Consider the following 144,179-nt stretch of genomic DNA (forward strand, 5'->3'; position numbering starts at 1 on the left):
GTCAGCCATTGAACTCGGTTGACGAAACCTCGAGTTTCCAGTGGTTCGAGACGACCCGATGAAGCTTCTTCTCTTCAACAACGGTGGCGATTGAGATGTCCTTAACGCGTTGACGCTTCGGATTGGGGAGCTAATTGGCGATTCCCTGAGACAACTCGCTGTTGCGGACGTCGGCCGGTAAATTACTCACCATCGCGGTTCTGCCGGAGAAGGAATATGGGTCTGTGTGCCAAAGAAAGATATCTCAAACAAGTCTCGACCATTCCCGGAGCTACAGTCCACCTTCCTTGAATTGATCAACCTCCTTCTCTAACCTATAACACTTTAGGGGCATCTTCTTCACCAAAAAAAACTTTGATTTCACCTAGGGTTTGTGGAATTTTGTGAAACAAGTGGGACTGATTTGATCTTCACCAGACGGTGGAGCTTGGGGTTTTTGCAGTGGCGACGAAGACCCACCCTTCTTATTCAATGACGACAACGAGCCCGAAGACCCACCACCGGTAATTAAATTACGAATGACGAAGACCACTTCTATGATCTAGGAGTAGCAATCGTGAATCCATGTTATAGTTCTAGCACCACAATTTTTACAGCATCTGTTTGTGGCCGCAATTTTGACTGCTAGAGAGATAGATTGGGTTGAAGATGGAGAGGAGGAATAGATGTTTGTGGTTCAAGGAATCAATGTGCAGAGAGAGGACGAGATGTCAGAACATAGTTGTGAAGTAAGAAATTTTGATAAGCTTGTTGTTGGTGGGTTTATATGCTTACAATATATATATATATATATATATATATATATATGATCGATTTTCTATGTTGGTTTCTTTGGTTGTGTACTTTGTGTATATTGTATGCCTATATATATCAAATTTCTTTGGGTCTTGCAATAATAGGTTTCTAAATTTTGGGTTGTAATAATGGATTTCTTTGTGGTTATGGAATGGTGGTGGCTGCAATGAGTGCCTAATGGTGGCGATACGGCTGCTCTCTTTTCCCCTCGGCTCTCCCAATAATGTATATATACGGGCAATAGTGAATATATATAAGGGCAAATTTGACTTTTCATCAGTTCTGATATTTTACAATAAAAATGAATTAAATATTGAAGGGTAATCTGGTCTTTTCTAACGTTTTAAGGGCTTGTTTGTATTAAAATTATCACAAAGGTCTCTCTGTCCAAAAAAACCACTAAGTTATATATGCTTGTCAATACATCAAACCTCAAGATTGTCATTATAATTAATCCTTCATATTAAATAGTGCAGTATATCACTTATTTATACACACTCCAACCTCCAATAAAATTCTAGACAAATTCAACTTGTAACGCTAGCCCGTAAAGGTTCATAACCGTGCCACAAGGGGTGGTACAAATTGCCTTCGACTCGTGTCTGTGTATCTATCTAACGCTAGGCCGCTGTACACAAACCTTTCTCGTAGAAAGAAATTAAACAAATCAAATATTCCCGCCCTAATTCGTTATATTATTATACGGAGTAGATCATTTCTACGCGAAAGGTTAGCTGATGAGCTTCACTCTGTCGTCGCGAGGGAGCTATTTTCTTCGTACACATCGATTAGATTAGGGTTTGACAAGAAGACCACCAGTTCATCGGGAACCGATGGCGGCGTTGACGTGACAACTCCTGATTAGAGAAAGCTACCGATGAAGAGCAGGCATTAAAATAGGTAAGATCTTTTCTATTTGATCGTAAAGCCCAATTTATTGGATTCATACAAACCCTAAAAAGAAGCAAAAAATGTCGGAACTTCCGGTGGATATAATCGCTGACATACTATCAAGATTACCGGTAAAACCCTCAGATGCGTATGGAAATCTTGGTGTGGTCTGATCGACAGCCCACATTTCATCAGATCGCATCTAAATCGATCCATCGAAACCAACACCAACCTGAGCCTCATTGTCACAGGAGTGGACCCAGCATCATTCTTGGTGTACTCTATAGACTTGGACTCTCTCGATTATGATCATATGCTAGAGCTTGACCACCCATTGAAGAATGATGGGGGAGAGACCGAAGTGATTGGTTCTTGTGATGACTTACTCTGTTTGTTTAATTTACACCAAAACCACAAAAAGGTTGCTTTATGGAATCCTTCGACCAGAAAACACCATAAGTTACCAGCAAACCCGATTGCGTTCCCAGACATAGGTCGCAACCGTCTCACTATCGCATACGGGTTTGGGTATGATCGTGTCAGTGATGACTACAAGGTGGTGAGAATGATAGAGTCTCTTCGCGAAGATCTTGATTCATTTGACTGTGAAGTTTTGGTCTACAATCTGAAGTTGAATTCTTGGCGAAGAATTCAAGATTTTCCTTATTACCACCGGTACAGCGGATATGGTATGCTTGCCAATGGGGCATTGCACTGGGTTGTGTTTCCAACACCGGGTTTGGATAGGCCCGAGCTGATTGCTGCTTTTGATCTTGGGGTTGAGGAACATCGATTGGTGCCACAGCCTGATTATCCCGGTAAGAATTTTGACTTGAATGTGGAGATCCTAGGAGGATGGCTTTGTGTAATTTGCGACTATTGTAGGTTCGGTGCTGATACGTGTGTTGATATATGGGTGATGAAGGAGTTTGGAGGTAAGGAATCTTGGACTAGATTATTTTCTGTTGCACAACCAAGTTCAATTAGGGAGTTCAAGTATGTGTGGACTCTGGTTTTTTCTCAGAGCCGTGGGGAAGTACTACTGATACAGGATGGTGGAAGGCTTCTTTGGTATGATTTTAAAATGAATACAATCAAATATACTGAGATTCGTGGGGGAGGCATGGAAACTAATGTTTGTTTTGGAAGCCATACACCGCTTTGATGTTGATGTTCGAAGTGATGAGGAGAACTGGATGATGGTGATGTTGAAAGTGATCAGGAGAACTGGAGAAACAGCAAGCAAACCTAATAGAATGTGAAGGTGGGAAAAAAAAAAAAAAAATTAGGGAGAGACTACTGGAGTAATTGTGCTTTGTCTTCCTCTCTCTCATTACTTTACATTTCTCAACTTGATCTTCCTTGGCAAACAGCAAGCAAACCTAATAGAATGTGAAGGTGGAAAAAAAAAAAAAAAAAAAAAAAAAATTAGGGAGAGACTACTGGAGTAATTGTGCTTTTTCTTCCTCTCTCTCATTACTTTACATTTCTCAACTTGATCTTCCTTGGCAGTGTATAGAGCACTGGAGTATCTAATCGAGTTGGATTACAAATGCTGAGGCCAGTATTGGGCTCTCAGCTACTAGCAGTACATTTTTCAAGAGGTGAGAATTGAAATGCATGTCTTTTAGTTGCTTTGAAGTTACTGATTATGTTACATGTTGCATTTTGTTTCTTTTTAGAGATGATTTTCTGTCTAAGGGGGGCCAAACTGGTGCTTTGAGCAACTCGAAGAAGCAACGCAAGATGGATAAGTAGTAGGTTAATAAAATTTGGCAGTATGTTTTAGAGTGGGGTTGATTTCTTTATCTTCTAACGTTGTTTTATTGTCTAGATTAAATTTCATGGTATTCTATCTTATATATGATTTTCTAGTAATAGAAATAGAGATGAGATCTCCTATTTGTGATATAGGTATAGAACAGATGAAAAGGTTACATTTCATATGATTATACTGTATACTTCTCTTACCTAATTATGTTTTAACTTAATTGTTATTATTATTATTTTTGTGCAAATAGAATGATGAAAGGTCTGAATTAATCTTTTTTCTTTTCCTTCCACCTCAGTTATCAAAATATGACAAGAGTAATTACCATCTCCTTCCCAGTTTCCACCATCTTTTCTCAAACATGGATTGCCAATAACGTACCCTTTCCTTGTGCCTTCCCACCTTAGCTAGTCATGCATCCAAACATGAGTACTGCTTGATCGCCTTTCATTTATTTTAGCATGGTTTCCTTTATTTTTTTTTTTCCCATTTATTTATCCAAATGCAATAGATAGTGTCAAACCCACAACAAAGTTGAGTCCTTATTACCAAACACATGAACAAATGTAATTTTATTGCAAACTAGATGATATATATTAAGATAAGACATAAAGAATAAGGCCTTGCTTCATATGTCACTATGAAAAGTGACCAAAAAAAAATCACTATTTGTAGTCTGCTTGGATGTGTTTTTCAAGAATAGTTTTTTAGAAAACTGAGAGATGAAAGTTGGGGATTTTAGAGAACTACCATTTGCTGTTCTGAGAGTTTTGGAAACAGAGAGTTCGCTAATTGAAAACATGGAGAACTGCCATCATTTAGGGGGGAAAAAAAAACACTTCTCGCTTATTAGACAGCAGCCACACGATCCTCTCTGTTTTTATCTAACAGAAGGAGAGTTCTCCCTGCAAATTTCTTCAGCCATCATCAAATCTCTTAGACACACAACAAGAAATTTATTCAAACCTGGTCGAGCCATTGTAAAATCTCTTAGACACAACAAGAAATTAGTTCAATTCTGGTCTCTCAACTTCCCTTTATCTCTAGTCTTGGACTCATGATCGATCTCTCTCGCTCTGAAGGTAACACAATCAATATCTCAATCTCTCCCTTTAAAATTCATAATTTATATTCACATGCATGGAGAACTGTTTTATGTTATCGGTCCATTGGGAATGGTTGTCGTTTTTGAAGTTCATGAGTTTTCTTTGGTTCTCATATTTTTATTTGGATTGGCGTTTGATTGCTTTGCTTTGCTTTGGTTGGATGGATTTGGTTGTGAATGAGAGTTCTTATGGATTTGGTTGGCTTGATATAGTTTTTTTCATACTCCAGATTAGGGTTTTCCTTGATTCCTTTGATTTGGTACATCTAACAATGCTCTCAGATTTAGTCATCTTGAATTAATGGGTTTTATTCAGTTCAGTTTCTTTAAAGATGAAGATTGAGGATGTTGTTTAATGTAAGAGTGTTCATTCATTTTGGATTAAGTGGTCATGTTTAGTTCAGGGATATAATTAAGGATTGAGTTTGTGATTTTCAATTTATGAATGTTTTGTTGTATGTGTGGAAGCTATCCTTTATTAGGGGCTTTGCAATTGCATATTTTCATGTATGATTTTTTTAATTTTCTGTATGTGATGAATTCATTTTTGCTGGTAATCTAAAAATATGTGAGTGATGGTCCAGTCCTAGTTTCTTATATAGTTCGTTTTCTGCTCATTTCATCCAGAAGTGTGAGGAAAATAAAGTGAAGGCTCATGTTACATCCCACAATTACCTTGGGAAATGAAACCCTTTTTAACTTCCCAAGTTGAAAACATATGTGAAGTAAATGGAGAACAAAATCTCCCCAAAACACTGGAAAAAGAAAGCCCAAAACAATCTCTCTCTCTCCACTGAGTTAACTACTTAAGTTTAGGATCCTTCTTTTCTAAAAAAAAACAAACCCCTGTACTGAGGGGTTTTTATTTTCATACTGAACTTTCAACATCATCCTCACTACCATTAATTAGTAAAAAGTTGTAGATTTAATTATGTAACTGCGCACATTACCCTTAATAGTGACTATCATTGGAGAACAACTCTTTGGAACTTGTTCTCAGTGATTCAGAGGCTTCATAGAGACCCATTTTCCTCTATGTGAATAATGGTCAAGTTTATGAGTTAAATGAGTAGATAAGCTTGAGTCAAGTGGTATAGAAGTGTAAGTGAGTCCAGTGGAAAGGGGGCTTGATTGTGTGTAAAATGAATTCCAATGTAACGTGAATTCTTGATTATGTGTAAACTTGATATATTGAATACATTAGGCATGTTTCTTATTAAGACTTGAGGTTGTGCTCCGATAGATAGAAAAAATTGAGGTTGTGTTGGTTTTTAGTGAGGAGTGGGGATTATTTGAGCCATAGTAGGTGATAAATGTGAGCCACTAGTTCTTCTTTATTTTTAATTTCCTATCAAAATGAAGGGGAGTAAGGATTCTTGGTGAGGAATGGGGGTTATGTTATTGATGTTGCACTTCAGCCATAAGTGATATGATTGTTCAATGCATCAGGTTTGGCACTTTTTCAAAACTGTTCACTGTATAATGTGGCTTATTAGTATCAGTTCATGCTTGCAGATGACATAGTGATTGATGGAAACCGAGTTGAGTTAATATTAGACCATGTTGGCAGGTTGTATCAGTTCATAAATGCTTGCAGTATATCATTCTTGCATATGTTATCCTTCATAGTATCAGTTCAGGTAATGAATTTTCTTCTTTCATGGCATACTTGGATGCAAAGCATCTTCTTCTTGCAGACTTACATAGTTGCATGGTTGCAAAATTTGATGGCATACTTGGATGCAAGGCATCTGCTTTGATGGCATTATGTTCAGTATGTTGGAAATGGGGGCATTAAAAATATAAACTTTGGATGAGATTTGAAATAGATTCCGCTAATAATTTTTTACGGATCTCTAGACAAGCGCGTTTCTCTCCGCAAGGAAATGAACGTGGTATATTTACTTTCTGAAATCCGTTTCTGGATGAATGAGAAATTAGCTCCAAAGTGTGGTGTTTTGATAAGCCTAAATGGGTATGCAAAATGTGGGAAGTGTTTGTCCCACATGGAAAAAATGTTGAAACAAATTGAAATTTAAATAAGCTGAGTTTATGATTTGGGCTTGGGCTTGGGCCTAATTGTAAAGTCCAGATTATTCTTTTTTGGAATTTTGGATTGGGCCTAATTTTGGACTGGGCTTATTTAAATGGGTTTCACAAATGAGTGGGTTTTTTGGATGGTTGGCTTTTTGAATTAAAAAAAAAAAACTACTTTTTAGTTTTTCTAAAAGGTTACACCTTTTAAATTAAAAACCCACTTTTTAGTTTTTTTTTCAAAGGGTTACACCTTTTTCCGAACCATCATAACCCATGGTTGTACCCACTCGAAAAGACACCATGTGAACCATTGCAACCTATTAGAATGGACGTGTCTATTGGTGAACAGACACCATGCGAACCATTGCAACCTATTAGAATGGATGTATCTATTGGTGAACAGACACCATGTGAACCATTGCAACCTATTAGAATAGATGTGTCTAGTGGTGAACAGACACCATGTGAACCATTGCAACCTATTGCAATGGTTGTGTCCAATAACGAAGAGATACACCCCATCTGAAAAGACATTTCTGTTTCTATAAATACCCCCCTTTGGATCATTTGCAAGTTGTTCATTTTCATTTTCTTCTATCTCCCTCTCTAGACTTGAACCCAACCCAAGTGGGTTCAAACCATAGGTTAAGTGGTCCGAATCACTTAGACCCTAATCCAATTTCATTGAGCCATATTAAGATTGGTCCGAACCATTTGGTTCGGATTATACCCAATTCAGCATTTATATAGTATATAGATGCATTTTTTAGTCAGAGAGAGTATTACACAGAGGAGGTTCGCCGTATCCACGAGTTTGTAGTGCTGCTATTGGTGGATGTAGACCGTTGTATCCTGGGAGATAGACGCCACTGAGTCCGTTAGCACCATAGCGGGGCGAATCTGTCTTAAGGACATAGTATCCAATACTAGCCTCGGTCCAGGTTCATTCCTTGCATATTATTATTATTTTATTGCTTTATTTTGTATATTTAATTAAATATAGAGTTGCATATTTAATTAATGATTTATTAGCATATTGTTAATTATCTCATGACATATTAGTATAAGGGTTGTTATATCTTAAAAGTCACATTAAGCATATATTGTTCCAACACAGTACTTGTTAGTCCTTTTGAGTCTTGTATATATGTTCAGATTTGTATATGATCAGCCTTGTAAATGTTCAAAAATTCAACAGTTATTATTATATCTTAATTAAGATCAATCATGATTTGGAAGCTTGCTGTTTGTGTATGATCTGTAAATCAAGCATGATTGGGGGTTAAAATTTACTTTTGGTCTGACCTTCTATTACACTACAGAAATTTATAGGTTTGGATTTTTCTCTTCAATGAATACAGGTAATAACATGTTTTGCAAATGCACTGTTATAAGGTTAACAAGCATTCTCTTCCAAATCAGTATGGTCTCTCCCCAATAACATTGCCATGAGGATAGTACTCACAGACTACATATGTATCACCACTTCTGCATTTGATCTTAGCACACCCAACATCCCTTGTGCTCCTCCACACAACCTGTGTATAATGCAAGCACTCTTTATTTGGCATGCACTTATTATTTTTGTAGTCATAGTATGCTTCTTGTGCCGCCCACGCCGCGACTGCATCTGATGGCTTCCACCGGTTCCCCTGCCCCCAGAAAATGTTCTCACCCAAGTCGCTGTCAGAGTGAACCAGTGCACAGTCCCCTCTCCGCTGGTTCGCGTACCATTTGGCGTAGTTGGCTAGCTTCGTGCTCCACTGGAGAGGAGGGACGTTGTGTTTCGCCCTCACTGCGTTGTGCGTGTTGAGGAATTGAGCAATAGTAGAATTTGAGTTGATGATCATGGCCCGTCTGGGTGTGGTTGAATTTACTGGTGCAACGAGACTGAGGGTGGCCATGAGGAGACATAGAAGGAGCTTTGTGATGACCATTGTGGATGGAGGGTATGGTATTATTGACTTTGTTGGTTGATGACAAAAGTTGGAATTGCATAGATGGGTTTTTATAGTGTTTAATTCATGGAATTTTGGGATATTTAAACATTTGAATAATTGTATTCTAAACGATTGATTGATGTGTTTAGTCCCCGAGAATTTTGTCCATCTTTATTTGATCTTGATTGTTTTTTTTTTTTTTGGTTGTTGAAATGGAATGTTTTAATAGAAATAATGGTAATGATTTGGTTTTTGTCAGCTAAATTGGTGGCTGAAAGTATGTTATTGAACGTGGAAGTTGAGAATGAACATGAAGAAGTAATCATTTGCCATTAATGAAATTCAATCGTGAGAAGAAATGTTCTTCCAACTCATGGCAAAGGTCAACTATTAAACGGAAAACTGTCAGATTAATTCCATTTGTGATACTCCGAATCACTTAACCCACTTATTACAATCACACAGTTGAATGCACCTGAAATTTTGATTCTGTAACACTGATTTTCAATAAATTCAAAATTTCAAATATACATATTTTTATTTTTAGGGTTAAATACACACACACACACACTAGCGCAAAAAGTTCTACGGATTATTCTCAATTTCTGCCACATTCAAAAAATGAAAAATAACATTTATAGACGTGACAACTCTAGCTAGCTATCTTTCTCATTAAATTTTACAATATGCTTCTCATTAAATTTTACAATAAGACATAATTGTGTGTATTTTACAATATTTCATAATTGTGTGACATAATTTTACAAGAAGAACACAGTATTTTTTTAAAGATAGCAATCTACTGATCATTTGCTTTCCTACTAATCATTTGCTTTCGTAATAAAGTTCTTGCAGTGGAAAATGCAAATTGTAGTTTGGAAGTCAAAATTGATCTTCCATTCTCTTCACACAGATAAAATGGCAATTCATTCCATGCAAAATATATATATATATATATATATATATATATATATATAGTCATGATCTCTTGCTCCTTATATAATAAAAAAAATTAATCCACACTTTCTATATACACCGTTAGATTAAATCTAATAGTCATTTTTCAAACCCACCTATGACCTTTTCTTTTAACACAAAACCACTCCTACCTTATTTTTAATTTCTTTATTTAATTTTACTATTACTATTTACTATAACAATAAAAAGGTAATTATCAAAATAAAAATAGAAACCTTTGAGTAGGAGGTTTATATCCGGTGGTCGGGATAGATTGATGGCTCGATTCAACTCTCTCTCCATTTCTTCGTGCGTGGCTGAATTTGAATCCATGGACAAAAGTGTGAACAAATGATTACTCTTCATGGATTCTACAGTCCCACCATAGTCTGTACATCATCATCATCCAATAATTAAACCCACAAATTCACAGATTCAATAATGAATTTCACTAAATGCCTAACTTCAAATTGAAATAGAAAGAACTTTTGTTCAAACTTTAAATGAAATTTTCTTCAATTTCAATTCTAATGAATCAATTCAATATTCCAAAATGCAACAATACATCATATTTGTTGATAAATTTACTTATGCTAGAGAAGTATATTAATTTACTTAAATTGAGAACAACAAGATGTTACTTAGAAAAATACTATAATATCATACTGTTGTTACAAAATTGAAAGATATGGGCATTATTTTTCTTTCAAAGAAACATTTAAATAAAAACAAATTTATTAATAAAATATATGGGTATTATTTTTTTTTTCAAAGTTTTCTATTTTTATTTTGATAATTACCTTTTATTGTTACGGTAAGTGATAATGGTAAAATTAAATATAAAAACTAAAAATAGTGTAAGAGTGATTTTGTGTTTAAAAGAAAAATCATAGGTGGGTTTAAAAAATGACTGTTATATTTAATCTAACGGTCTATATAAAAAGTGTGGATTAAGTTTTTTGCTCCATGGGGAGCAAGATATCTAGACTATATATATTAAAGTGTGTGTCCATATATAAGGGCAGGGGTTTGCAATTAATTAATTATTAGAAAAAAGGGAGAAGCATAGTTTGTACATGTTCGATGTTTTCCTGAATTAAATTATACCAAATTATCTAATTAAATGATACTCAAAGAAGGTTCGATTTTTTTAAAAAAATTTCTCGAGTGAGGGAATTAAATATAATTTGGTATTTTGAAAAATAAGTTGTGAGGATATTTTTAGGCTTAAATAATGATTCTCAATATATATGTAATTATTTTACCTAATTTAATCAACGGTGAAAAACAAACTTTTAATATAGACCACTTTGTTATTTTGAGTTAGTTATTAACTCAGTGTAAATATAATTTTCCCTACTATTTAAATATGTCGGTGTGCGGCACCTGGTTTAGTTATATAAAAAACACAAAAAAATGAGTCTTTTTAGTTCAGTTTCAAAAAAAAAAAAGTAGATTTTAAAGATTGTCAAACAAATGAATTTCACATATTTCCTTTTCATTTTTGTTGACAGAAAATAATTCTTGCAAAATGTAAACAAAAACATGCCCTAAACCTCCCTCAATCATTTCTTTCACTTACTACTCGGAGTAGAATCAATAAATCAGGGACTAATAATATTTAATATTAGGTAGGCTGAATATTATTTTTCATAAATCAATGTAATTATGTCTCTTTCATATAGTATGTAATGTTGGGTGTTTTTATTTAATTGGTTGTCACACTAAGAGCATCCCAGTGGATTCTTATTTGGATATTGATTGGTGGCGATGCAAATAGTTTGGCGGGAGATTCCACACTTGTGCTCCCACAAGATCATCTACACTCCACTCTCCACATCATGAGAAATGGTGGGCTTTGTGTCTAATTATATTTTACAAAGAAAAAGTTATCATGTGTGGTGATGTATAAAATAATTATTGTATGTATTTATTTAAATTTTATTGTATATGTTTTTTATTTATTTTATTTTTTTTATAATGTATTGTATTAATTAATTAATTTAAAAAGAGTCATAATTTAATTATCTAATATTAAATTTTTTTTTAAAACAAATAATCAAACAAATAATTAACAATATAATTGTTATAAATAAAGCGGTTAGGAAAAAAAAAAATCAATTCATTTTAGTCAGTATTTTGTGTTATTTTATTTTGTTTTGTTTTTGGAGACTCAACTTGTTGGTGTGACCGTGTGCCACTCAGATGGGATTTCCAGCAAATGTTTCCTAACAGCAGTTGTTGATACACACTTCTTTTTTTTTTTTCCCATTGGCGGGGACAGCAACAATGTCACAGACGGGTGAGAAGCACCTTCTCTCTTAAACCCTCAAATTCTCCCCCACCCCCAAATTCCAGAGACGAGTTTTGCTCGCCCAATGCTCGGTCGACCAACCTTTCTCTCTTCAATTCAATGGCTTTCTCTTCAACTCCACTAACACAGCTCTGAACTCCGAACCCACAAAAATCAAAAGACCCACACACTATCAAACATGGCTTTCTTCAGAACCCTTCGTTCTCACCATTTCCACACACTCGTAAAACACCAGAAACCTCTACATAATTCTTCCAAAACAACCCATTACTTAGTTTCCAATCCTCAGAAATCTTCCTTACTTGCTTCAATCTCTCACAGAACCATATCGCTTTCGGCACAATTCGGAGCTGAATCGATTCACTTAGATGACGGCAAAGAAGATAAGAAGAAGACAAAGAAGCCCTTGAATGTTTTCTTCAAAGAAGCCGTCGGATTATCCCAAAATATTGAGAAAAGTGAAGGCGAAAGCGACATCGAAACTGGAGAATTGAAGAAGAAACTGAGAAAATTGGAGGAAGAAGTGAGAAAATTGAATGCGGATAAGAAGGAGGGAGAGGTTTTGAAGAAGAAGCAGCCTAAGAAAGATGATGGGTTTTCACAGAATGAGTCTAAGCCTAAGAAAGATGATGGGTTTTCACAGAATGAGTCTAAGCCCAAGGGCTTGTATTCGTTGTTCACGAATAAGGCAGCTAACAGTGAAAAATCTGTGGATAAGGAGTCTTCCAAGGTTGATGAGCCAATGGTTTTCAAGGAGCTCTCAACCGACATGGTTCTGTTTGCGACTCATTTGTACAAAGAAGGATACTTTAATAATGCTAATTTCTTGCCAAGGGACAAGTTTGATGATACTTGTTTTCAGAACAATTTTGGCCGTGATTATCTAAAGTTCGCCACCGAGAAGTTTGGCAAGGATAACCAAGAAATCGCAAAGTAAGAACAGATCTTTACTGTAACTGTTCTATTGATTGATTATAGTTTATTACTTTTGTGGTGATTATATTTCTATGCCAGTTCTTATCTACTCCTGTTTGAACAAGTTACTGTGATTAATTGTTGAAGATTGCTTTGTAGTGTCAGTGTCAGATATATCTATGATGTTGTCATGTTAGCTTAAACTTCTCTATTTAGATTAAAAGTGATGGTTTTTGCTTAAATATATGAAAACCTTTATAAGGTGATGAGCAGTTGTATATTTAGAGATGAAAAATGTCGCATTGATTGGTGATTTAGTCTTTCTAATTCCTTATTTTGGGGGCTATTTGGGAGTTGCACAAACTAGTGAGTGGCATGGACTGAATAGGGATATGATAATTGGACCTTATGGAGATGAGGTGAGATATAATTGTTTGCACACCAAAGTTGTAGAGGTGATTTGATTATTAGGAAAACGAATCATGTGTCTCCCTTCTCTTTCACATGTGTTCCTTTGATGTCAGTTCTGCCCTTTCCAAGTTGGGTCATTGTCCTATTTCATGCAAGATTAAATATTATTTTTTCTTTAGAGTGGATGACATCCCTATACTGTAACCTAGCCAATTCTGGTTTTGGGGATGGGTTTGATTACCAGTGTTCATTGTTGATAGTATTTGCCTGCTAGCCTTGTATGTGGTTGCTACATGTTTCTTATGCTTGCATTTTGTTGTTTTGGTTTGGGTTTGTTGCTTTTATATAGGGTTCTATGCCCTTCCTTTAGGTTTGTACATAATGTATCCTCTTTTGGTTGTTAAATAAGCTTACTTAGAAGGGAAAAAATAGGAGAAAAGGATTTCACTTCTGCACAAAATTCTCACATTTGATTACTTGATTTTCCACCAAATGCTCGTGGTTGATTCCATATAGTTATACTGCCTGCAAGGTAGGCTCAAAAGGCTTAGACTAGTTCTCATCAACTGTTTTTCAGAATTACCCAAGCAGCTTCCTTTCCCCGGTTAGGAGTTTCTTGCACAACCTCCAAGGGGAACAACATGGTTGTGATGGATGGTATGACCACCACCCCAAAGGGGAGTCTAAGGGTTCAAGCCCCAAGGTGGTGCATTTCTTAGTTATTTAAATGGTTTGAAAGGTAAGAAATAGTCATGCTTTTGATGATGGAGTTGTAGAAGACAGTTTCCTGAGGAAAAAAAAAGTATTATTAAAATTCTAAATTTTATTTGTTAACTCTCCAATTAGCCAAATTCCATGGTTTCCCCATTTGCAATAATTAACATGATTGTCTAATTTTCCCATTTAATTTATTTTAGCCTTGTCAGCTTTCCGGTTTTATTTTTCCTATGTCTGTGTTTTGTTATTATCTGAAGGATTCTTTGGGATCAAACTTATATCTCTTACAAGCTTCATGTGTGCAATTTTTTATTCCTGTTCCTGTATCTTGCTTCCTTCAAGCATTATATTTTCTTATTATCATGATTCCTTTTATCTTTTGGACCCACTGAATTTAATACTCTTCAATTAATAGATTTTATATGATCTAACTCTGATTTTCATATAACTCAAACATCAACACTTAAGGCAGCATTACGAAGATCTTTTTCTTAGGGTAAGAGAACTTTCTGTAGTACATACATGAGTGAACAATGCAAGTCATTTTAGAGGAAGAAAAGCCGAGAATAGTTGACAGATTGTTATGCTGGTTTAGTTCTTTATCATGTAGCAATGGTTCCACTGTTTTATGACAACTATTTTCGTGTCTAGTCATCCTTTTGTCTAGTATCCAGATCTTTACCATCTCTTAAGAGCTTGCAATTTCTCCTGGAAATCTCTAGATCTGTTTCCTGTGGGTTCAATGTTAGATCTTCAAGCCAATTGACCAAGGAATGAATCAATATTATCTCTCCTTGATTCCCTTAAGTATTGTTACCTCGCAACTTCATGGCTTTATGCTACATGTTGGACTTTAGAGCTGGTTGGAACTTTTTCTTTTTCCTAATAATTTTCTCGTCATATTATCAAGCAAATGTTGTAACTCATTTTCTCTAATTGATCCACTATGCCTCCAATACAAAATCCTTAGCCAAGCTGACAGATCATATACCTTCATGAAGGAGACCTTTCAAAATGTTGTCTAGTAGCCACCATCTGTTTATTCATTGCTTGGTTTCTCAAATGTTCTGACAGTGACAAACCACCGTAGCAGTGCTATACCATTACCAGCCTAAATTTCCTCCTCATAAGAGATTTCTTTCCAGTATTTGGGGTGGAAAATAGGAACTATCATAAAATATTCCGGAAATGTGCTATGTGAACATCTGACTTTACAGATCTAGAACTTCCCGTGCAAATGACAGCAACTATTCGTGTTATGTTTCTTTTTATCTTCTTCTTAGAATTATCTATGTTTATATTTGTATCTTGTTTTTCAGTGAATTATATGTATATTCAATTATAGTGCAGGTTTTATGTTCAGTCTAGTTTAATTTTGTATTCAGTCCCTCCTGGCTTCTTTAAAAATTTAAAAATTTAATTTGTGGATTCATAGGTGGTTATCAGGCAGTGACTTGAAAAAGGTAGCCTTGTTTGGTTGTCCTTCTCTTTCAAGGAAGAATGTTTTTTCTGCTAAAAGATTGCGCACTTTTTTTCGAATTCCGGAAAACACTGTAAGTTAATTGCCCAGTTGAAAGTTCTCCATCATCGATTAAGTTTTAGGCTCATCTATACATAAGGTTGAAATTATAACACATTCTTTTCATTCTCTATTGTCGTGCTCAATTTCAGGTTTGCAGTAGATGCGCGTTAAAACAATCATGCAAGTTCCCAAATCAGAGTGTATGGAAAGGCGACACCAAGCAGTTGAATTTGGCTGTTGTAATGAGGGTTATCGTTTTGTATGCTTTGGAGGCAGTACCTCAACAGTTGGTAGTGCCTGATGAGATAAAGGCTTCTGTTAGTCGGTTGCTGAAGGAGGTCGTAAATCTAAGTCAAACTATATCATAAGGCTTGTTCAGGATCTTATCTATGAAATGAAGTTTCAGGTACTTTGAGGACTAATTCTTTTCAAGGCTGCTTGCCCCCTGATCATTTTAGTTGCTTCTATACTGACTTAATTCTCTCATCGTACATATGATACTAATGATGCTAATGCCAACATCTGGGCTTTTGAGATGATATACATGACTACTGCTGCAAATGTTGCTAAAGTATGTGAGAAGGGGCTTTTCCATATGTATGTAGACGTGTCATCCTGGTTGCACCGGCTGGTAAACTTTTTGATTCCTTAAATATAATTTTGTGATTGGCACACTTCTCTATATCTGTCAGTGATTTTTTTTTTTTTTCTTTTACACCCTTTGTCAATTGTTTTTGAACTAAAATGGGAATTGAATTCTAATGTTCATTTATTTTATTTTATTGTTAGATTATAATTGTTAACTTGTACTAGTATTGGTCAGTGAACAGATGAACTTTGAAGAGAGCTTGGCCAACTTCTTTTACATGCATCCTTTCATTTCAAATTTATGTATTGCATAAAAAACAAAGAAACCCCAATTATTTGTGACGCTTTGAATTTTTTGCTGAATTTCAGTGACTGCAGATCAGAATTGTTTCCGGGTAGGGTGCATGTGTTAATCTGTTTCTGGGTAGGGTGCGTGTGTAAATCTATATTTTTTATCTACGAAGCATTATGGAAATATTAAATGTCCATTTTCCTCCCTCTATCGTCGATAGTTGGACCATCAGAGTTGTTAATTTCCTGTACATTTAGAACAACTTCCTATTGGGTATTGAAGAATAATTGACGAGTAAAAAGGGAAACAAATAACAATGTTTGCAACTTTAGAATTTTATGTTAGGACTCAGGAGTATAAATGGGATGGACTTACAATTTGTGACATCAAATTGTGACAATTTGGTAACCATACGAGTCATGACTATATTGTTGGATTGACTAATCATCGAGTTTTAGAACTAGGCTTGGCAATAACTGTTTCCTGAAGGAGCACAAGTACTCTTAGTTTGATTTCGGTTTGAATCACATAGTTTGATTTGATTTACATGTCCTTGCACATTTTCTTTAATATAGTAAATGCATTTTAAAGCATTGTACAGAATGATAGTTGTCAAATTCAAACATGCAACTCAAGGGGACATCTAGTGGCAAAGATTCCCACCTCATGTCTTGGAGGTCAGAATTTTGAATCCTTTTGGGGCCACCCTTGGGGAATTTTTTCTGTAATTGTTTTTTTATTTTTTATTTTTTATTTTTTATTTTATCATGGCAAACAAGGGAACAAGCAAAACACACTAGCAAACACAACCCTAGCTGCCCAAAAAAAACTCCTACCCACCCAACTGCCTGGGCAAACCACGGAACACCTGACTGTCCATAGGATGAGCAAGAGAAATTTTTGCCACATCATGAGCCAGCGAATTTGCATCGAGACGGACATGAGCAACTCGAACAACATGAGTAGCTTCCATAAGATGTTGAATATCATAGAAGGTAGAAATGGCTGCAGGACAAGCTCACACCCTCCTCACAGCCTCACATAAGATACGAGAGTCACTCTCCAAACACAAGCAGCAAAACTGAAAGGCACGAGACCAAAGCAGTGCCTCACGCATGACAAACGCCTTGCTTTTCGGTAATTGTTTGGTGCATGTAGGTTGGGATTGGTATGGGTGTTTTAAGAGTACCGACACCACCATTGTTGAATTGTTTATTTATTTATTTATTATCAAACATGCCTTTTCTGGCTTAGCTGAAGTAAATTAGTATAAAGTTTCACCACAGCCCTCAAAGTGGGATGATCTTGAATCATGTCAATCATCGTATTGGTTTACGATCCAAGGCCAGTGACGTGATTATGGGTAACTTGAAAATTGAAGAAACCTCCTCCTCCTCCTCCTATGCATAGACATTTTTAGTTGGGGCAGCAATCTGAACTGTTCATTGGGATCAATAGTGGCACGTAAGTCAATTCATCATCGATCTCGCATACACACTTTTCTTCTTTTCCACTTTTCCACTTTTCCACCGTATGGATGGATAAGAAAGTGAACCATGATTAAAGCAGCTCCATTACTTGGCCATCCGTTGAAGCCAATTTTCTGGGATTGGTCAATCATGGTGTCGTTTTTATCAAGCTCATTTTGATCCAACTACGAAGAGGTTGACAACATTTTCATGATAACCTTTTCTTTTACACCTCCAGATTGGTAGCTCATGACTACGTCTTCTCAATGTATCCACCCTCCACAGTGCTAAGAAGAAAAGACTGAAATCTCACTTATGTTTTGACACACGGTTGTTGACAGTTAACCAACTTTGAGTATTGACGTGTGCGATCATACCAGCACTAATGTATTTATTTTATGAGAATCTGTAGTTAAGTGTGCAGACGAAAGTAATACTAGGATGAGTGATCCTGAAAAGTCAAAAAGATTTTTGAGTAATGATTAAAAAAAGACTCTATCAATAAGAATAAAGAATGAGTAAGGAATGAGACTAGATTATCTCTATTAGTAGTTATCACAGTCTCCTGTACAAATAGTCACCTACGTTTTTTTACCATTGTTATAATTCGATGGTGTGTTGAGAAAGACTGGGTTTTCTAAAATCATTTTATTAAAAAAAGAAGAAGAAGAATAAGAGATTAGTATGATTTGTTATAATTTTGTCTTCCATTACTTTTATTTGCAAAAATGAAACGTTGGGGTCAATTAGAATGCCTCGTGGGTGGCGAGCATATCGGGCTGCATGTGACCCCACCGCTTCACAAAGAAGGTCGCAACCAACTGGTCCCCGCGGTCCCCACCACCTCCCACCTGAGGCCTCCGTGGTTGAAGAATGAGTCCGATGACTTGTCATGCACCTGACTGCACGTGCTTATGGTCTGTTTGGTAGGGAAAAATAGGAATTTAAAGGATGAAAAACAAGATGGATGAAAAGTGATTGATATCCAAATTCAGCACTTAATTAGAATAATGCAATTTAAACAGAAAGTGATTGATAATTAAATTTAATATTTAATTATAAAAGGGTTAAGTCACTTAGAAAAAAAATCACGATGAGAAAAGTGACTTCAGTTATTACTAAATTCAGAAATCTATTTAAATTTTAAATTTTTTTTTAATTACCATCTAAAAACTTCAGTTTTTAAGTTTTTTAGTTTCTTCAACCAATCCGTTTCTTTTTAATTTTCTTGTAATGTGAGAATTTATTTATCACTATGAATATGTTAGAGGGAAAGAAAAAGTTCTTACTAAATAACTTTTAGGTAGATTTGAATTTTCTACATTTTACTTTAAAATAAAATAGGACCTCCTCTACTGGAATTGTTTTAAGTAGAAGTCCTAATTTGAGACCTAATACTTTTAAGGTCGAAGGCCCAAATTCTTACCCACTAAGCCGACTCAGGGATTAGGCATTTCAAATAAAATAAACTACTGTAATAAACACAGGATAAAAACATACAGTAACTAATAGAGACAAGACGTATATGAATATGTATTCCCACTGCTAATCTTAAGAATTGCTTGAAATTTTCTGGTCTCTTAGTTAAAACCAATATTATATTTGGATGAGTTTGGACAACACTTTTTAGTTGCTTGAGATAGGCTGAGTGTTGAAAATTTTCAACCTAACCTCAATTCTACGTTGGTTCGGAAAAAAGAGTTACGCAACTGAAGGTGTCACCGAAAAGTAATTTGTGGCGCTTTTCGGCTGCCTAAAGGGCAATGCCAAACGCGGCCTTAAGAATGGCATAATCGAGTCACGTGAAAGGAGTTGTAGCCTGAGTTGTAGTCATCGCGTGTTGCACCCCACATGCAGATGGATAGCGAGAGCTCACTCTCGAGTCTCGACCGAACCCCATGGTGCTTCAACACTTTCACCGAACTTCTGACACGTACGAATGAATGTTTTACCTTCTCTTCATTGGCAATTTGGCATGATATATGTATACGTATAAATATACAGTATTATATACTAAAGTACGTAGTAGTAGTAGCAGCACTTCTCCATTTCATAATTCATTTTGGTAGTGAGAGAGAGGAGAGAGAAACGGTTGAGGAAGTGACATGCCAACGTCACATGCAGTCAGCGAGTCACGCACCCCTCACCCCTTTACTGGTCCCCACAAGGCTCCAATCTACTTTTTAACGTGCCACTTTGTACTTTGTTTGTTTTTGGCTACCGAAAGTGCCCTTCATCAAAAATTAATTCAATAACCGTCTTTTGTAATTAACTGAATTATTTTATACTTTTTGAATTTCTGAATAACATTTTTAGAGAATTTAACCAAACAAATTCTTAAGATTGTGTTTTTGTGGTCTCAATTTAGTTTCTAGAAACAATGAAAACAAAAACATCTTTTAGAAATAGAACAATATCATGTGATTTTTAAAATTTTATAATTATTTATAAAGTAAAAATATATAGATTTTTTTTTTGTGATCATATTCAAAACAATAAATAACTTGCTTTTCATTAAGGTTACATTCTTGATTCTCTTGTAACGACTAAAGTCTCATACATTTAATCGATTTTTATGATTTTTCTTTCGAAATAATAATAAATCAACTGTGCACAAGTTGATTTAGGCATTTTAAACTGAAAAATTCACTTGATTTTTAAAATTAGTTACACAGAATTTTTGTTGCCTTTTTTTTTTTTCAATTGTCTTTAAAAACACTTTGAAGAATAATTGTGTTGTTTTTCATTTATAAACTATAATGATACAAAACTGAAACATGAAACACAAATATTGTTATTCAAGAAAAAAAAAAAACACAAATATTTTTTTTTTACTTAAAAATAAAGAAATTTACTTTGAATATATTTAAATTTTAAGCCAGGTTAATTTAAATTTGAATTTTAGATCAAATATATTTATATGACTTGTCACTAAATACTTATCGCAATCAATTTCAAAACATAATTTTAACTGAAATGAAAAATATTATTTCAATTTCTCCTCTAAATGTTTTAGTTAATCACCTGTAAATGTAACTGATTTTTTTTTTTTGAAACATAATTTTTAGTTTTATCAAAATAATACATACTATTTAACTTTTAAAAAATAATCATACATATTAAATGTATCTTTTGTCTTCGGTTTTAGTTCAATTCGTAAGTTAATGGTAAAAATGTAATTTAAAATCCATGCATGGACATTATTAGCCTCGATGTATTCACCTCATAAGCTCCCCTCTAATACCGCCATTTTTAATATGACCCAAATCACTCCTGCTTTCGTCGCCCTCTTTTTCCCGGTTTTTTTTGTCTTACAATCACTTTTTTCGTAAACCGATCTCTCTTTTTCTCTCAAGATCAATCAGATCACTCGTTAGCTTTTGGAATTCAGATCTCTTATATCTCTCAGTCGATCGAAATCTCACTCCCTCAATCAGAAGGGCTTGCCTTTGATTTTCTTTGCTCTTCACTAATTATGATTTTCAGTTGATTTCAATTGAGTTTTCCAGTAGAATTGTGTTGTTTTAGTCAGATTTGTTGTTCGACACATGTTCTCTTGTAGTCATTTTCTTCTCAGGTCAGTTTGTTTCTTGAAATTTCAGAAATTTTAGCTCGAATTTTCATTGCTCTGCTCTCTGTTCCAAGCAATTTTAGGCTTTTGATTTTATTTTTTCTACAATTTATCAGTTCAGGTCAGTTCGTTTTTTGAATTTGAGCAATTTTAGTTCGAATTTTCGTCTAAATATCTTCTAGACAGCGTCTTGGTGTTCAGATTCATCACTCGGAAGCTGAAAACCGATTTTCAATTGCCCTGTTCTCTCTTCCAAGCAATTTAGACTTTGATTTCCTTTAATATATATATATATATATATATACACACACACACAAGTATATATATAAATAGAGAGATATGACGTCGGGGACGAGGATGCCGACATGGAAGGAGAGAGAGAACAACAAGAGGAGAGAGAGGAGGCGACGAGCGATCGCGGCGAAGATCTTCGCGGGGCTCCGGATGTACGGAAACTACAAGTTGCCGAAGCACTGTGACAACAATGAAGTCCTCAAAGCTCTCTGCAACGAAGCCGGTTGGTCCGTTGAACCGGACGGCACCACCTACCGTAAGGTAAAAAAACACAGATTCTGATAACCTCAATCACATTTCTTTGAATCCATCTTCTTCTATGTAGTTGTGTGTTTGATCTTAATTTGCTCCCTGCGCAATTTAGTAGCAAGCTGTACACGCTTAACCTGTCCGATGTCTCGGCGCATATAAGCGGTTTCAGTCAAACCAGTTTTGTCGTGCATTGTTTTTGCTATACTGAGCCTGGCTCATCATAGCAGCTCTTGGCGATCTGTTATGAAATAGGGGTGCATTTTAGCAGCTTGTAGATATTCAGTGGCGTGTTTCTGTAAAGTGCGCAGGGTGCAAGTGGCGCATGTTAGGGTGCTGTCGGCGTTTGTTTAGATTTGTTTTAGCGGTCAGGGTTTAGCTTCCTATATATATTTTTCAATTATTATTATTATTTTTTTTTCTCACCGGCGTACGTCAGATCTGGTCGGGACTGTGAAACTGTTTCTTTATCCTTTTCTCTTTTTCTTTCTTTGCTTTCCTGGTCGCGTGAATTACAAGATTCCCTGGTTTCAGATACTTTCAGTGACTTAAGTCTCAGAGATCTGAAACTACATTTCTAAGCTGAAGACGACAATATGCCCCTGTTGATTCACCACTCCCACTTGGATCCAGAAAACCTGAGAGTTAGGAGGGGTAGTTTCGGCATAATACGAGTTTCTCTCTCTTAGATAGATTTGGTGCAGCATCTTTTTAGTGAAGTATTCACTTTGTTTGTTGCAACAGAACTTTTTCAGTTCTGTTCAGTTTTCCAATTTGGAGGCCTCTCTCTCTCTCATTGCTCTCGTGAAAGTTCCTTCTTTTGCAGGAAAGTTTCATTTATTCATGTTCCGTGGAATTAGCTGATATCAGTAATGGCCCCGGAAGTGAAAAACTTAAATGAGTCCGTTGTAATAATTTACATGGCATTATCCGCTTATTAAATACTATAATGTAGGATATAATTCACAAAAATAAAATATTTTTATTTATGTTAAAGATGCAATGAAGTTTTTCTCCTATAAGAAAGTATTTTAATGTGTTATAATCATATTTATATACTCACTCAGTCCCAAAATAATTCCAATGCGAGCTAATTGTGTACTACTCCTACACAATTAGCTTGCTATTAAGTGGAAATAGCACATCTTATCTATATAATATTGCATTGAAAGCAACACTTGCATATAAGACCAAATATTAATTTTATTATTGATGAGGACTTTGTCTACTACGGACTATATGAGACCAAATATTAATTCCATGATTTTTTCAGTGAGGACTTTGTCTACTACGGACTATATGTTTTATCATTTGGATTTTAGAGTCATAAAATCATGATTGCACTGTGTCCTGCTACTATAAGAGGATTTTATTGCTCCCCACCTAGTCTCTGAGAACTAGGACCACACACCTGTAGACCGGATGAATCAGCCAAGCTTTGCTCAATGTGCATTTTTTTAAGTTTTTCAATTATGAAGTGATGTACTATTACTTATGATGAGCAGTAGAAAAAAACATCAAGAATAAGTAACTATTGTATGTACAAGTTTAGTGTATCTTAGATTTCGTTCTTACCTGAATTCCTATGGATGCATTTGCCAATAATTTTTTTCCAAAGAACATATTAGGTCGTTCATCATGTCAATTGCATGATCATCCATGATGTATTTGTCCACTACCTTATTTATTATTATTATTATTATTTTAAAAAACAAATATATAAAAAAGGAACAGATATGCACCCTATTGTTCATAGAGTTTACAGGTTATTACCATTCCAAACAAAAATTCTAGATGAAACAGTGAACTTGGCTTACATTGTGGAGCAAGTTGTGAATCAGATACTACATGTCCTTTAGAGTCCTCAATATGAGCACAGTGGAGAAATGGGGATCACCTTTATCAGACCGTAAACAGGCCAATAAGGTTATAAGAAAGGAGCAGTATTCCTTTTGGTGGTTGGTCTTGTGCAAGACGACTCGTAATGTTGCAGGTTAAAGACACTTAGAGAGTGAAGGTCACCAGCTACAGAAAGTATTTTATGATCTAGTGATAGTAGGTTTAAAGTATCAGTTTTTGACACCATACACTGGACTTTGACCCGGACACTGGTAAAAAGAATTTCTTATTGGCCACTAAATGAAAATAAGAGGTTTGCGCCTCAAAATAGTGTTCATCGTTTGATGCTTCATAGGTGGAAGCGCAGTGGTGAACTTGGGCTTCTGAGTGCGAGGCAGAACTTAAATTTGGTTCCCTAATCTGTGCTGCTTCATTTATTTACTTGTTTTCTAGTTCTACATCTGGAACTTTTGTCTTATGCTGCTATTTGATTTGTAATTCGTTGTTCATAATTTAAATCCTCTGCGTGCACCCATTTATATGCCTTTGATCATTTTATGATTCTTTTAGGGATGCAAGCCTGTGGAGCGCATGGACATCGGTGGATCCGCGTCAGCAAGTCCATGCTCATCCTACCACCCAAGCCCTGCCTCTTCTTCCTTTCCGAGCCCCGCCTCATCCTCTTATGCTGCTAACGCCAATGCAAATGGCAGCTCCCTCATCCCATGGCTCAGAAACCTCTCATCTTCATCCTCAACAGCTTCTTCCTCCAAGCTTCCCCATCTCTATATCCATGGTGGCTCCATAAGTGCTCCAGTCACCCCTCCATTGAGCTCCCCAACTTGCCGTACCCCTCGACTTAAAAATGACTGGGATGACTCCCGCCCAGGATGGGGTGGGCCTCACAACCCTTTTCTTCCATCTTCCACTCCACCAAGCCCTGGCCGTCAGATTCTTCCTGATTCAAAGTGGTTTGCAGGTCTCCGAATCCCCCAAGGTGGGCCAACTTCTCCAACATTCAGCTTTGTCTCCTCAAATCCCTTTGGCTTTAGGGAAGATGCTCTAGCCAGTGGTGGTTCTCCCATGTGGACTCCAGGCCAAAGTGGGACTTGCTCTCCTGCTATTGCAGCAGGCTTTGATCATACTGCTGATGTGCCAATGTCTGAAATGATTTCAGACGAGTTTGCATTTGGAAGCAACACAACAAGGCTTGTGAAGCCGTGGGAAGGAGAGAGGATTCATGAGGAGTGTGGTTCAGATGATCTTGAGCTTACTCTTGGGAGCTCAAGGACCAGGTGTGTTGGTATGGAGATGTGATTCCAGCCTTATAAAAGTTCTGTTTTACTCATCACTTGATCTGCATTATACTGCAGAGATAAATGAATGCATAAAAGAGAAGATCAATGCTCTCTCCATGTGAACTTTGAGTTCATTATATAATCTTTAACTGTTCCGGGGAAAGGATTAAAAGTTAATCAAGGTAAGTCTGTGAAGGTGTTCTTTCTTTCTTTCTTTTAAATTATATTAGCTAGTCAATGTGTGGGGTGGTTTCACAACCCATATTCGATCCTTTCTACTTTTAGTTTAGATTTTCGTGGAAGTCCAAAATAGAGAAAAGGAGTGGCTGCCTCTCTTGGTTCTGGTTTTGCCATTTGAAAGCAGTGTTAAATGGCTGAAAAGTGACTTGAACTGTATCTCAATTGTAAAGCCTCTGGAAATTAGATAAATTGGACTTTTTGGTCTTCTGCATATCTTATCACATTGTAATGTGCTTAGCATGTTATGTCAGCTGCTATCTTTTTGACCATTACTTTAAATCTTTATGTCTTGCTTTTATCATTGATGCATTAACATTGCTTTATAGAGTCAGTCGTAAAACATAATATGGCACTTCCTACACACACACATGTTTTGACTGGACCACTACTACCATGCCACCGAAATTCTAGAAATGCAGCTAGTGACAGGGTTATGTGATTTTGAGTCCCTACCTTTTTTTTACTAAAGCCTCTGTTGGGAATAGGCTTATGTTAATGAACTGATTGAAGAAAGGTCAAAAGGCCATTTCAGGGCTTTGATCCATATCATACAGGAAGTGGACTAATTGAATCTCCACACTGCTTGATGGATGAGCAATTTCCAGGACACAACAAAACGGTATGTAAGAGTCTTCAATCTTATCATTTGATGACTTCTGCGAATCTCATTGAGGTTTAAGAGCTTCTCATGGAGGTTGGCCGCCGTCGTGATCATAAGCTATGAATCTATATGTGGAACCTGTTAAATGATTAATGATTGTGATGCGATGAAGTCCTTTCAATAATGACTTTGTTCAAGTCCAAAAAGACAGATTTTAAATATCTTCCAACAGTGAAATATGTAGACAAGTCCAATCCAAGAAATCGACAATACATTCCATCACTGTCCAGGATATTCCCAAAGGCACAGCTAGTTTGCTTTTCATGGCAGATGAGTCAACTATATCAGACTGAATTAAGAGAAAACCCTCAGATTTATACAGTTTGTTATGTTTCATGCAATTGATGATAATTTTGACTAGGTAAGTTCTCCTAGTAAAAGTGATTACTCCTTTATGAATGGGATGAAGGTTAATGAGTAGTCATCACAGTAAAAACCCATCCCAATAGTGGGCCAAAGCTGCATGAAAATTTAATCTCTGGTCATCATTTCTAAATGTTGGAAGTGGCGACCATATGATAAGTAGGCCACACCAGAAAAGGGGAGCAAAGCATAATTTAAAGCTATATGATAAAAATCAAAGCTACATCCACTTCCAACTTTCAGGACTGGTTCAAATGCAACCAAAAGATCTCACCATGTGATGTTTACTAGTGGTGAAGTGATGCAATTATTTAGGAAAAATCCATTTAAAACAGTTGTTTGGCAGATTTTCATTGACAAATGCTTTTCGAAAATATTCAACTAAAATATATATATATATATATATATATATATATATATATGCTTTTTGAAAATATCAAAATACAGGATCTCACAACAATCTTGCAACATTTATGTCACCTTCACAATGTACACAGATGAGTCGATGCTTCATCAGGGAGGCACAGCCAGAAGTGCTTGGTCACAATTGCAAATGCAGTTTGTCACTCAACTCAACGATGGGCTGCGAGAGTATCAGATTAGTGTATATGTATGTATATATACACAAATGCCTCATTGTATGACATAACGGAGCTTAAAATTTTCCCAACATTAAATGTAAGTTCTTCCCAGCAATAAATTTGAACTATATATAGTAGTGAATAGTGATATTGTCAATTATGCCGAATGTGAATCATTTTTAATTTTATTAAGAAATTGTCACATTTCACACATTCAGTTTTGGGTTCCCTGAAAATTCTCTATACATCTCTAATATAGCGTCTCCACTTCAATTTTATCAATCAAACAATAACTTAAAGCAAATAATTTCATAGCTGTAATATTTCCAAATCATTGTCTATTAACTTGAAGTTTTTTTTACCCAGATTTCTTTCTGCTGTACAACCACTGTGGCACCAATTGCTTTATGTGGTACAAAGAATAAAGACAGAATGCTAAATATAAGAAATCGCCATAGAATGTACATTTGGGTCCATTGCTGCATCCCAACAGAATTCTTGGGATGAAGTAGCGAAATCCTTCAAAAACCCAAAGCTTCACCATCACTTTTCAAGTTTCTGGTACAAATCTGAGAGTGCATGATAGAGAATAGCTGCTGCAGGAGGCCGAGGCAATAGCCCGAGGAGAATATCAGATGCACTTATTGATGGATTACCATAGAATCTGGAATTTTCTTGTGTGCGGGTTGTAACAATGCTCCCTTCAAGGGAGCACCCAACAAATGCACCTGCAAAAAGCAATCAAACTATCATCAAATCATCCACCATAGGATCATCTGGAATTTTCTTGTGTGCTCATCAAATCATGCCATGACAGAATCAAGGACCTGGTGTAACTAATCATTCGAAACAATAAAACCAAGAAAGTATGGCATGCCTGATGATCCTCATCTTCATACAAAGCAGGTGTTGATGGATCACATACATAGTATTTATGTAGCTGACCCCAACAAGTTGGGATTACAGCTTTGTTGGTTTCGAGTATAACGCAATCACTAGAAGGCTACATGCGTAGCCTTAAAAATATGCACTAGTAGTGGATGCTGGTATTGGATTCTTAAATATAACTGACAGCCTGTTCAAGCAGCCACATCTCTACGACAGAAAAGGTAATTCTCTATGACATCCAAATGTTAACAGTTTATATGGCCATAAAAAAACTGTTATTCTGCAGGAAAGAAGAACTTCGTGACAAGGGGGATACTTCACATTCTGGAGTATATTGTCATCTCACAAAAATAAGAGTTAAAATGTTAAAAGAAATATTAACTAAACATAATGGCACACGAATGACATGATCAAAAGTGAAATGGGACACACCATTGTAAGAAACAAGTAGGCAGCCATGTGAAGGATAGATAAATAGGAAATCACAAGGACATCACATAAGGTATGTTTTACGCCGTGCAATTTGCCTTGCCATTGCATTTTTTACTTAATTTGTCCTTTTTTTATTCTCACAAAAAAATACAGATGAAAAATTATTGGAGTTGGCATGAACTACAGACTGACAACATGTAAAGTATATAGACACTGAATATTGACTCTGTCGCAAGAGTTGAGCTATACAGATTAATCTCTTTTTTTAACGGATATTTACAGAGATTTGTGCATCAGTGCACGGCGCTCTTAAAGTGAAAAAAAAAAAATCCAACAGAGCAATCACGAATTCACACTTTCTACACAAGGAAGACATGCAAACCTGTGTGATATTAGTACCCGGTACAAGGAAATACTGTAGCTTTTTTAAAAGAAAAAACTGCGACAATATATACATACAGTTATACAGGTACGGACCCATGTAGAGACCAGTGGGGGCAACCGCCCCCACTGATTTTTTTTTTTTGCATTATGTACCTATAAATTTTGTAAAATTTTGGCAATGCCCCCACTGAAATTATGAAAAAACTTCAATGGCGCCCCTCTCAATAAAGTTTCTGGGTTCGTCACTGCATGTATATATAGGTATATATTCTGTGTGAAAGGTGATACCACTCGAGTTAATCCTCACAGGTAAGACTAGGCAATAATACATAATTTTCAGTCTAAAGCCATTTTTTAACATAAAAAAAAAAGAAAAAAGGAGAAGAAAAAAGAAAAGAAAGAGCCAAAAATTGCAAAGAGAATACTAGCTACCAATCCTATGGGCACAACAAAGAATAATATAAAACTACCATTCACATTTGGGGAAGGAACAAATGCACTAGAAACACAAACTTTTGGAGAAAAAAAAAAGAAACAAACAATCGAAATAAGTACAAGCATGCAAACAGAGAATACATCACAAACTTAATAGTTTAACATCTTCTATTTTTAATGAGATGAAATCCTGATGAACATTATAGCAATATAAAATTCACAAACTAGTGTCACACACATATTGGTAAAATATGGAATAATAAGGAGTCTGCTTTAATCTGATTATTTGGTCTTTAAAGAAATCACACACACAGAGAGAGAGAGAGAGAGAGAGAGAGAGAGAGAGATCCACGATATTTGCCCTAACAGTAATAAGATAAAGGAACATCTAATGCATGGGCAACACAGCCAATTAGAATGTGAGCTAAATTGAGCTTAAACCAAATAAGATTAATCAGAAAATACAATTTATGTTGATTGAGGCGTGGAGAGGTTGCACACACATATTGGTAATATATGGAGTCTGCTTTAATCTGATTATTTGGTCTTTAAAGAAATCACACAGAGAGAGAGAGAGAGAGAGAGAGAGAGAGAGAGATCCACGATATTTGCCCTAACAGTAATAAGATAAAGGAACATCTAATGCATGTGCAACACAGCCAATTAGAATGTGAGCTAAATTGAGCTTAAACCAAATAAGATTAATCAGAAAATACAATTTATGTTGATTGAGGCGTGGAGAGGTTGCCCTGTGGGGGCTCACATTCAGGATGCGTGGAGGGCTACGCCGCTTTGTGTGTGGTGGTGTATTTGGCTTTAGAGTATGAGGAGATATTTTGATGGGAAGGAGATGTTGATTTCGGTGCTTAAATTCTCGATTCTTTCCACTCTTTTTTGTTGGGTTTTAGGGAGAGATCATAGATCTTTAGAGGAGATTGTTGATTTTTTGGCCTCTCTGAAGGCCTAGAGGCCTTTTGTGGTCTTGTGTACTTCTTTGTTTCTGCACCCTTTTTGAGCGCTTCAATATAATTTTGCTTATTAAAAAAAAAAGCTCTATAAAGCATCAAAATGCATAGAACATTTGCCTCTGCTGATATCAATGACATGAATATTATAAATATTGCCCCTTCTCAGAAAGATGTTTATTTAAACAACCATGGTGCAAGTAATCACATCACTGTGATATTCAACAATTAAAAGTCCCAATGAATAACATGTTAAAACTTACATCTGTACAATCCAGCTACATATTCTGAACTAAACGATGCAGTAGCTAAAATTACTCAAGTCCATCAATTAATTTATCTTATCTCAAAGGCATGAAAACCACGAAAAAAAAAAAAAACACACACGCGCGCGGCATGAAAACCACGAAAAAAAAAAAAAAACACACGCGCACGCGCGCGCGCACACACTATTAAAAGGCGTATCAAGACAAAGATGTACCTTTACTGCAGCTGTAAGTGTAGCAAGCAGCATAACCACCATCACCAGCACGTATATCAGCTTCAGCAGCCCTTCCAACAATGCCAACAGCTGCACTCAAACCTGCTCCAACTGAGAAATGCATATTTCCACCAAATGTCTTGACAGCATTATTTGTTCTCAATACAATTATGAAGTCTGTCAGTTCCCCTCCAGCCTGTTCACATTCAAGTGAAAAAAAAAAGTTCACATTTTAAAAATCTACACCCTATTAATGCAAGATACTATTTACAAGTAAATTCATAGGGAGGTTTTAAGAGTTCAGCAAAAAGACTAATGTCTAAAGACGAACCTGGAGTTCATGCATATCATTTAATTATTTCTTTTTTTTTTTTTTCCAGGTTAATTGCAAAACCTTAAAAAGTTCTGTTACTCAAAACTAGCATAAACTTGCATCATCTCCAAGGAGGCATCATGAACATTAAAGTTGTGGAGATTCCTTTCCTTTGAAGTAGCACTATCAAAAGGAATACCCGCCAAAACTAATAATCTTTTGAAAAAAGAAAAAGAAAAAATAATAATCCTCAACTTTCATGTTTTAGCATGCAAATAAAGCAAAAGTACAGAAAGAGATGTAACCCAATTCAAACCATGTCTACGAATTGAGTGAATACATAAAAAGAAAGCAACAAGAGACTTGCCAAAAAATAAAATGATAAACAAGTCGATTTTTTAGGTCAACTGAATAAATTGACTTGAAGTTGCAGCTGACAACGCACCATGTTTCTGTCCTAATCTCTTTCTCTCTAAGGTCAAATATCTCTGTACGACTTCCTTTTTGGTTTATTTAGTCGGACTGTATAGCACTGCTCTATCAAAAAGGGTGAGGAGTGCAACATGGGAGGAGATAGTCCACTATTTTCATCACTCCTAACTACACAAAATTATAAGGAATCACTCACCACCTAGCGAGAAAGGCAAACAGTTATTCTGTTGAAGGCAAGAAATGAGACAACTTCCAAATGCTAGATGACTTGTCCGTTCAATTACATAAACTATCCAGCAAGTCTAAAACATCACAATTCCCAATCCTGAAAGAGATGTTAACATTGACTCTTACTTTCCAGATCCAAATGTAATCATTTAGGTAATGACCACCACATCACCACACACACATAGCTTGCCATTATCATAAAAAACCAGAAAGGCTAGGAAGAATGAGAAAATATGGAAATATTTGTCAAAGGACCATGGTGATCAACTTTATTCAACTAAGGAGAAGCCCACACAAGAAGAGATTCTATGTGTAGAAAACACCCAACAATCTTCCAATGCAAACCATCTTCTCCTCTCCATTTTCTTCAATCAACCCCTCTAGTCAACTTAATTCTTCCTCAAGAATCACCTCCTTTAGAGCCTATGATAATCATTAATCAATCTAAAACAACCAATTTTCTGATTCAAGGAAGCTTTCGCTGCACTCTTGTCTTTTTCCAACTCAATGAACAACAAAGACAGAATATTAAACACAGAAAAGAAGTTAGTAAGCCAGCAAGCAGCCAAAACATGGTGTTAAGCATTGGTGTTAACTTTGGTATACGTGAGCAGTCTTGCGACTTGTACAGCATGACTCAATTAAAACATCACTTGCATTAAAGCTAAAATAGTGCATTAGGAATCCATATAGACAGTGAACTAATTTGAAAATTGTGTGTTTTCATGCCTACCTAACATAGGGACAGAGCACCTCTAATCTAAGTACTTCACTCATTTGAATAATTTGTGTGTTTATCCATGAAAACAAGGAGCAGATTGAGCACATCCTAAAACTGCTAGTGAAGTAATAAAATATTCCTTCCTTGACCCTTCTCATACAAGGCTGAAGGCATACCCATGTGTAGCGCCTGAAGGGTATTACAGACAACTCAAGCGTCCATGCAATGTAAACTACATAACGTTAACACAGAAAAGGAAAAAAAAAAAAATGCTGCACAAAGTTCTGCAAGTCAAATTTCCTGGCAACAATTTTCATTTTAAAAACGTCTTCTTCACAGACAAGCAAATGCGCACGTGGGTGCACACACACCAAAATGTGACTTAGATTCAAAGAAAGTATTTAGCCATTTTGAGGAAGAAAAAAAAACACAATCTTATTGACTATTTCTACAAACCTAAAAAAAATGAACCCATTACTTTTCTGCTCCCAATATGTTTCCTCATTAGCTAGGAAGTTAGATCATATGTTCATACCCATTTCTAGTGGAAAGAGAAGTGTTTCCCATTTCCATCCATTTATTGAAAACATGAAATAAAAAACTAACAAAAGCAACTAGAAGGAGAAATGAACATTTTCCTATCATGTCCTCGAAGTTTAGTATTTGCAGTAGCATAGATAATTTTTTTCACCTGAGCTCCCCAGCCAACGCCAAAGGAAGAAATTGCAGAGGGCGGAGACCAAGATCCATCATCTCTACGAGCAACAACTAGTCCTGTTCCAATGTTATACGTAACCATCATGCCAACCTTTGCAACAGTAAGAATTGCAAGTCCTTTTGCTTGTTTCAAAACAGCATCTGGTATGGACTTTTCAGGTGCCAAAGAACCAACCTGAGTAGTAATGTCCCAATAGTTATGAACCATATAAGAATATAACCTATCAAGTTGAAACTCTTCAAGTTCATATCTGATATGTAATTGAACGCTTATAGGACTTGACAAGAAAATGAAAAACATTTTGAACTCCAAAATTGTGTTTACTGTTAAATTCTATTAATAGCTTATGTAATTAACTGGTTTACAAAGAAGATAGTGGGCATTTTCAGTTCTTCAAGGCAGCTTGTACAAGCTAAGATTAATAAAAATAGCACGGTAGTTTTTCAGAGCACAGAAGTTGGAAACACCTTGAAACAACTGAGTAGAAAATGCACATGTTTGTCGAAAGCTACAAATTTTTTCCATATAATATTATTCAATCGCGGGGATCATTGTATCAAGTCAACATGAACTGGTTCCTGAAAACATTAGGGCAATGGTTTTGTTTTTTCACCTCTTTAATTAAACGTACGGTAACAACTAAATTGAAAGGAGTTAAACACCAGTTTTTGGTAAATATCAAAGAACAAAAAACTTACCTTATTATAACCCCGAAGGGTGTTTGTAGCCTTGTAAATTTCATATTCCATGGACTGGCCCCATGGAAAATTAAGCCATGATCTCAACGTACTGAGGTCTGTCAGATCATGGGTTGGCAACTGTGCAGCACGACTTACTTGGTTCATTAAGTATGACTGGACAGACTCAAGCCGGACACAACAAACATCACAGACTCGTTGTGGGTCCCCTGTGCGGAACTTTGCTGGCAACAAGCTCCTTCCCTTGGAGCACTCATTGCAAAATATCCCTCCACAAAACCTGCAGTGGTGCCTAGAGCACATGATAGGATGGAAACGCACATTACACAGCATGCATGCAGAAGCAGCACTGTCAGCTAACCATTTTGGAGGCTCTGCTTCAAGAATTTCTTTTACATTACCAAAATTAGCTTCTGTAAGAGTTTGAGCCATCTCTTTCCAAGCTTGATTAAGAATATTATTTGATATCCAGGAAATCCTATATCCATGGGCATCCCCGGAAGCAACAGATCTCACTTTCCCCCGAGCCACAAGTAACATATCAAGAACCACATCCCACAAAGTCATCTCCTTCTCTTCTCCAACAAACTGGTTCCAACCCATGTCATCATCAGGGAAGTAACCCCCATTCAAGCAGAAACCTCTACTCCATTCTTCACGTTCAGTTTCTGACATTGGTGGAACAGAGACAGGTATCCAAACCCCAGTTTCTTCAGAAAGTGGTGGGTCATACTGGAAATATTTACTCAGCGTCTGATGACCAGTATCTAAATCATTTTGCACATCATTATTTACCAGAGGGCCTTGAGGTGCCGCAGTTTCATCATCTTTAAGATATATCATTTCTTTGTTTGCAAGGTTAGAGATTGCCGCTACACTAATGTCTTCCCCGTGTTCCTCGACCGCTCCAGAGCCCTGAATACCAGAATCCAGACAATTTGAATTAATATGTAGCTGGATGTTTGAAATAATTTGACAACAAACCTTAGAAAATGTTCACATCCAGTGCAACATCCTTTTTGGTCGCGCAAATCAAGACACAGTGCCCAAACCATGCACAAATCCCAAAAAGTCACCGGATAAACAATTCTACCCAACTGGAAAAATGAATGTATCATGACCCAGCCAACACAGAGAGAGAGAGAGATGCATTAGCCGGAAGGTAGATAATAAGTCAATTACCATCGAATGCTTGAAGCATCTAGGAAAACTTGAAAAGACAAAAAAGAACTAACCACACTAAATCATGCTTGCTCGCAGCCTGACACTCCATGAAATTGACCAACAACTATTATATCTAGGGAGAAGTTTCTGTAACTCATTTATTTTACAAGCGAATCTCTTAATTTCATTTTTGTAAAATAAGTCAAAAACAAAATTTCCAATTTTGGAACTAATTGAGATAACTTCAGAATTTGGAGAAAATTCTGAAATATGCTCACCTCTAAATCGTTCAACTCCAGCTATATAACATCAATACACTCAATTTTGGAATTAATTGAGTAACTTCGGAGTTTGGAGAAAATTCTGAAATATGCACACCTCTAAATCGTTCAACTCCAGCTATATAACATCGACACAATTAACCCTGAGAGAGGTGGAAGAGTTAGTTAAGAACTACGCTTATAAGGTGGAGATCTTGAGTTCAATTCCCCTCCCTTGTGGCCAGCCTCACATGAATTTAAACTAGATTAAAATTGGCACGTGGTATTGGCGCCTGCCATGTGTCTGGAGGGTATTAGTCTCACCCCAAAGATAGGGACACCCCTTCAGTCACTATTGATATGGATTACAGAGGGAGGTGAAAATTCTATCTCGCCCATACAAACTCCAAAACCAACGGCAAATACTTCTTGCGGGAGGATAAATCTTCACCCCTTAGAAGCCAACATATGGCGGCGCATGATAGCCGGAAGCAGGGACGGACCTGTTAAGGGACCAGTGGGGTGCCCCCACTGATTATTTTTTTTATTTACAAAATTACCTATAATTTTTTGTTAAAACCTTAATAATGCCCCCACTCAATTTTTGATAATAACACACTATATATTCTTGTTGTTCAAGGCTGCCCCTCTCCTACAATTTTATGGGTCCTTCACTGGCCAGAAGGGCACAAAAATTCAAGAGGACAACTGTTCCAAATTCAAGAAAATCAAGGAAGTACCAGACCCTCCAGAACTGGTTCCGTAAAGAAAGCGAGGCACAGGCACATCAATTAAGGCATGCTTAAGGTTCACATGGACCTGCTAGATGATCTCAATCTTTCCCATTGTAGGTGGAAATAGCCATTCAAAGGGAGCCTACTATGAGGTGTTGTGTCCGTTTTGGACACCAACACTTCATGGCTACTCCTGGACACGTCTCCAACACTTCATGGTCATGTTCATGTTTAAAAAATAATTTTTATTATTTCAGACAATTGACCAACACATCTCGGACACTTGACCGACACATCTCGACAACATATCCTGCACTCTTCGTCTTATATAAAACAAAGATATGACAGTCCTAAAAACAACATTATGAACATACATCAACGCGTCCAACCTCTTCACCTTTACAAAATTGAGATCAAACACATGTCACAGTATGTAATATGAACAAAAACATAACTAAAATGACAAGATAGGATAGTAATATCATACATTATATATATATATATATATATATATATATATTCAAATAGTTTCACCTTCAAACTTATGTAACTTTAGTATAGAAGACATTTATATTTATATTAGTCGTGTCCACGCCGTGTCCGATTCCTACTTTTTTAGAAATTGACATGACGGTGTATTCATGTCATATCGTATTCGTGTCCATACTTCTTAGGGAGCCTATAATGTAATCTCCCAAGAGATAAACTCCACTTTCCCATCCAAAGTATAAGAATCTCCCAATCACCGTAGATATAAAATACATTCCTTTCCACTTGTTTATTATGCAAGCTAATTTATTCTCTCCGCATAATCCTTCACAGACTTGAGCATTGAACGTTGTTTAATAGGTACACATCAGTGCCTAGTCTCACTCTGTTTTTACTAGAGAACTCATTTGGTTTGCACGGCCATACATGGAACGACAGTGGTGCTAGGAGGTGTGTCAAGCCGCCACAATTTCATCCACAGTTCTTCTTTGCTTTGATATCATTTTTCAATTCTATATATATTTTGTATTTCTTAGTCCCATGCATCTTCCTTGTGTGTTCATTCCTCTGATTATTGTTTGCCAGATTAACCTCAAAAGTAATTTTCTTTCATTGTGACTTCTAGATTCTCATTGTTGAGTATTGGTACACTACCAAATGACATTGTAGTATTGTGACTCATTTTCCAATCAACTGGAACAGTTTCAAGAAGCATATCCTGTTTTGAGCTTGTTTCTACTAAATAGTCAACACAGTTATCTTCTCAACATCTTGACTAAGTTGCAATAGTGTACTGGCCTACAACTGCATATCCTAGTTACAATTTATTCAATGAGTTAAATTTATTATTATCTATATCAACCTAATAGTTTTCACTTCTCATATATGCACTTGGGCAATGGACAGTCTGCAAATTATTCACTATTACCATCCAGAAACATCAATTGAATTCTTTCAGCATAAGCAAATAATATAAATCTAATCAATTTTCTCCGGAACACAACACAGTCGACAATTTCTCAACGTCTTTTGACTTTTAAGTTGTGATAGTGTACTGGCCTACAACTCCATATTCTAGTTACAATATATTCAATGTGTAAAATTTATTTTATTGGGACTTTTAGTATATAAATCTCATCATTTTTCCCCGGAACGCATCAGATACGCATTCTATTAAATTCAAAACTTCCAGGACACATAGGAATCATAACTCAAACTTATACTGAAAGTCCCAATAACAAAGCCTCTTACTTAATTCAAACAATACAATAAATAAGCTTAATTTAGTAAAATAGAGACACACAAGCTTATTTAAAACGAAAAATCAAAACAAATACTGATACTGAATCTCAGATTTTTCATGTATTGAGGCCAAAGGAAATAAAAAAGTTCCCTTTCAAAAATTAAATACTCTTTCATTTTCCTTCGTTTTCTCAGAAACCAAACAGAAGATTGAAATGAAATAAGGGCTTCGTGTAGGGAAGATTAGTTACCGTCTGAAAGCAAATTTCTGGCTCGTAGTCGTCGAATTGGATTTTAGGGTACAGCAGTTTTGCATCCATTGACGATCGAGCCTTGAAGAACTTCCAATCAACTCATCCGAAGGCAAGAAAATGTAATTTTAGAGAGAGAATCAGAAGAGGATATAGGTTTTTGATCCTAATCGTATTTCGAGGTTGAAGGATTTCTAGGTGGCAAAGTAAGGATTACCTTCTCTGGGTTAAATTAATTAAACCAATCATTGGAGAGAGAAAGAGGCGTTTGTGTCAAATTAAAGTAACCATATAAATCGAAATGTATATCAAGACGTCATTTTTTGATAACATAATATAGTAACAATAGATTTTTATTAAAAAATTTAAAACTATTTATAAAAAATTACGGAGTATAAGTTGTGACTAATTTATAAATTCTAAGTTGTTCTCCTTATTAAAATAATTTTACTGATTATATATTTTTCTAAATTAATCAATAAAAATATATTTAAGCATGAAAATTCATCTGAAGAGAAAACAAATTAAAATTATATAACATAAGTCAAAAGTATAAGATTTGGTAGAACTTTTCATAATTTTCTAAGAATTGTATTAATGTTTATCTTTCTCTCTTTCCTTATTACTCACATATTTCCCTCCTTTCTCATTATATATATATATTATCCTATTGAAGAATTTATTAGGAGCGACCAAATTTTTCGAAATCAATTTACGTTATTCTATAACTTAAAATATTTTATACTTTTTTTAATTTTTTATTTTAAAATTATATATTTTGTTTGTGAGTTGTCATTATGTATATTATAAAGTAAGAATACGGATATAAAAATTTTAAAACATGTAAACTAATTCAATGTAAAAAATGAGCTATTAATAAAATTGTTACAACTAATAATCAGATTATAGCAAAAAAACAATTTAGGTGAAAATTTAACAAATAAACAATTAAGTCATTTAAAGGAATTAGAAGGTTATAGGGTGAAAGAAAAAAATATTAATAACTTGATTCATAATGATAATCAAATGTGTAGTAAAAAAAAATCTTTATGAAGAAAAAAAAATGAAGATCTTAATTAAAAATTATATTTTATTCCAACAAATATCTATGACCCTGAAATCTTAGATATTTTTTCAGCTATATATTATATTTGAAAATTACCAAATGGACAAAAGCGTGATAAAAAAATGGCTGGTGTATTCAAAAGATTTAAATTAAATGTTTTATATTTTTATTGCAAGTATTTTAATTCAAATTATAACACAAATTAATTAATTAATGATGAAATTAGAGATTGAAAAACCTACAGTGATAGAATTTAAAAATTACGAAATAACTCATGAGCATATTACTAACATGAACACATAGATAAATTATATTATAAGGTCACTTTAGGTTTTTTTTTTTACCTAAGGTTTCGAATTATATTAATCCGATATAAAGTTGTTGCGTAAACGAAATATGATAAATTGTTATATAATTAGTATGAAGTCAATACGAAGTTGTTGCATAATCGATGTAAAATTATTACGATAAAAAAAAAATATATATATATAGGATCGGAGTTCTACATATCTAGTGCTCTTCATTCACTGAGGCACAGATGTATCAAAAATCAGTCTCATCGATGTGGATGCTGAAAGAAAAATATTGGAAAGGGACCTGAATTTGATAATACTCCTACAAAGCTGCTTTCACAATTGAATTGGGTTTGTAAAGTAAAACCTAATTGTTTTTATCAATCCTAACTGGCGAACGTTTTATATTAATAATGTCGAGTTCAGAACTATTAACTAAGCAATTTGCCAGCCAAAAGACGACAAATGTGATACATTAACAGCATATTATGACAATGACACAATTTAGTACTGTTAATTTGACTCATACATAGATCTTATAATATAATTAAATATCATGAATGAAACATTTTTAACACAAACGACAAACCGAGGGATGTTAAGTACTAAAATATGTATTTTCAACTAAAATAATTGAATAGTAGCCATGTTTATACTACTTTAGTGAATGTGATTCCAAAGCTACAGGGGATCTGAAGTAGAATCTTACTGTCAGAGAAATTTTTTTTTTTATAGATATTTTCAAGAATTGGTAGCATCCATGTTGTCGAATCAAGAGTTAGATAATAAAAAAATATGTGGTAGAATCTTTTTACTAAGAGATACAAATTATGATTAACGAATTAGTATTTCAATCGAAATGTTAGAATAAAGAATCATTATATATATAAATATATATATATTAATAAAAATATGAAGAGTTGGTGACTTTTATGTGTTTCTTGTATAAATAAGTGTCTAGTTGCCTTGTGATTCTTCGGAACTAGGCTCTCTTTTACTCAAGTCCTCAGCTAAAGCATTTGTGACATAGGACTAATGGGAGAGCCAACAAACACCTGGATCAATGAAACACAACCAACAAAGTTAAATCAAGAACACAACTTCTGTGATTTGAAGAGAGTTGAAGGAGGTGTTTATATACTGAATCTCACTGGAGAAATCCAACATAGGTGTGCTTTTTCTGCAAATATCTTTCTAGCATAACATCTTTCAATTTTCTTACTTTTCATAAAATCTGAATAGGTTTACTCCCAAGGCCATACGTTCAATTGATGAATCACTTGATCAGGTACGATTCGCGGACATAACTTATCAAAGAAGTACTCAAACAATCCAACAGTTTGGGCTTCATTAAACATGCTTATGAAAAGTTTTAAGAATTCAGTGCATGTTTGGTTTGTAGATGATGATTATCAAATACCATGTTAACATATAGTATCTAATATTTTTCCCTCTGTGTTTTTTTGATTCCATCTCTCTGTTTTTTTCCCTGTGCAAATCAAATCAAACTGAGTATTGTAATTTATGACCAGTAAAATTTATTGGAATCCAGGTTCTGAGGGATGCAAGTGCATGTGCTTTGATTACCACAAATCAGGTCTGCTCAATATATATATATATATATATATATATATATATTGATATTGTGGGGGATGATTGATGAATGATGCTGATCGACAATCTATTTGTTTATTTTTAAACAAGATTCCTCACATGTTTCTATGCTGTTATATATCATCTATATGTATCTAGATTCTAGACATTGGGTGGTGGTTGATGATGATGGCTAAATTGTTCAAATTATGTCTCGACATTTTATGGATTAATTTGAATATGGAATCAGGGAAATTCTTTTCAAATGGGATGGATGTGGACTACATAAAAGACTGTAATAAACAAGTTGCAACTGTAAGTTTGTTCAAAAGTAGTACTAATTACTTCCTAAAAAATACTAAAAGTTCTCATTTTCTTGGCTTTGGAGTATTGAAACAATCTCACATTGTGCTGTGAGCAGGAATATTTGCAAATGTTTCAGAGGCTTGTAAGCAAGTTGTTAACCTTTTGTCTCCCAACCATAGCAGTTATAAGGTGAACTCTCAATCGAAAACTTCAACAATTTTACAATTATTTTGGCATTTTCAACTCCCTTAAACCAATTATTCAGGTAAGTGGAACTTTATCACTATCCCGAGGTGACGAATTGTTTGCTAGGGCAATATGGCATGGTTCTTGAGAAACCTTCTTTTGTGAGAACAGCCAAACATACCCTTATTCCACAAGAAATGGTTGATTCCAATTAACTCATGCCTTGTCTTTGGATCTTCAAGATGTATTGTAACAAATATGTATGTGTCAACTTGTGATGTAGAGGGCATGCAGTTGGAGCTGGATTTATATTTGCACTGGCTCATGACTACAGACTCATGACCTCAAGCCGTGGCTATATCTTCATGAATGAGGTATGTAGAGACATCCTTAAAATTACGGCGCCAAGAACAACTTTTAGTTCCCCTGCTACATTTCTTAGCATCACCACAATCTGAACTAACCAGGTTTCCCTATTTAGATAGACTTGGGAATGTCCTTGACACCGGGAAATATGGCTGTTCTTCGTTCAAAATTACCTTTATCAACCTTTCAAGAAGCAACACTCACAGGGTACTTCAAATTTGAACACCCTGTCCTTGTCTGTATGGAATTGGAGTTCGTGGAATTGGAGAAAATTTAGTGCAGATTTTCTCTAATTCCACAAATGCCAGTTCTAAGGTTTCAATTCTATACAACCGAACATAGCCTTAGTGTATATATGTTAAATTCTATAATTTGCCTTCACACAGGAAGCACTATGACGGGGAGAGAGCAGCTGCAGCTGGAATTGTTCATGCTACATGTCCCATAGGGCCAAAACTTTTAGAAGAGGGGATAAATATAGGTTCATGAACCTATCTTTTGCATATTAATGGAGCTTAAGTTTGTCATTTTTTAAGTCCTCGTTAACAATGTTTTTCTCCTTGATTTTACTTAAAAGCTATGGAATACAAAGCAAGGAATTGGAAAAGACAGGTTTATTATGCACTGAAAGTAAGCACTTCCTCTCCTTATTGGCATGCAAAAGTTATATGGCAATTGCAATTTAGACATAAGCAAAGAAAGTTCTTATTTTTGCAGATGGAGATGTTCAAAACCACCGTGACAGAGCTTGAAAATGGGGAAATTGGGTTTGCAAGAATGTGATTCTCTTCCCATATATATATATATAGATATATGTATGTATGTATGTTAGAAAAGTAACTCGATAAAATTGGCGTACTCAATTTGAGAGCCTTACTATCATTATATACAAGAAGAAAATTACAAATATGGAAAAAAAAATAAAATCAAATCAGAATAAAGAGAATAAAATCAAATTAGAATAAAAATAAAATTCCTAAACATTAGCCTATAATGAAGACCCAATAAATCTGCCACAATCTTTGAGTCAACTTATAGATATGATTTCCAATACTCCCCTTCAAGCTTAAGCAAATATGTTGACCAAGCCCAGCTTGACTATGGAAGACTGGAGAAGAGAAGGCCCAACAGACTTTGTGAACACATTTGCAGTCTGTTCTGAAGAGGGAACAAAAATAGGATTAATGATACTTGATCGAACCTTCTCTTGAATAAAGTGAATGTCTACCTCAATATGTTTCGACCTTTCATGTAAAACAGAATCGGAAGCAAGCATAATGGCTGATTTATTGTCACAAAACAGCCTTGAAGAACCTTTCTCTACAAGACCCAACTCTCCCAAAATTGATTGAAGCCAAAGGAGCTCACAAGTACCTTGAGCCATAGCTCGGTATTCAGCTTCAGCAGAGGATCTGGAAACAACAGCTTGCTTTTTACTCTTCCATGATATGAGATGATTACCATAGAAAATACAGAAGCCAGAGGTAGAATGTTTATCTGTCTTACATCTAGCATAGTCTGCATTAGTAAAGTATGAGAGTCCAGACTGATTTCCTGAGGCATAGAACAGACCAAGACCAGGGCATGACTTAAGATACCTCAAAATATGGTAGACTACATCCGTATGAGCTGAGCGAGGGGCATGCATGAATTGACTAACTACACTAACAGCAAATGTCAAATCGGGCCTTGTGTTAGTCAAGTAGATAAGACGACCTACTAAACGTTGATACACGGATGGATCTGGAAGTAATTCCCTGACTCAACAGAGAGTTTGAGATTGGGGTCCATAGGAGTAGAAGCGGGTCGACACCTAAGCATGCCAGTATCTTGCGAAGATCCAAAATATATTTCCTTTGAGATAAAGAAATTCCACGACGGGATCTAGCAACCTCAATTCCAAGAAAATATTGAAGAGGACCTAAGTCCTTCACATCAAAGGACTTTTGAAGATGAAGTTTCGCCTGAGTAATCCCTAAAGCATCATCAGCTGTGATAATGATATCATCCACATATACCAATAACATAATGCAGCGACCATCATAGCGACGTCAAATAAAGAAAGTATGGTCTGAGTGGCAGCGCATAAAGCCCATGGATAGAACAACATCGCTGAAACGACTAAACCAAGCTTTAGGAGATTGCTTCAGACCATAAAGAGACTTCCGCAGCCAACAGACTTTCCCAGGATACTCCCCCTCAGCCCGAAATCCAAGGGGTGGATCCATATATATAGTCTTAAGTAAGTCTCCATTAAGAAATGCATTCTTGACATCTAACTGATGCAGAGTCTAAGAATGAGCCGCAAACAAGGAGATAAGTAGTCTCATAGACGTTAACTTTGCCACAGGAGCAAAGGTAACACCAAAGTCTTTGCCCGGAATCTGAGTAAAGCTTTTTGCCACCAACCGAGCCTTATACCGATTAATAGAACCATCGGCTAAGTACTTCACATTAAAGACCCATTTGCAACTAACCGTTTTCTTCCCAGTAGGTTAAGCAACAAGTTCCTATGTATTATTATATTGTAAAACATCCATTTTTATTGTCATGGCAGACAACCAATTGGGATCCTGAAGAGCCTCTGACACTGCTCGAGGAATAGAAACGGTCCTAATCTTGCCCAGGAAGGATTTATATGCACATGAAAGACCATCATAGGAGACATACTGGGAAATAGGGTGGTTAGTGCTACTAGAGAAACCATACTAATTAGGAGGGTGACGATCCCGGGTAGGATAACGGGAGGTTTGCTCAGGAATGGTAGGAGCTATAGGAGAAGGAGAGTTACCTGGACCTGGTTTTGAAGATGATTCTGGCAGGGGAGGTTGAGTACGATGGCGACGAAAGTAGACCTGCAAAGGTGGAGGGGAACCCTGCATGGATGGAGAAGGAGATTCCGGGACAGTGTGGTTTTCAAAGAGAGGAACATGACAGGGCAATAGGAGAAATCTCATTCTCCAGACCACAAGAGAGAGAATCATGTACCACAGAATTAGTACTATAAAAAGGAACAGTTTCAGGAAATGTCACATCAAGAGAATATTACATATGTTTGGCCACAGGATCATAACAACGATAGCCCTTTGATATAGTAGAATACCCCAAGAAAATACACTTAATTGATTTATCATCAAGCTTTTGACGAGAAGGACTACAGTTATGAACAAAACAAGTACAGCCGAAAACATGAGGCAGAAGGTGAAACAATGTATAACCAGGCTGGAGAATCTGAAGTGGGGCCTTACCACCCAAAAGTTGACTGGGAGTATGATTAATCAGAAAGTAGCTGTAAGAACAGCTATGTGCCAATAAAATTTAGGCACATGCATACCACTCAGAAGACATTGGACCACAGACATAATATAACGGTTTTTGCATTCAGCCACGCCATTTTGCTCAGGAGTGTAGAGGCAAGTAAATTAATGTAAAATCCCATTTTTATTAAGTTCATTCCGGAACTTATTTGAAACATATTCACGTTCATCATCGGAACGAATATTACGGACAACAGTGTTATACTGGGTTTTGATCATTTGAAGAAACTGGGTAAATAAAAAAAACACATCAGATTTATTTTTCAATAAATAAACCCAAGTACAACGAGAATAATTATCAATAAATGTTACATAATATCAGCAGTAATTGGGGAAGGGCCCCAAACATTAGAATGAATAAGATCAAACATACTAGAAGCACGACTCATATGAGAAATATAGCTAGTTCTAGTATGTTTAGAAAGCTCACAAACTTCACATTGAAACTTATGGTCCTTACATGTTTTATTTAACGAAGGAAACAATAGACATAGATACTGAAAGTTTACATGCCCCAAATGTGCATGTCACAGACTAAAAGTGCGAAAAGAAACATCATAAACACTAGAAGTAGGTAGGACAAAAGCTTGAAGACTCGTTCATGGTGGTTCCCTAAAGTAGTAAAGCCCATCATGCTCATAACCCCTACCAAAAATCCTCTCCGAACAAAGGTCCTGCAACAAACATTGATCTGGTAAGAATATAACTGCACATTGGAGGTTTTTTGCAAGCCGGCTAATAGATAAAAGGTTAAAGGAAAATTTAGGTACATGAAGGACAGATGAAGGAGTAATATCAGGAGACAGACAAACATCACCCTTACTGTGAATGTAAGATGTAGAGCCATCCGCAAGATACACAGATTGGGTAACAAGTATGACATTGGAAGAAAAAACTAATAACTCACCAGTCATGTGATCATTGGCTCCAGAATCCAGAACCCAAGTGAGCTGCTTGGCCTTAACATGAAATGTAGTAAAAGTACCTGTAGCAATTGTGGCAGTGGGAGCAGCTGAAGGAGCACCAACTCTAGAAGCAAGGGAGCCAAGCTGGTCCTGGATCTGCCCAATTTGAGACTGAAGCTGGCTCAGTCCAGGAAATACAATAGATCTACCAGTAGTAATAGGAGTCCCTGCAACAGCCGCAGTACGAGAAGAACTAGTTCCAGATAAATGGTTCCTAGAAAATTTCTGCTTCAGTTCAGGATGAAGTTTGATGCAATGAGCCTTAACATGTCCTACCCCTCCACAATGGTGACAAATAGTCTAACCTCCAGAAGCACGTGATCCAAAGTTGGCTGCAAAAGCCATACTATCCCCAACAGGCTCAGACATTGGTAGAGGAACAAGTGAGGGCTGAATTAAACGGTGCTTGCGTGCTTCGCCATCAACAGTAGCAAAGGCTTCCAACAGGGATGGCATTGGTGATGCATTCAAGATCTGAGACTTTAGTGGTTCAAATTCTGGGCGTAATCCTATCAAAAACTGATAAGTATGCTGACAATCAAGACGTTTGACAAGAAGAGAGGCTGCCTCGGAAGGAAATTCACTGAGAGGCTCATATTGAGCTAGTTCCTCCTAACGAGATCTCAAATACCCAAAGTAATCAGCTACAGACAAATTCAGGCATTCCTGCGAGGCCTTAGCAATGTCTTGGTATAATTCAAAAATACAAGCATCATTCTTAGAATGAGCATACATTTGATTCAAAGCAGTCCACAAGTCATTAACAAAGTCATAAAACATGAATATATTATAAATGCGTTCCTCCATAGAATTAAACATTCATCCTAAAATGGTGCAATTGTCCATATCACACTGAGCATATTTAAGATCTTTAATATCTGGCATCTTTTCAGTACCCAAAATCCACCCTGATTTGCCTTTTCCACCCACATAGAGGCGGAGGGAACGAGCCCATGATGCAAAATTATGACCATTCAACAGTACACTAGTAACTCGTTGAGCCGGTGTGTGTTGCGCCGAAAAGAGAGTTTATTTATTATTACTTGATTCAGCCATAATATTAAATAGAACAATTCAACAGATCACCAATAATTTCAAATAAAGGAGGAATAAACCTATTTTGATCAAACCAAGAAGCCGGAGACGCGGCGGTCTGATCCAAAAATGCTGCCGAATATCTCGGCAGCCCCAAAAAATTATAAACACGTCTTCTAACCCTTCGTGCATGAAAAAGACTAAGGGAATACCCCTACAACGGTCGAACCTAGAGAAGATTGGCTCCCCCTAGAACTGTCGCAATAGCGGCTTGAAGAAGAGAGTGGGTCTGTAAAGAAAAGGGAAAAAGAAATAGGGAAGGGCTGTGACGAGATAGAGAGAGATCAAAAGAGGCGGTGAGAGTGAGAGAGAGAGAGAGAGAGAGAGAGGAGGGGGGGGGGGGGGGGGGGGTCATAGGTTTGAGGCTCTGATACCAAAATGTAACTTGGTAAAATTGACGTACTCAATTTGAGAGCCTGACTATCATTATATATAAGAGGAAAATTACAAATATGAAAAAGAGAATAAAATCAAATCAGAATAAAAATAAAATCCCTAAACATTAGCCTATAATGAAGACCCAATAAATCTGCCACAATCATTGAGTCAACTTATAAATATAATTCCCAACAGTTAAAAGAATAGAGTGCAGAAAATCAAGATTGTACTTCTACAAAACTAGACTGCAAACTAATATTTCTCTTTTCTGTTTTTGTTATGTTCTCAACCAAATTCAGACGACGCAGTAAATTTTAGTTCAATTTTTTTCAAATGGTTGTGTCACACCGTATGCATAAGGCAAAAAGAGTTCACACCATATAAAATGGAATATGCTAGAAGTGTTTAGCTCAATGTTATTCAATTATCTTTTTGTAATCCTCCTAAAAAAAAATAATAATAATAACAAAATGAAGCTATCATCTAAAAACTTTTTAAATGTATCAATAACTTTCATAAGCTATCACTAATTTTCTAGTTTAATTGAAAAGGGAACGCTAGATATTAGTGAGCAGCCTAAATAGCAAACCGTTAGATGTAGTGTGGCTTTTAGAGATTTAACCAAGACATTTCACTCCGAATAAAAAAATATATATATAAAAACCTTTTTTTAATGAACAGCCCAACAACACAACAATGAAAAACTATAAAGTGGTTTAACCATTTTTTTCCCATTGTCTTAATAAATAATTGTACATATATATTTTCAAAGTCAAATTTGCAATTTTAATTGATTTATGCAAGGCTAATTGCCTATGCAAGATACATAAGCTACATTTGGAGCACTGATGCCTTAAAATTGAAATTGAAGGAATTAAATTTCTTTAATTTCAATTTCAAGACACGAATTTAATATTCTCAAATATAATACAAATGAAACAATTTAAAATTCAATCCTCTTCCTCTTTTTTAAAAAACAGAATTCTTTCTTCTTCCATTTTATTCATTCTAATTATGAGGCTATGTTTTTATTAGTTTTACTTAGTCCTGAACTCCCAATCATGGAAACCAGGATTGAGCCCATAATTTTTAGACTCTTGACAATTTTTTTTTTTTTTTTTGGGGTAAATAAACTCGACCATTTACTTTTTCCTCGTAAGCATGGCTGCTATTAAGCTGTTATTGCTTGCCATGTGATACAAATTTTTTAATATATATATAAAAGAGTATCTGCAAGCTCAAGGGTAAAAATTAACCACATTATACCGTCTTTTGCAAAACCATATAAAAATTTAACCAGCATAACATTTTCCTTGTACAGCATCGTTTGACCTGTGTCGGGGATTAATGCCATATATTTTACAAAAACAACCTAGATAGAGTTCAGATTAATATAATTTGAAATTGCTAGTTATACATTACATATATTCATTAATAAGTCTAACTATACGTCATCATCAAGATCTGAGAGAAGCTTGCTTGACTGACTCTGCTCCACAGCCTCATTCCTTCTTCGGATAGTAGTCGAGGAATCAATCCGTGATCCATCCATAGAAATGCTCCTCCGCAATCGCATGTGACTACTGTCCCGAGAGAACGTCGAGACGGATGTCTGGGTGTCCTGTGAAAACTTCTCAAAGGCTTTAAACCTCAAGTCCTCATTCAAGGAACTGCGCTTGACTATTGGCAGTTGGACTGGGCTATTGCCCTCGAGCATACTCACCACAGAAGACATGGATGGTCTGAGGGTGGGAGATAGATTGGTGCATAGAAGAGACAAGTTTAACATCCTCATTGCCTCTTCTTTTGAGTAGTTTGAACCAATTCTCGGATCCACTAGTTCTAAAAGGTTTCCCTGCTCTTGTAGAACACAGGCCTGCAATCCCATGCACGGAGAACATTCAACTTTCATTTATCTCTGTGTTCTTTTCCAGATGCATAACTTTAAAGCATGAAATACACAAAATTAAGTAAATATATGAAAAGTATACAAAAGCAATCTCATGGCTCAAAATGAAACCACATCTCCTTTTATTTTCACAACAAATATATCTTTCCTTTTGAGCGCCAATAGAATTTCATCACAAAGATTTTAACACATGTTGACCTCTCAAAATATCTTCACGTCACTCGTATCAACAAACTAAATCACTCCTGGTGCAATGCATCTGAGTTGAGTATCCTACTCTTATTTTATCAGAATCTGAGTCAGTAATCATTTTCTTTTCATCACTTTACCCAAAAGAAGAAATAATCTACCTAACACCGGTCAAGAAACTTAGAATTTGGAATTAAGAATTTTATGAAAAGCAAAAAAGAATAATTATGTTTCAAACATTTTCAGAGAGCATTTGAAGAAGTGGATAAATAATAGAAACAAGTGGAAGCATTAGAGTGTACATCAAAAGATCTGATAAAGAGGCGAATACTTTTAAATAGAAAAAAGGTGTACCCAATCAAGAAGGTAAACAAAGTCTTCCCTTGGCCTGTAACTTGTAATGCTTTTACCACTGACAATCTCCAGTGCAACAACTCCAAAGCTGTAAACATCTGCTTTGTCTGTCAAATAACCCCTCATTGCATATTCAGGAGCCATGTATCCTCTGAAAATGAAAAAAGAAAAAAAACTACTAAGTAGTTGTGTAGTTGCGGACAGTGGAGCCATAAATAATTTGAGAGGGGCTGGTCTTGAACAATAATAAGATTAAAAAATTAAAATTTAAGGTTTCTTAATAAACAAAAGAACTTTAACTTAGTATACATTTTCATTTAAAATTCCTCATATTTCCATTTCATTTTTTAATTTTTTTTTGGGGTATCCAATTTCAATTATTATCAAGCTAACATATCAAAAGAAATTCAAATTAAAGGCATTCTAGCAAGAATCATGTATACTCATAAAATTTAAAATGTATAAGAAAAATAGAAATTGGGAACTCACAAATTAAAATGATTAATCTTAAAATTCAAATGCAGAGGGACTGTCAAAGGAGAGGAAGTGATATTATGTGTAAATGGAATAAATATTTCAGAATCACATTAATGGGCAGCAGTTGAGCTTTATTATCAATTTGTTTCCCCATTGTAAATGTCAATTTCCTCACTCCCATCCTATGAATACTTCGACTCTTATGTGAGATCATCTGCCATGTTCCTGACAAGGGAAAAAAGAGAATCTTCTTTCACCTTTAAGTCGACTGCTAATTAAGAGAACCAGAGAGCAAACTAGTTATATATAATGATACACTCTGATCTCTTCACACTATTCTTCAAAGTCTACTCTTGAAAACCCCCATTCATGGATTCAATACATTAGCATTTTGGATGCCTGATTACATAAAGGGGGTTTGCTAACTAAGAGAACAGCAAAAGGAAGCATGTGAAGTTACATTTAAGTATTTACAACCTGCCAGAAACGCCAATGCATCAATTACAACACGCTGGTGGTGTTAAATTACAAAAGAAAACTTTTTCATCATACTGGAAATAGAAAAAGGCAAAGGATAATAAAGTATAACTGTTACTATTTCTTAATACCAGGACAATACATAAGCAATCCATCTAAGTCCACGGTTTATATGGTACCAATTTCCTTTTCTTTTCTTTTTTTTAAATAATAATAATACATGGAATAGGTGATGGTTAACTGAGTTCTAAATCAATTATTTTCAAACTAAGATTACTTATCAAATATATACTCTTGTGATGTAGGACAAAATTCTGCACAGTTCGATAAGCAGATTGACAAGTTCGTTTTCAACAAACCAATAGTGTTTTTTTGAGTGAAAACGATGCATTGAAAAAAACCCACTAGCTTTAGCTTGTGGGCCATGTTGATTTTCCGCTGAAAACCTTCGTTTAGGAGTCCGAAATCACGTTTTATTACGTTATAGGAGGCCTGTTGATTATTTCTGGATTTTTGTTTGAGGCCTTAATGAATTCGAAATGCTCTAAAATTTTAGGTTTAGTATTTTTTATTTATTAGGTTTCTTATTCCATTTTTTTAGATTTTTTAGAGAGAATTTATTTTTATGCTTATTTCTAGGATTAGTTTCCATCTAGGAAGCACGGACACTCCAAAATGGGCAAAGAATCCGTGTCCGACACGGATACGCGTCGGACACGCCAAAAAACGTGTCTGAAATTTTTTATTTTTTTTGAATTTTCGGACACAGCTCGGACATGGCACGAACACGGACACGGCACAGACACTTCTGGAATTTTTTTTTTTTTTTGAATGCTGATATGTTCTTTTCTTTTTTTTTTCTTTTCTTTTTTTTTTTTTCTTTTGGTTTTGTACTACCCTTTTGGTATTGTAAATGGTAAAAGTCCTAGGTCAAATGATGGATGGGAATAGATGATAGTACACTGACTTGTTTTTGTATCTTTTTTGGGGACTAGCCTTTAGGTTTTTGTGAATGTTAAGTGCTAACAGTAAAGTCCTGAATATTAAACAATTATGAATGTTAATAGTCCTTTCTATCTATGCTTTTGTATTTGGAGTAAAGTTGCAATGATGATTAAATGATACTAGTTATTATTCTAATGTCTTGTTTTTTATTTGGTTTTATAACTCTGCAACATTGTTCTTTTATAGTTTATTAGTTATGAGTTATGATTTGTGTTTCTTTTTCATTGTGAGGTTGACACTCAGTAATTTTTAAAGTACTACATCATATATATATATATATATATATATATATATATATACACTATTCGCCGTGTCCGTGTCCTAATTTTTTTGGATTTGCCGTGTCGCCGTATCGGTGTCGTGTCGTATCCGTGTCCCGTATCCGTGTCCGTGCTTCTTAAGTTTCCATGTAAGGATTATATTTTAGTTTTCTTTTAGTGTTAGATTTTCTCTATTATAAATATTCATGTATTACAAGAGCAGAAGATAACCTTTTATCAATAATATTTTAGAATTCTTTATAAATTTATCTCTTGTTTTGTGGATTCAAAACACCCTACTTTGTGGATTCAAAGTAACCCGTTCCATGTGAACAATCTATTGCTTTCCGCTACGTCATCTTGCAATAATACTTGTTTTTAACATCAATTTATTAGGATTATTTTCAAATATTAGATCATTATCATCATGCCTTTATCCCATATGAATGGGATCGGCCACATGAATTCTCATTTTCCATTCCTTTGTATTACAAGCCATGAAACCTATTATACCCAAATATTACACGCATGGCAAAATATAAATGGGTGAAAAGGGAAGGGGGAAAACTCACATTGTTCCAGCAATTCTCGTGCTGATATGCGTGTTCTCTTCTTCATCAAGCTTGGCCAAACCAAAGTCCGATATCTTAGCATTTAGATCCTTATCAAGGAGCACATTGGTGGCCTTAATGTCTCTATGAACAATTTTCAACCTTGATTCCTCATGAAGATAAGCTAAGCCCCTTGCTATCCCTAAGCATATCTTCTTTCTTGTTGGCCAATCCAGGTCTAGCAGGTGTTCTTCTCTACCTGAGAGAGAGCAAGAAAGTAGTTAATAGTCACTCTTATAATGTATAAAATGGTGCAAAAGACGATAGTGAAAGTAATTACCAAAAAGTGCACGGGCAAGACTATTGTTTTCCATGTATTCATATATTAACAACAACTGGTTTCCTTCAATGCAACATCCATAAAGCCTCACCAGGTTTGGGTGTTGTAGGGCAGAAATCATGCCTATCTCATTGACAAACTCGCGATTTCCTTGCTTTGATTTGGATGAAAGCTGCTTAACAGCAATTACGGCACCATCCGACAATACACCCTAAAATAAAGCAGGGTAAATTTCAAATGATTGAACATAATAAACAACATATGTGATGGTCATAAGACAAATTCTTTCATTGCCGCCTTTAATCATGTATGCATAAAAGGACACATGACTTTAATGTTGAAAGAAACATGAAAATTTAATAATTTGCATCAGTAATAACCTTGTAAACTGGTCCAAATCCTCCTTCACCAATCTTGTTTGCAGGGTCAAAGTTACTGGTAGCAGCTTTGATTTGTCTTAGAGTGAAATAACCTGTTTGCAGATCGAGTCCTCAAAGTTCTGTAAAAAAGACAAAAATTCGATATTGCTCCAAGAAGACAAATTAGTGAAAAAAAAAAAAAAAATCTTAGTTGGTACTCACACACCCATGCCTCCATTGAGGCTTGAACCCCTGACTTCCCTTTAGGAAGTAGGGGCCTGGTACAGTTGGACCACTTGCCCGTTGGTAAATTAGAAAATAATTTTAAACTTGTAAAGTGAAAAAATATTAAAAAGAAAATTTCCTCCCAATCATAAGGTTGCAATGCTACATAAACCAAGATATGTTACAGCCACAAATTCCTATCCTTCCATTTTCATCAGCAGGCACGTTTTCATGGAACGTTCACATAGAAAATAGTTACTTTTTTCATCACATTACACGCATAAATACAGATTGGGGTTATGTTTACTATGCATACAAAGTCTTAATCATGACATCATTTATATTCTCCTTAAAAATGATACTATCTTTATTCATACTTCCACTCACTTTATAGGCCATACCCTATGGTTTGTAAGCACTCTTATACAAGACCTGCATGAGCATTAGAGAGAGGTTTAAATGGTTTAAATATTCCAATCCACATTAAATTTGTGAGATGCCAAAAGGGGTATCGGCGTTTCAGCAGTTCCACAAAAAATCCTTCAATGCATAATCTAAACTTAAATAGTATTGTAGAAGAAAAAACATTTACCAGGACATTTTACCACTTGCCATGTCCATTTCCAGGTAGTGACCCCATCTTACATTAGCAATCAAATATTGAAAAAGAACATCATATGTACAGTTTCTTGTGTTTCAAAGCTCACCTATATCTGCAAGGTCTTTCCCTCCTAAGTAACCTTTCATCCAAAGTGCAAGCAAAATCAACACAAGGACTACACATGAAGCAGCCACAATGCCAACAATAGCTCCAACAGAGAGTACTGCATGAGGATCAAAGTCTAAAAGAAAGAGAAGGTTATAATTTCATGACATGGTCACAGAAAGAGAAGAGGAACACCCGGAATAGAAGATATACTTACTTGGTGTCACTGAAATAGCAGATATAAGTGGTCCGTACACACCTCTGTTAGGAATTGCAGTAGTCCCTTTCCCTGACCAGTATAAGTGGATCTCCAGAGTGCTGCCACTAACGTGAACATCTTTAACCTTAGTGATGATGTCCTTTCCAGCGACTTTAGCTTCCTCCATAATGTTAAAATCCTTTAGAAATAAATTCCCCTGGCATATATGTCAAATTAACACTTAGAGATCTGAGCCAAAAGCTGACATAGTTTCAATTTCAGACACTAAAAATCAGTAGGGAAAAAATAAATTAGGTCATGAATTAGATTAAAATGTACATACAAGTAAGCTGGCCTCTTACTTGGATTGATACATCAAAAATGCGATTCCCGATGCTACTAAATGTCTGGTCATCCGAATACATTATTTCTGCAAAGTGGAGACGCACTTTATAACTGCCTTTACGCAAGCAAAGACCATAGTACTTAAGTGAAGTAGGGGCAAGGCGTGCTGTTTCATAAATCTCATGAGGCAAACTCAAAGAGAATGAGTTATTTGCTTTGTAACCAGCATTGCTCTTGCCCATGAAAACCCCTGTACTGCTATAAGCCCATTTATCTGAAGAAACAAAAAAATATGATGGACCCTCAGAGACAAAGTCCGTTTCATATTCATGCCCCTCGAAGGTTGTCTTGCTTCCTCCGCAATTGATAAACAAGGAATGGTCTGCATATATAGTGGAAATCATAATATTATCCATAGATAGTTTTATGAGCTAAAAATTATTACCAGATCATAGAAGCAGACTTGGATGATTTATGCTTACACTGGGGCTTTGTTGGGCAGGGTAGGTCCTTCTTCAAGCACCAATTAATTCTGCAAGAAAATTTTAGCCACCCATATTACTTCTGAAGGGTTTTTAACAAAGTAATCTAAGGTGTCTTGACAGTAAGGAACTTACGCGTTGCTTTCCTCGGATGAGTTGCTGTGAACAAAATTTCTGTTGGCCAATATAGAAAGGGGTGATTTCCATATCATAGGAAAGACTGAGATTGATAGAGAACTAATAATTAAAAGAAGTTTACACGGTTGATGGCAGGGCCTGGCAAGTAATTGAAGATGGTTCTGTGAAGTTGTTGTAAGATACATCACTGCAATAAATTCAGCATGAAATTTAAAATTTATGAAATTCTTAAATGTAAGAAAAAGCATGTCATATATACATGTAACAAAATAATCAAACAAAGATTAGTGATATACTGACATATTATTTTTGCTGTTGAGTATCAAATCGGGTATTGCTCCAGTTAGTGAGTTATCGTTGAGAAACCTACATCCATATACATTATCTTCTCTCACTCATAAGTAAAAGAAAATTCAATAAGGGACACGAACACAGCCAGCTTGAGAATATTAAAGTTCAGAAATGCAACTTAGTCTAAAATTAATCACTCACATGTAATCCAGACCCACTCTCTGAAATGCCCCTGGAATTTGACCTGTCAACCTGTTGAAGCTCAGGTCTCTGCAAGAACAAAGTTCATGTGACCAAGGCCAGATAAAATTTTCCTAAAAATATAAAGATGATTAACATGTGATCTAAATCAAATGAGAAAGAGTCATTCCACTTTGTTTTCAAACACAACTGTTAAAAACAAACCCTAGTCTATAAACACTAAAGGAAGTTGAGTAATGACCAGAAAAAAGTAAAAACCCAAAATGATACCATTTTGTAAAATCCTAAGCATGATTGCTATCATGCTACAAATAAACTCTTCTCAAATGTTGTCACAAGCTCAAGGGATTGTTTCCAAATTGTACGTAAACCACAAGGGAAATAATTCAATCTTATGGATCCCAAAAATTCCTTTAGTATCTGAATTGATATAATTCTAAATAGGCCACACAGCTTTTCAGTAAAATACAAAAAAATTCACAAAGAAAATATACCACTGACTCTACCATCAGTTTGAGAAAATTAATGTTTAAAACAGGATTTCCTTCTAGCCAGATGATACCTTCCTTGTTACATGGAAATTATTCAGTAAATATTCAAACCTTGTATAAAAAAAAAAAAACCAACACTTTTAAATAACAACGGATAGCCCAATGTCATAACCATCAAATACACATGAATAATATAGGTGAATTATAATTATATTTATATATATATATATATATGGATAGCCCAATGTCATAACCATCAAATACACATGAATAATATAGGTGAATTATAATTATATTTATTTATATATAATGCAATATAAATTTAATGCAAAAACAAGTCAACTCTGTGATATCAAAATTATCAGCAAATTCATTTAAGCATCAAGTTGTATAAAAATCAGAGATTCAAAAACCAATATGATTCAGGAATTATAAAAAACAAGGTATCAAAACAATTTATTCCATTTCCGTTGGTTATCCTTAATCACAATATAGTGAAGTCACTCGCTAAACCAAGTTTCCAATTACCCCATTTAAGTGAATGACCTTAAATTTGGTATTAAATAAGCAGCAGGACAGGAAAAAAAAAAAAAAAAAGAACTATGAGAGGGAGAGAGAGTCAACAACCATGCTTCTCTAGGATAAGTGTCTTCTTTTTCTTTTTTCTTTCTGGTTTTTTTCTGGGAGGGTAAATCACACACACACACACACCCATTTATCCCATTAGGGACTCGAATCTTTAACCTTCCATTCGGAAGGAGGAACACCACTTGGGCTAAGCCCTTGGTGGCCCTATATGAGAGTATGTATTAGGATAAACTTACAAAGTTCTAAGTTCAGTCAATTCACCAATGTATTCAGGGATTGAACCAGTAATTAAGCAGTTTCTCAGTATCCTACACAACAAAAATGTAAAAACTTGGTCAGCTGAAGGAACCATAAATTGACAACATCTTGTATGTTCTCCATGAACTATAATCCATTTCAACTCACAGTATTTGCAATTTTTTCATATCCCGCAGATTAGGGAAGCTTGCAATTGATCCATTCAAATCAGATATTCTCCTGACAATTAAGATGCAACAGATCAAATTGATGTTTATCTGTCACATATCTTTAAGCATGCATAAATCTCTGAACTTTTCTTTTTGGCTGAAATGCACGAGTAAACTGAATAGTGTGTAGTTATTAGATTGTCAGTTACGTGCTCACAACTCAATCAAGTTTTTCAACTGGGATATGCTAGATGGAAATGGTCCCTCCATGGATGTGCCTTGCATATCCCTGCAACAGATTGAATTAAAAGTTATCTCATTTAAGATGTCGTTTGGTAACAATAAAATTTAAGAATAAATTTTGTTATACTTTTCATTGTGGGGAAATGATTAGCTGATCAATAAAAACAAAGTATAATACTCACAGTCTTGTAATATTCATCCAGTTCCCAATAAAATCAGGTATCTTTCCATATAGTTTACTCCCATCTATCCTACTGCGAGGAGTGATGAGTATTAAAAAAAAAAATTAAAAATCAAGATGATAAATGTCAAAGTAATTAACACTTACAAGTCCGTTAAGTTCTTTAGATTGCTGAATGTTTCTGGTAGCGTTCCGGTAAAATTGTTAGCAGAAAGAACGCTGCAGGAAAAGCTCATTATGGAATTGAAACAACATGAGAAAGATAGGACTGATAGTGGCAATAATGTCTCTTCCTCTTCCATGAGATTTCACTCGGTCATGCTTGGAATAAGGAGACATATCCAAAAAGCTCATGTTCCACACAGAGAAGTACATGACACTGATAAATGCTTACAGAAACAGATAAAAGTTACAGGATCGAATAAGACATATTCATGGAGAAAAGGGAGCACAAATACAGTTACAGTATTGAGGAGCTAAGTGTGAAACACTCTACAAAAGGAGCAAAGAAGGGGTTGTGTGCCCTCAGCCCGATCTTACTAATAATGATAATGACTCTAATGCCAGCAAGCAAGCACCCTCGCAGGAAATTTCATACAATCAAACCATAAATTGGAAATAAGATAGAATATTGCTAGCACAAGATTTTAAATAGAAATACATGGAAGTGGCAGTGGAAATGTCAGTCCATGAAACATGGATGCTTCTATAAGGGGGCTGTACCTGTTTCGTGTCCATATAGATTACCGCCGCTATTTTGATATTCACAAATACATGCCTGATACTTCCTAAACACATCCATATTTTGAAAATATTTTTGTTTTATTTTAAACACATATTCAATACTTTGGCCATGTGCATAAAATGTAACTTTTCCAAGAATAATTTTATAGTACAACCATTAGAAAAAACTTACAATTTCTTCAAGAAAGAAGTATTAAGCTATAATGAGTGTTATGACAAACGCAGTGAACCCAAGATAAAATCAAGAATCACGACAAAATAGTAAATACACCACACAAAGAACACAAAGATTTATACGTGGTTCAGCAATAACCTACATCCTCGGTTAAGATCCGGCGAAAGTCTTCACTATGTGTAAAATCGGAGATTACAAGTTTTCAGCCCTTGATGAGCATTGAATATTGCATATTCGAGCCCTTAAATATATGTATGTTAAGGCCTAAAGTAATACTTCTATCCATTGTTAGACTGATTTATGCTTATTGTGTGTTTATAGGTACTTTCCCAAAGAAACAGTTAAAACTGAGACTTTATGATGAAAAGATTGATATCGAAGCTTACAGAGTCGTTGCCGGTCATTCAAAGCAAGCCAAGAACTTAAATGGTGAAGTTTGGAAGACTTCAAGTATCAAAGCTCGAGCCTAAGTCCTGAGACTCGAGCCCTGCAAGAAAAAGAAGAAAAATCAATGAGGCATTGAAGCTCGAGCCTTGTACCTTCAGAACTTGAGCCCTACTCAGTGGTGTTCGAGCCTTACCTTAGGGTGCTCAAGCCTTGGCTCTCAAGCTCAAGCATGAGGCGTTGGAATTTAAAGAGTTGATTTTAAAGGAAAACCAAGCTCCCAGGGCCTCGTGCCAGACCTCAAGGATCGAACACCATCATTCAAAGCTCGAGCCTTGAGTACCTAAAGCTCGACCTTGGTACCAAAAGCTCGAGCCCTATGAAGCTTGGATCGAGCAATGTTAAAAGAAGAGAACCCCAAAATATTCTAAGTGTTGAAGGAAAAGATGCTTCGGAAAATAGTTGAAGGAAAATAGTTGAAGAAATTTGACTAAATATGAAATTAGAGATCAAGCACCATCTTTTGAAACTCGAGCAATAAATCAATGAAGCTCAAGCATTGTTCCCAACGCTTGAGCCTGAACCCCAAAGCTCGAGCTCTACTTCTTAAGCTCGAGCCTTCCAGGACAGATCAGATTTAAAGTTACGGGATTATTCTTTTCTAAGTCGTATTTCATTCCAGATGGTCCAGAAGACTTAAAAGCCCACCAAACCTTTATTTTCTTCTATAAAAGAAGGCACAGGCCTTGATAAAAGGAGTCTCTTTTTCTCGTATTATTTAGAAGGTTGATATTGTGGTGGCGGCTTTTAGGGTTTCCATAACTTTAGAAGGTGAAGATCCTGAGAAGAGAAGTGTCGTCCGTAACGATGAAGACGACCACAACACAGATGATATTCGGCATCGTCATGGGTAGCTAATTCCTCTCTTAGGGCACTGATGTAACCCGATCTAAGTACTATAGTTTGATTGTTTTAACTCTAGGATATTTTTAATATATATTATGTTTCTGATTACATGACTATGAGCAATTGAGACAACTCAATTGGATTTTAATGTTTTAAATAGTTTTCGAATTGTTATTACCTTGTCTTAGATATAACTGTTCGTAATCTATTCTCAACCCATTCTTATTGGACGGTATCCGACGGAGCCCTCCCGAACATAAGAATGGAGGTCATGTAATGGTGTTCCAATGTTTTTTATAACTAAATATTTTCATAGTCTATGCTTAGGAAAGATGGATTGTTTACAAAATTAGTTAGAATAGTTAAAGTAGATAGGTGGATAGTCCATGCTAACCGCAGATAGGTTATAGTTAACTGCAATTTATAAAACATTTTTATTTAAAAACCGAATTGAACGAATATTATTGAGTTCAATTCATTTGAAATATAATTTGTTAAATCCCCAGAGTTGAAATAGTTAACCATAGTATGAAGGTTGTGGTGAAGTCAAAACCCTAAGACCTCTCTCTCTCCGATCACTTTAGTTTAATTTTAGTTTATAATCGTGACAACCAATCAATCAATTCAACCAGTAACCTGTAAACCAAGAAAAATTAGTTAAAAGCAAAACGAAGTACACTTATCTCCCTGTGGGTTCGACACCTTCTCTATAGTACTATCCTACAAAGATTCATGTTATTGCGAGTGGTTATTTATTATTGGAAAGAAAAACCAACACAACAATTTTTGGCACTGTTGCCGGGGAGATTTGTTTATTTGTTTAGTTTGTAATTAGTATTATCTTTGGTTAACCAGTCTTCGGACTTTCTGATATCTCACCTTAATTCTTTTTCTTTTCAAGTGCAGGAAAGTATCAGTGAGAACAAAGACGCTTAAGGGATAAAAAGCTTCGGTTTATAAAACCTTCTGTGTGTTTTTGCTGTTTTCTGTTGCTTGGAAATTTTATTTTTTTGTTACTATTAGGGTTAGTGGAATTAGTGAATGTTAACTCGCCATACTCAGTCAAAACCTTTAGTGCATGATCTTGAAATAAAGAGAACTCTTAGTCAATTAAGAAAACTTAAAAAGCATTTAAATTCAATAAGAAGTTCCTCTAATAACATGGCTGATAATCGTGATGCACCGGGTAATGATAATGGTAATGGCAATGGTAATGATAATGATAATGGTAATGGAGAACGGGTGCCACTTGTTCTTCCACAACCACAATTTAGGGATCATTTTATTCTAACCACATATACTTCCCCTTCGTGCTTTGTATTTCCTGATGCTGATACAACCCATTATGAGATTAAGCCTGCTATGATCCATGGGTTTGCAACAGAGGATCCTTATACGCACTTGGGATGTATTTTTGGAACTGTGTTCGACTACCAAGTTGACCACTCTTACCAATGATTCATTCAGGATGCGACTTTTCCAATTCTCTCTCAAGGACAAAGCAATAACTTGGTTGCAGTCCCTTCCAACAAATTCCATATCTACATGGGACATGTTGCAACAAGAGTTCTTGAAAAAGTACTACACAGTGGGTAAAACCTCTCAAATGAGAAGAGATATTGTGGCGTTTTCCCAAATCCAGGGAGAACAGTTCCATTACTTATGGGAAATATATAATGATCTTCGAAGAAAGTGTCCACACCTTGATATTGCTAAATTGCACTTTATACAGATTTTCTATGATGGTCTTTCCGATTCTCATAGGAACATGGTTGATGCATCCAGTAATGGAGCTTTTCTGCGTACGAGTCCAGTTGACGCTTAGGAACTATTTGAGGCCTTAAGTGAAAATTCAATGCAACATGCTTCTTCCTCTAGGTCTAGGTCTTCACCTGGAATGCATAAGGTTGAAAAACTCTATGAGGTAGACAAACCTAGTGAGTTAGGCGCTCAAATAAAAGCATTAAGCTGCAGGTTTGATTATGTCTTATCATCTGGCTATGTTCCTGTTGCTAATCCACAAATTGCCTTGCCAAAGGAAGTTTGTTCAATCTGTGCTAATCCTTCCCATTTTGCTGACACTTGCCCTATGATGGGACAATCATCTGAGATCCCATAAGAACAAGTGAATGCTGCATTCTCTAGACCAGCTTACAATCCATATGCTTCTACATATAATCCTGGCTGGAAAGATCATCCAAATCTATCGTGGCGTAATCAAAGTCAAGGAGCTACTATTCCACAATCACAGGAACAGTACCAAAATTCATCCAATCCTCTGCCACAAAATAACTCTTTCAATCGATCTGCTATTTATCGTCCACCTTAGTTCAGGAATCAACCTACTCAAACTCCTAATCTTCCACCTTCTCCTAGAAATTCTACTTTTGAGGATCAAGTACTCAAATGCTCTTGTTGATCTTAAAGCCAATACCCAACTTCTTAATACTCATTCACAAGCCATAGCAAAGCTAGAGGCATAAGTTGGGCAAATAACAAGTACTCTATCTTGAAGAGAGGACGGAAAGCTACCTAGTCAGCCAGTAGCCAACCCAAAAGGGTAGATTTACATGATTGATGAAACCAATTCCTCAGGTATTCATCATGAGCAACTTCAGGCTATTACCACATTGAGGAGTGGTAAAGTGGTTGATAATCAAGTTGAAAAAGGACAGGAAGAAAAAGAGAGGCTTAGGGTTCCCATTGTTCCTATCATTCATAATCCACATCCCAGGGATGTTTCCTCAAACTCTATTCCACAACCCACAACAGGAGTTGAAGGTGGAGTCACTTCTTCATCTGCTCCTAACCTTGAGACAACTTATGAGCCAAGAGCGCCTTATCCTGAACGTCTCAAGGAACCCTCCTACTTTGGTAAGCAAGGGGAGAAAATCCAAGATATGATGGAAGTCTTTAAACAGGTCAAAATCAATCTTCCTCTGCTTGTTGCTATAAAGCAAATTCCAGCCTACTCCAAATTTTTAAAGGACTTGTACACTCTCAAGAGAAAATCTAAAAGCCAAGTTCCTAAGAAAATTTGTTTCACTAAGCAAGTCAGTGCTATTCTTAAGTACAACACTTCTCTAAAGGTTAAAGATCCTAGTGCTCCTATAATTTCTTGCATCATTGGAAACAATGTGATAGAGTGGGCACTTCATGATCTTGGAGCAAGTGTGAATCTTTTTCCTTACTTGGTTTATGAGAAGTTAGGTTTAGGAGAGTTAAAACCTACGTCGGTTGTTCTACAGCTTGCTGACCGTTCTGTCAGACAACCATGAGGTATTGTTGAAGATATACTCATAAAAGTGGACAAGTTCTTTTTTCCAGTCGATTTCTTAGTTCTTGATACAGAACCGATCCACGATTCCAAAAAGTATATTCTAGTCATTCTTGGGCATCTTTTTCTAGCCACAACGAATGCTTGCATTAACTGTAGGACTGGAGCCATAGATTTATCTTTTGGGAATATGAAAGTCAAGCTGAACATCTTCAATGTTGTTCATCATCCCCACGATGATAGTGAATGCTTCTTTCCTTGATGTTATTGATGAGTTGGTCGAGAAATCACTCTCAACTATTTTATCCAAGGATCCTTTAGAAGTTTGTCTGAATCACTTCAATTATGAAGGCTTCGATATCAAATCTTCAATAGCTGAAGTGAATTCATTACTCAACTCCACTCCTACCACAGATTTTCCTCCATGGAAATCTAGACTTAAGTCTCTTCCTCTACTTTCTAGTACTCCGCCTATTCCTTCCTTAGAGTCTCCACCTAAGCTTGAGCTTAAACCACTACCGGACAAGCTCAAGTATGCTTTCTTGGGTTTAAATGACACCCTCCCAGGTAATCATTGCTTCCAATCTTACAAGTACCCAAGAAAGTAGTCTTTTAAAAGTTCTTGAGCAAAATAAAGAGGCTATTGGGTGGAATGTAGCTGATTTAAAAGGAATTAGTCCCACAATTTGCATGCATCAAATTCATTTGGAGGAGGATTCCCGAACATCTCGGGAACTCCAAAGAAGATTGAATCCTGATATGAAGGAAGTTGTGAAGTTGCTAGATGCGGGAATAATCTATCCCATCTCAGATAGCAAGTGGGTGAGTCCTACTCAGGTAGTACCTAAAAAGTCAGGTATTACAGTAGTTGAGAGTTCTGAGGGAGAATTAGTTCCACAACGCAGCACCACTGGATGGCGTGTGTGTATTGATTGCCGGAAACTCAACTCTGCTACTAAAAATGATCATTTTCCATTACCATTCATTGATCAGTACATAGAGCGGTTGGCTGGTCAGAGCTATTATTGCTTCTTAAACAGATATTCCGGCTATAATCAGGTGGCCATTGATCCTAAGGATCAAGAGAAAACTACTTTTACTTGTCCATTCGGTACATTTGCATATAGACGGATGCCTTTCGGATATTCTAGAAGTGTATGATGTCTATCTTTTCGGACATGGTTGAAAACTTTCTCAAGGTTTTAAGGATGACTTCTCTGTTTTCGGGTCCACATTCGAAAACTGTCTCCAACATCTGTCCTTAGTGCTTCAGCGTTGTAGGGAAACTAATCTTATTCTTAGTTGGGAGAAGAGCCATTTTATGGTTCAAGAGGGAATTGTTTTAGGACATATCATTTCAGAGAGAGGTATTGAAGTTGATAGAGCCAAAGTAGATTGGATCTCTAAATTGCCTCCTCCTACCTCCGTAAGGGGAGTGGGATCATTTCTTGGGCACGCCGGGTTCTATCGACGTTTCATTAAAGATTTCAACAAAATTTCTAGTCCTTTGTGTAATCTATCGACCTTTGTGTAATCTACTTGCAAAGGATGCTCCTTTTGTCTTTAATGAATCATGCCTAGAAGCTTTCCATAAGCTTCGCTCTCTTCTTTCTTCAGCTCCTCTCATGAATCCTCCAAACTGGGCTCTTCATTTGAGATCATGTGTGACGCATCTGATTATGCTATGGGTGTTGTCTTGGGACAACGAGTAAATAAACTTCCTCATATTATCTACTATACGAGCAAAACTCTTTTAGATGCACAATTGAATTATACCACTACTGAAAAAGAGTTGTTTGCAGTTGTTTTTGCTTTGGACAAATTCAGGTTATATCTGTTGGGTTCTAAAGTAATGGTCTATTCTGATCATTCTGCTTTGAAACATCTCTTCTCTAAAAGGAAACCAAACCCCGTTTGATTCATGGATCCTCTTGCTTCAAGAGTTTGATTACGAAATAAGGGATAAGAAAGGGTCAGAGAATGTGGTAGCTGACCATCTTTCTAGAATTCTGATTGAGGATACCTCAACTTCACTTCCAGTTTGTGATTCCTTTCCGGATGAACAGCTATTTGGGATTTCTCATACGGATTTGCCTTGGTTTGCTGATATTGTGAATTATCTCGCAATAGGCAAAATTCTTTTATCTTGGTCAAAGTAGGAAAAAGATCAATTCTTCTCTCAGATTAAGATGTACTATTGGGAAGATCCCTAGCTCTTCAAGTATTGTGCTGACCAAATCATTCGTAAATGTGTTCCTGAGAGATTTTCATAATATTCTGACCTGTCACAGTTTAGCTTGTGGAGGTCATTTCAATGCAAAGAAAACTGTAGCTAATCAGTGTGGTTTCTTTTGGCCTTCACTCTTTCGGGATGCATACTTGTTCTGTAGGTCATGCCTTCGCTGTCAGCAGTTGGGTCAATTTCCAGAAGAAACATGATGCCCTTAACTCCGATCTTAGTCATTGAGGTTTTTGATGTATGGGGTATTGATTTCATGGGTCCTTTTGTTCAGTCAGATAAAAATGAGTATATTCTTGTGTCTGTTGATTATGCGTCTAAATGGGTTGAAGCAGTGGCTACTAAAACCGCCGATCATGCAGTTGTGGTTGAGTTAATTCAAACGAACATTTTTAGTCGGTTTGGTATGCCACGAGCTATTATTAGTGATGGGGGTGCTCACTTCTGTAATAGAAATTTCCGTACTTTGGTACAAAAATACTCCATCACTTATAAAGTTGTTACTCCCTGTCATCCCCAAACAAGTGGCCAAGTTAAAATATCCAATCGTGAGATTAAGAGAATTCTTGAAAAAACGGTTAAGCCATATCGTAAGGATTGGTCATTCAGACTAAATGATGCTTTGTGGGCTTACCGAACAGCTTTTAAGACTCTGATTGGCATGTCACCTTACCGTCTAGTCTATGGTAAAGGGTGTTATCTTCCTGTAGAGTTAGAAAATAGAGCTTTCTGGGCGATAAATAAGCTCAATTTTGATATGAACTCTGCTGGTTCTAACAGGAAGCTTCAACTAACTGAGCTCGAAGAATTACGTAATGATGCTTATGAGAGTGCTAAGGTTCACAAATCAAAGACTAAGGCATTTCATGACAAGCATATTTTGTGTAAGACTTTTGAGCCCGAGAAGAAGGTTTGGTTATTTATAACACGACTGAAACTTTTTCCTGGAAAGCTGAAGTCATGTTGGGAGGGTCCATATATGGTTATTTCTATTACACCTTATGGTGCAATAGAGATACAAGATTACAAGACTGGAAAAGTGTCCAAAGTTAATGGACAGAGACTTAAACCCTACATAGTGGGTAATGTGCAGAGAGGCACAGTAGAGGCAGTAGAGCTTCATGATCCTATTTACTTGGACTAGAGAGATCAGTTTTTGTCAAGCTATCGACGTTAAACTTAACATGCTGTCAAGCTATCGACGTTAAACTTAGCATTTGTATGTTGTACTGTAGTTTCTTTTTATTTTTATTTTTGCTTTAATTTTTATTGTTATTTTATTTCTAGTTTAGTTTAGGTTTAAGTTTATTAAGAAAAAGAAATAAAAATTGAAAAAACAGAAAAATACAAAAATTTGTCCTCAAAGCTCGAGCTTTCATTCTAAAGCTTGAGCATTAGCTATCAAAAGCTCGAGCTTGCACACGCTCGAGCCATGCTCCATCGCTAACTTTAGGGTTTTCAGCGGTTAAGCTCGAGCCTTAAGCCTAGGGCTCGAGCTCTGGTTCATTAATATATAAAAAAAAAAACCTCGTGCCGAGCTTGAAACCCTCGTTCTTTCACTCATTCTAGCCTCTTTTCTCTCCAATCTCTTCAAGTTCTTCATCTCCATCGTCTCAAGCTCCAAATCCTGCATCAAAAGGTAAGATTTCCTCTCAATCCCTCTCAGTTTATATATATATATATATATATATTTTCTATATATAGCTTTCAATTTTGCCCCAAAACCATGCCCAAATTTCCTAAAATCTTGATTTAATCATCAATATCTCCTTTCTAATCATGAATCAATATCCAAACTAGCAGAAATTCCAGATATACTCTTAGATTTGAAGAACACGGGAATATTGGAGGTTTGGGGTTGTTGCGTAATTGAGGAGAAGTTTGGGGTTGATTTGGAATTAGTTCGGACGAATTTGGAAGGATTTAGAGGAGTTTTGATTCGGTTGAAACCCAGAAAGCTTGAGCTCTCATCTTTGGGCTCAAGCAATTGCTTGCAGCAAACTCGAGCATAGGGAACATCAAGCTCGAGCCTTACACAGTGGAAAGCTCGAGCCATAGGCTTTGAGGCTCGAGCTTTGGAGCACAAGTTTAAGGTTTCTTGGGCAGTTGTTGAAGGGTATTGTAAGGGCTTTGAACGTTGTTATAGAGATGCCTCGACGCCCGCGACAGAGACATGTTCGGACTCCAGCTATGGCACTGGCAGATGCTTGGAGGTTTAGCACTATCCATCAGGAGATGGATTTTGTGCTGGCTGATTTTGAGCGGCACAGATATACATTTTGCGCAGTAGAGGCCTTGCGGGCTCGTCAGTTATCAGGATGTCTACGGCATCCAGCACAGATGGCCTATCCCAGACTAGTGCGTGAGTTTTACTTTGGTTTTACATGAGGGCGATGACGCCCATGATGGCGAGGATTATTTTACAGCCACTGTTGAGGGAGTAGTTCTAACAGTGGACTGTGCAGCTATAATGAGAGCTATGGGATGCCACCATAGATGCCCCGCAGCTCTTCAGGGGCAGTTTCCACCGATTCCCCCTGGCCTATCTAGAGAGGCGATGGTCAGAGCACTTGGCTAGGGGAGACATTCTACCACTCTCGAGACGGTGCGGAAGTCACAGCTGCAGCGCCAATTTTGGTTTCTGGATACGGTCCTTGTGGCCAATGCTTGCCCTATAGGACATAAGATAGGGCAATGCACAGAAATGGTGGATGCTTACTATGCATTTCATGCCAGCTATTGGGTGTCCATACCCCAACTGATGTTCTTACAGATGCGCCGGCTCTATGATGAGATGGGAGAGGCTAGACGCCCTCCTACCCACCACTTGCAGTTCCCCAGGCTCATTACTCGCCTGATGGAGATCTCAGGAGTTCCATTACTCCCGAATGAGGCCACGATGACAGTCTTCACTCAGTATCGTTTCACTCAATGGAACAATGTTTGGGGCCATATGCCCAAGACCAGATGCAGGGAGTGGAGGTTGGATGATGAGATCAGGGAGGATAAATAGCGATTGGATGCCGAGGCTAGAGGTGTGCCATATGTGTTAGATGGATAACCTTATCCACCTCCACCTACTATTCTTTCTACTTATCCTGCAGATGCAGTGGTGGCAGAGGAGGAGGATGAGGATGACGATGAGGTTACAGAAGATGAGATGGATACCTCTGATGGCCAGGCACCACCGAGGAGGAGGCCAGTTCCTGCAGTATAGCCTGAGAGTTACATGCCAGGGTGGAAGAGCCGCCGGATGGATAGATAATGCTGAGTCAGATGCTGATGGAGCAGCAGAGTATTCTTGCTGAGCTTCTACGCCGCACTCTGTCTGCCGCTTCTACTTCTATGGATCTTCCTCCACCTCATATGAATTAGCCATCTATGGCTTTTCTGTATTTTGTTTTGCTAGATAGGCACTTTTTGGAGACTAGGGCAGTATTTTTGATGTATTTATTTCTTTATGCTGTAATTCTGTCGTAAGTCTATTATTAAAAAGCATTGTACTGATTCTGCTTATTTATATACATGTTTTTTGCCTATCTTACACTTGTGTTGATATTTGAGCTACATGTGATATTTCTCTGTTATTAATCCATATACTAGATACTCTGATGTGTGTTGGAATTTACTGATTTTGCTAGGTACCATAGACTAAGTTTGGGGGTGACTTTTCATTTGCCCTTTCGTGATTCCTATTGGTATCTATTTGTTGGTCTAGGGTTATATGGGATAATGTGCACACTAAGTGTGGGGCTAAGGGGAAAATTCAAAATTTTTTATGGAACAACACAAAGTCCTAAAATTTGATGGTGAAGTTTGTAAGAATTCAAGTACCAAAGCTCGAGCCTAAGTCCTGAGACTCGAGCCCTGCAAGAAAAAGAAGAAAAATCAACAATGCATTGAAGCTCGAGCCTTGTACCTTTAGAGCTCGAGCCTTACTTAGTGGTGCTCAAGCCTTACCTAGGGTGCTCGAGCCTTGGCCCTCAAGCTCGAGCATGAGACGTCGAAATCTGAAGAGTTAATTTTAAAGGAAAACCAAGCTCCCAGGGCCTCATGCCAGACCTCAAGGATCGAGCACCATCATTCAATGCTCGAGCCTTGAGTACCTAAAGCTCGAGCTTGGTACCAAAAGCTCGAGCCCTATAAAGCTTGGATTGAGCAATGTTAAAAGAAGAGAACCCCAAAATATTCTAAGTGTTAAAGGAAAAGGCGCTTCGGAAAATAGTTGAATAAATTTGACTAAGTATGAAATTGGAGATCGAGCACCATCTTTTGAAACTCGAGCAATAAATCAATGAAGCTCGAGCATTGTTCCCAAAGCTCGAGCCAGAACCCCAAAGCTCGACCTCTACTTCTTAAGCTCCAGCCTTCCCGGACAGATCAGATTTAAAGTAACAGGATTATTCTTTTCTAAGTCGTATTTCATTCCAGATGGGCCAGAAGACTTAAAAGCCCACTAAACCTTTATTTTCTTCTATAAAAGAAGGCACAGGCCTTGATAGAAGGAGTCCCTTTTTCTCGTATTATTCAGAAGGTTGATATTGTGGTGGCGGCTTTTAGGGTTTCCATACCTTAGAAGGTGAAGATCCTGGGAAAAGAAATGCCGTCCGTGACGATGAAGACGACCACAACACAAATGATATTCGGCATCGTCATGAGTAGCTAATTCCTCTCTTAGGGCACCGACGGAAACCGATCTAAGTACTATGATTTGTTTGTTTTAACTCTGGGATATTTTTAATATATATTATGTTTCTGATTACATGATTATGAGCAATTGAGACAACTCAATTGGATTTTAATATTTTAAATAGTTTTCAAATTGTTATTACTTTGTCTTAGATATAACTGTTCGTAATCTATTCTCAACCCATTCTTATTGGACGGTATCTGGCGGAGCCCTGCCGGACATAAGAATAGAGGTCATATAATGGCGTTTCAATGTTTTTTGTAACTGAATGTTTTCTAGGCTATGCTTAGGAAAGATGGATTGTTTACACAATTAGTTAGAACAGTTAAAATAAGTAGGTGGATAGTCCATGCTAACTACAGATAGGTTATAGTTAACTGCAATTTATAGAACATCTTTCTTTAAAAACCGAATTGAACGAATGTTATTAAGTTCAATTCATTTGAAATATAATTTGTTAAATCCTCAGAGTTGAAATATTTAACCATAGTATGAAGGTTGTGGTGAAGTCAAAGCCCTAAGACCTCTCTCTCTGATCACTTTAGTTTAATTTCAGTTTATAATCGTGACAACCAATCAATTAATTCAACCAGTTACCTGTAAACCAAGAAAAATTAGTTAAAAGCAAAATGAAGTACACTCATCTCCCTGTGGGTTTGACACCCTCTCAATAGTACTATCCTACAAAGATTTGTGCTATTGCGAGTGGTTATTTATTATTGGAAAGAAAAACCAACACAACAGCCCTCACTCTGTTTCTGTACGAATTTCAGAGTCTCTCTCTTACACCACTCCAAACCCTAAGCGCCCTTATATATCGAGTTACAAGAAACTAATTAGGGTCCACGACCTATGAGCAAACAGCGGGTCAAAAAATTTTCTGGGCAATCCCTAAGAGCTTTGGTGGGCTTGGGCCCGCACAAAGCTCATCCAATGGGTCGTAAGCGGGTCGCGACCCGGCACCAAATTCGGGCCACAAACATCACAATGAGAATATTTCATGACTAATTTAGTCTAAAACTCATCATCCAATATAGCTCTCAACTCTCAACTTGTTTAACATAATTTTGTTATAAGCAAATGCAAATATGTTACGATAAACGCAATAAACCAAGAACAAATCACGAATCATGATAGAAAAGTAAACACATTACACACTATGAACACAAAGATCTGTGAGTTGTGCTTACGTCCACGTTGAAGATCCAGCGGAAGATATCACTATGTGAAAATCAGGACATTACAATTTTCAACCTCCAAACCCTAGATCTCGTTGTCACTCTCTTTCCTCCGATTTTTAGTGTCTCTCATTACCCTCTCCAAACCCTAAATGCCTTTATATACTGAGCTATAATAAAGTTTTAAACACGGTCCACGACCCGCAAGCAAAAACCAGATCAAAAAAATTTCCTCACCCTCTTTTTCATGTTAACTGGGTTAACAAAATTAGAACCACCACATCACATAATAACAATATCTATACATTACAAATAATTATTATTTATTATATATATATATATATATATATATCTATATATATATATTTTTGTAAGAATCTAAATTAATATAATATATATCATTGACTTGCCCTTACCGTATTCCCATCCCTAAGAGGCACGGATACTTCTACGAAGGTGCCGTGTCCATGTCAAACACTTCTACGAAGGTGCCTTGCCCATGTCAAACACTTCTATGAAGGTGCCGCGTCCGTATCGGACATGACACTCTATAGACACTTCATGGACACGTGTCCAATATATCACTTTCTTTGACTAATATTGTGTTATCTATGTCCTTGATACATCTAATTTGGTTAAGTTCTTTAGTTTATCTATCTCGATTCTTTGCTAATTTATAAATATTTTTCTCTCCCCCTTTTGTGCCAAGTTTTTCATATAAGACATTTAGTGAGCTTTTTTTAGCTTTACTTACTATCCTATTTGCTTCATATATGAGTTTATTATATGTGTTTAAGTCTTCTTGTAAATTAGTTCTTGTTATGTTTGAGATTAATCAGGTCATTGTAGGATTTTGATATGTTCTATTTGCAGGATACTTAAAGTTCTTATTATAGTAGATGCTGTATTGGTCAGCATTTCTATTCACAGGATTTCTACTTTAAGTTGGGAATAAGATATAAAGGTCCTTTGTTTGTGTTGGAACCCATACTTGTTAAGGAACTTCACAGTTTGTTAGAAATCCAGTCTTGTAAAGTTAATATATTGAGAGGGCATTTCTATAAAGGTCTGTGCATATGGAGTTCCTGTACATCTACCTTTAAGCCTCTTCAAAAACGAGATCATTATCCATTAAATGGTTTTCTTGTTCAAATTATCAGTTTGGGTGAGGATCTCAAAGAAATGCTCGCGGAGTAGGGTACTATTCTCTCTCCTTCTATTGATCTCTTTTATTGTTTGCTGAATTTCTTCATCTAATAAATAGTTCATGCATAGTTGTTAAATGCGCCGGAGGCCCAAGGCACCTCCAGGCGCCATCACATCGCCTTTAGTGCCTTAAGGCGTATAGGTTAAAGAAGGCGTACGCCTTTTCTACACAGGCGCGCTAAAGGCGCACCTACTTGAAAATGTAGTTTTTTATTTGTTTTGTTATTTTGGTTTTGTCTGTTTATTGTTTTGTTATATTATTATTATTTCTATTATATTATTTTATTAGTTAATGTAATAGAAAACTGAAAACCTACAAGTTACAACATAAAAAACAAAAAAAAGAAAACCAAAAAGCAAAGGAAAGAAGACAGAGGCAGCGACGACTTGGACAGTTGGACTCTCAGTCTCGGATCTGCATCTGCACTCTGCCGGTAAGTTACTTCTCCTTCTCTCTCTTCTTCTTCTCTCCTCTTCTTCTCTCCTCCTCTTCTCGGATCTATCTCAGATTTTTTTTTTTTCTCTATTCTTCTTCTTTTCTTCTCTCAGCCGAGTCGAGTTTGGCAGATTTATTTTTATTTTTCTTCTGCTTTTTATTTTTTTATTTTTTTATTTTTTTTTATTTATTTTTTTCTCGAGTCTGGAGTCTCTGGACTGTCTGGCAGATTACGTCTTCTTTTTCTTCTTCTTTTTATTTTTTTTATTTATTTTTGTGAGGTAATTTATATTTACCTGTTTGGATTAGATTAGTAAAATGTATTGCTCTCACTATATTTTTATTTATTTGTGTGATCCTGTTATATGACAGCTTTATTATGTTGATTCTTCCTAAAGTTAAATGATGACTTGTTGATTCTTATCTGTTTAATTTTAATCGTTGCATAATTAATCGCACTGGTTCTTAGGTAGATCATAGATGTCAAATTGAAGGAGGATCTCATGAAATCGCAATATTCAACAGCTGTATGCCTATATTTGTTCCATTTTAACATGTTATTGGTTTGATTGTTTGAGGAAATGCATCTTTATATATATTATTGCATCTTTAATACTTTATTGGGTGGGTTTTTTTTTTGTTTCAACGTGCGCCTTGCTTCAGTCGGGCACGCGCCTCGCCTTGCGCCTTGCACCTCAAGCTCCACTCTCCAGGAGGCATTTGCCCTTTTGTGCGCCTTGAGCCTTTAACAACTATGAGTTCATGAATTCACTTTCTTTCAATTACCAAAACCTAAACCGAAGGCTTAAAACTCCGCCGTTTTTCTTTTGACAACTCACAATGTTTTCCTTTGCGTGACCCAAGTGTTTTTTGACTCTACCAACCATCTCTACATGTCCTATGAGGCGATGGTCGCAAAACCCTCAGAGACCTCTTCTGCATCTATTTTGCTTTCAATCCTCACAAGTATCAACAATGGCCTAGGCATCTATTTCTAGGGTCCTAAAGTTCTTTTTTTTATTATTTTTCCCAGTAAATTTATAGGGTCTCAAAGTTAATAATATTAACAATTCATTACTAACCAAAAGTTCTCTAGTAAGTACTTTTCTAAACAAATTACTAACTCGGAAGTAGAAACCTGAAGAAATTAGTAATTTTAGACATATTACAAGTTTACAACACTATGTTCATGTTTCAAACCTCTCCTGTATGTTTTGACTGTCTAAAGGATCTGTGACTCCATGGTGACATTGTTGGGATTTGTGTGCCCTAGCATAGCAAAATCTTGTTTGGATTGTAAAAATCATGGTTCCTTATCTGAATTTTTTTTTTTTTTTTGATAAGTAAGATTTTATTAAAAACGCTCAAAAAGGGGAGCGAAACCCAAAGAAACAAAAGGAACACAAGGGCCAGAGGGCGCCTTAGACCTTCAGAGAGGCCAAAAAAACAATTATTATTTAGGCATTATACAATTGGTGAGGGGAGCGAAACCCAAAGAAACAAAAGGAACACAAGGGCCAGAGGGCGCCTTAGACCTTCAGAGAGGCCAAAAAAACAATTATTATTTAGGCATTATACAATTGGTGAATGGAATGTATTATTTTTTCGATTCATTATGGAATTAATTGTGTCCACTTGATTACAAGATATATTTATATATGTATGTAATGACAATTAATACAAAGTTATAAATAGTAATCATAAATAGTTTAAAGTCGGTAATTATGGATGGACATTTAATTAACTAAGACTTAAACCAAGTCCACAATAGGTTGAGATATATTGCGAGAGTTGTCGTATGCAATTGCTCTCAGTCATGGCTTTTGACTCTTAAGCATGAGAGAAGTATAGACTCTTTTATTAATTAATAATTACTTTGATTTGTACAGCGGATACTTCAGGATCCATAGATCGGCACTTTGAGTAGTTATGTAATTAATAGTTAGAGGGTTATATTCTCAATATTTGCATCAGTGCTACTTGTATTTATTTTGTATTGATTATGGTTGATCACAAATTAAATTCGAAGGCCTACGTATGTTCTAGACAAAATGTTTTCTATATTTATTTAGTAAATTATTATTTTTGTCAAACAAATTTTTTATTGTAATCAAACCGGAAAAAATCAAAGGTAACAAAATGTTCAAAAAGGTTATTTGGCTCTGAGATATTGCAGGATCCTTAGGGAATTTCTAGCTGTAAATAGTTGACTTTGCAAAATAGGAGAGCTGACTTCTAGCTGTAAATAGTTGACTTTACAAAATAGGAGAGTTGACTTTAGATTAGAATAAGTAGTTATTTTCCTTTTTTAACGCTATGTATCACCTATTAATATAGGTTCTGTATAATTCTTTGAGTGAAGTGAAATATACAAAGAAAATATTTCTCTCCCAACAATTTTTCTTCTCGTTTTTATGGTATCAGAGCAAGGACTTAATCTCTGACTCTTACAGAAACCTTTTTTTTTTCTTCTTCCGGCAACTCTTCACCATGTCAGAAATTTCATCTGATTCCACTTCTTCCACTGCCCCATCAAAAACTCCCGCAATCCATGCTTCCAACTCTGATTCACACTCTGTCCAAATCACCAATATTCGATTGAATGGTGATAACTTATTGCGTTGGTCTCAGTCTTTCCGGATGTACATCGGTGGACGGGGAAAGATTGGTTACCTGACAGGAGATAAGAAGGCACCAAAAAAAAGAAAACTCGGTGTATTCAACCTGGGATGCGGAAAATTCCATGGTCATGACTTGGCTCGTAAATTTCATGGAGGAAGATATCAGCTACAATTACATGTGCTATCCGACAGCCAAGGAACTTTGGGACAATGTTAATCAGATGTATTCTTATCTAGGAAATCAGTCCCAAATCTTTGGGTTGACACTAAAACTTGGTAAAATCCGACGAGAGGACAATGTCACCAAGTATTTCAATTCTTTGAAGCAGCTATGGTAAGATTTTGACCTGTTCAATGACTGCGAGTGGAAATCGCCAGAAGATTGTGATCATAACAAAATGATGGTGGAGAATAATAGAATTTACAAGTTTCGTGCAGGTTTAAACGTTGAATTCGACGAAGTTAGGGGGAGAATAATTGGCCGACAGCCTTTGCCCTCAATTGGTGAAGTCTTCGCTGAAGTTAGACGTGAAGAAAGCCGCAGAAATGTCATGCTCGAAGAAAAGGTAGCTGCTGTACCTGTCGAGAACTCAGCCTTGGTTGCATCTGATGCAAGTGCAAACAAGATATTTGCCACCAATCAGAGAAGGCAGGATTAGAGGCCTCGGGTGTGGTGTGATTTCTGCAATAGGCCACGTCATACCTGAGAAACCTGCTGATCCATGGAAAGCCACCAAACTGGAAAAGCAGCAAGCCGGGCGACAAATCTAATCGTTCATTCCCTTCGGCAAACGAAGCTGAAACAGGTCCATTCTCTAAGGAGCAGAAGGATCATCTTCTCAAATTGCTAAAGTCCAATTCTTCACTAGGTACTCCTAGTGGTTTCCTTGCTGAAACAGGTAGAAATCCTAATGCTTTATCCTGTGGCTTAGACTTTGCACCATGGATTATTGACTCCGGGGCATCTGATCATATGACGTCTCTTTTTCACCTTTTTGATACTTATTCACCTTGTTCTGGGAATGAAAAAATTAGGATTGTCGATGGTAGTTTTTCCCTTATTGCAGGAAAAGGCCAAATAAAAATCCCAGAAAATATAATTCTGAATTTTGTCCTTCATGTTCCAAAATTGGCCTGCAATTTGTTATCTGTCAGCAAATTATCCAAAGACTCTTATTGTCGCGTTATCTTCTTTGATTCTTATTGTGAATTTTAGTACCAGAACTCAGGGAGGACGATTGGCAATGCTAAGATGATCAATGGTCTTTACTACTTCAGTGACAATTTTTCCAATAATAAAATAGATCATGGTTTTAATAGTAGTATTAGTTCAATTTCTACTCATGAACAAATAATGCTTTGGCATCTAAGACTAGGACATTCTAGTTTTCCTTATCTAAAACATTTGTTTCCTAGTTTGTTTAAAAATTTGGATTGTTATTCCTTTCAATGTGAGAATTGTCATTTATCTAAAAGTCATTCAACTACTTATTTTTCAAAACCATATCGTGCTTCAAAACCTTTCTACTTGATTCACAGTGATGTGTGGGGACCCTCTAAGGTTACCACGGGGTCTGGAAAAAAATGGTTTGTAACTTTCATAGATGATCATACTCAATTATGTTGGGTTTATTTGATGAATGTGAAATCTGAAGTTGAAAAACTATTTAAAGATTTTTACAAAATAGTCGAAAACCAATTTCAGTCAAAAATTAGTATACTACGCTCCGATAATGGAACTGAGTATTTTAATGAACATTTGGGAAGTTTTTTTAAAAGGAAAAGGGTATTTTACATCAATCTACTTGTCAGGATACTCCTCAACAAAACGGAATTGCAGAAAGAAAAAACAAACATTTACTTGAGGTAGCTCGTGCCATGATGTTTTCTATGCATGTTCCAAAATATTTATGGGGAGAGGCTGTTTTAACAGCATCCTATTTAATTAATAGGATGCCTACCCATGTTCTTAAATATGTCACACCCGTAGATTATTTCAAACAAACCTTTCCCGAATGTAGAATTAACTCAGATTTACCATTGAAAATTTTTGGCTGCATTGTTTTTGTTCATATACCTAGCACGTCTCGCTCTAAACTTGACCTGATAGCTGAAAATTGTGTCTTTATAGGTTATGCTCCAAATAAAAGAGGATATAAGTGCTATAAGCCACAAATGAAAAAAATTCATATGAGTATGGATGTTCAATTTCTTGAAAATCAATCCTTTTTTTGCAAAAATTATTTTCAAGGGGCGAGAGAAAGGGAAAAAGACAATTTTTGGGAGACTATAGGCCCTTTACCGAATCCCATTCTCTCTTAAACTGTTTTTCCTGATTTACAAAAGCAACTTGTTAAAGATATTGAAAATGAAGTTCCAAGTCAAGGTTTGCCAAATGCAGAAAAATCACAAACAAGGGGAGAAATACTACAGGAAGATCAAACTAAACCTGAGCTATTGGTTTATACTCGGAAAAAAAATGAACAAGGAAATAAAGACCAACAGATCATCCAACCACAAGGTTAATCAGAATCTCCAAGTGAAGGTCCTCCGGGTAGTTCAGGTAATTCTAATCCCATTCTCCTTCCGATTTCTATTCCTATCACAACTCCTCCATCATTTTCATCTGATCCTACCTCCTATTCTGTACCTCCTACTGCCTTACCAAAACTGATTCCCACAGATCTTGACATTCCCATAGCCATTAGAAAAAGAACTCGAGAATGCACCAAACACCCCATTACCAACTATCTATCCTATCATAGACTCTCCAATAGCCATAAAGCATTTACTTTTAAAATATCTAACCTGTTTGTACCAAGAACCATCAAGGAAGCTCTAGATGATCCGAATTGGAAGTTAGCAGTTATGGAAGAGATGAATGCTTTGAGGAAAAATGGTACTTGGGAAGTAGTTTCAATACCAAGGGATAAGAAGATTGTAGGGTGCAAATGGGTGTTTACAATAAAATGCAAGGCTAATGGTAGCGTAGAGAGGTATAAGGCAAGGCTTGTAGCGAAAGGGTTTACACAAACCTTGGGAATTGACTACCAAGAAACCTTTGCTTCAGTAGCCAAAATAAACTCAATACGAGTTTTGTTATCCTTGGTTGTAAATTTCAATTGGCTCCTACACCAGTTAGACATTAAAAATGCCTTCTTGAACGGAGATTTAGAAGAAGTCTACATGAACTCACCTCTAGGATTTGAACAGAGATTTGGAGAAGGCAAAGTTTGCAAGCTGAAGAAATCATTGTACGGTCTCAAACAGTCTCCAAGAGCATGGTTCGAACGATTCGGGAAGGCTGTAAAGAACTATGGCTACTGTTAGAGTCAAGCAGATCATACCATGTTCTATAAGCACTCAAGAGAAGGTAAAATTGCTATCTTAATTGTTTATGTAGATGACATAATCCTCACAGGTGATGATAGTATTGAACTGGAAAGATTAAAGGAGGGTCGCTAAAGATTTTGAAGTCAAGGATTTGGGAGTAATGAAATATTTCCTCGGCATAGAATTTGCCAGATCTAAGGAAGGTATTTTTGTCACTCAATGCAACTATATACTTGATTTGTTAAGTGAAACAGGCTTACTTGGATGTAAAGCAGCTGAGACTCCAACTGAGCCCAACCAAAAATTACAGCCCTCAAGAAAGGGGGATGTGGTGAATATTGAACCGTTTTAGAGACTTGTTGGAAGACTGATAAACTTATCCCATACTCGTCCTGACATAGCTTTTGCAGTAAGCAGAGTAAGCCAATTCATGCACTCACCAGGACAAGAACACTTCGAGGCGGTATACAGAGTCCTGAGGTATCTAAAGGGAACTCCTGGTAAAGGCCTCCTATTTAGAAGACAGGGACACTTACAAATTGAAGTTTACACTGATGCAGACTGGGCTGGGAGCATTACTGATTGAAAATCAACTTCTGGCTACTGCACCTTTGTTGGAGTAAACTTGGTTACTTGGCGCAGTAAAAAACAAAATGTGGTGGCTAGAAGTAATGCTGAAGCTGAGTTTAGATCAGTTGCCCATGGGATTTGTGAAGTTTTGTGGATCAGGAGATTGCTAAATGACTTAAGAATATCGAGCACCTCACCTATGAGAGTATACTGCGACAACAAAGCAGCAATCTCGATTGCCCACAATCCTGTTCTTCATGATAGAACAAAACATGTGGAAGTTGAGAAGCACTTTATTAAAGAAAAGATTGAGAATGGTTTGATCTATATGCCATATGTCCCAACTACGAAGCAAATTGCAGATATACTCACATAAGGTTTACACAAAAGACAATTCGACTACTTGGTTGGCAAGCTGGCAATGGAAGACATCTTCAATCCAGCTTGAGGGGGAGTGTTGAAAAAGGTTATTTGGCACTGAGATATTGCCGGATCCTTAGGGATTTTCTAACTGTAAATAGTTGACTTTACAAAATAGGAGAGCTGACTTCTAGCTGTCAACTACAAAATTGGAGAGCTGACTTTTGGCTGTAAATAGTTGACTTTACAAAATAGGAGAGCTGACTTTAGATTAGAATCAGTAGTTATTTTCCTTTTTTTACGCTACGTATCACCTATTAATATAGGTTCTGTATAATTCTTTGAGTGAAGTGAAATATACAAAGAAAATATTTCTCTCCCAATATTTTTTCTTCTCGTTTTTACAAAATAACTATATTAATTATGTTGTCGGATTGATGGTTTTATAATCCGATAAATAATTATGCATAGAGGGGTCAAAGTGCAACATTGACTTAGAGGTTATTTACTATTTAATTGGAATGCAATTAATTTCTTTTTGTGGAGTAGAAATTAATTTATGAATTAATTGAATTGGGTCCATGGTTTAATGGACCAGACCAATTATTAATTTATAGTAGCCAAGAAAATAGTAAGCCCAAGGGATTCTCACGCATAGCCCAAGTTGATATTGGAGTCCTATTAGATTCGAGATATAAATTAGAGATTGAGAAGAATATATTGTCTTTATCCTTTATTTTTATTTTGCCTATATATGCATGGGTCCATGTATATTTTAGGTGACACCTTTATAAAGACAGAAAAATATATTTTCTCTCTCTAGATTTTTTAGGGTTTGCTTGCTCATCTAAAGGAGGCTACCACAAGCCTTGCCTCTAAGGTCATTCATCAAGGTATATGAGTAATTCCTAAAAGGAAAGATCACTACCAAGACGAAGGAGAAAGGATGTTGCTAAGGGATATACAATAAGTGAGAACATTCACTTTAGAGGAAAGATTTAAAGGTTTACTCAAACCTTTGATGTAAGTATTCAATCTAATAATTGAATGATTCATCATCTTTATTTTTGCATAAAACTTGACTCTATGTGATGAATCAAGATCCATGTATGAAAATCTCTCAAAAAGTTTTAAAACTTGTATTTTCCCAACAGACATAACCACCACAGTTACCAAATGACAGGTGCTTCGTGCTAGACACTTAGGGCAAGAAAATAATTATTAATGGTCAAAAGATTCTAAAAACCCCAATATTTCTATATTTGTAGTTTGATATATGCGAATATGAAGATTCCAATTTATTTCATTAACAAAATAGGTGGAACCAGAACTAACAACACTTCCAAATGAAAAATGATCTCAGTACAATTCAGTTCATAAGGCCACAGACCCATCTACTTTATTGGAGTCATTACAGAAAGCCAAACCCTTACGGATACATCATACAAAAAAAAAAAAAAATTACACTTTTTATAAAGCTAGAACACTTGGTGTCCACATAATAAAATTTTTAAGGATAAGGGATAGTGAGAAGACAAGGAATAGAAAATAAAATTATGCTCGAAGCAGGTTGAATGCTGACTAGAAATGCCTTTAAAGCTCACAACCAGAACAGAAGCAATGCAAGTGTATCCTTCAACAGAAAAAATGTATGTGGACAAAACAGATGGTAAATAAATAAATAAAACAATAGTCTTACAGTCTACTCAAGCAGCTCAACTTTCCGAGGTTTGGATGAATAGGTCCTCCGAGGTGATTATCTTCCAGGACCCTGAAGAATACATTCAAATTAAACCAAGAGAATGTTTCATTTATAACTCCAGTAGATATAGAACAGTTCATCACTTACAGGACCTCAAGTGTAGCAATGTCACCAATTTCTTTAGGAATCAAACCACTGATGCGATTTCCCAAAAGGGACCTGTAGTGAACCAACTTAAGTTTAGCCAAACTAATCTAACTGCTAAATATCTAACAGGGAATGGCCCTCATAGATTCTAAAGCATATAACAGGAAACTTACACCATGGTGAGAGGGAGTTGAGCAAAAGTCGTAGGAATTGATCCATTGATGTAGTTGAGAGAGAGATCACTGTTGATAAAAGAAACCTCACTTAGTTTCTATCAATTTCAGATGGTCACTGGATAAAAAGGTGCCAATCTTCCATACTAGTAGTTGGGTATACCATATGTTGGAAGGATTATACTTGTAGAAAATATGGTACAAAACAACAGAAGATTGATTTTTTTTAAGAATTTTAAGATTGCAAATTAGTTTAAGTATACCTACCCTAAATATCAAACTACAAAGAAAACCAAACAGACTTGTCTGAGTAGCTACGAAAAACATAATAAACTTCTCTCAAACAATATTAAAGCACAATTACCTACTTTAATTTCCCGGGGACATCCAAACAGCAGAATAGTGCTTAGTCTTCATCTAAGTTACATGGACTCATGTGTGTCATATACGGATATGTATCCACACATCGGAAGTGTTAATCTCCAAAATAGAATGTTACATGCACACTGCTAAATATTCATTCTTCTTCTTTTCTCATTATGGAACTTATGTTAGGCATTTTACTCATTCTGAAGCAATAAGTGTTGCGAAATTAAACAAAATACACAAGAAAGAGATCAAACACACACACACAAGAACATATTTTACTTGGTTCACCCAAAATCAGGGCTACGTCCAAGGGTTGCAGGGATTTTCACTATGATGATCAAAAACAACAGCGGATACAGAAAGTTCAGAATGAATAAATTCCCTCGCACTAGGGCAACATAACAAGTGCAACAATTACCAAGTTGGGTCCGTGGAGTTGGGGCTTAGTGTACGGTATCTATCAAGCTCCACACTACCCATCAATAAGATAATAAGATTACATTATTGGATATGTTTTTAAGCTCATGTCCAACCGACATGGATACTTCACTCACTTTTGAAGAATCCATGTAACATAAGTTTTCATATTTTAGCCATCTATTTATAAAGTGAATAAACCTAATGAACTACTGAGGCTAATAGGTCACTGTGCTGATTGACTTCTGAATGTAACTGATATGTGGCACTTACATTTCTTGCAGATACCTAAGATTCGAGAATTCGGCGGGTAGAACTCCTGTTAAATTTTGACCCTTCAGCTGGCTGCAATTCAAAAAATAATAATAATAATAAATAATATTGAAATCAGAGAAAGGAACTTAGAATTAATGAGCAGAGTTATACCAGGGGATTGCATTATTCCCTACAAAATCTTATCCAAAAATTAATATGGTCGGGCACCCTCAGGAATCACCTTACATTCATTCTTGAAAGTGGAATTATACTACGAAACTTGTGGTGAAAACTGGTTTATGGCATTCAGTGCTGTGTCATGACCTGTTGTAGTTGCAGTGTGCTTTCAGTTTATAAAGGACTGCTTTGCAAGTCGATGCAAACTGAAAACCAAAAGGTCATTTGTCACCTTGTAACTTAGCTACCAGCGTGTTGACTAAAAAAACTGCAATTAGTTACTGATCAGGAATGTTTTGATTACAGTGGAGTTGAAATTTGCTTCTAACTTGGCTGCAACAAGCTAAAATTTGATCCAAGCAAGACAAACAGATGGCAACGACTTGATGCAACTTTGAATTCGCAATAGCAAGTTCTGTTAAGTAAAAGTTGCATAACATTACACTCGCTAAGGACCACATCACTTATTCTAACCAATGCAGTTTTTGATCCCTGTACATGGCCAAACCATCTTAATCACTTCTCTTTCATTTTGTCTCCAACAGTTGCTATTTCAGCCATCTCACGGATGTGATCATTTCTAATTCTATCCTCTCTTTTTTTCTTGGCATACATCCATCTCAATACTTGCAATTCTGCCAAACTCATTAAATGAGTATGTTGTCTTTTAGCTACCCAAACATTCTGTCTTGAAAATTATGACTAGTCTTATAAAAATGATGCGAGAAGCAGACCTCCATTCCTATGCATAATCAAGCCCAAATAATAAAAATGCACAAAATGACACCTCTTGACCCTCATTCTTCACTCCATCCCTGCTTGTATTTTTAGTTTTACTGAAGTCATATTCCATTTATTTAGTTTTAGTCTTACTTATTTCAAATCCTCTTGATTCTAAAGATTCTCTCCAAACCTCTAGTTTAGTGCTTAACTATGCTCTAGTTTCTTCTACAATATATATTTCCTTGCATCCCAAATGGCATGTACTAAATAATTAAGGATCAAGCAGGTGACTAAATAATTTGTAATTTATAGTAATATTGTTTTTTAATCATTATTTGCATGCCTTGCATATATGTATCACAAAGGCGCTCTCATATGAGAAAGTGGAAATATATCAAATATGGACTTCCATAGTGTGTTTGAAAGCCCAAATTATAGGAAAGTGCCCTCATCATAGACTTATTCTTTGTATGCTAAAGGAAATGTAAAAATCTATGAAGAAAAATGCCATACATATTTGTGACGTGGCACACTGTCTTGGTGCAATTGCAAGTTACATTTCTAATGATTAGCTTGGGAATGGTCACTTTCAAAGCACTACCCTCACTGCAGAAAGTTCGGCTAATATTCCAGTGGGTTATCTTCAATTTCGTTGATATTGTTTTAAGAGCTCGCACTGTTGCACAAAAAGAAATGAAAACTGGTTAGCAACTTCGAATCAATGTGTAGGATTACAATACCAAAAATAAAAATAAAAAAAATCAATCAGTTTTAATCAATGAAGAATATGTGGTCTATCTTGGAGAATTTTTTACTGAAGACACCTTCATTGTACTACATTTGTTCTTAAACATGAGTTCTTAATCAATATTCATCATATTAATTTAATATCACCAACAATTAATAATGAACAGTAGACGAGTAATCATATCATACCCGAGACAAATTAGTTAATCATGCCACCTACATATGAACTAAACCTCTAAAAATAAATAAATAAAATTAAAAAGAAGATAAAAGAACACAAGAAGACAAAGAAAAGAAAGAGAAAGAGAAAAAGGGCAAATGAAAGACCCTACCACCTAAATTTAACTAATATCATAAAACTGGAGTGAGCTTAGTAAAATTGTAGGAAATTTATGTAATAGAGTTCTAGAATACAGGTGGGAGGCCTATAAACAGGTGATATAGAAATATATATATAATTGAGGTGATGTACCTTTTTTGTTTCTTTAAATTTTTTTATTTTTTTGTGTCACCGGTGTAGAGGAACTTACGAATCGAAATATTACGATGCCAGAGAAATTAATGAATTTTATTACAATAAATTAGCGTCCTGTATTAATTTTAACATTTCAACATATCTAATATATTATAATAAAATTAATTTTATTATAAAATATTTTATAATAAAATTAATTTTAATATTAAGAGACAATTTGATCGTGGAGTTACCAATTTGTTGCGGGCGTTACGCCCATCAACTTACCAATTTATTTGCCAGGTCATGCCTGTTAGCTAAGAATTAAAGGCCATTTGAAATGACCAATATACCCTTTTAGTATAATAGCAACAAATTGAATATTCGAGGGCACTCAAATTACAAATTGTGATTTTGTCTATTCAGACTATTATTATATATATATATATAAATATTCATATAATATAAATGTATAATTTTTAAAATGTTCATGAAACTAATAAAATATATGATGAATTCATGTATATGTACATATATTTATATTAAAAAATTTAATTAAATATTCATGAAACTTTCAAAATATGTAATAAATTTATATTTTTTATATGTATAATGAATTTTTATATATATATATATATATATAAACATTAATTTTTGGAGCAAATTTCACTAACTATATTAAAAACTGGTGCAGCTCTCACTACCGTTCCCACCATGTGACTTAATTTGTCGCACTTTCGCGCCCTAAAGGAGTAAAGGGAGTTTATGGCCAAAGATTGTAAGTGGTTTAGAGCATTTTCCTCCTATTTTAAAAATAAAAAATATAATAATAATAAAAATGTAATTTATAATTCATACTAGTACTTAAAATAATTTCAGTTTTACCAAATAGCTTGACAAGTGGGAAGCAAAACCAAGATTAATGAGAAGAACAGAGTACGTAACTATCACAGCAAATTGATTAATCTGAGTTGTGAAATCGAATATTTTTCGTACCTTCTTCTTCTGGCAGGAGATTACCAAGGGATCTGAACTCATTGAAGAAGTTCGAAACCAGATAAACAAAGAGAATAAGAGCAAAGATGTTCCTGAAAGTCGACATTACGTTGAAGAGCGACTTCATCGACTCTGATAGAACTGGAATCCGAAAATTCGATTCAGAAAAGAATGAAGTGGTATAGCACACGACAGGCATAAATAGAGATAGAGATAGAAAGCAGTGGACCTGCAAAGGCGAGAGAGTACAAAAATTGCCATATGACAGACAAAATATCGGAGTATAGATATATCGATATAAGTGAGAGAGAGAGAGAGAGAGGAAGTACGGGCGTTGATGGTCATCAAAAGGGTGGGGGCTAAGGCGTTAAAGATGTTGCAACTGGCAAATGCAGAAAAGTCTGACAAATGATTTATGGGAACCAGTAATAATTTCTCAAGATCTTTGATTGAAAGTGAGAGTGAAAAGAGAAAAAAATGAAAGTGAAAGTGAAAAGAGAAAAAAGAAAATTAGATTGTACGTTTGGTTAGGTGCATTTGATTATGTAGAAATTGAGGTTAGAAAGTAAAGAAAGTGAAATGAGAGAAAATATCGGAGTATAGATATATCGATATAAGTGAGAGAGAGAGAGAGGAAGTACGGGCGTTGATGGTCATCAAAAGGGTGGGGGCTAAGGCGTTAAAGATGTTGCAACTGGCAAATGCAGAAAAGTCTGACAAATGATTTATGGGAACCAGTAATAATTTCTCAAGATCTTTGATTGAAAGTGAGAGTGAAAAGAGAAAAAATTGAAAGTGAAAGTGAAAATAGAAAAAAGAAAATTAGATTGTACGTTTGGCTAGGTGCATTTGATTATGTAGAAATTGAGGTTAGAAAGTAAAGAAAGTGAAATGAGGTGGAAGAAAAGAAAATTAATTTTTTATTATGTATTTGGTTAGTAAATTTTTTTGAAAAAACTTCTCAAAAAATGTTGTATAACTAATTTGGATAGCAAAAGAGTGCCGGGACTCTGTTATTAGATTAGCTTATTTTGTTTTGCAGTGTATCGAAAAATTTTAATTTAAAAAGTAAGAGAGTTGTAATCAATTTAGAAATATTAATTTGCGTAAAAAAATTATCCTTTTGTGAGTATGAAGTAGAACAAAGAGAAACATCTTATGAGGGTATAAGAAAAATTAATATATAATGATATAATTTTAACAAAAAATAAAATTTTCGAATGTTTTATGGAATAAACATTTTGAAGAAAATCAAGAAGTTACGAGAATATTATTTTCCTGAAAAAAAAATTTTTTCACGTTAACCAAATAGCTAAAAATTTTAAAAAAATTATGTTTCTTTCCCTTTCTCGTTAGTTCACGCTAAGCATGAATTTATTTTAAAAAATTTGTAAAAAAAATATTGTCTCATTAGTTTAGATAGAAAGAGAATGAAAAAAATAATAATAATTTAGATGTCAAAACTACTCTTATAAATTTAATACTAATAATATAAATCATGCAATAGGTATAAAAATATATACACTTAATACAATTAGGTTTATGAATAAATATATATATATGTATGTGCATATATACGTTTAAATAAATATTTGGTAATTTGAAAGTTGATATTTTTTTTATTATTGTAAAGTGGCAACGTATAATAGAAAATTAAAATATAATGAAACATACGAAACTAAAATGTTGATAGAAGCAGTGGTCTTTACTTTTTATGTTGATAGAAACTTGCAAGGGTTTAAAAACATTGATACATTATCATATTTAATTTTTTATTATTATATGTTAATGTCATCAAAATTATTAATATTAATTATTATTATAATTAATTTTTTTTTTTTCCCTTTTTTTGTTCTAGACTGATGATATAACGGCTTCTTAAAACACCACAACCCATATTAATATCACGGGTAAGTTGTCTCCAAAATTAATTGCTCAATGAGTGACTACCTGTTAAACAAATAATTGGTATCTAAAACATCTTTCATTAAGTTTATTAGGGGGTGTAGTGGTCCCCACATCCCTATGCAAAGACATACATGTCCGTACATCATATAGTCCGTACATCATGTAGTCCAATCTACTTTCACTCTCTCTATTCTGTGTCCACTTTTTGACAACAATACATAGACACGCAATGAAACTTCATGTTCACACACTCATCTGACGTTAATTGTGATCCACTTGAATCCATTCAATTGGTATTACTCAAAAAGTTGTACTATCTTGTTTACTATTAATAAAGTTCTTAATTTTTCTTTTTGCATCTTGATTTCTTTTTCCTTCCATTGTTTTCTCTTTGACACAAAGTCAAGGACCCAATTTTTATTTTATTTTTTTACTCATATTTTTCGGTCCTCTCCTTCTATATTTTTATTGTTTACCTTGAATTTGTTAAAATTACATTTTTGGAAGGAATTGAATTTTCAATACTAAAAACTGTAACCTAGTGTACCTTTCTCATTCTTCAAATTAAAAGCTGAAGAATTCAAGTCCTCCGAATGACATTGTGAGTGTGTAAGTTTATTGTCGAATATATATATATATATATATATATATATATATATAAGAGTTTTGGATTATATATGTGATAAATTATAAATTAGATATGAGTTCAATATTAAATAACCTGTATAAAGTATTGGACCTGATAGAGTTGGTCACAAAGGTTTCTTATGAAATTTGGAACGGATATGACCCGTTGACAACTCTATATGAATGACTGGATATCAAAAAAATTTATTTTTATCAAATGCTGAGAATTGAATAAACATGGGTTAGATTTGGGAATGTAAATCACTGGTTTATGAACTAATTAACAAATAACTGTTTTAGAAATGGTATAAGCTAATATGAGAGGCTCTTACTTAAAATTCACTTTGATTCATGAATGCATGAGCTCAGTTAAAACACTCTAATAGTATATTGCTATACTTTTCTCTTTTTAAGTAAGTAGTAGACTACTAGACTTGCTTTTAAGAAATTAAACTTTGTACTACTTTTTCTAAGAGAATATATTTGGTATGTTTGACCCAATTATTTGTGTCTGTGCGTGATGTGCACACATTCACACATGTTGTGCATGGATGGCTATAATGTTCCTAATCTACCGGACACATTGAATACCTAAATCCTTTCCAGAACATCAAGATGGATTGAACTGATTAGTTGAAAAGTCCTTGAAATAAAGTCTCTATGCATGCATTTAGTAGGTGCAACAACCTTCTTAGCAGATTCACGAACCACTAAGATGAGTTGTGTGTATAAAGTTAAAAACTACTGCACAAGAGATGCAAAATAATGCACGCGCGTGCTCAATTACTATGCCGATCCTAAATAATTGAGCAAAGACTTGGAAGTTGTTTTTGGTGGTGTTGCAGTGTGTTCTATATTACTATGATACTAATTTTTAAAAATTCGAAAGTTCAAACAAATAGTGAACCGAGTGTGGAAAATAGATGTTATGCATCACAAACGTTTTAGGGTTTAGGTTCCAGTCTAAGAGTAATGATTATTATCAAATGACATAATAATGCCAGATTAGTATCTAATTAAATAGTTGCCTATTAGTGGGACATTGTTTATTTTATTTTATATTCTTTTTTTCTCACTAATTTCAACTGATTTAAAGTTGTTATGTAATCTATTGTATTATAATGAAAATGGATTGAATGACAGATTTATTTATTTATTTTTATTTTTATTATTATTCTTTTTTCCCTTCTTCAGAATTTTGAAAATTAGAAGCTTGCCAATGGCGAATCCAACAATTTCCCACATGAACTCAGTTACTAAATATAATTTGGAAACTGTCCAAAAATATGTAGTAGTAGTGCTTTCACCAAGTATACAACGGTTAGGATCAAAGGATTTGAAATGAAGGAATTCGTGTTCAAAATGATTTAGGAAGTAGTTACAAATGAACAATATTTAGACTTAATAATTCCTTACGAATCATTGAATATATATGATTTCCGAGGATTATTTGTATCATATTAAGGCGAAAGGAGTTTGACAATCATTGAATCCACTACAGGTATTTGGCAATCAAGACAATTTGGTAAGGTTCTAAGCAGATACATGGAAGACTTAAAAAGACATCGAGACTGCAACTGCTTTCTTCTACCAGGAAAAAAAATAAAAATAAAAATAAAATAAATAAATTGAAGTAATATCTTGATGATGACTAGCATTCATTTATATAGAATGAAATGGTTCAAAATTCAAATCCCATCATCTTTAAAATAAGTACGAGGACTTCTTTATCCTTCAAAAAGTAAACTTGTACATCATCTTTTCACGTCTTAGTAAAAAATAACATCACAAATATAATTTACAATAGAATTGCACAAAGTTCAGATAAATATAATTTCAAAGTGCTACAATTACATACACATCACATATTCATTAATTATTCCAAATTCACATCATAAAGATCTGGAAGAAACTTGCTTGATGAAGTTCTGTCCACAGACACATTCTTGTTACTTGGGATAGAAACCGAGGAACCAGTCCATGGCCCATCCACAGATATGCTCCCCTGCACCTGACTGTCCAGAGAGAATGCCGAGACATTTGACTGGCTGTCCTGTGATAGCTTCTCAAAGGCTTTAAACCTCATGTCGTCGTTGGCTGAACTACGCTTCACTATTGGCGCTTGGACTGGGCTATTACCTTCAACCATACTCACCACAGATGACATGGATGGTCTAAGGGTGGGAGATGGGTTGGTGCATAAAAGAGACAAGTTTAACATCCTCATTGCCTCTTCTTTTGAGAAGTTTGAACCCAGAATTGGATCCACAAGTTCTAAAAGGTTTCCTTGCTCTTGAAGAACATAAGCCTGCAATTCCACGCGGAGACAAAATACTGAGCTTTTTTGTTTTTATCCTATTGCTGTCCAACTAACTTAAAAACATGAAACACATGAACTTTAAGTATTTATATATACAAGGAATATACCACCAAGGGTTACAGTGGTATATATAATTTTCTTTTGGGTGCTGGTTAAACTTAATAACAAATATTTAAAAACACATTGTCAACGTGTCAAACATATTCACATCACTCAGACCAACAAAAGCCAGTTACTTGTAGGCAATGCTTCGGAAATTATCATACTACTTGCATTCAATAATAGTTCAATTCAATTATCAATTTCCTTTTTCTCCCTTTTTTTTTTTTTTTTTCAATACTCCCCAGAAGAAGCTAAAATAATCTGCGCATCTACCTGACATCATTCAAGAAACATTGTTATTTTGAGATATTAGTAAATTACATTCATGTGAGATTGAACGGTTTATAAAAAAAATTTCACTGGATTTAAATTAAGGGTTGGATTTAGGCATTTTTACAAAACTTAAAAAAGAATAGTCATATTTCGGGCCTTTTCAGAGTGCATTTGAAGTCATGTATAAATAGTAGAAACAAGTGCAAGCTCTAGAACTGTGAACAAAAGACCATCTAAAGAGAAGAAACAAAAGAGAAAACTTTACCCAATCAAGAAGGTAAACAAACTCCTCCTTTGGCCTGTAACTTGTATTGCTTTTCCCACTGACAATCTCCAATAAAACAACTCCAAAGCTGTAAACATCGGCTTTGTCTGTCAAATAACCCCTCATTGCATATTCAGGAGCCATGTATCCTCTGAAAAAATGAAAAATAAAAAAGTGCTTAAATAACTGTGCAACTTAAAAAAGTATAATTTGTAATCCATTGCAAGTATATAGAGAGAACATCTAAGTTATATATAATTATCCACTGGTATTTCTTCAACTATTCTAGAAATTCCGTTCTTGATAACCCTTTTGGTGGGTATGGAAAAAAAGGGTCTCTAAATTTGGAAATAGCATTTTGAAAGCCAGTGCAATTACCACCCATAACAGAAACAAAGGCACAAAATACAGTCAACTGCAACTCCACTGCTGGTATCACATATGAAGTACTTTTAAATAAGAGAATTTCTCATCCTACCGAAAGAGAAAAGCAAACAATAACGAAATATCAATGTTACAACCCATTATAACATAATAATACCAGTACAATATGATATAAGCAATCCATTATAGGGTTTACATAGGATCTGATGTCTCTTTGAGAAATCAGATATGGATAGGTGATGGTTAACTAATTGTCTAACAATTTCCATTCACATACTATGATTATTTACGTAACATATACCTTCTTCCAACAATACTTTATTTGTTTTTTAACACCAAGTTATTACCATTATACCCAGAGATTAGATGCAAATAAGAATAAAGAAGGTAGAAAAGTGAGATAAAAACTCACATTGTTCCAGCAATTCTCGTGCTGATATGGGTGTTCTCTTCTTCATCAAGCTTGGCCAAACCAAAATCAGATATCTTAGCATTTAGATCCTTATCAAGCAACACATTGGTAGCCTTAATGTCTCTATGAACGATTTTCAACCTTGATTCCTCGTGAAGATAAGCCAAGCCCCTTGCTATTCCTAAGCATACCTTCTTTCTTGTTGGCCAATCTAGGTTCAGCCGGTGTTCCTCGCGACCTAGAAGTAAGAGAGAGAGAGAGAGAGAGAGAGAGAGAGAGAGTTATATCATAATAATCACTCTTATAGCATATATACAGTAGTGTCAAAGATGATAGAGAAGTAACTACCAAAAAGTGCACGGGCAAGACTATTGTTCTCCAAGTATTCATATATTAGCAACAACTGGTTTCCTTCAATGCAACAGCCATAAAGCCTCACAAGGTTTGGGTGTTGTAGGGCAGATATCATGCCTATCTCATTGACAAACTCGCGATTTCCTTGCTTTGATTTGGAGGAAAGCTGCTTAACAGCGATTATTGCACCATCTGACAATACACCCTAAAATCAAGCACAGAGATTTCAAATGATTAAATATAACAAACAAGATATATGGCGGTCACATGAAAAAATTCCTTGTTCTCATTGCTGCCACTAGGCATGGAATTAAAATGGCACATGACCTTAATGTTGTCAGATAGTTATGGAAATTTAATAACTCGTGTTAGCAATAACCTTGTAAACTGGTCCGAATCCTCCTTCACCAATCTTGTTTGCAGGGTCAAAGTTACTGGTAGCAGCTTTGATCTGTCTTAGAGTGAAATAACCTGTTTGTAGATCTAGCCCTCGAAGTTCTGTAACAAAGACCCAAAACATAAATTGCCCCAAGAAAGATGAATTAGAAAATGATTTTAATGCAAAAGACAGTTAAAAAATAAAAAATAAAATAAAATAAAAAAAACAGTTCATCTTTCTTTTCCAATTTCCCTCCAAAGGTGGCAATACTGCATAAACCATGATATGTTAGAACCACGAATTCTTATCTTATATGATCATCAGCGGACACCTTTTCATGAAGAAAAATTCACATACAAATGGTTATTTTTCTCTTCACAATTTACATAGTTACGATTACATGTGCAAATACAAATTGGGCTAATGTTTACCACGCATAAAGGTTCTTACTCATCGTAGCATCTATCTTATCCTTAAACAATAAAATTATCTTTATGCATAGTTTTACTCAATTTACAAGCCATACCTTAAAGTTTGTAATAACTCTTATACGAGATCTGCACAATCATTACAGTGATTATTGAATAGTTTAAACATTCAAATCCATATTAAATTTCTGTCAAAACGTCCAAAGGGAGGACCGGTGTTTCAGCAATTCTATAAAGCTAATCTTCAATACAGGTTCTAACTTATATGTGGTACAAGAAAACACATTTACCAGGACATTTTACCAATGCCTTGCCCAAATAAATTTCAAAACATCAAGCACCTTTTCCAAGTAGTAACCCAACTTGCCTTAGCAATCAAACAGTGAGAAAGAACATCATATGTAGACTTTCTTGTGTTTTTAGATCTCACCTTTATCTTCAAGGTCTTTCCCACCTAAGCAACCTTTCATTCGAAGTACTAACAAAATCAAAGCAAGGACCACGCATGAGGCAGCCACAATACCAACAATAGCTCCAACAGAAAGTCCCGTATTAGGATCGAAGTCTACAAGAAAGAGAAAGATTCTCTCATAACAAGGTAGTAAAAAAAAAAAAAAAAAAGAGGTGCACCCAGAATGAAAGATACACTTACTTGGTGTCACTGAAATAGCAGATATAAGAGGTCCATATACACCTCCCTCAGGAATTGCATTAGTTCCTTTCCCGGACCAGTATAAGTGGATCTCCAGAGTGCTGCCACTAACAATAGCATCATATTCCATAAAGATGCCATTGCCAGGACCTTTAGCTTCCTCCATAATGTTAAAATCCGTCAAAACTTGATTCCCCTGCAGAAGAAGCGAAATTAACACAAGCCTAGGCAGAAGTTAAATAACTTCTATTTTGGAGACAAAAAATCAGTAGCAAAGAAAGGAGATAGCCCTGAAAGCAATTGATGTTCATATGAAATCGTCAAAAAATTGACAAAAGTCATGAATTGCATTAGAGCAGCACTGTTTGTGCAGATTGGCACAAGAAGCTTTTCTCATTGCATTAATATGTTCATGCAAGTAAGCTGGTTCTTACTCACTTGGATTGACACATCAAAAATCCGTTTCCCGAGGCTACTATAAGTCTGGTCTTTTGAAAACATTATTTCAGCAAAGTGGAGACGCACTTTATAACTGCCTTTACGCAAGCAAAGGCCATAGTACTTAAGTGAAGAAGGGGCAAGACGAGCTGTTCTGTATATCTCATCAAGGTCATAAGGGAATGAGTTGTTTGCTATGTAACTAGCACCGGATTTGCTCATGAAAACCCCTGTGCTGCTATAAGCCCATTTTTCTTGAGAAACATAAAATTGTGCTGGACCGAGTCTGTCTGAGTCTGCTTCATATTCCTCCCCCTCAAATTTTGCTGGATTGCTTCCTCCACAATTGATAAACAAGGAATAGTCTGTATATGCAATGAAAATTATACCATAAGATATTTTCGCTTTTTCTGTTCGGTAAGTGTAATATAATATACTTCTACTGATATCTATAGGTATATATGAGTTAAGTATTATCACCAGATCATAGAAACAGACTTGGCAGGTCTTAAACTTACACTGGGCATTGTTTGAGCAAGGAAGGCCCTTCTTCAAGCACCAAGGAATATTTCTGTAAGACTTTTAAGTTAGCTAACCCATAATACTTAGATATGCAACTAAATGCCGAACTTTGAAGGTAAAGAACTTACAAGGTGCTATCCACAGATGAGGAAATGCTGGATGCTAAATTCCTGTTGACCGTTATGGAAAAGGGTGATTTGTAAATTATATGAAAGAATCAAATAGGTATAGAACTAATAATGAAAAGAAGCTTACAAGCTTGATGACGCGCCGCAACTGTATTCAGATGTATCTGTGAAGTTATTGTAAGATACATCACTGCAACAAAATTGAAATGACGCGTGAAATTTTCAGTTGAATATAATTCTTATTGTCTTAAAGACTGTCTCAGACACATAACAACAAGACATGGGTATGAGATATGTGTCACACTTTTGATTGAACCTGCACCTACAAACACATTCAATAATTCAATTTTATTATATTTGTTGGAAATCATACCTATAGATTGACTCGATGATTGTGGCAGATTTATTGGGTCTTCATTATAGATTTATGTTTAGGGATTTGATCTATATTTTTAATTTTTCACTTGTATATAATGATAGTCAGGCTCTCAAATTGAGTACGCCAATTTTACCAAATCACTTTTTGGTATCAGAGCCTCAAACTTACGCCTCTCCTCTCTCCCTCTTTCACCGCCTTTTTCCTCTTTATCTCTCTATCTCATCACAGCCCCTTCCCTCTTTCTTTTCATCACAAACTCTCTCTCTTCTTCAAGCCATTGTTGTGACAGTCTTAGGGGGAGCCAATCTCCTCTAGGTTCGACCCTGTAAGGGTATTCCCTTGGTGTTTTTCATGCACCGAGGGTCAAAAGACGTGTTTGGAATTTTTTGGGACTACCGGGATCTTCGGCAACGTTTTTCAGATCAGACCGCCGTGCTTCCGGCTTCTTGGTTTGATCAAAATCGGGTTTAGTCCTCCTTTATTTGAAATTATTGGTGATCTGCTGGATTGTTCTATTTAATATTATACCTGATTCAAGTAATAATAAAGAAACTCTCTCTTCGACGCAACACACACCGGCTCAACAAGTTACTAGTGTGTTGTTGAATGGCCATAATTTTGCATCCTAGTCTCGTTCCCTCTGCCTTTATGTTGGTGAAAAAGGCAAATCAGGGTGGCTTTTGGGTACTGAAAAGATATCAGATATTAAAGATCCTAAATATGCTCAATGGGACATGAACAATTGCACCACTTTAGGATGGATGTTTAATTCTATAGAGGAACGAATTTATAATATATTCATGTTTTATAACTCTGTTCATGACTTATGGACTGCTTTGAATCAAATGTATGCTCATTCTAAGAATGATGCTCATATTTTTTAGTTATACTAGGATAATGCTAAAAGCCCTTACAGGAAGGCCTGAATTTGTTTGTAGCTGATTACTCTGGGTATTTGAGATCTCGTTGGGAGGAACTGGCTCAATATGAACCTTTGAGTGAATTTCCTCCCAAGGCAACCTCTGTCAAACGTTTTGACCGCCAGCAAACCTATCAATTTTTTATGGGATTACGCCCAGAATTTCAACCCCTTAAGTCTCAGATCTTGAATGCATCACCAATGCCAACCCTGTTAGAAGCATTGGGGATATTTTGACCGCCGGCACCGTTTAATTCAGCCCTCACTTGTTCCTCCACTAGTGTCTGAGCCTGTTGGGGATATTATTGCTTTTGCAGCCAACCCTGGATCACGTACGACTGGAGGTTAGATTATTTGTTACCATTGTGGAGGGGTTGGATATGTTAAGGCTCGCTGCTTTAAACTTCATCCTAAACTGAAGCAAAAACTTACTAGGAACAGTTCATCTGAAACTGGTTCTTCTCGTACTGCTGCTGTTGCATAGACTCCTGCTACTACTGGTGGACCTACTATATTTCCTGGACAGAGCCAGCTTCAGTCCCAAATTGGGTAGATCCAGGACCAGCTTGGCTCCCTTGCTTCCAAAGTTGGTGCTCCTGTGGCTGCTCCCACTGCTACTATTGCTACAGGTACTCCTATTACATTTCACGTTAAAGCCAAGCAGGCTAATTGGGCTCTAGATTCTGGGGCCAATGATCACATGACTGGTAAGTTATCAGTTTTTTCTTCTAATGTCAAACATGTTACCCAATCTGTGTGACTTACGGATGGCTTTACATCGGTGGTGTTTCATCTGTCCTTCATCTACCTAAATTTTCCATTAACCTTTTATTTGTTAGTTAGCTTGCAAAAAACCTCCAATATGCAGTTATATTCTTACCAGATCATTATATAGGACCTTCGTTCGAAGAGGATTTTTGGCAGAGGTTATGAGCGTGATGGGCTTTACTACTTTGGGGAACCACCAGGAACGGGTCTTCAAGCTTCTGTCCTACCTACTTCTAGTGCTTATGATGTTTCTTTTCGCATTTTTAGTCTATGGCATGTCCGTTTGAGGCATGAAAACTTTCAGTATCAATGTTTGTTGTTTCCGTCGTTAAATAAAGCATGTAAGGACCATAAGTTTCAATGTGAAGTTTTTGAGCTTTCTAAACATATTAGAACTAGCTATATTTCTCATATGAGTTGTGCTCCTAGTTTGTTTGATCTTATCCACTCTGATGTTTGGGGGCCTTCCCCAGTCACTGCTTTCTTTGGGCATCGATATTATGTGATATTTATTGGTGATTATTCTCGTACTTAGGTCTATTTATTGAAAAAGAAATCTGAAGTGCTTCTTTTATTTACCCAGTTTCTTCAAATGATCAAAACCCAGTATAACACTGTTATCCATAATATTCATTCTGATAATGGGTGTGAATATGTTTCGAATGAGTTCCAGACTGAACTTAATAAAAAGGGGATTTTACATTAACTCACTTACCCCTACACACCTGAACAAAATAGCGTGGCTGAACGCAAAAACCGTCATCTTATGTTTATGGTCCGATGTCTTTTGAGTGATATGCATGTGCCTAAATTCTATTGGCACATGGCTGTTCTTACAGCTGCTTTTCTGATTAATCGTACTCCAGTCGAATTTTAGGTGATAAGGCCCCAATTCAGATTCTCCAGCCTGATTATACCTTGTTTCACCTTCTGCCTCGTGTTTTCGATTGTACTTGTTTTGTTCATAGCCGTAGTCCTTCTCGTCATAAACTTGATGATAAATCCATTAGGTGTATTTTCTTGGGGTATTATGCTATGTCAAAGGGTTATCGTTATTATGATCCTGTGGCCAAACATATGTACCATTATGTTAATGTGACATTTCATGAAACTGTTCCTTTTTATAGTACTAATTATGTGATACAGGATTCTCTCTCTTGTGGTCTGGAGAAGGAGATCTCTTCTATTGCCTGTCCTGTTCTTATATTTGAAAATCACGTTGTCCTATAATCTCCTTCTCCACCCATGTGAGGTTCCCCTCCGCCTTTACAAGTCTACTCTCGTCGCCATCGCACTCAATCTCCCCTGCCAGAATCATCTTTCGAACCGGGGCCAGGTAACTCTCCTTCTCCCGTGGCTCCTACCATTCACGAGCATACATCCCGTTATCCTACCTGTGTTCGTCACCCTCCTAATTGGTATGGTTTCTCTAATAGCACTAACCACCCTATTTCCCAGTATGCTTCCTATGATGGTCTTTCAGGTGCATATATATCCTTCCTGGGCAAGATTGGGTCCGTTTCTATTCCTCGATCAGTGTCAAAGGCCCTCAAGGATCCCAATTAGGTGTCTGCTATGACAATAGAAATGGATGCTTTAGAGCGTAATAATACATAGGAACTTGTTGCTTTACCTGTTGGGGAGAAAACGGTTGGCTGCAAATGGCTCTTTAATGTGAAGTACTTAGCTGATGGTTTTATTGATCGGTACAAGGTTCGGTTGGTGGCGAAAGGCTTCACTCAAATTCCGGACAAAGACTTTGGTGCTACCTTTGCTCCTATGGCAAAGTTGACGTCTGTGCGACTGCTTGTCTCTTCGGTTGCTGCCCATTCATGGCCTCTACATCAGTTAGATGTCAAGAATGCATTTCTAAATGGAGACTTACTTGAGACTATATATATGGATCCACCACCTAGATTTCGGGCTAAGGGGGAGTATGCTGGGAAAGTATGTCGGTTGCGAGTCTCTTTATGGTATGAAGCAATCTCCTAGAGCATGGTTCAGTCGCTTTAGTGATGTTGTTCTATCCATGGGCTTTGTACGCTGCCACTCAAACCATACTTGCTTTATTCGACGTCGCAATGATGGTCGCTGTATCATGTTATTAGTATTTCTGGATAATATCATTATCACATGCAATGATGCTTCAGGGATTGCTCAGGCGAAACTTCATCTTCAAAAGTCCTTTGATATGAAGGACTTAGGTCCCCTTCGATATTTTCTTAAAATTGAGGTTGTTAGATCCCGTCGTGGAATTTCCTTATCTCAAAGGAAATATGTTTTGGATCTTCTTCAAGATACTAGCATGCTTGGGTGTCGACCCGCTTCCACTCCAATGGACCGTAATCTCAAACTCTCTGTTGAGTCAAGGGAATTACTTCCAGATCCATTCGTGTATAAACGTTTGGTAGGTCGTCTTATCTACTTGACTAACACAAGGCCCGATTTGACCTTTGTTGTTAGTATGGTTAGTCAATTCATGCATGACCCTCGCTCAGCTCATATGGATGCAGTCTACCATATTTTAAGGTATCTTAAGTCGTGCCCTGGCCTTGGTCTGTTCTATGCCTCAGGAAATCAGTCCGGACTCTCATGCTTTACTGATGCAGACTATGCTGGATGTAAGACAGATAGACAGTCTACCTCTAGCTTCTGTACTTTCTATTGTAATCATCTTATATCATGGAAGAGTAAGAAGCAAGCTGTTGTCTCCAGATCTTCTGCTAAAGCTAAGTACCGAGCTATGGCTCAAGGTACTTGTGAGCTCTTTTGGCTTCAATCAATTTTGGGAGAGTTGGGTCTTGTACAGAAAAGTTTTTCAAGGTTGTTTTGTGACAATAAATCAGCCATTATGCTTGTTTCTGATTCTGTGTTACATGAAAGGTTGAAACATATTGAGGTAGACATTCACTTCATTCGAGAAAAGGTTCGATCAGGTATCATTAATCCTATTTTTGTTTCCTCTTTAGAACAGACTACAGATGTGTTCACAAAGTCTGTTGGGCTTCTCTTCTTCAGTCTTCCATAGTTAAGCTGGGCTTAGTCAACATATTTGCTCCTGCTTGAGAGGGAGCGTTGGAAATCATATCTATAGATTGACTCGATGATTGTAGCAGATTTATTGGGTCTTCATTATAAGCTTATGTTTAGGGATTTGATTTTTATTCCCAATTTGATTTTTATTCTCTTTCCACATTTGTAATTTTCCACTTGTATATAATGACAGTCAGGCTCTCAAATTGAGTATGCCAATTTTACCAAATCACTTTTATATTATTGTTTTGAAATTAGTGAAATGCATATATTATACATTATGTACACAAAGACATCATTTTATTCTAAAAATAAATACTCCCTCCATCCCACAAAAAAGTGTCCCTTTTTTAGAACCTAACTCTTTAAGAGTGTAGTTTTTAAAATTATTATTATTATTATTATTATTATTTTTTTTTTTTTTTTTTTTTTTTTTTTTTTTGTATTTATTATAGTGGTAGAGAATGAATTTTCAAATATACCCATCTATGGTGGGTCCACATGAGGTCATTGCTTTTATAATTTCAAGGTAAAGAGGGTAAATTAGGAATATTAAAAAAATAGTACATTGAATTTTGAATTGGGACAACCAAAAATGGAAAGGTGGACACTTTTTTGTGGGACACGCGCGGGGTGGGGGGGGGGGGGGTATAAATATTATTTCAATTTAGAAATTTGACACATCCTACGGACACATTTTCGTACCCTACCCAAATCCAGATAACATAGCTTACATATCAAGCTCAACTTCAACCTCAGCAAATTTCACAAATCAGAAAAAGCATGACACGAATACACGACAATCTAAAAGCCAAACAAAGGGATATACTAACATGTTGTCTCTTAGTCTATTGTGTAACCAGTCCGGTATTTTCCCAGTTAGCAAGTTGTTGTTCAGAAACCTACACATTATCATGATTACAACAAAAATCATTAAGGTACAAGCACAACAGACAACTTAATAAATACTCAAAATTTGCTTAAAAACATAATAGTAAACAGATTTACAATAATTTGGAACGCATATTTTTTTTTTCCTAGTTGGTACTCACACACACTTGTCTCTTCTGAAACTTAAATCCCTGACCTTCCTTTGGGATGTAAAAGGCTGATACCGCTAGGCCACTAGCCCGTTAGTCGGAATGCATATTTATTTTTTATTAGTTTATATAAGGTATACTGGTAAAAAAAAAACATATAAAATCTCTCATTCTCTTCCTTCCTACCAAATAAAAAAGGGTAAAGTGCAAAAAAAAATCCTGAACTATATTTGAAGTTGCAAATAACCGCCCTGAATTTGCAAACTATCACATTTTGTTGCAAAATGCCCCAATGCCTAGATTATATTTCATTAAATGACCATAATGCCCTTTTCTTATTGAATTACATTTAATCTATTTTTCTTATTTGAAATCAATTATGAAAAAAATTCATACTAATTTGATGACATATTTCTCCATTAAATTTGCATAAATTTACCTTTTATTTTTTAAATTAATTGTTTAAATAAAAATCTTAAGTAGAAAATTTTAAAACAATTTAATCAATTTCTTAATTTTTCATGAATATATTACATGAAAAAGGTATTTTTTTTATTTAAGTAATTCTCATCAATATATTGTATAAAAAAAAAGGTATTTTTCTACGATAAAAAAGTTTAAACTAGGTATAATAATTTTTATTATAATAATGAAATTTTAACAATAAGTTAATCATTTTAGAAAATGGTAATTACAAATCTATTTATTTTATTTTTTTCATAATTTTTTTTTTCATTTTAATGACAAATTGATATTAATAATAAAATTAAGGTAAATAGTATAATTTATATTTATATAACAGAAAAGATAATAAAAATAATTTAATAAGAAATGAAAATTTTAATGAGAAAGGGTAAAATGGTATTTTTTTTGATTGATTTGTCCTTAATTAACAAATCAATAGTTCAAGGGGAAAGTTTTTAGTTTAGGGGGTTATTTACAAAAGAGTAATAGTTCAAGGGGGTTTTTTGCTCTTTACCCAATAAAAAATGTGTCACCTCGTTCATCCTTTCTACCAACCTTTTCATTCAACCAAACAAACAGTGAGGGAGATTCCTCCCATTCTTTCTTCCATTCATTTTTTCATCCCTCCTACGAAATAGAACATAAAAGATTATACATGGGACTTATTCTAAAAATAGTTACTTACATGTAATCAAAATCCAAATGTTCAAATGTCGGTGGAATTTCACCCGTCAACCTGTTGAAGCTAAGGTCTCTGCAAGTGAAAAGTTCATATGACCAAAATGAGATAAAATTGTCAATAAAAACATAAAATATGATCTCATCCAAATAGGATAGACTAACTGCTCATTCGTTCTCGTAACATATAGTCATCAAAAGATAGTAAATAATCAAAATAAAAGTATTTAAAAAAAAAAAAAAGTGTGATAAATTCTATTAGGGAATCATATCAAATGCTATTATGAAATCAAGCGAATTGTTATCAAATTGTACGCAGACCACAAGAGAATAAATTCAATTTCATGGATGTCCAAAAATACCCTTAAAATAATGAGAATCCACAAAGAGAATATACTGTTTGGCTAGAACGCGTGGTCAGTGGGCTGCCGCTAGTCCGAGGGTGTCACCTTCGATCACGGGCTTAAGTGCAAGTGTGCCAGGACCGTGGTAGGTCCGGTTCTTCTGCAACGGGGGACAAAGCCTGTCCCAGTTGCAACCAAGCAAGATTCATGATGCCGTATGGCTGCGGGGGCGCACAGACTTCTTACCGTGTCTTATCCGACTTAAACGACTACGGAGAGTATGGCCCTACTCAAGGGCTCTGCTGGATGTCCTTTGGATGAACGGCTGGATTATTAGCTTCAGATGAAAGGCATAGAGTATGTAGAGTAGTTTGTGCGTCTGGTCATCCGCATTGAATGCACAACAGTGACGGTCTCCCCTAAAGTAGCTGGAGCATTAAATGCATCTGCGCTTGCTTGGACAGGTGCACTTCACGTGATCTTCTTTGTTGACGAAGGTATCTTTTGGACGAGTGCTGCTGCTGGACGAAACTGAATTCTTCTGGACGGGGGACACGCTGCTTGGTTGCTGATTGAAGCGATGGATTGGAGCTTCATTCAAGTCCTAAGTAGACTGTTGTGACTGCTTGTAGGTTCACGATCTGGTTGGAACCTGGACAATTCTGAACTGGAGATTTTGAACCAGCTGACTGGGCTTCGTTGATCTGGAACTTGGAAGGACATGTGGCACTGCTGATTGCATGTAGGTCCCCTATCGTGGCCGAAACAATTTTAAGTGCAAACATATACTACTAAATTTTAATCTTGGGTATGGGGACAAATTCAAGCTCTTATCAGATCCTTGGTGTGGTGGTTCCTCCCTCATTCAAAGATTTGGGGCATTTTTGTTACAAAACACTTGATAGGAATGCTATGCTTCAGTCCATTATTTTGGATAATCAGTGTTGGTTCCCTACTGATTTTCCTACGTCCCCTAGACCTGTGATTGCAGCGGTGCCTTTAAGGAATGCTTCTGATTCTATTGTTTGGAATCATGGTTGTTTCTCTTTGAAATCTATTTGGAAGATTTGCAGGCAAAATTCTCCTACGCAGGATTGGTCTAAGTTATGTTCTAAATTCTGCAGGCTTAGAGTCTCCATTGCTGTTTCTTTGATTATGCAGAAGAGAAATCTTTCTTTGTTCATTTCAAGAGAAGAGGTTTGATGTTGCCTTCAGTATGTCGTAATAATTTTGAAGCTGAAGATAATAATGATAATCTGTTTTGTGGGTACTCGTTTGCTGGTTTCTGTTTGGAATGAGGTGTTTCTTTGTCTGAATTTTCAGATTGATCATTTCTTTGCTGTTACTCAAGTGGTTACTTGGTTCTTGCAACATATTGAGGCCAATGTGTTGAAGTCCAAAATCTTGAGATCTGTTTTTGCTAATACTATTTGGAGTATATGGTGTCACAGGAACTTGGTTCGTATATGGTGTCACAGGAACTTGGTTCTTCATCAAGTTTGTAAGAAATCAGCAGATGCGCTTGCTGTTGAGATTCCTTGGGAGGTGTGCACTCTATGCAGCTTTCTTTTGATGATTTGCTTGCTGTTTTCTAAATGTTTGTTTGGTGGAGTTGATTTTGGCTTTTCTTCTTGTTTGCCCTTTATTGAAAATGGGCTTTTTCTTTTGATTTTTCTTGTAATCTGGGGGTATGCCCTCTGTTTTCTCCTGTACTTTATTTCTCTTTTAATGAGCCATCCCATTTATGAAAAAAATATATATATACTATTAAATTACCATCAGTTGGGACATTAACATTAAAAAGAGGATTTCCTTCTACGCAAATGAAACCTTCTTGGGTACTTCATTAAGTAAATATTCAAACCTTGTGAAAACAAAATTTACGAGCCCATTAAAATAGAATTGAGAGCCCACTGTATCACTCATTAATGATAAATAATGATGTAGGTGAATGATAATAAAAATTCAATGCAATAAAAAAAAAACTTCACTTATGATTAAAGCTCATGTTTTCTTTTTAGGAGATTGTTTAGAGCTTGATAGACTCATTTAATAGAGAGAATTGAAAGAAAAAAAAATTTTGAAGAAAAAAGGGTTTATATAGCTAGGTGGCCAAAATAGTACTTTTGTGCCTCATTGCTACATAGTCATGTACCAGGTGGCAACTAGTTTCTAGGCCCTCACTCCAATTCAGCTCCATGATATCCCAATTCTAAGTAGATATATTTAAGCCTCAAATTTTCCAAAGATGAAAATCAGAACAATTAAAACGGGCAGAAAGGGAAACACAGTGACAGAAAGAGTATCTAATATGTTGAGTTGAACATTTCTTTTATGAAACATTGTGCAACATATTAGTTACAAAAATGTTTTTGTTTCAGAAGAAAATCACGTCACAAAAAAAAATAGCAATAGCAATTTTTTTATTACATGCTATATGAATTTTGATTATTTTGATTATTGCACCGCTACTACTATTTTTCAGCTTGTTGTCTTTGTTACGCTGTAATGTTCCTGAATTTTTGGAATTTTCCAATTTTTGAAATTTTCTGATTTTTGGGGGTATTTTCATCTTTTCTTGTTTTACAAACCGGACACCGTGGGGTGTGCCGGATGTGTCAGAGAGTGGTTTGGGACATCTCCTTGGGTTTAGAAGTCTTGGAAATGTATCGGTGGCCATTTCAGCATTTTTCTGTTTTTCAGACCGGTAAGTCCCGGGTGGGACCCGCTACAGGGACTATTGTGTGCTGGAGTGGTGTCATCCATTTGATTTCATGCATAATTAATTTGTATATATTTGCATTATTGTGGCTTAAAATTTATGTGGATGTGATTTAGTATGATATATATATATATATTTGGGGAAAGAAAATTTTTTTGGGAGGTGGGACCACCATTATTTCATTTAAGGGCCAAGAGGCATTTTTTTGGCCTCACTTTTCTTTCTTTTTCTCTCTCTACGTAAGTATCTCTCTCCCTCTCATTTTCTTTTTCGTTTCCCTTTTGATTCAAAATTTCAAATCTTGATTTCTCTCCAACCATTTGGAGTTTGCTTTGTGCCTTTTGCGGCAAGTCGGAGAGCTTGTCAAGATCTACGATTTGATCAGAGCCAATCTCCGTTTGGCCACCTTTGGGGAATTCAAAATTCTAGGGTTTGGGGAAGGAAATTGGGGCTTCTTGTGGAATTGCACTCTAATTGAGGTAGGGGTCTTTCTAACACCCAAGCTTTGGTTCTATTTGAGTAAATTTCTCCTTTCTTTATTATATCTATAGAATTATTAAACTTTGGTATGAAATTAGAGTTTATTAATGCCTTTGATATGATAAATTATGTTATTGTGTATGTGATTATGTAATAAGCATGCTTATAGATGAATTAGCACATGTTTTATCTTGGTTGATGATGCTCTTGTTGTATGAGATTTCTAAATCTTGCCATGATCTTTCCTTAATTATTATGATATGCAATGATGATGTTGTTCTTGTTATAATGATGGACTCATGACTTTGAGAATGAATGTTATGCATATCATATCATGGCATAAAGAGGGGTTTTGGAAAGGGATTGAAAAAGAAAAATTTTCTTTATACTGAAGGTAAAGTTTTTTATAATGGAAGGGAAGTTTTTTTTTTTTTTTTAATGAACCGGATTTCGCGAGTCCGGGGCTAACTTGACCTAGAGGGAGCGCGGCCCGGTATTGGGTCTGAAAAAGTTGATACTAGACCCTATAACGGTTGCCAGGCATTGCCAGAATTGGAACCAGGGATAGTCATCAATCTTAGTTAGCGAGTTTTCAAAAGATGTGGGTTTGACCGATTTAGACCGAGTTGGAAACGGCGTTGCATTACATTTCATTATCATGCACGGCACTAGTAGAAATTGGGTTATATGCTAGGAATATTTTTTTAGCTTAATGTAGTGTTCCACATACCCCAAGGCATGACCCCTTCATCTCGTTTCTCTTATGTGTTACGTGACTCAAGGGAGTCCAAAACTAACATCTTAGGCGACTTTTACTGGGCTTTATGCTCACCCCTTAACTCAACATTTTCAGGTTCGGGAAAGGAGGTGGCGAAAGAAAATCTACCACAAGTTTAGCGGACTAGAAGTTATTTCACTGTCTTTTGTATGAAGGACCCCATTCTTTTTTTTGTAAAACAACACTTTGGAAGAATGTAATTGTTTGTGTAAAGCATAACCATATTTTGTAACTAAAAATTTTGATATTATTTTGATGTATTCGGGACTATGTATAATATTATGTTTTGTATGGAAAATGATGTGTAATTTGGGAAGTTGATCAATATATTTATCCATGGAATGCTATTTATGTTGCTGTGAATTCGAGATTTGGTTGTGTATCAGGTTTGGTATAAGTTGGCTCACAGAGAGCCCAGATTTCTGGACTTTCAGGCTGCACGTAGCATCATTCTAGGGCTTGTCAACCGATTGACAGTCCATTTCGTAGCATTCCAGAGAGCTGGGTGATGGAAAACCTTGTTTCGGCCGGCCGAACTTCGCCATCGGTCGATCGAAACTCTATCATCAGCATAGTTGTTAAAGGCACCGAAGGCGCGCGCCTGAGGCGCAAGGCGCCTCCAGGCGCCATCTCAGCGCCTTTAGTGACTTAAGGCGCAGGGAGTAAAGAAGGCGCGCGCCTTTACCAAACAGGCGCCAGGCTACAGGCGTCCCAAAGGCGCGCCTGCTTGCAAAATGCAATTTTTTTATTGGTTTAGTTCTGTTTGTTTATTTATTTTATGTATTGTTATATTATCATTATTTATATTATATTATTTTATTAGTTAATTGAATAGAAAACCTACAAATTACATTGTTACAACATAAAAAAAAATTAAAAAAAAAAAAGAGAACAAAAAGCAAAGGAAAGAAGACAGACTCGACAAGGCAGTGATGACTTGGACTCTCGGTCTCGGAAGTCAGATTTGCCGGATCTGCATCGGATCTGTGTCTGCGACTCTGCCGGTAAGTTCTCAAACTTCTCCTTCTCTCTCTTCTTCTTCTCTCCTTCTTCTCTCGTCCTCTTCTCAGATTTGCTTCTTCTTCTCTTCTCTTCTGCGACTCTGCAGATTTTTTTTTCCTTTTTTTCTTCTTTTTCTTCTCTCGGCCGAGTCGAGTTTAGCAGTTTTTTTTTTTTTCTTCTTCTTTTTATTTTTTTATTTATCTTTATTTTATTATTTTATTTTTTTTCTCGAGTCTGGACTCTGGACTGTCTGCACCTCTTCTTTTTATTTTATTATTTTATTTTTATCACATTAATAAATAAATAAATAAGAAAATTTATAAATTTCGAAAGACTTCATGTTTGTTTGTAGAGTAGGAGTCGTTATTTAAGATTGTCTTGTTTTTTCTTTTTTCTTTTTTTTTTTTTCAGTTGTCTGTGTTTGTTGTGTACTGTAACTACTGTTCTTTATTTCATACTACGTGGCAATAAAAAGATCGTTGTTTGCGTTTTGTATATACAATTTTGTGCACGTGGGTATCAGAAAGATGTTGGACTTTAAGGTGAAGACAAAATTTGATCTTTCTCCATCATACATAACCTTCTGCATGATTTTGGGCACAATAAGATTAATGCAAGTAGACACTTTGAATTGGTAATAATGACAACAAAATGCAGTAACATTATAATTGGACTTTACTTGGTTTTGGCATCTTTATAATTGGACTTTACTTGGTAATAGTGACAGCAAAATGCAGTAACATTATGATTTTGGGTACAATAAGATTAATGCAAGTAGACACTTTGAATTGGACTTTACTTGGTTTTGGCATCTTTATGTTGAATATTTAACTTAAGTAATTCATTTAGTTGACTTTTACATCTTAATATATACTATTGCATCTTTAATACTTTATTGGTGGGTTTTGTTTTTTTTTTTTTTTTTTCAACGTGCGCCTTGCTTCGGTCGGACGAGCGCCTCGCCTTGCGCCTTGGGCCTCAGGCTCCAAGAGGCATTTACGCTTTTGTGCGCCTTGAGCCTTTAACAACTATGATCATCAGTGGACCGACACCCCATCTCCAGCCGACTGATAGTTCACTTTGTAAATGTCCCAAGAGTTGATACTCTTGGGGATCGTTTCAGCCGACCGACCCTGTGGGTCAACCGGCTGACTATGCACCTTCAGCCGGCGACGAATGGCCATCAGCCGGCTAACCTTGTCATATGACCATGCACATTGACTTCTCCTTCTAAGTTGTGTTTTGGAAATACTATCCACTTGTAAATGATCTGTGTTTTCCCTGTGAGTATAGGAAAGGACGGAATGGCGCTTAATTGACCTCGGGTCCGAATAAGGACCCGGTTAACGGTTCGGACTCAAGGATTCGGGTCGTTACATAAGCTGTCTCAGAGCATGCACATAAATTTGGAAATTCTATATGTAAAGGTATCAAATCAGCAGCAGATCAGAAAAATAGAGAGAGAGAAACCATGCTTCTCTATGAGAGTACATTAGAATAAACTTACAAAATTTTGAGTTTAGTAAATCCATCATCAATGTAAGGAGGAATTGAACCATTTATTAAGCAATTTCTCAGTATCCTGTGCCACAAAAACATAAAAACATGGTCAGCTGACAGAACGATAAAATTTGGTAACATCTTGGATGTTCTCCATGAAATATATTCACGTTCAACTCACAGGTACTTCAAGTCTTTCATATCCCGTAGATCAGGGAAACTTGAGATTGATCCATTCAGATCAGATATTCTCCTGAAAATCAAATGCAACGGATCAAATTACTTCGTTTCAACTGTAAAGCATTCAATAGCTTTTAGATGGTTAGTTTTTTGCTCACAATTCAGTTAAGTTTTTCAGGTCGGATATGGTAGATGGTAAGGCTCCCTCCGCGAATGTTCCTTGCATATCCCTGCAACAGATTGAGTTGAACATATATTTGAGATATCAACAATTAGCAATAAAATTTAAGAAGAAATTTCGTTATTTTCTCCAGGTGGGGGAAAGGATTGGCTGATCAATGAAAAGAAGTATCATACTCACAGTCTAATAATTCTTGTCCAGTTCCCAATCCAATCAGGTATCTTCCCAGATAGTTTACTCCCATCTATAGTACTGCAGGAGTAAAAAGTATTAAAATTTCTGAAACTCAAGATCATAAATGCCAAAACAATTAACACTTACAATTCCGTTAAGTTCTTTAGCTTGCTGAATTCAACTGGTAGTGTTCCGTTAAAATTGTTAGCAGAAAGACGGCTGCAGAAAAGCGTTTGTTATGCATTTGAAACCGCATGAGAAAAATCAGTCCAATATTCGCAAGAATGTTTATTTCTCCACTGACTAGTGTCTTACAGTCTACTCAAGCGGCTCAATTTTCCAAGGTTAGGAGGAAGAGGTCCTCCAAGCTGATTATTTTCCAAGACCCTAGATAACAAAGTTAGAATTAATCCAAGATAATACTTTATCTATTACTCCAATAGACATCGAACTGTAGTCCATCACTTACAGCTCCACAAGGGTAGAAATGTCACCAATTTCATTAGGAATCGAACCACTGATTCGGTTTCCCAAAAGGGACCTGTAGTGTACCAATTCTTAAAGTTAAGCCAACCAGTCTAACTGCTCAATAAATATATACCAAAAAACGGCCCTGAAAGATTTGAAACAATATAAAAAGAAACTTACAGAATGGTCAGAGGAAGTTGACCAAAAGACTTAGGAATCGATCCATTTATGTTGTTGCGAGTGAGATCACTGAGTTGATATAAAAAAAAGCCTCGCTTAGTTTCCATAAATTTCATATGGTCACCTTATAATATAAAGTGCCAATCGTCCATATGGGTTATACCATATGTTGGAGGGATTATAGTTGTAGAAAATATGGCACAAAGTTTAGTTAAGATTGCATTCCATTATAAAATTTACAGAGAGATTCCTCCACTACATAGTGTGGTATTTGACCTCGAATCATAATCAAATAAATTTACAATAGGGCTTAAGTTTATAAAAGTAGGCATGCTTGAGCGTGTCATCAAAATTGGAGCAACATGTTGTGCATTATATAGAACTTGATCATACCACAACACAATAATCACCAAAAAATGTTCCCAGATATCCTTAATTTCAAACTACTAAGGAAACCAAACAGGCTTGCCTGAAATTAAGGACAACATAATAGACTTATCTCAGGTAATATAAAAAAAATAGATACCCACTTAAAATTCCTAGGGACACCCCAAAAAATAATAATAATAAATAAATAAAAATAGTGCTTATATTCTTCATAGTGTAGAAAATCTATTTTAAGTAATTTATGAATAAACCTAATACACCAACATGGCTGATGTGTCTGTATGCTGATGGATTCCTGAATGCAACTTAAATGTGTCACATACATTTCTTGCAGGTAACTAAGATTTGCGAATTCGGCTGGTAGTTCTCCTGTTAAATTTTGTCGCTTCAGCAGGCTGCAATTCAAAACAACGAAAACTGAAATCAGAGAAAGGAACATAGAATAAATAAGCACTGCGTTAAACCTAGGCATCATTGTAGTCCATAAAAAAAATTAATATGGTTAGGCCCGTCAGGTTTAACCGGTACATTTATTCTTGAAAGTGGAACAATGATATGAACTTATGGTAGAGACAGGCATATGGCATTCAGTGATGTATCATGACCTGCTGTAGTTGCAGATTAAGGACTGTTTTGCAAGTCAATGCAAACAGAAAACTAGAAATTCATTTTTGACCATGTAAACTTAGCTACCAGCAAGTTGAGTATGCCAAAAAAGCAACTAATCATTCATGAAGAATGTTTCTTACTACAATGAAGTAAAATTTGTTCCTAACTAGTATGCCAAACTAAAGTTGGATCCAAGAGGAACAGATATTGATTTGCTACAACTTAGAATCATCAATAGCAAATTCTGGCCAATTAGAGTTTGCAGAACATTTAGAATTTATGAAGTTTAAAGACACTATTTTCACCGCAACTAGCTTGAACTCCACACTATGAATCATTTGAGAACTTATTATATTTATTTAAATATTCTAATTTAGGTTTTCAAACAATAATAATAAACCCCAACCTATAAACCTTCCTTATAAAGGCCATGGTCTGCACCACTGTGTAATTGGCTTTGGAGTAAGAATAATTTCAAGCATAAGCATCAAGAAGGAAACACAGATGGCATCATTCTAATTTAAGAATTCAAAAAATCCAAAGCACCATCCAGTTGATGGTTTAGGACGTGTCCTAGACCTATGATATAGCAGGACACTGGGACAAAAACATAATATATTTCAGTCTGACTACACTCAAAACAAAACCGGGAAAAAACTAATAATGGAAGCATGAAGGACACTAGCTCAAAACCTGAAAATATTCCATTGATTTATGTTAGTGTTTATCATACTGCTTGGTTTAGAAAACAGATCTCTTTTATGTAACAGAGCAATTAAAGTTTCAGACCAGATTAACCAAAACCATTGGAACTTCTCATTTCCGACACAGATCAATTCCTGGGATGGGAATGTAGATTGATCTAAATGCTCCTCTGCTTTTGATTCAAATTAAGCATAGTGCTCAACCGTTAAATGTGGTGGATCATATTTGGCAGGAAAGGAACAATAGGGTTTTCAGAACCTCTCCTTCTTCGCAATCATCTGTGTTAAAGCTCATATGTAATTCAATTGTGGATGCCCTAAGATCTCACAACAATGAAAGCTTCTCACAATTAGCTATGGAATGGGTCTACTCTCCAGCTGCAGTTCGTCTGCCGCCACTTCCCAGTTGTTAGCAACGGCTGTCACTCACAAATTGTTAGGCCTTTCTAGCTCAGTGTTGGTCTGCAATGCTCAGTCTTGGGTTGGGGTTTTATGTACTGCTACTTCCCTCAATGGGCCTTTCTTGGGCCCAACTGTACATCTTATTACTAATCAATATATTTGCTTTATCGTTCGAAAAAAAAAAAAGGTGGTGAATCCCAACCTCAGACCCAACTTATCCCAATGGACTAGATATAAAAGGTTGAAAAGTAACAAAAATATTAGATTTATGCAACCAAAAGGACTTATATTTTTTGCAATCATTATTTCCATGCATCCCGAGTTAGTCTATACATGATAAAGTCGATATCATATCCCATGTATTTAAATTAGTATTGCTTTCTTAATCCTTATTTGCATGCCTTGCATATATGTATGTATATTACAGGGGAAAAGTAAAGGACAGTAAAACACGGCCGTACATGTTTGTGACGTGGCAGACTGTATTGTTTGTGTAGCTGCAATTGCAAGCAACATTGCTAAAAATTTTATCATCAACAGTCCCAGTCGTAACATTACCCCCACTGCAAAATGCTTGGTTAATGTTCCAGTAATTTATCTGCAGTTTCCCTGATATCGTTTCAAGAGCCATAACTGTTGCACACAAGTAAGTGAAATCTGGTTAGTATCAATATTAGCAAAAAAATTTATTAATAATTCCTAAATTTTAATAAAATATTTGTCACTTACAATTTCTTTAAGAACATTAATTCTATCTTGGAGAACTGTTAACTGATGATGTAATTATTGTACTTTTTTATTTTTTATTTTTTTATTTTTGATTGCAAACAACTGTTATGTCATATTTGCTCAACTGAATTCAGGCTATTAGTATTAAATGAGAATGCCAGAAGTAAATTATTGATGCTATATTTGTAAAAGAACCATGCTATTCCCACCAATGGAAGTATAACAGAAACCATGAGCTGATTGCGATCCGTAGGTGTGGGAATCATTTTTCTTTGTCCAAAATAATAAAGCTTAATCCAAGATGTTTTTTCCTTTTTTCCTTTTACCAAGATGTTCGTAATTAATGTTCATGGTACTTAGACATAACCAAAATTGTGCAGCAGAGAAATTATTACATGGTCCCGGAATTTTCAAAAAATAAAATAATAATCATAAGAACCTAATTACTTGACGATAGAGAGACAATTACTTTAGTGTGGGAATTTTTAAATTTTAATAAAATATATAGACAGTAATACAAATAATAATAATAAATCGCCCCCACTAAGCCTATGCTAGGTCCGTGGCAGTCTGGACCAATCAGGTACAGACACACAAGTAAAAAATTAAATAAAATCAACACAAAACTCACATTGGATTAAGTATCCGTATGTGATTGATTAGCCGGGATCCCCGCGACCAATGTAATAATGTTTCAGATGGGAGAGTATGGCACATTCAAAACAAACAAAGTAAGAAGGTGACCTATATTTGACCAAGTCCTTCTACAAAACAGATGACCCTACCACCTTAAAAAAACAACTGCCATCACAATACACACATATTTAATACAATACAGTTGTTCTCATCTTCATGGAGGTGGGGTAGATATGCAAGATCAAAATTCCTTCTTACGTTTTCTGCGGTTCTCTTTGATTTTTACCACTATCATTTCTGAATTTCACTGCCAGACGGTGAAATTTCACTTAAAAATAAATAGTAGCAAAATTTAAACACATGAATTTGCATCATTATAGTAATAAAATTAATCATTGATAGTGATAAAATTTACTAGAAAACTGCGACTGAATTTTTTATTTTTATTTTTATTTTTATCCGGATACATAACAGCCAAAGTGAAACAGTCATAAAACACATGTATTGCTTGACCAGCACTAACGGCTACATTGCTGTTATTTTTGGCTTTTTCCTTTGCTTGATTTTGGGTTTGGGCCTTAGTTTGTGTTTTCTTTCTAGGCTTCTATGCTGTCCAAGTCTGTTTGGATTGGTTTGGGCCAAAGACCTTTCATTGTACTTCCTCTTTTATATATATATTCACTTCAATTTTCGAAAAAAAAAGTATCGACCATTTAACTTATGCTTATCTGATTATACAGTAGTCAAATATATTTTGGTATCAATATTTTTATTGGTCATAGCCATCAATGTTAAATTGTTAATCAGACATACAGTATCAACCATGTGACGTTTGCTTAGTCAAATATATATATTCTCTATAAATATTTTAAGGGTAAAGTATCTGATTATAGAATGGTCGGTGAGTGTGGGGTTGGGACTTTTATCAATTTCATATTTTAATGGTCAAAAATATATATATATATATATATATATATATATATATATATATATTTAATGGTCAAATCATACACTTGCTCCATCTTTGACGGGTCCGTATTGGTAGGTAACAGGATAGTGATGGTTGCCAGATTTATATTATGAGTATTGCTATTTAAAAATTATTTTTCTTACATTATAAGTGTCTGATTCTCCAAAGCATCAATATGATGCACAATATTCTCGACAAAATAATAATAATACTAATAATAATGACAGGCCAGTACAGTAGTGCACCATATTCTCCATGTTAATACAATATCCAAAAGGTTTTGGTGAATGGATAACTCCAAGTACTGAATATGACATAACATGTGTATTGTCCGGCTGCATTCGCGTGTGTGGGCCCTCGTATTTATACTTAGGACGTGGTTTGCGATTCTTGCAATCACATTAGAGTGTACTTTGATAACAAGAAGGCACATGATGCAATTATTGCTATCCAACAGAGTCAATGCAGCAATACTTTGATAAAAGATGGATGACCACCAATTTCAATACAGTTCCATGGCCATTTTGCATTGAATTATGCTAATCAATTAACTAAAAATGTGAAGGGCAGAGAGGTAAAATCACACTTGACTGAACCAAGGTAGCATATATAGTTTAACCAAAAGAAACACTAAGAATTTTGAATAAAACGCATCAATTTCCAGAGATCAAAAGAGAATAGTACGATCATATTCATTGGTGAAGATCTTAATTTATCGAAGCAAAACAGAGAGATTAATGAAGTTAACAGCAGAGAAAGCAAGTATAAGCACACAAATCGGTTAACCTGATAGAGAGTTGGAAATTGAATTTGTACCTTCTTCTTTTGGTAGAAGTTGAGCGACGGATCTAAATTCAGTAAAACAGTTCAAAACCAGAGATACAAAGAGAAGATGGGTGAATATCTTCTTCAAAGTGGTGGCTGAGCCTGTGTTGAAGAGAGACTCCATCTTCTCTGCAACTCCAATTCCTTCGATTCAGGAGTACGGCCGCTACATAGAGACTGTAGAGAGAGAAATTCAGAGAGAAGATGGTGGTTAAAACGGTGGGTTGGGGGGCAAGGCCGGAAAGAAAAAATGGTAACTGAAAATTTGAAAGATTGAGACGTTCAAAACCCAAAAAGAGATTTTTGAGAAAGATAAAAAAGGAAGAAAAGAGGGGTGAGGAAAAATAGAAAACAAGTCCCCAATCAGTAGAGATTTAAGGACCTCAGTCAACATCAACGGCGTTTCCCACATCAAGAAGTTGCCACGTCAACGGCGTTTGCCAAATCAACATTGAATTTATATTGGTGAAACATCGCAATCAATGCGATGTCAGGACGAAATTTGACCCACGTGATGTTGTAGAATCAATTATCGGCGTTTTTTTCCACTTGCACACCCGCTACCAATACTCCCTTAGGGTGTGTTTGGTAGGGTTGATTTGGAGGGATAGGGAGAGAAAAGAAAAGAGAGGATAGTGTAAGTTTGTGTTTGGGTAACTTAAGTGGAGGGATAGGGAGTGATAAGGAGAGATAGGGAGGGATAGCTATCCCTCCTTATCTCTTATTTGCTTTCTCCTCAAAATTGAGAAGATAGGGAGAGATAGTGAGAGAAAGGATAGTGATTTTAGTGGTATTTTGATAATACCAAAATTAGCCTCCACAAATCAATACACAGATTTATTATTCCATCCAAGTCCCATGGTTATGAAAGGGTAAAAAAGTAATTTGTCTATTATCCTTTCTTTTCTTTTCTCTCCTCTATCTTATCCAAACAAAAATAACTATCACTTCTTTTCTTTTCTCCCCTGTCTATCCAAACACAAATAGAAATTATTACTATCCTTTCTTTTCTTTTCTTTTCTTTTCTCACTAATACTATCCTTTCTTTTCTTTTCTTTTCTCTCATAACTAATACTATCCAAACACACCCTTACGGAGATTTAATAGATTTACAGAACATGCATTATGTGCTGGCCTCCGCCTTTTAATTAATTAATTCTCTCTTCTTCTTTTCGTTTTTTTTATGAGTATTAATTCTTTATATTTCACATATCAAAATATGTTACTACAAAAGCCTTCAAAATTCATGTCCAGTTGTAGAGGCACTATTGGGAATTATGTGGGAGTTCTGGTTTGAGTCACCCATCTTTCTAAGTAGAAAATTAATAAATACCACATAAAAAACAGTGGCACATCCACCCCTACTAAATTTTTTTTCTCTACATTTTATATTTTAAATTTTTAAAAATTTATGAAGTTGCCCCACTGAAATTACAAAAATGAACCCATTATATAAATTTGTCCCGACAAATTAAAAGGCTACTCCTCACATAATTTTTTGAATCCGTCACTAAAAAAATAACCAAAAAGAATAAAATAAAATAAATAAATAAACCTAAATACGTTAGTTTCTGTAAATCAAGGAATACCAAGACTCCAAAATCCATATATCCAAACAGATTTACCATTCAATTACAATTATCAAAAAAGGGAAAGAAAAAAAAAATCATCAAATCTTATATACAAACGAAGCCAAGAGAGATGAGTTCCACTATGAACTAACAGTCTAAACTATTGGAATCCATAGAAAGGAGTAGTGATGGAAAAGAATAATAAGAAGAGCAGCTCTTTTATTTTTATTTTCTTTAATGAAGTATCTAGTTTGTTTTTACCTTAATGATTTAATGGTAATAAAAAGAATAAATAAGTTTTTTAAAATAGAGAAAATAAAGATTAATTAACTAATTGCATTAAATTACAATTAAAAGTGAGCATAATATTTTCTGCTCATTAGTAAAGAGTTGAACACCACTTTATATATATATATGTATAATTTCGTATTTATGTAAATTTGCTGAGCTTTAAGTGTTTAATAGATAATAAAATGACACCATTAATTTTTTTTTTCTTAATTTTATATTACTAGTATATTTTTTCTTTTGTCTATGAAAAGTATGCATAATAAAGACATGCAGTTGTAGATGCTACAGAGCCATGATGCACTTTCTTCTTTGGTTGGCTCCTCTATACTGAACTAACATTAATCTAAAATGATAAATGTCACGAGCTAACTGGCATTTTCATTAAAGATAAAATTCTTTGTAAAGTCGTGCACTCATTTGAACTTTGAATGGACAAGAACATTTCTCAATAATTCTATTCACCAATTCATTGACTTTTAATTAATAACATGAGATGGTAAATAGTCATACACATCCTTCTACAATAAAATTCGCAATTTTTTTTTTTTTCAGTAATTGATGAGCAAAAATACCTATAGCTTAACGAAACTGATGCCCAATGAAAAGGGATCAACTTAGATTGAGTTGTAAATTTAAACGTAATTTGTATATAATTACACTAATTTTAAATTTATCTTGTAATTACGTGTACGAAATAAATATTCAATCATAATCAAAAATATATTTATTACCATGTTGAATCTTATTTGAAAATTGGCTTCACGTGACACTTGAAGGAAAATGCATGCACAATTTTCAAAATAAAACTATATTTTAAACATTGTTTTCATGCATGTGGCTGTGGAAAATTCCAAAACTATAAAAGCATTCCTTAAGAGGAGCAAAAGTGGTCTAATTTTTAATTCACACCGCGGGAAAAAGTTGATGCCTTTTGTTTGTTGTAGACTAAATGCAACCAGATTAAATGTTTTGGAGACTGGTAAGTGCAAAAAAAGGTTGATACCTTTTGTAGACAAAATGCAACCACATTAAATGCTTTGGAGACTGGTAGTTGCAAAAGTCATACAAGGTGGGTTGTGTAGGTCGGTAATTGTGTTTTGGGTGGTGATCGGATTAGCTAATACATTTATTTTGATTCACTAAGAAATTGAAAATATCTGAATTTGTTATCTCACCGATTAAATTAAATTAAATTAAATTAAATTCGTTTAATAATTGATCGGGTTAAATTGAATTCACGAATGGAAGTTTTTTTTTAATAGTCTAATATTATTTATTTTTAAATCATAATTTAATAGATTAAATTTTAATTTATCATCATTAATTCATATATTTAAATAATCAATAATTAGTACATTCTTTGAGTCCATTAAATGATCATCGATTATTAAATTAACTAATACATTCTTTGAATACATACATATATATATATATATATATATATATATATATATATGTATTCGTGAGCTAGAAATTCGATTTTTTTAAATCCGTCACCGATCTGTGAATATAGGAATTTGATCCGCACGGATCGAATTCGCAGATTCACGGATTATTTGTCCACCCTTAATTTTCAAGCTGAATAAAGCCTGCAAATAATATAAATATTTATGAAATGTAAGAGCAGAGAAGTAAATAATTTGATTCATTTGAAAGCACAAGTGTTAGTATAAAATGGTATCTTTTGCTTTATCATTATAGTGTGAGCTTTATTTTGAGGTTCTACTTCTTTTAAATGATAAATAATTTCATCTAAATTATTTATCAAAGTGTTTTATGTTGTAAAATTACAAAAAAAAAAAAAAAAAAAAAAAAAAAAAAAAAAAAAAAAAATGGTATGAATTTTACCTGAGCCAGCATTTGTCACATTCAAAGTCCATATTTTAATAATAATAATAATAATAAAATAAATATAAATATAAAGTAAAAAAAAAAAATCCCCACTTATCTAATGACCATATTTATTTTATTACATGATTGGCTAAATCCAATCATTTAATTCAGTAGATCTACTTTATTAAATTGTGCAGGATTATTTACCTTTTTTGTGCAAACTTGAGTAGAAACATTGAATGACTTTGCAAATAGTGCTCCTATTTATAGCAAGAGTCTGTTCAAAAGGTGAAGTCAAACACCAGTTTCGTGCATGGCTGGCTAGGAAAGTTCCAAGCAATTGAATTTTTTTTAATGCACCAATTCTTGCCCATCTGCTAAAGTAGCCAATTTAAATCACAAGACTCACCAATCATGACTGATTGAAATAAAAGTTTATTCCACTTCCAAATTATTATTTTTGTTATAAAGTTCAAACAAGCAGTTACACGCTCATAATATTGTTTCTAACATAGCTATGCAACTCTCTTTGTTATCGTATCGTTTAAGCTAATTTTCATTTCAAATGATATTTAAGTCATTGAAGAATTGGTTGTTAGTGTTTCTAAGTGGTAATTAAAAAATAAATTTTTTTTTATAAAAGTCTTCAGTAATAACTGATATTCTTGATATTTAGAATTTTATTTCATTTTAAGTGGCACTTACCATTTTTAATGATATTTAAATTGTACTATCAAATTGAGAATACCAAACATGACTTAGGCCGGGTACGATCCAGATGGATAAGAGTGGGTTAGACAAAGACAACCGTTCTGGACCGAGTCTTCATTAGTCAAGACCAGGACCGAGAAGTCAGGTCGAAAGCCCGATTTTAGATAGAAGGAATTGAGCCCATAATCAAGAAAAGCCCAGAGGAACAACCCAGAGTAATGAGTTAGTTAGGAAGCTTCTAGAAGATCTGTAACAATCTATAAATAGACTGAAAATGAGGAAAAAGTAGTTGGAAAATCTTTGAAGTGTAGAATTATTCTTTCTAATTTGGGAGGGAAAATTTCTTGCATCTTCAATGGCGCCGTCCGTGGGAATGAACAAGATTGCTTCGTGTTCGATCAAGATTGATTCGTGAAGAAGAGGCTTGATCTTTAGGAGTTGGATTGAGGTCGGCGAGGTTGTGCTCTGTCTAGTAGAGACCTCATTCTAGTTGATCCTTAAAGATTGGAGCCAGATCTGAAAAGTATCGATTTGATTACCAAAATTAGATATGAGGAAGTCACGGCAAGAGTAGAACTAACAAATTGTAGATCAAATCCAGCAGAAAGAGATCAGAATTTAGCTGGTTTGAGGCTAGATCTAGTGCGTTCGCATCAGCGGAGGACTGATCCAGTTAGGAATTCACGGTTGATAACTCTGCTCCGATCGAGAATGATGATAGGAGACGAGAGTTCTAATCCACAAGAGAATGGCCAGCAGACGAAGCTTGATGAGCATGATCGAAGTCCTGCGAAGAGAGAATGCAGAATTGCAAGCTGGAATGGAGCGTCAGAAGGCTCCAGCGATCCCGCGACCAACTCCTGTAGGAGGTAGAACCTTGCAACCCGATGTTGTTCACCAAGGCGAGTATGAAGAGAACAATCACGTGGATATTCACCGCGAAAAGATTAGACCAGGCGATTTACCGCCAAATGCTCGCTGCGTGGAGGATCGAGAAGGATCTATTCATTTGGATCCGAATTATGAACGTATCAGGCGAGAAAGAGCCATGACATTCGATTCATATCAAGAAAGGATAAGGCGAGAGGAAGCCATGGAGTTTGATCACCGTAAGGATACATCAGCATGGCGGAGAGAGCTCACGGAGGAAAGATCATTCGATCCGTCCTACTGACCTTCAATGGCTACGTACAGCTACAGGGGTTCGGATGCCAGATCTGCAGATCAAATGATTCTCCCAAAAGCTTCAGATGGAAAATGAGGCCCTCCGTTCTTCAGCATGAATGGTTGATTCACCATTTACTGACGAGATCCTGCACGTTCCTAATCTGAGGAAGTTTTCCATGCCAGTTTTCATCCTGTTTGACGGAACGACTGATACGATCGATCACGTTTACCATATCCAATTGAAAATGGCTCTGAACACGAAGAATGATCATTTGATGTGCAAGTGCTTTCCTACGAGCCTTACTGGACCAGCGCTCAATTGGTTCAAGAATTTGGCGAAAGGCTTAATTGCCAGTTTCAAGGACCTGTGTGACAAGTTCATAAGCCAGTATTATGGGAACAAGCGCCAGACCAAAGATATCTCAAGCCTGTTCATAATGAAGCAGCATGCAGACGAGCGTCTCCAAGTTTTCCTCACCAGGTTCAACCTCATCAAAAGCATGGTAATGGAATGTCACCCATCCACAGCGTTCAAGCATTCAAATTAGCAATGAATCGAGGGACATCGTTCCACACAAGTCCGGTGGTGAATACACCGATGACCATAGACAAGCTAAACGAGAAAGCTGATGGATTCGTGCGTTTGGAAGAAAAAAGAGCAGCTAATGCAAGAAAGACATCAATTATCTCTACGGAGGAAAAGTCCAAAGCTAAGATCCGTCAAAAACAAGCTCCACCACAGCGTCAGACCTTCTGGAAAGCAGAGAAGAGGCCGAGAGAGGAGGACTTGGTTACTCCACTTAAAGTTACTCTAGCACTGCTGTACCAATAAAACAAAGATAAGTTTCGCTCTCCCCTACCAATCAGATAACCTCTTAAATAGAGAGATCAGTCTAAACATTGTGCTTTTCATAGTGATTTTGGTCATCAGACTAATAAATACAGGAACTTAAGGAGGCAAGTGGAGATGCTGATAGCAAGGGGAGAATTCATAGGATATGTCTAGGGGCCGACAGTAGAGCAGAACCGACCGGCTGAACAAGTGAAACGAAGTCAGAAGCCCAGTCAACATAATACCCAGACCGTTCGGATTATAAATGCAATTCATGGCTGACCTGAACAGATAGAAGAGTCAGAGGAATTACTCAGAACGCGCCTCCGCCAAGCACAAATGAAGAGGAGAATAGGTAGTGTGAATGCTTTGCACCAGCAGAACGTATCAGCACAAATAAAGTTTGACAAGAACAGACCTGTTGCGCATTCAGACCCCTCACGAAGATCCATTGGTTGTCAGTTTGATAGTGGCAGAGTGTGTAATACCCCTAATTTCAAAAGGATAGTCCTGGTATTTAATTTGTTGTTTTAATTAAATTTTTAATTATTTAATTGTTTATTTGAATTACTTGAATTATTTAAATTATTTGTCTTATGTGAATTAGTTGGGTTATTTGACTTAATTTTAAATCTAAATTGATAAGTTGTTTATCTGACATGTTTTATATTTCTTTGAATCACTATTGTAAATTACTTATTTGTTTTCATTTAATGATTTAATTTAGGGTTCTTTTAAGAAATCACGGTTGTAGCCGACGTAGGTTTTAATTAAGTTTTTATGGGCCGATTAAAATTCAGTTTGGGGCTTGAATTAATTTAGGGTTTAGTATAACTCTATAAATATGTAAGATACGTCTGTTTAGGGTTTAAAAATAAAAAGAAGATAAAACCTATTCACGTCTGTGGAGGCAGAGAGAGAACAGAGGAGGAATTTGGTAGTCGAAATCGTCGGAACCTTAGAAGACGACGTAGAGATTTTGAACAAAAGTCTCAAAGGCAAGTTCTAATCCTATCTCTATTCCTTAGACTCGTGTCCTTTGCATCTCTAATACAATTCCAGGATCATATAAAGTTTAAAATTCAACTAGTATACATGTCTGAGTTTTTAAACTGGACGTGGTTGCAAGATGTGTATTGTTGGTTTAAATTTCCTCTTTGCATAACTTCTATTTTAAATTCATGTCAATTGGTGTTTTAAGCGTTTAATTAGTCTGGAACCTGTTGAAAACTACTAGAAGTAATCTGGATTACAGTGTTTGAATTGTTTAAACAATAAACGTTTACAAACTGTAAATTGTCTGTGTTGAATCCTTAATGTATAATTCGGGATTAAATCATCGTTGGTCACTAGACAAAGAGGTTAATGGTCTCTGGAACACCTTAGAGTTTAGTTCAGACCTTTTTGAACCTAAGGTTAGGAGGACAGACAAACTAGACGTCACCGGAGAAGACGTAGTTGAAGAGAAGAAGCAGAGAGGAGAGGAGGAAGTTAGAGGCGGCTCCAAAATGTTTTGGAGCCATCTCAAAGTGCCTTGGAGGCGGCTCCAAGTGGTTTGGAGCTGGATCCATCTTGGTTGGAGGCGGCTCCAACTTGTTTGGAGCAGCCTCTCTTCAGTTCTTTAGTTTTTCTGAGTTTTGGGGCGACTGTTTGGGCTGTGGAACTCGAATTTTGGGATTTTTAGATTCTGTAGGAAGCTATACTTGGGTGTTTTGAGATGTTCCAAGTCTAGTTAACAATTGAGATAGTGGATTAATGCTTAATAAACTAGTAGGAGTTTATAGCTTGAACACTGGTAAGTCTTGACGAAAATTGTTTTATTTTAGTGCAGAGGAATTTTAAATTACTGAACCTTAATTTATTTATTCTCTGTGAGTGGAAGTTTTAATTAATATGATATTATTGATAGTGGACAAGCATGGTAATTAATATAATTAATATTATACTTGTCATGGAATAAGGAACAGGGAAACGGATTTTGTATAATCTCGTGTGTTGGAAAATTCTGCATTGGTAATTCGATATAAGCATGATAGCTTATCTATTTGTTATTTGTTCAATATGGAATTGATTGATATATCTCATGATAAGAGTTATCAGTTACTGGAGTAAGCATATTAGATTACAGAATGATTATATGCTTATAATGGATGAATTAGTTATACATATGCTGACTGTATTAGAAATTATTGGATAACTGCGTAATGGGGTAAAGTAAGCATGTTCAATTTAATATTTTGACTCTATTTATTGTGAATTTGTTGGTATTTATATTCGTGATCTGTATTATCAATCTCTAGACGGATGGTTTGTATGCACCGGTATGGGACGGTGACATACCAGGAATGGTTTAGTTACAAAATACTAAATCCAACCTGAATTGGAATAAGGGAATGGATTATAATTAAATCCTACTTATATTTATGCTAAGTCAAAGAAGCTGCACAAGCTGAATGACTAGCTAGATTACTTGTTATCTATGTTAAGTCCGTGCAGTTGAATAAATTGGACGACTTACTAGATTTATTATGGATGGTTATGAACAGATTTTAAATATATTATTATGGTACCGTGACATGAGCTCAAGGCTCAGAGTCGACGGTTAGGGAACATATATGCAGTAGGACGCATAACTGGCTATACTGGTTGTGGTGTACCCTGTTAGGCTTAGGTAGTCATGCCCACTCAGGTGCGCTTTGCATGCTGCCTTCTACTCAGGTTGAGACCCGTGTCATAATCCAGCGAGAGTCCATAGTGTGGATATATATATATATGTATACACGATTTATATAATTATTGTTGAGTTGGTTAAAGTGTATATGCGTATCGAGTCTTTGCTTGGATTGTAATAGGTTAGAATTTGTTCATGGGCCTGATCCACTCCTATTTTTCAGGTATACATCAGTTCTAGGCTTGAGCTTGTTCGTGCTGAGCAGAGACGATCTTCCATTCTATCGACGATGTAGGATTTCCTTCCAGATATTGGATTTGGATTATATCTTCAGTTTTACTTTCATTTCAGTTTGGGATTTTTATTAGGGGTCCACTAGAGATGGATTCCCGAGTTGTTTAACTTATGGAGGTTTTGGATTATTGGGATTTAAATATATTTAATATTAAAGGATTTATATTTTTGTTTCTTTCAGCTCATTATATTATTTATTTAATCACTTTGTATTCTGTGTTCGTTTTAAAATATTAATTGTTTGATATCCCTCGGGTTTGGGCCTGGGCCTGATCAACCCGTGTCTCGGATCCGAGGGGTTTCACAGAGTGCATGGTACGAATAGTTCTAATTGATCCAGGGAGCAGTACGAATGTCATGCCGAGAATAACTTTGACTAGCTTGAGATCAAACCAGAAAAGCTCAAACCCATCGGAAATCCATTGTTGGGATCCATCCATCTTATAACTTTTTGATGGGAAGAGAGTGGATTCATAGGGTCCAGGGTGTCCTGTAGACTTTGCACCAGGTGATGAAATGCTTGGGCCCAGATGGAAACAAGGTGATTAATATTCATGGAGACCAGGTCGCTGCCAAGGAGTGCTACTCTGTAACTTTGAAAGCTACTGGAAAGGGAAAAGCTGATATCCATTCTGCTAGCCTAAGATAACAATTACAGGAGCTTCCACCCAACAAGAATGGGGAGGAGGAGTGTGATACCCCCTGATTTCGGAACACGGGTTGATCAAGTCCGCGCACAAAATCAGGGGATATCAAACCAATTATAGTATTTAAACAAGCACGGATTACAAAATGAAATAAAGAATAAAATAAAACGCTGAAGAAATCCAATTAATAGTAAATCCATTAATAACTTCCAAATGGTTACAACTCGGGAATCCCGTAACTCAAGGAACCCTTAACCAAAAGTTACTATTTAGAATTTCAACCAAATAAATACTAATAACAACTGAAACAAAACTAATATCCTACTTTTAAGTAAATAGAAAGAATGGATAAGTCCTCCAGCTGCGGATCCTCAACCTTGAGACTTGACCTTCTAACAATCTGAAAAATAAATCGCGGGTTAAACCCTACGAGCAAGTTCTCTCTACCAAGCCTCTGAAAACCAATAAACAGATCATCTTTACCAAAACCATCCCTAATTAAGCTTTAACTTTAATATACGATGCTACAAATATATATAAATACTTATATATATAGTACAAGAATCCTATCTGTTAATAGGGCATTAAATTGTCAAAACCACTCACTAATAATTACTTATCAGTCATACCTAGACCAAGCCCCCCCTTTTTATAATTTTCTCATAAAGTAAACCTCACTCACCTTAACTCCATCCTAAACAGTAATTTAGTCATCTAAACATCTAACAATTTAAATATGCACCGGCAAATCAACCATGCCATTTATAAATATATTTATTTATATACTAGCAATTCAACCATGCTTCCTTCAGTATATTTACTTTTACAATTAATTAGCAATTCAACCGTGCTTCCCATATATGAAATTTATTCATAACCAATAAGGCAGTATATCAAAGCCTTTGGCAACTCATCCATGCCTACAATTCAACCATGTACTAACTTTAAACTTAACTCTAAGTATAATTATACATAGACTTCACATGCATATAATAAGCATGTCCTTAATTTAATAACCGTGTATCTATTACGATTTTAAATCAATCATACCATCCACGAATCAAGTCATACCAAACAAGATTTATAATATTTAATAATCTTAAATAATATATATATATACACATATATTTTATAATATATATATGTGTGTGTATCATACATTCCATACCAATCGTTGACTATTTAAAATCATATCTACATATATATATACATATATACACCTCCTTTCATTGCAAAAATATTAAATTAATTGTATTTATACCACTAAATGTTACTAGGTATCTTAGTAACACTCTGAGGCTCTCAGAACATCAAGAACACCCCCTCTAATGATTAATTTTAACCCTAACAAGCTTAAGATAAATACTGGAACTTCACCGGAGTCTCAAGCAACTTTCCAGGACCTCACACGCATCCCTACGCGCCTTCACGCGCCGCCACATACCCCTAGACTACTCCCACGCGCCTCCACGCGCTTCTCCTTACCGGCAGGCGCGTTCACGCGCCTGCACGCGCCCTCACGCGCCTGAGCCACTCCCGGCGCGTGTTGGCAGCTCCTAATTGGTTGCTGTTTGGTGCTCTTGGTAAGCCGCGATGCACTAGATCCTCTCCCTTAATCAACTACATCTAACCATTAACGCCGCATGTGTATCAACTTACAATGGACCGCATCACACCAGATCAATCCAACTAAATTAAATTAATCCTATAGCCTAGATCAACGAGTGCACCCTTTTCCTACGTACGCGACCACACTGGATAAAAATCCTATTGATGCGCAAATACTAGCCGCCTCCAGTGTGTTTGTTAAACAATTTAACATATATATATATATATATATATATATATATAAACAATTTCTAAATTAACATTAAAAATATAAATTAATTTCAGAAATTGTTCAGAAAATCTCAGAAAAATCCCAAAAGCTCTATTTATTATTTTGGGCATAAATGAACATATACAATTAAATTAAAATCCATTTAATTTAATTAATCGTGCTACACAAGGTTAACGCAAAATATAAAAAAAAATTAATTAACATAACCTCACATACAAGATCTAAATTATCAGAACAATGCATACATATATTCACATGTTTAATTCTATAATTTTGTAAAGAATAAATATGCTCCTCCAATCTGAATAATAATTTAATTTAATAAAATAAATTTATAATTTCGATAATCAAGGTGATAAGTTTATGAGTTCTAAGAGGAGAAGTAGAAAAAAACTCGCATTTTCTTTTCCAAATCCGGTCTCCTCTTACGTTCTTTGATCCGGCCTCCTCTTCGTTAGCCCTTCTTCTTCTCTCTCTAATTCTCTTATTTTTCTAACGTGGAAAAACTCATAACCCTAAAGTCTTATGTGTCTATTTATACACATCCAAAAACCTAAATCCTTTTCCCATTAGGATTATCATATAAAATAAATAATATTTATCTTTTAAATAATATATACACATACATATATTACCTTCCATATATAACCATTAGTTAAATAAATTATATATACCTATATATCTCAATATATAATTATATTGACATATATACCCCTCCACATGATTTAATAATGAATTAATATACACATGTAATTATATAGGTATAATTATGCAAAAATAATTATTAAATATCCTCACAACCACGGGCCTTTACCAATTAACCCAACAAGGCTTCCCTTAAGCCCAATACCACATCTGTTGGTCCAACTTCCTTTAATCCCAATCCAAATAACTTAAATACCTAAAATAATGAAATTAAATAAAGTTACACCAACATAAAATCACGCAAATCAAATAAACAATTCACTAACTAGCATTCCACAAATCAAACACCATATAAATTTAACAAATAAAATTACAAAATATAATTTAATTAAAACAATACAATTTACCTACGCACTTAATTAAATAAAACAAATCACAACTATCAAGCACCTAATTAAATAAAACAAATCATTTAATAATAATAATAATAATAATAATAATAATATAATATAAATTAATTTAATTAATAAATCCTTTTTAAAATATCGGGGTATTACATTCTTCCCCCCTAACAAAAGGAATTTCGTCCTCGGAATTCACGAATCCATGAAATGAAATTTTGATTATTTGTCCCAAAATTTTATTTTCCCTTATTCCACTGTTTGCCATGTAAGATATCTAATATGTAAATATCTATAATAAAATGCTCACATAATCAAATAAAATGCACTTAAATAATAAATTAAATACCATTAAATACCAGGAATATCCTTTTTAAAATTAGGGGTATTACATTCTTCCCCCCTAACAAAAGGAATTCCGTCCTCGGAATTCACTCTTACCTTCTTCCAATATTTCAGGAAACCGTGAGCGAATGACATCCTCTCGTTCCCAAGTGGACTCAGACTCATTGTGATGACTCCACTGAACACGAACCAAAGGAATAACCTTATTACGAAGAATCTGATCTCGTCGGTCGACAATACGACACGGTGGCTCTACAAGAGTTGGATCAGGACTTGCAGAAGGGGAGAAACAACAATTGATTGATTTCCTGACTCAGAATACAGATGTGTTCGCTTGGAGCCATGCGGACATGCCGGGGATCGATCCCTCTGTTTCTTGTCATTCCTTCAATGTAGACTCGAATGTCAAGCCTGTAAGACAGAAGCAGAGGAGATTCACCCCGGAGCGCAACCAGATCATAGCTGATGAAGTTGACAGATTGTTGGAGGCAGGGTTTGTTAGAGAGGTTCAATACCCGTCCTGGCTCTCAAACGTGGTTGTAATGCAAAAGAAGAATGGGAAATGGAGAGTTTGCATTGACTTTACCAACCTAAACAAAGCTTGCCCGAATGATAGTTTTCCATTACCAAAGATTGATCAAATGGTGGATGTAACTACTGGGTATGAACGACTAACCTTTCTAGATGCTTACTTAGGTTATAATCAAATCCCAATGGATCCAAACGATGAGGACAAAACTTCTTTTGTAACTAAACGAGGAACATATTGCTACAAGGTTATGCTGTTCGGATTGAAGAATACTGGGCCACTTACCAAAGGTTAGTCAGTAAGATTTTTAAAAATTAGATGGGAAAGACCTTGGAAGCTTATATTGATGGCATGGTAGTAAAGAGCAAGAAGAAGGATGATCACTTGGGGGATCTGCTCGATGTGTTTGATGTATTAAGGAAGTATGGAATGAAGCTAAATCTAACCAAGTGTTCGTTCGGCGTGGGCTCAGGACAGTTCCTGGGACACGTGGTTAACAACAAAAGTATTGAGATTAGCCCAGCCCAGGCGGGAGCTCTAATAAAAAATGCAGAACCGAAAACGGTCAAAGAGGTGCAAGCACTCACAGAACGGATAGCCGCATTGAGTCGATTTATTTCTAAGCTGTTAAACTGCTATAAACCATTCTTCGATACAATAAGAGGCCATGGAAGGTTGGCCTGGGGGGATGAGCAACGGCAGGCGCTAACCAGTTTGAAAGAGTAGATGCGGAACCCTCTAGTATTGACTGTTCTCGAATTGGGTGAGAAGCTCTTTCTGTACCTTAGTGTATCAAGCGTAGCGACAAGTACTATTCTGGTGCATTGTGTAGAAAGAAAGTAGTTCCCAATGTTCTACGTTAACAAAACAATGGCTAAGCCGAAAAAAAGGTATTCAAAGGCCGAACAAGTAATCTTATCATTGGTGAATGAAAAAAGGAAACTCAGGCATTATTTTGAATCACATCCAATCGTCGTTCTGACTACTTTTCCTATAAGGGTGATCCTGCATAAGCCAAATCTAACAAGAAGAATGACAAAATAGGCCATAAAGTTGAGCTCATTTGATATAACGTATGAACCCAGAACGGCCATCAAAGGGCAAGCGGTGGCTGATTTCCTACTAGAATGAGATGTAGAAGACATAGAAGAAGATCTTGGAAGCTCTTCGTGGAAGCTCTTTGTGGATGGCTCTTCTAATCAAATGGGGGCAGGAATTGGGATCAAACTGCAAACGCCGAAGGGAACCACGCTGAGTTAAGCGGTTAGACTTGAATTCAGCGCAACCAATAATGAGGCAGAGTACAAAGCATTACTGGCTGGACTCAAGCTGGAAAAAGAATTGAAGATCAAAAGTCTGGTTACTTTTAGTGATTCACAGCTGATCATTCGGCTGGTGAATGGAGAGTATGGAACCAAAGATGAGATAATAGAGGCATACCGATTTACCGTTCTGCGTGAGGTAAAAGAATTAGATTAGATTAAGTTCATCCAGCTGCCGAGGGAATACAATAGGGATGCCGATCGATTGGCTTGTAGTGCATCAAGTTCTGGAGAAACATTGGCTCGAGTAATACCAGTTGATGTGTTATCTCAGCCATCCATTTTTTAGGAACCACCCGGCTCGAACCCTCGACAAGTTAATGTTATACCATATGAGCCGAGCTGGATTGACCCAATCATGACTTTCATAAGGGATAGTGTGTTCCCCGAGCGAAAAGATGAAACAAGAAAGATCAGGTCAAATGCTGCAAAGTATGCTATCATGCGCAATCAGTTGTACAGATGGTCTTTCTCAGGTCCGTACTTAAAATGTGTAACCCCTACAGAAGCTAGATAGATCTTGCGAACCATCCATGAAGAAGTGTGTGGTAATCATTCAGGAGGAAGATCTTTAACGCATAAAGCAATGACACAAGGATACTTTTGGCCGAACATGTCACGGGATGCAGAAGAATTCTCTAGAAGATGCGATAAGTGCCAAAGGTTCGGACCATTGGTCCATCAACCACCTGAAAAATTGCACGTAATGGCCAAACCATGGCCTTTCGCGCAGTGGGAGATGGATATGGTAGGCCCTCTATCTACCGCCAGGTCGCAGAACAAGTACGTTTTGCTAGCGATAGACTACTTTACCAAATGTGTGGAGGCAGAGCCGTATCCTAGCGTAACCCAAACTAATGTAAGACGTTTCATCTGGAGTAATATTATTTATCGCTTTGGCGTACCAAGATCGAACATAATGGACAATAGGACTAATCTCAACAGCAAGCAAGTGAGGGAGTTGCTAGAAAAGTATGGAATCAATCAAAAGTTGGCAGCGGTCAGCCATTCGCAAGCAAATGGTCAAGCTGAGATTACGAATAGAACGATCTTTGCTTGTATCAAGAAGAAACTTGAAGATGAAAAAGGGAAGTGGTTGGATGAGCTTCCTTGTGGGCTTACAGAACAACCCCGAGATGGCCAACTGGAGAAAGCCCATTCGCTATGGCATACAACACCGAGGCAGTAATACCGGTCGAGCACTTGGTTCCAACTGTTCGAAGTCTAGTGTGGAATCAGGAGCAGAATGATAGCTTGTTGAAGTTTAACCTTGATTTGCTAGAAGAGAAAAGAGATGCCGCGGCAATAAGGCTCCCCTCTTTTTAGTAGACACTCGTAAATAGCCACAACAAAAAGGTAAAGCATAAAAACTTTGCACCTGGTAACTTGGTTCTGAAAAAAGAATGTGGGAATTGTCAAAAAGATGACGTCACCATAGGAAGGCCCATACAGAGTGGCAGATGCCATAGGAAAAGGGGCCTACATTTTAGAGACTATGGCTGGAAGATTGGTCAGCAAACCATGGAATGCCATATCTCTAAAAAGGTACTACCAGTAGAAATTGAATTGCATTTTGAGCAATACTCATTTGGGATTATGTTCTTGAAAATGTATAAACTTTTTAAAGATTTATAAAAAGAGTTCATTCAGTTTCAAACTTTGATTGAACGAAGCACTTAGCAAAGTAAGTGGCAGATGGCATTATGAGCCGAACGCCAAACACTTGTATAGAAAATGCCCAGTGACAAGTGGCATTCTAGCCGAGTGCCAAGCACAGACAAGTAAGTGGCAAATGGCACTATGAGCCGAACGCCAAACACTTACATAGAAAGTGCCCAGTGGTAAATGACATTCTAGCCGAGCGCTAAGCACAGACAAGTAAGTGGTAAATGGCACTATGAGCCGAACGCCAAACACTTGCATAGAAAGTGCCGAGTGGTAAGTGGCATTCTAGTCGAGTGGCAAGTGGCATTCTAGCCGAGTGCCAAGCACAGACAAATAAGTGGCAAATGGCACTATAAGCCGAACGCCAAACACTTGCATATAAAGTACCTAGTGGCAAGTGGCATTCTAGCCGAGCGCCAAGCATTTAGCAAAGTAAGTGGCAAATGACACTATGAGCTGAACACCAAACACTTGCATAGAAAGTGCCCAGTGGCATTCTAGCCGAGCGCCAAACACAAATAATTAAGTGGCAAATGGCACTATGAGCCAAACGCCAAACACTTGCATAAAAAGTGCTCAGTGACAAGTGGCATTCTAACTGAGGGCTAAGCACTTAGCAAAGTAAATGGCACTATGAGTTGAACGCCAAACACTTACATAGAAAGTGCCCCAGTGGCAAGTGGCATTCTAATCGAGCGCCAAGCACAGACAAGTAAGTGACAAATGGCATTATGAGCCGAACGCCAAACACTTGCATAGAAAGTGCCCCAGTGGCAAATGGTATTCTAATCGAGCGCCAAGCATAGACAAGTAAGTGGCAAATGACACTATGAGCCGAATGCCAAACACTTGTATAGAAAATGCCCAGTGGCAAGTGGCTTTCTAGCCAAGCGCCAAACACTTAGCAAAGTAAGTGCCAAATGGTACTATGAGCCGAACGCCAAACACTTGCATAGAAAGTGCCCAGTGGTAAGTGGCATTCTAGTCGAGTGCCAAACACAGACAAGTAAGTGAGAATTGGCACTATGAGCCCAATGCCAAACACTTGCGCATAAACAAAAGTCAAGTGGCAAATGGCATTAATAGTTGAACGCCAAACTCTTACGAAATAAAAATCAAATATAAAAATCAAACTATCAACTCATTCAAGAATAGATTGAAGAACAGAGGTTTAGCAAAACAGACGTGTCATTTCATTCATCATAAAGTAAGTTCTTGAAGTACAAAAGTTGACATTGAAACAAAAAAGGAAAATAACTACAAAAATCAACAGAACACTAGTCTGCAATACCCTTTTCTGTGACGGCTCCATTGCCTGCCCCATCATCACCAGCTGGTTCAGTGTCTACCTCTCCATCATTGGCTGCTTCATCCCCTCTAGAGGGAGAGTCAAGATGAATGACTTCATCAGTTAGTAAATCTCCGTTAGTGACAGTAGAAGTGACTAGAGAAATGGGGGTGAAGGGGGGAACGTTCAGAGGACGAATGGGTGGAATAACTCCTGAAGATGCAATCTCATTGCACTCAATGAAGATGTTCTTAGTAGGAGTGGGGGATAAATCCTTGTATACACTCGGTGGGTCAATATTCAGGGAGACATCCAGTTCATCCGAACTTGCACAGGAGCTAGACTCACCTTCAGGGGGAGACCGGTCAATGAAACCATCTTTATACCCCTCAACATATCTAAGAGCCTCGATATTAGTGAAACGGGCTTGAAGAGCTCTCATACTGCCATCAACACGGCCAATAACGTTGAACAGAGCGATGCGCTCGTTCAAGAACTTTTCCTCAGAATTGGCATAGGTCAACCGTTCAGCGATTAAAATGCACTGGAGGTCCCCCTGTTCAGCCTTCATTGCATCCCTCTGTCTGTAAGACGTTCTTCTATGTCTTCAGAATGTCAGCATCATCTTAAAAAGTATCCCGCTCAGCTTTTAGAGTATCCCGCTCAGTTATTAGAGCGTCTCTCTCAGCTTTCAAAGTGTTCATCACTTTCTCTGACTCGTTCAGCTTAACCAGCAGCTCTGTGTTTTTGGCTTTGGATATCCTCTCTGACTCGACAGACCTTTTAAGACCAACAGAGAGGGGTTTGAGCTTTTTGTTTAAAGTTTCAATGCTCTTCTGAAAAGTGAACATCCCAAATAGAGTCTGCACAAAGGCGAAGGTGTTCTGATAAGTACAATCGTCAAAAAATCAGAACGGGAAAAAATATATAAAAAGAAGAGGAATAATTACCTCAACAGCAGCTGCAGGGAACCACTGATACATTTCATTGAAGGATATTTTGTTCTGAACTTCAATGTCATTGGGAGTCCAGAAGCCCTTGTAAAAGGCAAATGATGTGAATGGTCCTTGAACAAGGAGTCTGTGAGGGCAATGACTAACCCATCCTCACGACTAAGCAAGGGGCGCCATGGGGTTACTGTTGGTGAAAAGCCGGAGGTTCTGGCTGATTCACCATTTGAAATGAACAGTTGAGGAGAAGGGGTAGGGTTAGTGACCCTGAAAGAAGTCCGGGCCCTCTGGGCTGGAAGGAGGTCACTCTGGTTAAGACCACCCTCAGGCATGGGTCTTTTTCCCAGGCTTTTCTTTGAAACATCAACTCGGGTGGGGGGAGGTCCTTCAGCGTTCCCAGAAGAAACCTCAACATTCTGAGCACCATATAGAGAAGTTTCAGTCAAAGTGTCAGAGGGTTCGTTGCTCGGTACTATAGGCTAAACTTTAGTTGAGGATGACGCAGATGGCCAACGGTCAGATGTTTGGTAGCTTGAGCCAAAACTGGGGCGGTTAGTGTGGCTGTTGTAGTGGCTGGTACGGCTGAAGGGGTAGGAGCAGAACACCTTCTCCTGCTGAAAGAAGGAATTTGGATACTCTCCATGGTGGATCCAAGAATGGATATGTCAGAGAGATTGTCAGGGTGAGCAGGTTAGTGGTTGAGGGGACTTTCTTCAGAACTCTCTCCTTCAGAATATCAAGCCTGGCCCTGCAAACGCTGTAAACTAACTCATCATGATTTATTTGAAGGCAACTACAAAGAAAAGTATAGAAATGAGGAAGACATGATTCACAATGGCAGTCAGAAGGGTGTTTCTTAAATTTCTTATATTGAAGGACAGAGCACTCTCCAAAAGTGGTTGGGATAGGGAAGGTCTGAGCGAATGGAGTTCGCCAATCTCCACTGACCCCAATTAAGTTTTTCTTCCAACCCTTTTCAAATGAGAACTTGTCCGTGCAGATGGATTGTTTTTCGATAGAATGGAAGTGAAAATACATTTCATTGCTTCTGGTTTTGATGATTTGATAGCAAAGGAGAAGATCTATGATATCTAAGTCAAGACCCCTATCACGATTCAAAATTAAAATGACCGATATCACCCTAAAAAAGTTAGGGTTAACCTGAAGAGGGGAAAGCCCTAATTTGCTGAAAACGTAACAGAAGAACGGGTGTAAGGGAAATCTGACTACATTTAAATGAAGAGCTGTAATACCCCTAGTTTTAAAAAAAGGGTATAATTGGAATTTGTATTATTTATTTTATTAATTTTAGTTGTTTACGTGGCTATGTGGTTAGATGCTTGTATGATATATGTGTAATTGAATTAATTGTTTAATTTTGTGTGTACTTAAGTGTTGTGGTTACATTAAGTGTTGAATGAGATTATTTGTTATTTGATTTTGATGTGACTTTGATTTTATTTTATTTTATTTAGTTTAAATTAATGGATTTGGATCATAGTAATAGAGCAACAGTGGGTCTCATGGACTACTTGAATAGAGGTTGCAGTTGGGTACGAGTAATTCCCATATATGGTTGGTGGTATATATACATATTCGCATATATATATTGGCGAATATAGATTGTTATTATTGTTGTTATTTATTTTGATGGTGATAATAATAATAATATGTTACTAGGTTATATATATATATATATATATATTAAAGTGAAATTATATGTATATAATTGGTTAAAACGGGTAGGGCAGTTGTAATACCCCTAATTTCAAAAGGATAGTGTTGGTATTTCATTTAAAGGTTAAATTGTTTTTTTTTTTTTGTTGACGTGCATATGTGTTCGTTGAATTGATTTAATTGTTTTAATTGTTTAATTGTTTTACTCTAATTATTTTAATTGAATTAATTTACTTAAATTTAATGGTTATTTCAAAAGGATAGTATTGGTATTTCATTTATAGGTTAAATTGTTTTTTTTTTTTTAATTGTTGACGTGCATATGTGTTCGTTAAATTGATTTAATTACTTTAATTGTTTAATTGTTTTACTCTAGTTATTTTATTTGAATGAATTTAATTGTAACTGTATGGAAGGTGGCACACATATAGTTATATTAGGTTTTCAGTTCAGCCGACGTTGGATTATAACCTAGGTTGTTCTATGGGCCGAGTAAATCAGATTAGGGTTTAGTTGAGCCTAGGATTAATGTGGCCTATAAATATTCACCTAGGATGTCTGCCTAGGGTTTTAGAACAATACTACGACATAGTAAGGTTGAGGGAAGTTTTAGAGACGGCTGGGAAGAAAACAGAGAGTTGGTCGAAGACCTTAGGATGACGTCGGTGTAAGGCAAGTTCTATTCCTAACTCTGTCCCTTAGACTTGTGTTCTTTACATCTCTAATACAATTCCAGGAGTAAATAAATGTTGAAAGTAAACTGGTTCGCATGTTTGAATTGTTCCAAACTGTATGTTTATATGAATTGTTATTTTTCGGTGTTAATTCTTCTTTGCATCCTTCTTGGGTTAGTTAAAATTAATTACTGAGGAATGATTTTAAAACTCTCTGAAACACTAGAACCTAATTTTAAATCAGTAGAAACCTTGTCAACGGAGGACGGAAGTGATGGAAACTGCCAGAGATCAAACCGTGGAAGGAAAACAAGTGAACGGGGCAAACAGAGCAAGGAGGTAGCTCCCCACAAGGGTGGAGCCTACTCCAATGTAGTTTAAGGCGGCTCCACATAGTGTGGAGCCGGCTCCCCATGTGGGGGAGGCGGCTCCACCCTCTTTTGATGCTATCTGGGCGTAGTTTTGTTTCTGGGTTGAGTTTTGAACTTTTTGGGATATTCAAGGACTGCACATGGGGGGTTTAGAGGAGTTCTATAGTTGTATTAGAGCTCCCGAGGATGTGGGAATGAATAATAAATTACTTAGGGTTGATAGGTTGAACATCAACCAGTTTCTAGTAAGTTGTGCAAACTGTTCGTGGATGTGAGTAATTTAAATTCCTTAAGTTATTCTAGAAACTTTCTGTGAGTAATTATCAAATACTAATCATGTATTTGTAGTATAAACTAAGTATGTTAAAATATATATATTTTTCCTATGCTTGCTATGGAATGATTGGTGTTTAAATTGTTTTATTTATCGCATCAATTGTTGGACTGGAATTATGAGTATAATAATTGGTCAAGGTTTATTAAGCTTACTGTGGAGTTAATTGATGTAGACTTTTAATCATGTTCTCTCAATTATATGGAATCTGGGGATAAGTTAATACCTGCATATACGGTTGTACTGTTAATTGCAGGATTGTTGGCTGGGTAGTGTATAATCAGCATGTTAAAAGATGTTAATCTAATATGGTCACTTACGGAACAATTGATGTTTAAACTTAATGCTTTTATTCTCAATTGTTGAATTTATGGATTTGAATGATATTTACATGCACTATATTATCATTGCTAGATGGACAGATTGTATGCACCGGTATGGGACGGTGACATACTAGGGGGATTAGCTCAAAAACCACTAAGTCCTACCTACTCTGGAAATCAAAGAATTGGATTAACTAAAAGTTAAGTCATATTGATCTGTAATGTCATGGCAACGACTAGTTGAGCGACACTACTAGGGATTATGGATGGATTTTATATTTATTGTTATTGTAATACCTTGATATTTTAAAGAATTTATTAATTGGAATTAATTACTTTTATTTTATTTTTAAATAATTTATTTGATTCAATTTGAATTAATTGCGTTTATTTTAATTTTTAATTGATTTGTTTTATTGAGTGTTTAGATTAATTATTTTATTTTATTTATGTTTCGTGAATTATTGATATGATGATTGCTGTGTGTGTGCTTAATTATTGATTGAATTGTGGCGTGTTGATTTTATTGGTATGATATGACTTGGTTGTAATTTATTGTTTTGTTTATGTGCTTAGTGTATTTAGTTTTTTTTTTTTTTAATTTAAGTGTTTACTTAATTATTTTATTTATTAAAATTAATTGGATTGGGTTTAAGGAAAGTTGAATCAAAAGATATGGTCTTGGGCTTGAATGAAGCCTTATTGGGTTAATTAATAAAGCCCATGGTGTTATGATTATTTAAATTATCTTTTTTTGTATAATTATAAATATATATTTAATTAAATATAAATATAATTAATTAATAATTATTATGGAAGATATATATATATATAGATATATATTTATTGATATATATAGGTATATATAATTTAATTAACCAATGGGTTAATTATGGAAGGTATATATATATACATGTAATATAATATATGTTTATAGATATATATTATATAAAGATTATTATTTTATTTAAGAATCTTAGTTGGAATAGGATTTGGATTCTAAGGTGTATAAATATATGCATAAGACTTTAGGGTTAAAAGTTTGCACGTTAGAAAAATAAGAGAGAGAGAGAAGAAGAGAAGGTTGACAAAGAGGAGTTCGGATAGGAGAAAGAGGATGCTGGAATTAGAAGAGACAATTAAAGCTTAAAGCGTCGGTTTCTTTTCGAAATCTTCAGGCAAGTTCTTTTCTAACTCTCTTCTTAGGACCCATAAATTTATCACCTTGAGTATCAATGTTAAGATTTAAATTTATTGTTTTAAAAATCATTGTTAGATCGGATTAATTAATAGCATAAATTATTATAATTAATCTTTTGGAATTTTGGGTTTTAAATTGTTATATATTAGGTGCTGTATATATATATTTTAAAATCAATGTAGAGGTGAGTTTGTGACCCAAAATGATTAATTAGGGTTTCTTTATTTTCTAGTAATTTATGGAATTATTTGGTATTTTTCTGGTATTTTTGAGAATTTATTACAATTTATTCTTTTGTATTTATTGGAAATTTATATATAAATAGATACTGTTTATATATATATTTGGGTCTGTGAATCGGCGCATCAATGGGCAAGTAATCCGGTGCGGTGCGGATCAAACTATAATGGTGTGCACCTGTTATGGGCCATTAGATGTATTTAACCATAAGTGGACGAATCCAGTGCATCGCAGCACATAGAAGTTTGGTGCACTCAAGCATCATGACCATGGATGAAGTCTGGTTAATGGTTGTCTAATCTAGTGCAGCGCACCCAGAGGGATATGGTGCAACTGACGAATGGGGACGCGTCGCGTCACCAAAGAGAATAGCCAAGCGCACGTGCAGCGAGTGGCCGCGAGTGCGTGCGCGTCTTAGCGAGTCCCAGCGCGTGCTAGAGTGTGTGCACGTGTGTCAACTCCCAGAGGCGCGTGGGAGCACGTGTGCGTGTGGAAAAGGTGGTAGAAACGCGTGAGGATTGTTTGGGCTCGTGTCGGGGCGCGTGGGGAGGTGGTTGGAGTCCGGAAAGGTCTTGTTAAGTCCGGAGATGTCCCATAATTGGTTTCAAGCTTATTACTGCTGGAATCAACCATTAAATGATGTTTTTTTAGGTATGTGAAGGCTGTATGATGCTACTACAATATTTGGTTGCGTTTAATTTGACGTGGTTGTAATTAATTAATGAATTGGTTATGAGAGGAAGGGTGTATATATATATATGTATATATTTTCTATATATGTATGTATATGAATTAAATAATATGATTAGTATGGAAGGTGGTATATATATATAGATGATTTTAAATAATCAGGGATTATTTTGAAAGGTGTTGCACTTATATATATTTTATAATATATTGGTATATGTATATATCATTTAAGATGATTAAATTATTAGTCTTATTTGGTATATATGGATAGGCTGGTTTTTAAATTAATTATATGCATATGATATGCATGGAATGCCTAGGTATGGATTGTTTTGTTGATAAATTAATTTGCCTATGTATGAATTGTTTAGTTGATAAATTAGCTTCTAAGGTTTGGTACATGGTTGAATTGTAGGCATGGATAAGTTGCTATAGGTGTAAATATATTGCCTAAGTATATGGATGAATAAAATATAAATAGGAAGCATGGATGAGTTGAATTGTCAAGGTATAAATAAATATACTTTCAGGAGGCATGGTTGAATTGCCAATATATAAAGAAATATATTTATAATGGCATGGTTGATTTGCCAAAGTGTAATTATATTTTTATGTGTTTGATGATTAAAATATATCATGTATGATTATTGTATGTATAAGTTGGATTAAGATTAGACATTCTTAAATTAGAATAGTCTAGTACTTACAGGTTAGTGTATTATTTTATACATATTAATAAAATAATACTGGTGGTGACATGGATGATTTGTCAAAGCCTAGATATTGGCTGTGTGATTTAAATACTTAAAATCATTATTGGTTTTGGAAATTAAATATAATATTCTTTTAATTATATTATATTGTTTAAATTATTAAATTGCTGTCCAGGATGGTATTAAGCCTAGAGGAGTTTCTTTAAAAAGAAATTGTGGATTGGACTAGGTATGATTATTAGTTAATCATTGATAATGGTTTTGGAGTTAATGCACCTAGTTATAGTTGTTATTATTATATGTGTGTGTGTGTGTGTGTGTGTGTGTGTGTGTGTGTATATATATATATATATATATATATTATGGTATGTTAAGATTAAAATCTTTATTAGGTTTGGTTTTGATCAGAGATGATCTATTTATTGGTTTTCAGAGGTCTGGTAGAGAGAACTTGCTCGTAGGGTTTAACCCACGATTTATTTTTCAGGTTATTAGAGGTTCCAGTCTCGAGGTTGAGGATCCACAGCTGGGAGACTGTCATTCATCTATTCATCTTGTGTATTTTTAAGTAGTATTAGATTATTGGATAATGTTTTAAGGGGTCCTTGAGTTATGGGATTCCCGAGTTGTAATTGTTGGAGAATTATTAATGGAAATTTATTATTTAATAGATTTTTCTTCAGCGTATTATTTATTTTTTTTATTTCATTTTGTACTCTGTGCTTGTTTGAAATTCTTTAATTGTTTTGATATTCTCCTAATTTTGTGCGCGGATTTGATCAACCCGTGTTCCGAAATTAGGGGGTATCAAAGTTGGTATCAGAGCCTGACCCAGCTGGAACTGTGCCGACGAGGACGTCAGGCCTCCAAGGGGGGTGGATTGTGATTGCCCTGTGGGCGGGTGTGCTGTGGGCTGGTACGAGAGACACTGTCAGGCTACCACACTAGTGAGTTACGGGTGCACAAGTCCCACATCGCCTAGGTAGAGGAAAGGTGAAGTGCTTATATGTAAGTGTGTCATCTCCAATTGGTATGAGGCCTTTTGGGGTGAAGCCCAAGAGCAAAATCGTGCGGACTCAGGCCCAAAGCGGACAATATCATACCATGTGGTGGAGTGGGTCGTTACAATTATGGTACCTCGATATGAGCTTGAGTCTCAGGATCAATGGTTATAGAGCGTATATGCATCGGGATGCATAGCTGGCTACGATGGTTGGAGGTGTACCCTGTTTAGACTTAGGTACATATGCCCACTTCGTGTGCGTTTTAGCATGTTACCTCTATTCAGGTTGAGACCCACCTATAGTCCAGTGAGAGTCCTTTAGTGTGGTTATATATATACTTACGGACTATTAGCTATTGTTGCATTGTTTAGGATGTACATGCGTATCGAGTTTCAGCTTGGATTGTAGTAGGTTAGAACTTGTGCGTGGGCCTGACCCATTTCTATTTTTCAGGTACACGACAGTTCCAGGCTTAGACTTGATCGTGCTGAGCAGAGATTTCTACTCACTCTACCGACGATGTAGGATTTCTCGACATAGCTTATCTCGGGATGTTCTTTCAGTTATTTTTATTACAGTTCGGATTATTATTAGGGGTCCACTAGAAATGGATTCCTGAGTTGTTTAAATCTATTAGAGGTTTTGGATTATTCGGATTTAAATATTTATCTTTAAATGATTTTATTTTAGTTTCTTCCAGCTTGTAATATTTATTCTTATTTCATCTTGTCATCTGTGTTCATTTTAAAATATTAATTGTTTGATATTCGCTCGGGTTTTGTAATACCCCTAATTTTAAAAGGATAGTCCTGGTATTTATTTTATTGTTTCTAATGCATTTTTACTTGTTGACGTGCATATGTGTTAATTTTATTGCTTTAATTGTGATTTATTATTTACTTGTTTTCTTTGTTGGGGTTTTTGTTGTGAGTTTAATTGAATTTACTTATTTAAATTGTTCTATTTTAGTTAGTGTAATTATAGTAATTATTTGGTTGTTTTAATTAACTTAATTATAGGGTTGTTTTAATTGATTTAAGTTTAACTGATGAATTGTTTAAATGTATTTATTTTATTAAATATAATTTTTTTCTAAACTTAACGTGACTGTAGGGTTGGTTGCATGTATGGTATATACATAAGTAGCCGACATTGATATTATAAACTAGTTGGGTTTTACGGGCCGAGTTTCAGTTTAGGGTTTAGGTGGACTTAGATTTAAGGTGGCCTATAAATACATGCAGGGTTTCAGTTTAGGGTTTGAGAACCCAATTCACGGCATACAGAAAATAGAGAGACGTGTAGAGGAATCTGGGAGAGAACAGAGAGGGGAAAACAAAAAGGGGTTACCGAAAAAGTTTAGAAGGAAGACGTTGAGATTTTTGGAACCGAATCTCACAAGCAAGTTCTAATACTAACTCTACCTCTTTGGCCTGTGTTCTTTGCATCCCTAATTAAATTCCAGGATGAAATAAATTTAATTTAATTTGTTTTAACTTGGTTTGCACGGTTATTTGGTTTTTAAAACAGTATGTGTTTTCTGTATCTGTAACTTGTTTGTTTTTAAACGGTTTTGCATAACTCTTATTCTAATGATAATTGATTAATGTCTAATGAGTTTAAATAGTTCTGGAAGATGTTTCTGTGCATCATTAATACAATCACAGGTGAAAGTAAACCGTTAAATTAATTTTTGGTTGCATAGAAATTGTTCAACATCGTGTGTGTTACCGATTGGGTTTTTGGCTTGTTTTAAATCTGTTTGGAAAAATTCTTGTTCCGATTAGTTTTGATTAATGAACAATAAATTTAATTAACTTTGGAACACTCTAGGACTGAGTTTTAATCAATAATAAACTTAGGTTGAGGAATACAGTTGCCGGACATCGCCAGAATTGGAAACGAAGACGCACAGGGGAAGAGCCTGCTCTAATTAGAGTAGAGCAGGCTCAACAAAAGGGTAGAGCAGGCTGTACCTTAGGTAGAGCCAGCTCTATGGGAGTCTAGAGGTGGCTCCATCATGGGGGAGCCGGCTTTACCTTGTTGTGGAGGCGGCTCCATCTTTTGCGGAGCCGGCTCTTTTGATTTTTGCTTCCAGTTTTAAGTTTCTGCGAGACCTGGGCTACGGGGATTGAATTGTTGACATTCTAGGATGAAAATAGAGTGTTTCGAAAGGTATTCAGAAGGGTCTAAACTTGTGTGAAATTTTCAGAAGGCCTGGTAATTCATAATCTTCCATAAGAAGCAAAAAGAAGGAACAACCAGAAACTCTTAGGAAAGAGATTAAT

The 144,179-nt window shown here is 35.8% G+C and overlaps 7 protein-coding genes and 1 pseudogene across 12 annotated transcripts; 4 read left to right on the forward strand and 4 right to left on the reverse strand.

Moving 5' to 3' along the window:
• The first annotated feature begins 1,434 nt into the window (after positions 1–1,434).
• LOC132310484 (F-box protein CPR1-like) lies at positions 1,435–3,101 on the forward strand. Its single transcript, XM_059808656.1, has one exon. It carries the CDS (start codon positions 2,000–2,002, stop codon positions 2,849–2,851), a length of 852 nt encoding a protein of 283 aa, XP_059664639.1. The 5' UTR covers positions 1,435–1,999; the 3' UTR covers positions 2,852–3,101.
• Positions 3,102–8,017: 4,916 nt separating this feature from the next.
• On the reverse strand, positions 8,018–8,536 carry LOC132309983 (pathogenesis-related protein PR-1-like). The gene has a single exon (XM_059808225.1). It carries the CDS (start codon positions 8,534–8,536, stop codon positions 8,018–8,020), a length of 519 nt encoding a protein of 172 aa, XP_059664208.1.
• Positions 8,537–11,305: 2,769 nt separating this feature from the next.
• Positions 11,306–16,594, forward strand: LOC132308630 (uncharacterized). 4 transcript variants are annotated; one of them, XR_009482452.1, is made up of 5 exons: positions 11,306–12,743; positions 15,289–15,406; positions 15,525–15,781; positions 15,911–16,006; positions 16,199–16,594. XR_009482452.1 is itself a non-coding variant. In XM_059806767.1 (4 exons), the coding sequence occupies exons 1-3, from the start codon at positions 11,989–11,991 to the stop codon at positions 15,741–15,743; spliced, it is 1,092 nt and encodes a 363-aa protein (XP_059662750.1). In that variant the 5' UTR covers positions 11,306–11,988; the 3' UTR covers positions 15,744–15,781; positions 15,911–16,147. The 4 variants fall into 4 exon arrangements, 2 of the variants coding, with proteins under 2 accessions (XP_059662750.1, XP_059662748.1); XR_009482451.1 differs by having other exon boundaries at positions 15,525–16,006; positions 16,199–16,592; XM_059806767.1 differs by lacking the exon at positions 16,199–16,594 and having other exon boundaries at positions 15,911–16,147.
• A 4,380-nt stretch (positions 16,595–20,974) lies between these two features.
• LOC132308631 (BES1/BZR1 homolog protein 4-like) lies at positions 20,975–25,426 on the forward strand. Of its 2 annotated transcripts, XM_059806769.1 has the most exons (3): positions 20,975–21,850; positions 24,248–24,972; positions 25,051–25,426. In XM_059806769.1, exons 1-3 carry the CDS (start codon positions 21,635–21,637, stop codon positions 25,058–25,060), a joined length of 951 nt encoding a protein of 316 aa, XP_059662752.1. In that variant the 5' UTR covers positions 20,975–21,634; the 3' UTR covers positions 25,061–25,426. The 2 variants fall into 2 exon arrangements, with proteins under 2 accessions (XP_059662752.1, XP_059662751.1); XM_059806768.1 differs by having other exon boundaries at positions 24,248–25,426.
• A 1,641-nt stretch (positions 25,427–27,067) lies between these two features.
• Positions 27,068–37,925, reverse strand: LOC132308632 (uncharacterized). Its single transcript, XM_059806770.1, has 5 exons — positions 37,656–37,925; positions 33,516–34,430; positions 32,791–32,991; positions 30,406–30,601; positions 27,068–27,548 (listed from the first exon to the last, which is right to left on the reverse strand). Exons 1-5 carry the CDS (start codon positions 37,722–37,724, stop codon positions 27,364–27,366), a joined length of 1,566 nt encoding a protein of 521 aa, XP_059662753.1. The 5' UTR covers positions 37,725–37,925; the 3' UTR covers positions 27,068–27,363.
• A 2,124-nt stretch (positions 37,926–40,049) lies between these two features.
• Positions 40,050–42,248, forward strand: LOC132309984 (enoyl-CoA delta isomerase 2, peroxisomal-like). Its single transcript, XM_059808226.1, has 10 exons — positions 40,050–40,183; positions 40,257–40,302; positions 40,567–40,611; positions 40,767–40,922; positions 41,029–41,102; positions 41,383–41,473; positions 41,581–41,672; positions 41,852–41,946; positions 42,043–42,095; positions 42,183–42,248. Exons 1-10 carry the CDS (start codon positions 40,050–40,052, stop codon positions 42,246–42,248), a joined length of 852 nt encoding a protein of 283 aa, XP_059664209.1.
• A 6,242-nt stretch (positions 42,249–48,490) lies between these two features.
• Positions 48,491–86,139, reverse strand: LOC132308633 (probable LRR receptor-like serine/threonine-protein kinase At1g53430; annotated as a pseudogene).
• A 3,990-nt stretch (positions 86,140–90,129) lies between these two features.
• LOC132308634 (probable LRR receptor-like serine/threonine-protein kinase At1g53430) lies at positions 90,130–116,010 on the reverse strand. Of its 2 annotated transcripts, XM_059806771.1 has the most exons (24): positions 115,654–116,010; positions 112,964–113,135; positions 111,111–111,182; positions 110,401–110,469; positions 110,222–110,293; positions 110,068–110,139; positions 109,900–109,971; positions 109,759–109,830; positions 109,556–109,627; positions 109,399–109,470; positions 109,225–109,299; positions 102,399–102,467; positions 101,042–101,110; positions 95,237–95,299; positions 95,110–95,151; positions 94,978–95,030; positions 94,460–94,824; positions 94,022–94,217; positions 93,800–93,934; positions 92,942–93,060; positions 92,557–92,767; positions 92,209–92,446; positions 91,413–91,563; positions 90,130–90,760 (listed from the first exon to the last, which is right to left on the reverse strand). In XM_059806771.1, the coding sequence occupies exons 1-24, from the start codon at positions 115,784–115,786 to the stop codon at positions 90,329–90,331; spliced, it is 3,096 nt and encodes a 1,031-aa protein (XP_059662754.1). In that variant the 5' UTR covers positions 115,787–116,010; the 3' UTR covers positions 90,130–90,328. The 2 variants fall into 2 exon arrangements, with proteins under 2 accessions (XP_059662754.1, XP_059662755.1); XM_059806772.1 differs by lacking the exon at positions 101,042–101,110.
• Between the last annotated feature and the right edge of the window lie 28,169 nt (positions 116,011–144,179).

This window comes from Cornus florida, unplaced genomic scaffold (genome assembly GCF_030987335.1).
Source record: "Cornus florida cultivar Cherokee Brave unplaced genomic scaffold, ASM3098733v1 CherokeeBrave_3.0.0_Hap2_Chr05, whole genome shotgun sequence".
Lineage (NCBI taxonomy): Eukaryota > Viridiplantae > Streptophyta > Magnoliopsida > Cornales > Cornaceae > Cornus > Cornus florida.

What these genes read in the sequence shown, in the direction of transcription:
- LOC132309984 (XM_059808226.1), top strand. Translation starts at nt 40,050, where the DNA reads ATGGGAGAGCCAACAAACACCTGGATCAATGAAACACAACCAACAAAG. An exon ending in ACTGGAGAAATCCAACATAG is followed by an intron (nt 40,184 to 40,256) that starts GTGTGCTTTTTC and finishes AAATCTGAATAG; the next exon opens with GTTTACTCCCAAGGCCATAC. An exon ending in GTAATAAACAAGTTGCAACT is followed by an intron (nt 40,923 to 41,028) that starts GTAAGTTTGTTC and finishes TGCTGTGAGCAG; the next exon opens with GAATATTTGCAAATGTTTCA.
- LOC132310484 (XM_059808656.1), top strand. Translation starts at nt 2,000, where the DNA reads ATGCTAGAGCTTGACCACCCATTGAAGAATGATGGGGGAGAGACCGAA.
- LOC132308631 (XM_059806768.1), top strand. Translation starts at nt 21,635, where the DNA reads ATGACGTCGGGGACGAGGATGCCGACATGGAAGGAGAGAGAGAACAAC. An exon ending in ACGGCACCACCTACCGTAAG is followed by an intron (nt 21,851 to 24,247) that starts GTAAAAAAACAC and finishes TGATTCTTTTAG; the next exon opens with GGATGCAAGCCTGTGGAGCG.
- LOC132309983 (XM_059808225.1), bottom strand. Translation starts at nt 8,536, where the DNA reads ATGGTCATCACAAAGCTCCTTCTATGTCTCCTCATGGCCACCCTCAGT.
- LOC132308632 (XM_059806770.1), bottom strand. Translation starts at nt 37,724, where the DNA reads ATGGATGCAAAACTGCTGTACCCTAAAATCCAATTCGACGACTACGAG. An exon ending in CCCTTCGGGGTTATAATAAG is followed by an intron (nt 32,992 to 33,515) that starts GTAAGTTTTTTG and finishes ATTACTACTCAG; the next exon opens with GTTGGTTCTTTGGCACCTGA. An exon ending in GCGTTGGCTGGGGAGCTCAG is followed by an intron (nt 30,602 to 32,790) that starts GTGAAAAAAATT and finishes GAATGTGAACAG; the next exon opens with GCTGGAGGGGAACTGACAGA.
- LOC132308634 (XM_059806771.1), bottom strand. Translation starts at nt 115,786, where the DNA reads ATGGAGTCTCTCTTCAACACAGGCTCAGCCACCACTTTGAAGAAGATA. An exon ending in TTGAGCCGCTTGAGTAGACT is followed by an intron (nt 109,972 to 110,067) that starts GTAAGACACTAG and finishes GCTTTTCTGCAG; the next exon opens with CCGTCTTTCTGCTAACAATT. An exon ending in GATTCGGACCAGTTTACAAG is followed by an intron (nt 92,768 to 92,941) that starts GTTATTGCTAAC and finishes GCTTGATTTTAG; the next exon opens with GGTGTATTGTCAGATGGTGC.
- LOC132308630 (XM_059806765.1), top strand. Translation starts at nt 11,989, where the DNA reads ATGGCTTTCTTCAGAACCCTTCGTTCTCACCATTTCCACACACTCGTA. An exon ending in GATAACCAAGAAATCGCAAA is followed by an intron (nt 12,744 to 15,288) that starts GTAAGAACAGAT and finishes GTGGATTCATAG; the next exon opens with GTGGTTATCAGGCAGTGACT. An exon ending in TTCGAATTCCGGAAAACACT is followed by an intron (nt 15,407 to 15,524) that starts GTAAGTTAATTG and finishes GCTCAATTTCAG; the next exon opens with GTTTGCAGTAGATGCGCGTT.